Source organism: Protopterus annectens, chromosome 14.part0, assembly GCF_019279795.1.
Source record: "Protopterus annectens isolate FY-2018-M chromosome 14.part0, PAN1.0, whole genome shotgun sequence".
NCBI lineage: Eukaryota > Metazoa > Chordata > Ceratodontiformes > Protopteridae > Protopterus > Protopterus annectens.
Window position 1 is genome coordinate 608,014,039 of NC_056748.1, and position 144,179 is coordinate 608,158,217.

The 144,179-nt window shown below is 38.2% G+C and overlaps 1 protein-coding gene across 1 annotated transcript; it reads left to right on the forward strand.

Annotated features, from left to right (window-relative positions):
- Window positions 1-10,506: 10,506 nt before the first annotated feature.
- MSMB (microseminoprotein beta) lies at window positions 10,507-89,126 on the forward strand. Its single transcript, XM_044055680.1, has 4 exons — window positions 10,507-10,563; window positions 35,614-35,713; window positions 51,409-51,511; window positions 88,368-89,126. Exons 1-4 carry the CDS (start codon window positions 10,561-10,563, stop codon window positions 88,495-88,497), a joined length of 336 nt encoding a protein of 111 aa, XP_043911615.1. The 5' UTR covers window positions 10,507-10,560; the 3' UTR covers window positions 88,498-89,126.
- Window positions 89,127-144,179: the final 55,053 nt, after the last annotated feature.

Genomic DNA, 144,179 nt, shown 5'->3' on the forward strand with positions numbered 1-144,179 from the left:
CAGTGTCTATAACCCTAAACTTAAAAGTGTGAGATATACCATAACTTTTTACATGCTTAGATAAAGCATTTGTGTCACTCCCATTCCTTATGTTGGATTTATGTTCTATAATCCTGTCTTTACGTTTTCTAGTAGTTTTTCCAACATAAAAGGAGGGACAGATGCCACATGTTGCCAAATAAACAATATTACTTGTTACACAAGTGGCAAAACAGTTAAAGGTATACATTCTTTTTGAAACAAGGTGAACAAATGTATTTACAGGACTTAATGGATCACACTGTTGTAAAATGTCTACACAGCAACTACAATTATAACAGGAGAAAGTACCCTTCCTTGATACACCAATAGATGTAGAATTTACACTACCAAAGTCCTTATACGCTAACATGCTTTTTATTGTCTTCATGTTTCTATAAGAAAAACACGCTCTATCCCCCACAACCATCCTGATATCATCCTGTGTAAGAAGGACCTTCCAGTATTTTCTAACTATATCTCTCACCATGGCAGTCATAGTGCTGTAAGAAGTTATATATCTCAGACAAACCCTGTCCACCGGCTCACTTAATCTTTCACACAGTGTATTAGATATCTGTAGAAATGTAGGTTTGAAAAGGGTATGTCTATTAGATATAATATATTCACTAATCTCTTGTATCATATGCGATGAATACCCACTATTCTTAAATTCCACACATGCTTCATTAAGTTGCTTCTTAAAAGCATCATCATCAGTATTGAGTCTACTGATGCGAGCCAATTGCGCCTTAACAATGCCCTTAAACACATGTGGAGCATGCATACTTGATGCATATAGGTACCTTCCAGACAATACTTCTTTCTTAAATACTGTGGTGTTGATAACACTTTCCCTCTTAATTAATGTAATATCTAGAAAATTAATGGTGCTGACCGAACATTCATACTTAAACTTTAAAAAACTAGTTGAATTATTCAGAGAAAGAATATAATCCTCTAATTCACTATGGGTGCCTTTCCAAAGAAGGAAACAATCATCCACAAATCTTTGATAAAATAACAAATTTTCATTCAAAAACCTCTCACCATCATTTATATACATTCTCTCCCATTGGGAAAGAACCAGATTGGCATAAGTATTTGCTACTGGTGTGCCCATTGCCACACCAGTTTGCTGTAAATAAAATTCATTGTCAAACAAGAATATATTGTTTCTTAGAACCAGGTCTAACAACATGCAAATATTTTCTATATGTCCGGCTAAAAAAAACTGAATATCTCAACAAGAATTCTCTAATGGCATCCAGTCCATAATCATTGGGGATTACAGTAAATAACGATGTAATGTCCATTACCACCATATATATATGTTCACAGGTATCTATAGCTAGACTCATATTCATATGCCAATTCTTGAGCTTAACTAAAAAATCACTAGAATCTTTAAGCACTGTGTGACAAAACTTTAGTAATGGTTGTAGTTGCCTTTGCAGGTAGAGTGATATGGGTTCAGTAATCCACCCATTTCCAGAGACGATAGGTCTCATTGGGGGATTAACCTGTGACTTGTGCAGTTTTGGTATGCCATATAACTGCGGCACTACAGGGCACGGTACTGTAAAGAAGTGAAATAAATCCAACGAAATATCTCCTGTTAACTGTAGGTCATACACACACATATTAACGTAACTAATGCATTTTTTCACTTGTAAAAGTGTAACACGCTTAAACGCTGTATCATCATCCAACAGTGAAAGCACTGAACATATGTAATGTTCTCTATTCATAATAACAGTTGACCCCCCCTTGTCTGCTTGTTTTATCACAATATGTGAGTTTTCCTTTAATTCATTCAAAGCAATATATTCTGCATAAGTTAAATTATAATTTCTCTTATATTTATTAGTTGCATAAGCCTTCCTAATTGCATCCTCACAGAGATCATTAAAAGCTATAAGTACTGGGGCATAATTAGGTACAAAAACACTGCGTCGTTTACAAACACTAGTATCATATTTGTCATTTTTAAAAATCAACTTCAGTGCTATGGACCTTACAAACAACTTTAAATCAGTCAACACCCTCACAATGTCCTCTGTAGAGGTTGGGATATATCCTAGTCCCTTTGCCAGAAGCATATAATGCTCTTTTCTCAAAGAGAAATCAGAAAGATTCATAGTACCTGCCATCACCTTCGAGCTATCTTCAATTGTTTTAAAGGACTTTCATTTTTCCGTTTGCCATCCAACGGAGTGGTGGAGTCCCTCTGTTTAGCTCTACCTCTGGTAATAATAACATTTATTAGCAAGTATATACTTTGACTATGTTGAATAATATGATATTTTATTGAGTAAGCACATTTTTATGTAGTTTTATTAACAATATGTCTTTTTTATTTGTTTATTGTAAGTTTGTATTATTTCATGTCATATGACCTTGGCTGCGGGTCATGTGACGTCCTGGGCTTGTATTCAAACATGTGATTTTATTGTACCTTTTGTTAAGCATTGAAAAAGGGTTTTGGCCTGAAAGCTTTGTTTTTGATAAAGGTTTTTGCTCTCAACGTTTGGTTTCTTGGTCATTGTTCTATTTAACAGCAGTGTTGGTTATTACGAGAATTTGAAGGAGACAGTAGGTTTAGAACCAAGGTTTTCCTTCAAGAATATTAAGTCATAGAAACATCTATTGTGCTATAAGAAGACTAGTCAGGTTGCTACTGTACAGTCTGATCGATGAGGCACATGTGCTTGTAGATCATGCAGTTATTGTAGTTTCATCGATGCGAATGCTAAATTTTTTAGGCATCCTTCATCAGGGAGATTATGCAAACTTTCTTTATATGCAGATTGTTCTACAGTGAGCATAGTGCATTTGGTAAGGTGTTTATCTTGCCATTGTTTTTATGCGGGGAAGACCAATCGGTCATTCAGGGAACTGATACGTGAGCATCTGTATGACATCAGAACATCTAATAATAGGAATGCATTAACAAGACGTGTTAGTTTTACAAGTCTGTTAGAATGATCTTAGAATGGGTGATTTAGAGACTAGAACTGAATTTTGTGAGGTTAAGGTGGTTTGTTTTGTTGCAAGCTGACAAAGGATATGGTTTGAATGAAACAGTGCCCCTGAAACCACATATGAAGTCACACACCGTTTTTAGATAGTCTTTGTTCCCTGACAGGTGATTGTGTTTTACAGCAATTGTAGCCTTCCAGTTTTTTATTTTTTGTAGCCAGTCAGCATTAGTATTGAGTTTAATATCATATTTGCTTCATCTTCTTTCTACTACTCTTTGTCCATAGTTATTTTTGTATTATGTTTATATTTTTTATTTATATAGTTTGGTTATTCTAGCTAGGAAGTTTAGCTGAAATAAGATGGTTTCAGATTCTGATCACAACTGATTGGCTTTCTTGTTTGTATTGATTTATAGCCTGTTTTTTGTTCATGTTATACACCATCTTGATGGCGTGTATTATTCATTGAATACTGGGCAACATTGTAATATTTTGAATTGTAATATTTTACTTGGATGAACTGCTTAGGGGGTTTGTTTTGTTGTTTGGTGTTAGGCTACAGCCTATTTATGAACACATGTTTTGATTGGAGAGTTAGCGTAATGGCGGCTTATGCATTCATTTGGGAATTAATGCTGTATATGGATATATTTTGATGATAATGAAGTTTAGCTGTTTATATATTATATATATATATATATATATATATATATATATATATATATATTTATGCTTTTTACTCCGTTTTGTTTTGTACTTTCCAGCTGCTCTATTAGATAGGTTTTATATCTTGTATTCTTTCTGAGTTAGCCGAGCTAGGGATTTAGTAGATTTCCTCTTAGTTTCAAGAAACGTATTGATATTTATTTATATTTGTCTTGGTTAGGTATGGGTTGTGTAATTTGCATTGTATTTTGAAATAGGATTTATCTTATGTAGGTGTTAGGTTTTTGCTTGCCGAAGTATACATTTTTATTTTTATTTTTTCTGATAGGTCACACTCCCTTGTAGTATGATCCTATACAGCTATGCCTCAGATGCGTAATGAGACTCAATCTAACAGTGCATTGGTGTATGTTTGACCAATCTGGATGGAGTTTGGCAGATTAGGTGATAAGCTATATAGCCTTCTTATTTTAACATCATTGATTACTTTGTGAATTACTTAATCACTACCATTTTTTGGTGTATGTTAATTATTTATTTATTCTAATGGCTCATTGGTGTATACCTAACCAATCTAGATTTAGTATGATAACCAACTGATAGGCTGACAAGTGAAGACAAATTCTTAAAGAAAGTATCATCATCTTTCATTCAACTCTAATGTGGTATGCATTGAGAAAGCTGACTAAGATAGAAATACCACCTCCTACATTAATTATAAGACTTATAAATGTGAGTTCAGGAGTTATGAAAAAAAATATGAAAATCCAAAACAAAGAATGTTAATCATTTTTGTTCTTTTTCTAGGGGCAAATCCAATAAACACCCCCACACTCCTGTTATTTATATATACTAACTCTAAGTTTTCCATACCTCAAAGAAAATGGAATACTCCAAGACAGTGATTTCTGACCTAGTATATGTAAGCTGGCATCTTCCTGGACTCACAGTTACAAGTCTGGGAATTACAAATCGTTACCAGAAATGTCAGAGAAGGGGAAGCCGGGGTGGTGCAGCGGTATCATTGTCACCTCACAGTAAGAGGTTCTCCCGTTCGATTCTCGGCTGGAGTGCCTTCTGTGTGGAGTCTGCATGTCCTCCCCATGGTTGAGTGGCATTCGAAAGACATGCGTGAATGGGCATGCCTTCGTTGAAGGTTGGGTGTCGAGCTGGCACCTTGGCACCATAAAAATCTACTGCCAATCATTAGCGGACCGGAGTTCCGCTGTAGCGGCCCCTAACCGGGAAAAGCCGAAAGAAGAACAACAACCAGAAATGTCAGAGAAGGGGAAAACTGCAAAGTCATGCTTTTTTTAAATATGTGAACATAAGGGGCTCATTCCTTAGGGAGGAAATAATTCCGTGGAAGGAAAGTGTTCTGTTCAGGGTGCAGTTGTCTTTTTTTGTTAAACATGTCATGAACATCTTATGTAAAAATTATTTTATGCCCATTAAAACAACATTTTAATAAATTAAAATTTTCATTTTGCAATATGTCTAGCTCTTGAGCTGTCCATTTGTGTGTCTTGCATCCTCAGTGTTCTTATAGAGCTAAAGTATTTAATGTGACTGTTCTCATTCTGGACTTCTGGTCTTTTAAGGCAGTTCTTGCTGCAGTACAGCTTTTCTTTGAGGCTCAGCATGAGCAACTTCTCTCCATAACTCTTATGTAATCTTATTTATTACAGTCTAGTTTTTGCTCGTAGATCTATTCTCCAGGTTACATCTTGCTTGAACAGCATTCTTAGAGGCACAGTATTCTGAAACATTACAAACAAACTTTCAAACATACTGTATCATTCCCAGAAGCCTCTTTAATGTTTGTTTGTCTTCTGACTTTGGCATTTCACAATTGCTCTGAAACCCAAAATCCTCTATATCAGGCTACAGTCCCCCTGGTGTTAGAATAGAACCCTCGTATTTCAGCCTCGCCACCATTATTCCTACTCCCTAGGTTGATACTGAAATTGGTCAGAATTGATCGGTGCTCTACACTGGTAAACAAATTCAAATAAATAAATAAATTTTACATCTGCTGTTAAATTAACTTGAAATTATTCTGCATTGCTGTATCACCCTCTTATCACATTGTTTTTGTGTCATGCCCTAAACTAATAGATCAAGAATTTTTATGCCACCATCCAAGCCATCAATTACTTATGCAAGAGCTCTCTGGGACATCTCTAGTGCTGGAAAAATATCAAGCAGGTGCAGTAAATATACACAATTTCAAAATTTGTTAAGCTATCTTTCATTGACAGAATCCCCCAGTTTGCATCTAATATTGAAAATAAATTAGAATGTTGCATTGCTACAGGTAAACCAAGACACAAATGGCATACTCAATAAAAGCGTAAAAACAATAAAAATGCCAATCCATGAAAGTCAGCGACTTTACTAAACTAAGTACTTTCGTTCCTATGAGTAATTGTTGAGATCACTGCCTCAAGTATAAGCAAGGGACAGTGACGTCTTTTATTAACTTTATTCATAGTTTGTGAAAATGTTAATCTTGTTTTGATTCACAACAGTAAACAAATTATCTGTCTATTCTGTTGGCCCTAATTGCCTCCTAATAATATCTAATCCTTCCATTTACTTCAGCTTCTTCTATGTTCTATCTATCTATCTATCTATCTATCTATCTATCTATCTATCTATCTATCTATTTATTCATTCATTCTATTTATGAGCGCCACTGATACTTTTCTTGGAGCACGTCACTAGTATAGCACCATGATTTATTTAAGCAATAACTGATGATGTGGTGTGGTATATTGAAGATTTACCCATGGTTGGTGTTGTTTAATCACAAGGCCGAAGTCCGAGTGATTAAATAAAGCCAACCGTTGGGTAAATTTCAATATACCACAACCACGGAGTCCGTTATTGCTATTATATAATGACATTATTTAAGAAAAAAATACTTTCTTTTCTTAATGTCTTTGTATAACGGCGCATTACTGTTCTTCCGCTGGTTGTGGTACACTGCTTCCTTGTTTTGATGTACTGAGCATGCATATGGAACTTGCATTCCTACGTATACCCAGAAGAAAAGAAAGTCTCTGTTGCTCCATTTTTTCTTTTTTTCTTTTTTATTTGTTAAAAAAAATGTTTTTAGCACTTTATACCAACGGAAAAAAGTCCAGACGACCGGACCTTTTTCCGTTGGTATATTGTAGGATTTACAACAGGCACGCTGGCCAATCAGTGTGCACGTTTTGGAATATTAATGTATAATTACTTATAATATTCACCTGGTTACAAATCAGTGTAGTCATGTGGCATATGGCTCTGTGCAGTATCTGAGATGTTTCTATGACAATGTGCTTGCTGTACATGCGCACTTTGCATTTACAACATTAATTTGTCTTGCCGTTCCTAGCTTCTCACAAGCCAAATTACCTAAAACGTTAATGTAATACATTTATTAAAGTTATACAATTTGAAACAGGATAATGTATTTCTTAATTTTTATATTCCATATATCAGTAGGTTCTGGCCCAGTGGCTTCAGACTATAGCCCATATATGTTAATGTAATCACAGCTCATTGTTTAATGTTCTCTATTCCCAATTATTTAAAAGTATCTTCAGACCAAATATTAAACTACAGCGTACACCTGTAGTTTGTCTAAAGCCAGCACCCTCCTTGTTTATTATCAGCATTTCTAGTCATCACTTTAATTCGCACTCATGTCTCACTATCTCCAATGCATTTTCAGAGTTCTCTGTATCAGCATTTCACTTTAACAATACCAAGAAACATCTCATTTTTCATATTTCTGTTCAATAACATGTAAAGTATTTTAATACACTTGTTTCACCCTTTATACAACTTAGCAAATTGTCTTTTTCTCATACAGATTGTGCAAGGTTTATTAAAAACAGGATGTCTCTTCCTCTCTTGCTTATAATCACACATAGTATATGAAGTTTGAGTTTCAGCTCCATTACTATTACAGTCCACACATGGCTATGTTTTTCATTTCCATTTCTGAGGTAACAAATTTTCACTTTCTCATTTCTGCATTCTTATTTCATTCACGTTTTATTTTGTTCATATCTGTTTACACATTCAACTCTTTCATCTAGGTACTTGTAATTTTACTTGGTCTCTAAGCATTCACAGCTTTTGATAAGATTAGGTCTGTTGCTCTTAAATGACTTTCCCTTGTTTAATATTTTCTAATACAAGAAACTATTTTGCTTATTATTAATTTAATAAAATGTCCATTAGGAGTTGTTTCTCTTCTCTTTGGTTAGTGAAAACTACATGTTCTCCACCACACCCTGTAGCATGGAATTGAAAAAACTAGTGTAGCATTCACGAGGCAGGTACCAGGAATGCATCCATTGTGTCCCCACTTGGTCATTTGATGGTCTCTGTAGCCAGGATTTTCAATGCTATACATACATTGGTGTCTGCATGAATGGGTATTCTACACATTCTATGAGACCGCATGTGAGAACAACACATCTGTACCAGCTTCTACACTGTGTCTCTGTCCATATGGTGGCAGTCCATTATTTCTGTGTCCTAGTGGGGATGAAATATTAAGAACTGTTGAATCCTTATGCAGCACAAAGGGGGATGATGCCCACCTTTGTGGATACTGGTTGTTATGAAAGCCTTGAACATGTACATTTATATTAATCCTGCAGCTACCCTTAACATCTTAGCACAGTCTCTGCCTCTGTTCACTACAATTTTATGGCCTGCAACTGTAATGGCATTTGCAGCTGATGGCACAATTTTTATGTTTCTGAATCACTTTGCTACACTGCTTACCCTCGTTTGCATTCACCATCACAATCATTACTACAGTGATGTTCATTTTCATCTCATTATACCCACATGTGCAAGTTACGCCAGCTGCAGTATATCACAGCCAAGTGCAACCTTACTACATGTGTCTCTGAATCATATCCACCTTGCTCAGTGCCACTTCCACTTGTTCCTGAATCCTGTAGACTAGATTTTTTATTTTTATTTAGTTATTTTTCTTCCGCTGGTGCAACCTTGGAGTTGATTACATTAAGTCATGGAATGTGTGTGTGTGTGAGTGAGTGTGTGTGTGTGTGTGTGTGTGTGTGTGTGTGTGTGTGTGTGTGTGTGTGTGTGTGTGTGTGTGTGTGTGTGTGTGTGGCGGGTGGGGTTAGGAACCCTCTACAAACAATTCCAAATTTGTCAAAAAGTAAATTTTTTTAGTTCAACATAGTCACGTGCTCCTTTTATTTGATTTTTTTTGTATATTTTGTTCTTGTATTTCTTGCTAGCTGAATTTGTTTATACATTTGTGTTAAGGGGCAGAAAACAGTATCAGAGCTATAATTTGAGACAAATGCTGGTATTCATTGTTAAAAGGGACTTTGCAGGTATTTTCCTTAGACTGGAGAATGTAGCTACAATGAGGGAACTGCTGTAAAGCATGAAAGCAGGCAGCACAATGTAAACATTATAAACAACAAAGTGCAAGGAGACAAACTAGCTAAGCCTGAGAACCCATATCCCTTCATTTTTTTAATAGTGTAAGACAGTGTGAGGGTGACGTTTTTAGAAGTAAACTATATGTTAGTCAGCAGGATTCTTTATGGGAGCAGCAGTATGAAGAACAGCAAGGCTGGTTGCTAAATGAACAAAGGAGTTTGTGAGCAATTCTTGTTTCAGAATTGCAGCTGTGCCAGAATTAGTTTTGTTCTTGATTAGGGTGTTGAAATTTCTCCAGAGCATTTCTGGTTTCAGTGATGACATTTGAAAAATAAGGTGTTTGGAAGAATTTGCCTCTTGTAATATGGATGGCTGCTTTATATTTGTTTCTAAGCTCTGTGTTTGTCTGGAAGGAAGACATGGCATTACTACTGAATATGCAAGGTTTGTAAGTTTGACTTACCAGCTGAATTATTCCGTGTGTGTGTGTGTGTGTGTGTGTGTGTGTGTGTGTGTGTGAGTGTGTGCGCGTGTGTGTGTGGGTGTGTGTGTATATATCTATACACACACACACACACACACAAACATATATATATATATATATATATATATATATATATATATATAGATTCACTGTACATGCTTGACATTTTAAAAAGTCAAAATTCATATGGCCGAGACCATATAATCGACATTTTAAAACATCAAATGTGTTAAGCGGAGATCTTCATACAGTGCAGAACAGGATATTTTACCTTTTCCTCGCTGTAGTGTGATCTCGGAGTTGGTATATTTAAATAGCAGGGGGTGTGGGGGGTGTAGGGGGTTGATTATATGGTCTCGGCCATATGAATTTCGATGTTTTAAAATGTTGCACATGCAAAGTGAATCCATATATATATATATATATATATATATATATATATATATATATATATATATACATAATCTGCTTATTAAGAGTATTTATAAGCCTGTCATAGCAAGATACAGACTTTAACCTCACATGAAGTTTATAAGTCTGTTCTAACACAAACATTGAAACATTCATTAAGCTATGACAACATGCATAAATCAGGATTCTGGCAGCATTTTAAGCAATGTATTTTAAAACTATAGCTCTTTTCTTGAAATTTTGGAACTTAAAATTTCAGTAAGGAGAGCAAATACATATTTGTTTCTGATAACTGCTGATGTAGCCTTTGCTCTTCACACCTGATTGCACAATGGTAATGTTTGCTCAGCTTCTCTGTGACAGCCACATCAGAACATTGCAAATGGGCCACTATACACAAGCTGTCTTTACTTTGAATATGTATTTCAAAAAGAACAAATATTTTCCCAGGGAAGGGTGTCATTAAGGAAGGGTGGCACCTGTACAGATTGTAGTATATAAGTCACACACACAATCGCCATGCACAGCAACTGAATTTTTCTACTGGACATCACTATAAACTTAACAATGGTAAGCTGGAATTTTTAATCACTTGTAAGGATCTTTTTTATATTAGTATTCTAAGTATTTTATTTGTAACAAAAGTGATGCTTAAAGTAAAAAGTAATACTGTTTCATTATCACAAAATACTTCCAGTAAACCATACACTGTGTCGCAAATAGTTGTTAGGCGATGTAATTTAAGTTTATTTTCATTCCATAATTGCCTAGTAAACTCTGGATGGTGTAGGCTCTTCTTGGGGCTACTATAGGAGTCAGATGTGACTCAACAGCCTTGTCTGGATGATAGGAGTGCAATAACATTTAGGAATGGTAAGCAGCAGAAACTAAACATGCAGCAAACAGTAATTCCAGGGTTAACTGGGTGCAAAACTGTTGTGCTTTTATGGTATTCCTGTCTTGTACCACCTGTACTGGCTGTCCAGATAACATCACTAGAATGAACAACCTTAGAAAAACTATAACATTATGATCAGATTACCTAAAAATGTTATAGGACCTGTAGTAGAAAATGTCTGTAAACTGATCAGAACCCTCAATTTCTGGGTATATCATGGTAGTTAACATAGTCAAGGTTCATTTGTAACACAAACAGAGAGTTTCTTGTTTGCTTCAGAGAATTAATTAAGCTCATTTTTATATATAGCCCTGTGTACTATGCAGTTATAGTATCAAATAAAAAGTACATAGCAGTAAAAAATAACTTAACATATTAGAGTTTCCATATATTTATTATCTGCTCTGTAGAAAAACATACTATAATTCCTTGAGTAGTATAGCTATCTGAAAGATTATATATAGCCCCCAAGGATGAAAACATATGCCTGTTGTGCAGCAAAGCCCTTTGTCTATGTGTAGTTTTTCATTAGCAAGCAAAGTGAGTCACTGTGGACACTTTTCAGCATAACCCACAAAAGTAAGAGTAAGTGTAAAAGCGATATTCTTGGACAGTTAATATAGCCAGTCGTGCAATATATTTTGCAGATGTGGAGAGAAAACTGGACTCCACAAAGAACAGTGTTGCAGACTCAGCCGAATATACGTACAGATGCCATGCAGAGAATAATCAGAGGTCATGGCTGAACACTTTACCTGTAAGTTGTGAAACAGAAGCCTTACTCTATGAGTTACTGTGCCATATAGCAAGTTGATATTACATAACAGTCTTGACCAGATCCATGCTTGTTTTTAATATTAGAACATTACTAGGCCCTTTCAAAAACTTGGGTTCAAATTCCATTTCTGACACTAATGCAACACAATGGAGTATTGTTATCGTAATGGGTTATCCTGTAAATTAACTGTTAAACCATATGTTCTGCAAGTAGTTGTGTTCAATGCAAAAGGTCTCATGGCCTCTTTAAATGTCTCTATTACATGTGATACTAAAGAAAAACTCGGAAACATTTTTATGGGTCCACCTCTCACAGTGATACAATCTGCACTACATGTTTCAGGTATAATATTTTACCCTTTTTAGTTTCATGCTTTTGGTAGTCAACAAAATATTGGATGCAACATAAATGTAAATAATTGTAAAACCAGACATATTATTGGACAGTTTTGTCTTTAACTGTTACCCCCAAAAGTATTTCAACTTATTTTTGAAGCATATCTCAATAATTTACAGAATTACAGACAATGTTTGAATATAAAGATCTGACAACACCTGATGCTCTGCACTGTCTGCCTTTCAACTAATGCAGCATTACTGAAGTATTTGCGATATATTTTTACAAATCTTCTGTACTAAACCAGTTACACCATACATACTTATTCCTGCTATCAGTTCTCTTCAAAAATACTTATCCTTCTTGCTGCATTTTTTTTTCTATTAAGAAAATCACTTTTGGATATCCATTGGGTATTTTCAGTACAGCCTATGCCCCATCTAATCCCATCAAGTCTCATGTTTCAGACTTGGGTCCTGATTTGCACAAATTAAACTTTCTGCAGTCTGCTTCAGTTTACAAACCATGTCTGTAACTTCTACAAATCCCTAAACAGTTGTCTTTTTTGACCAGTGCCTTTCTTCTACAAAAAATACAAGTAATCTAGTAAAGATTTAAAGATGTACTGGAACTTTCTCCGTCACTGTTGAATACAGTGGAATAGACTAGACACAAGACTAAATTTCATGGTACTCTGCTTGTTAGCGAGTGAAGTTCTTATCATGTACAACTTAATTTATTTGTGTTTCTCTGATTTCTTCAGCAGAAGCTTTGAGGCTATTAAATAGTCTGCCTTGTTAAAATTGGAGTTAAGCAAATGTAAGTTCTGTCCCTCTCTTACTTGTGATTTAGTGTTCATAGGGGAAAGCAAGTTAAACTGCTTCTGCATTCCCAAGGTCTTTTTCCTTAACAGGCTAGCAAATAAGATAAAGTAAGTTTTTTGCATGACCCATACAATGAATACATTTTGCCATGGATTCTGTGGATCATCGACAGTGGATGTATTCTTATGGTTCTTACTTCCAGCAACAGTCAGTATAGTTTTCCCTTGTACTAAGGTTGTGCTGTTTCATCTGTTCATTCCACATTCCTTCTCTGCACAGGTTCACTCCAGCCTCAGTGTACCTTCCTCATTTCTAGTGGCAGGCTATACTGAACTGCTATGGTTCTCACAGCAGAACTGTCTAAATGATATCAGTAGATGTGTTAATCCAAGATTATGTTATGAAAATGGAGATCTCACCAACAGCCAAAATAGTTTCTTAACAGAGGATTCACATAATAGAAAGAGAGTATAAGAAATGCAGATGAATATTTTTGCATTGCATTGTATTCATTCGTTAACCATTATTTTCCTTGAGATCCTTCTGTTTGTAACTGTACAAAACTATTTTGAGTTGATGAATGATGACTTTAGTCACAAAACGTGACTTTCACTAACTGTGACCCCCTAACAATGCAAACACACTTGGGCTTGATTCACATATACTATTTGCAGCTTGTGTTCTGTAGGTACATTTCCAGTATATAACTTAACCCATACAGTGTCTAAAATAAGACAAACTGTTCAAAACTGGTAGATTTTCAGAGTCATATCTGATGTTTCCTCAAAGTTTTGTTCTTTCCCGTCATAATTTGTTTGATTTTGTGGCAAAACAATAATTATTTAAATCATCAACAGCAGTAGTGACTAAAGCTAGAGATCTTTCTTTCTAAAGAAAATGGTTCCTAATGCATTCATTTTATTGCAGTAACATTCAAGTGAGTAAAATGAATATATAAAATTAGTTTTTGGCCTTTGTCCACTATTTTTATTATAAGCTTTGAGTTTTGAGTCAAACTTTTATAGCTGTCATAAGGTGAAAGTATTCTCAGTGGTTTCAGAATATACAGTGAATACAATTAACACAGACACCCTCTAAATTTGTGAAGAAAGTTCCACTGCAAGTGTGTGTGTGTGTGTGTGTGTGTGTGTGTGTGTGTGTGTGTGTGTGTGTGTGTGTGTGTGTGTGTGTGTTTGAACCTTGGCTGCAGATGATTGTCACTGTTGAAGTAACACCCAGACCCTATGTGCAAAAATGGGAAAAAGGTGTTGTGGATGGATGGGGAATTCCAATTATGTAATATTTATGAGTATAATTTAGTAAAAAATTGTAACTATGAACTGCAACCGCATCAAAATATTAAGGACTATGAAAGATTAAACTCTTTCCTTTTCTCAACATATTGTTAGGTATAGGCATTTACAAGTTAATCAGTAAGATATTCATATGTCTTCAAGTTTCTTCAAGATGGTATCATTTGTTCTCATATGCTGAAAGAGAGAACCAGGATGACTTTTGTGGTTACTTTCTTTATAGCTTGCTTTATTTGTTTGTTGCATGCATGCTTGTTTGTCTGAAGTCCAATTAGTCATAGCACATTTTCAGTGAAGGCCAAGGTAAACAAAATCTTGAAATATATTTCCACAATAACATTTACCAACAATAAAATAATATATAGGGAGGAAAATACAGTAGTGGCTACAGGCTGAAATGCAATAAAGGAATAAGAAGCAAGTTGTAGGACAGATAAAAAATGCACACATTTTATAGGATAATGCATGTATTTGCAAAACATGTATGCACTATGTTGACTTAAGACAAGTATTAGCGTCTCAGAATTCATCAGAAGCCAGAGTGTGGGGTAAAATTATAGCAGGATAACAAAATGAAAAGCAGCAGATGCAGTGTTAAAGCAGACAAGGCAGAACATCAAGCTAAAGGCTAAATAAGCAGGTAGAATTTACAAGAGCAAGGAATTTGTCAACACTTGACATGAACAGCAGTACCATTTAAACCATAAAGAATGCTACCATAAACCACATGGCATAAAGGGATGCAGCCCTGACTATGACTCAGATGAAAGTGGATCATCTAGTGGCTCAAATGCTAGTAGGACTGGAGTAACCATTACCAGCTCACCCATCCCTGATAGAGGAAGTAAGAGTTACCCACTGTACAAGAGAGTTAAAGGATTGGGACCAGCTGTTAGGTAAATGTGGTACACAGTGCACTCAAACCAAAGAGGCCATCCAAGAAAATGTGGAGATGAGCACAGGGTGCTTTCTAGACAACATCAATGAAGCCACCAGCTGCTGTTAGAAGGGAAATAGATGAGGAGTGAGGAGACCTTTCATGTGAACGAAGACCTAAAAGTTTCATTTCTCTTCTCTGAAGGGGAACATATGGAATAATGCCCTCCATCAGGGATCAAATATATTTTAGGGGTCTTTTCCTGACTGGGACAGGAATGGTCTAACTTTTCTGCAAGGTGATACAAATGAATGGCTGGGTAACCATTTGAAATGTCAGGACCTGCAAGAGGAGACTAAATGGCCAAAAGAATAGACTTACATATACTAAGTCCAGGATGCTGTTTCTCAGAATATTCCTTTTTCTCCAAGGTATAGCGATCTCAGTGTTGCTATATATACATCTGAGGTGGGCAGCAGCTTGCCACCCCCCCCCCCCGCAAAAAGAAGTTTAAAGGAGAAGAGCGATTTTCTAAATACGTTCTCCTCCTGTGTTTCCAGTCTTTTTTTTTTTTTTTTTTTGGCTTGTTGGCACTCAGCATTTTAACAGGGAGCCTTATTGCTAAGAGGGTGGTTGGTAAGGTCAAAAGGAGAAAAATTCAGTTATTAAAAAAGTATGGCATGCCATAACAGTGTATTCATTGTCATAGGAGCAGGGTAGAAAATACAAAAGTGGGGGTCAGAAATGGGAAAGACCAGATGTTAATATAAGGAAGAAAATTATGCTAGAATTGCAAAAGACATACAAAAAAGTAGGATTAAGTGATTACAGAACTCCAGTTCCATTTTGATGACAGACATTCCTTAAGATTCACAATAAATAATAGAAAGGGGGGTCATCATGCCTAGAAAATAATATTTGACATTTATGACTCAATGATTTTCTGTTTTGTGTAAGCAGGATTAAACTCTATCTAAGCAACAATATGGAACCATTCTATATCATATATTATGAGTGTTGCTGGAAGCAGGTGATGTGGGGCATGTTGCTAGGAACACACTGTGATTAAGCTGTCCAGCCCCTGTTGTTCTTTTTGTTTTATTGTATCAGTTTTGTACAGTTAAAGGCATTCTTAAGATTGGTTGTAGGGGGATTCATCTTTTTCAGTGGTCATGGTGAATTTTGTAGGACTTCTTTGCTGAAGAGTACAGTTAATGCCTTAATCGTACCTGGAGCCATTGTTAATGCAAGCTGGATCATATAGCATCTTAGGTTTATGTTTTTTAAGAGGCACGTGTATTTGCTACTTGTTTTATGATACGAAGAGCTCCAACATTCAGAGGAGTGCTACTTCAGCAAAAGAAAAAGGGATGGCAAATGCACTTTCTGCATGATTTAACTGAGCTTTTCAAAACTAGAGTAAGAAAACATACTTGTATAAAATAAACAAAAGAAAAAGTGCCATATCACATACCTCTTACTGATTCAGGCTACAGAGCTGAAAACTTTTATTTTATTGTGCAGGCATTTAATAGAGTCTCCAGTTTATTGTTCTGAAATCAAACTCATCAAAACACAGCTCCTGGATCCCATTTTAAACAAGTGACAGACACCATCAAATCTCATTTCACAGAAACACAGGGTAGCTGAACTGAACATAATAAAATATAAATAAACTTTTATGCAAGGGGGAAACCTGCCTATGCCACCAGTATGAGTACAAACCACTCTAACCTTATTAAATTATCTCCACTCTAACATTTTGCCATTATTGTAGAATTCACTAGAATGGAGTAACATTGGATTAAACATAATTAGCCAGAGAGGACTGTATACCTCTCTCCTGTCCAGAGCTTTGCAGAATGTCCATATTTTTGTTTCATATTTTTGGTTTCTGGTCTGGTCTTCATAAAATGTGTTGTTTTCTGACAAATCAGGGAGGATTAAAATCACTAAATAATGTCAGATATTTGAGTTTTAGACTTCATATCCTTCAGAAAATGCATGTTAATGCAAAAACCTGTTATTTTAGCAGCATTTTAAGTTTATAAAAGCAATACATAAATTCTGTCCCTAATTTTGGGCCTTTGTTCCACCTTTATTTTTGGTTTTGTCCAGAACTCTTTTACTAAGAGGTTAAGAAGTATGGGTGAGTGTGTGGGTACAGCCACCACATTGTGATTGCAGGATGACTTACTCCCTATGCTAAAATATGTACAGTTTGTGAAAAAATAAGCAGTTTAGTTATTATTAAATATCTTTCAGCTTTGCCCAGTTAGGGGTCACCACAGCGGATCACCGGTCTGCTAATAATTGGCAGTGGATTTTTATGATGTTGACTTGCCAGCCCGGCACCAAACCTTCAAAGAAGGAACACCCACACACACACACACACACACACACACACACACACACACACACACACACACCTACCTGCATGTTTTTAACATTCACTCAAACGCATGGAGGACATGCAGACTCCACACAGCAGGCACTCCAGCTGAGAATCGAACTGGAGAACCTCTTGCTATGAGGTGACAACGCTAACCACTGCACCACTGCGGCCTCTTATTATTATTACTATGGGATATTGTAATATTACTAAATAGCTGTTAAGTAGATAAGCTCCAAGTTACAGAGTGGCAGCTAGTTTTTAAATAACAATACTTCATGAAAATGTGTGTGTTAGTTTTGATTAATGATAACAGGCACTGTTGTTACTAGGACTTTGAACTGCTGCAGTCCATTAAAGCTGCCTTCTTGGAGGTGTTGCAGGTTCATTTCTTCAGTTATGGCAACTGTATGGGGATATATGATTTGATAATATTTATTTCAGCAAATAACGTTAATAATTTCAGTTTTCAAGAAATACGAAAACTTATAGAAATCACTCTGAGATGCTATAACTTCACATAAAGCCATGTGGGCTATATTCTTGTATATAGGACATCAAGGGATACTTCATTATGCTTCTTTGATTGCAGAATTAGACAATTAGCCTATTTAATCTACCCTTTACATGCACTTAATATTCTACTTTTCCCTCCATTCCCTTTCCTCTTTCTGCACATTTCCAATACCATTTTGAATACCTGCATGGATTTCTGTCTACCAGTCATTCAAGTAGTGTATTCCAAAAATCTGTAACCCTGTCTGTGAGGAAGCATTTTAAAGAAGCAGGGAGTTGGTGGTCCTTACACTCTGTTGCTTGTGTCTGCCCTCTCTCAGTCCAGTATTTGGGAGAATTCTTTACATGTCATTGCCCTGATGCACCTATCTCATGACACCCTTGTCTTTTCTAGTCTCTGATGAAAAGAGTTTAACACCCTCTAATATTTCATTATATTCTTTCCCATCAATCACATCTACTCTTCTTATGACTTTTCTTTGAACTGTTTCCAGCAGCTTTGTGTCGCTGTCCTTGCATAATCTCTAAAACACTAGTAGTACTTATTATGTAATCTGACCAGGACACAGTAAAGCAGTATGCCTCTGAGAATAGAACCCAGAAGTCTGTTAGCTGCTGCAACTTTCCCTGTACTCCACTTCTGGTGGTCTTAACTCAGGTATCTTAAACAGTCCCAAATCCCTTCTAATGGTCCTTTGACATTATTTCTACTCCTACTAGCTAATACTTTACCCAAACGTTATAGACCAAGTGCAGTACTTTGCATGTCTCAGCAACGAGCCTCAGCTGCCACCTTTCTGCTCACTTAGTCAACCTTTACAAATTCTCTGCTGTATATGTGTCTTCAGCAGAGAGAGATTAATCCTGTTTTCACTTCCCTCTGAAATATCTGAAACAAATACAGGAACGAGTCCAGGCCTCCTGGTTGCTCCCTGCAATCCTCTGCTAGTCACTTCCTTATGCCTGACATCATTCCGCCACAGCAACCCTCTATTGCTTACCTTTTCACTATGCAGCAATCCACTTCTTCCGTTCTAGTCACACCCCAAGCCTCTGCAGTTTTCATAGCAACCACCTGAGAGGAATCAAGTCAATGGCCTTAATAAGCTCTGTATAGACTGCATTTGCTTGCATACCTCTCAGCTGTCCAGATTTTTACAAAATGTCCAGATTTTTTTCCTCTTATTTTTGGTTTGTTCCTCATAAAATCTGTGGTTTTCTGGCAGATCATTTAGGATTGAAGTCACTAAATAATACTAAATAATGACAGACATTTAAGTTTCAGATTTCATGTCATCCAGAAAATACATAATAATACAAAACCTATTATTCTAACAACTTTCAAAGTTTATAAGAGCAATATTTAAAATCTGTCCCCATCTTTGGGCCTTTCTCCCCTCATTGTTTCTGGCTTTGTCCAGATTTCTTGCAATGAGAAGTTGAGAGGTATGCTTCACTGTCAAGTTCTTCTGTAACCTTGTCATAAAATTGAATCAAGCGTGGCTAGCATCTCCTTCTGTACATGAACCTAAGCTGACCTTTGTCTTTGAGATTGTTATCCTCTAGGAAAATAAACAGCATTTCCCTTATGACTAACCCTGTGACCTTTCTCACCAGTGGTTATGGCTTACATTTCTTGTAGTTCCTCAGAACTTTCATTTTCCCTATCTTGTAGATGAATACCACATTTGCTGTCTTCCAGCACTTCGGCAGTTGCTCTCAGTTTAAGTAACTTCCTCTAGTGTAAGGCCTATTTATAAAGCAGGTTTACACTGAAGTAAGTCATACCAAGAACAAGTCTTTTGAAATCAGAACCTATGTACATTTACAAGTTCCCTAATCTAAGTATTTGTAAATTCCCCATTCTGAAGATTCATAGGTTCATAGGTTCATAGGTTGGTACTAGGCTATCGGCCCTAGGACCTATACAAGCTTAGCCATAACAATTCCCTGGCTATTTCTTCCCACACTGTTTACTTCCCTGGACCTCTGTCTAGCAGGGCGACTGACGTGATCCCCGAGGTGAATTTCCTTTCCTCACATCCAATCGTCAAGGTTCCTTTTGAAGAGGGCCAAAGAGGCGCTCTGCTTGACATGTATGGGCAGTCTATTCCAGAGTCTGGGGAGTCTCTGGGTCAGGAACCTATCCCTCCAGCATGTTTTGTTTATTGTGATGACAAGGTTTAGATCCCTGGAGTGTGTGGCTCTGAGGGATTTCTTTAAGTGGAGCATGTCCAACAGCTCTGGGTTTGACATGGCCTTGTATGTTAAGCAGAGATCACGTCTGAGTAGACGATATGCGACAGAGTATAGCTGGAGTTTTTTAAGGCGGTCAGCGTAGGGTATCTGCTTTAGGCCTGTGATTCTTTTAGTGAGATATTTCTGCCGCCTTTCCAGTTGTTGCAGATGTCTTGAGAGGTACATACCAAACTGGGTGTTGTATTCTATAATGGGTCTAATGAGGGATGAGTACAGTGGGACAATGACCTCCTTTTTTCTGGATGAAAAGCCCTTAGTGATGAGGTGTGCCACATAGAAGGATTTTCTGACTGTTGTGGCGATGTGGTTATTGAAGGTGAGACCACTGTCCACCTGTGTCCCTAAGTCCCTAAGTCTCTTATCACACTTTCGGTGTTTAGTGTACTGCTATCTATGTGGTAATTCACAGGTATATGTTTTTTCCCAAAGCGGATAACTATACATTTCTTGGCATTGAGCTTGAGTCCATGGCTCTGGCACCAAACATCTGTTTCTGTAAGGCCTTTTTGTAGAGTATCCACATCATTTGGGGATTCAATAATGGCTCCCAGTTTGCAGCCATCTGCGAACTTTATTAGCCAGAGTCCCTTAGTGTTGGCCTGTACTTCAGAGAAGTAGATGCCAAATAAGAGCAGTCCCAGGACTGAACCCTGAGGTACTCCATTTGTCACTTGCCTGGAGCTGGATTTGGAGTCGGCTACTTTTACAGTGTGGTTTCTGTCAGTAAGCCAGTTGGCAACCCATCGAGTGACATAGGGATTAATGCCCAGTTTAGTAAGTCTATCTATGATTCCAGAGTGGGGGATGGTGTCAAAGACCTTGGCAAGATCCATATAGGCTGTGTGGACCACCTTACCCTCATCCACAGCTCTGGAGACTGATTCGAAGAAGTCAATCAGGTTCAGGAGACAAGATCGGCCCTTCACGAACCCAAACTGGATGGGGGTCCAGTGTTTGAAGGTTGCCAATGTCTTTGTTTATAAGTTCCATGATAATACATTCCATGGCCTTGCAGATCAGGCTCATCAGACTGATGGGGCAGTAGTTCCCAGGATCCAAGGTGGACCCCCCCCTTGTGGAGTGGGATAACTGTAGCTGTGCACCACTCAGTGGGCATGAAGCCTGAGGTGAGGTTATGATTAAACATGACACTAAGGTGATGTGCCAGTTCATTTTGTAGTTCATGTAATACACAGCCGGGGATGCCATCTGGTCCCATGGATGCTGTATTCTTAGGTTTGGAGAGTGCATTTTTTACCTGTGTGGCCGTTATTACCAGAATTTGGCAATCTTCCGGTATTGAGATGGGCTGTTTAGGGGGTGAGAGGGGGGGGTGAAGTTGGCACGGAATTGATCTGCCAGGATATTGGCAATATCCTTGGGATCAGTATATTTCATGTCACTCTGTTGTAGCTCAGAGCAGGTCTGAGCATTGCCACTTAGATTCTTGACATAGTTATAGAATGCCTTGTGGTTGTCTTTGGAATCTTTGGCAATTTTATTTTCATAACTAGCTTTGGAGCATTTTGTGAGGGATCTCAGCTTCTTACTGAGGCTAGTAAGGGAGTTTTTTGCATCCCGGGATTTTCCTCTTTTCTGCAACAGTTTCTTCTTTTTGTTGTAAAGTTTGTTTATGGCAGGGGACCACCAGATTGGCTTCCTTTTTTTGGAGGAGAGCATCTTGGTTCTATTTGGGATGGCACGATTCATGCATGAGTGGATTTGCTCATACAGTTTTTTATGGAGGTTTCCTTACTGGGGTTTGGGAGTGGGATGTGGATGTTAAGCGTGATTAGCTTTTGGTCAGACCTGACCAACGAGGGGGTGACCATAGGTGTGGAGCATCAATTTACCATGTTGGTAATGACCAGGTCTAGGATATTGGAGCCCCTGGTGAGACTATGGATTAGCTGATCCAGGGCATTGGAATTTATGAATTCCAAGAACCGTTGGGCAAGGGTGTTGGTACAGTAGTTTTCCCAGTTAATGGCAGGGTAGTTGAAATCACCCAGTATTAGGGTGTTTGGTTGTATCTTAATATTTTCCAGTATGTTTAGAAAGGTGTAGTGAGAATCTTGGGGCATGGTGGGGGATCTGTAGAAAGCTACAATTTGGATTGCAGTCTTACCTAGTGTTAGTTGCACCTGGAAAATTTCAGATGCATTATGTTGGGCAACTAGCCTGGTGGTGTGAATATCCTTAGTGAATATGGATACTCCTCCACCTTTAGTGTTTTGGGCCTGATTTGGTGGCTGAAAAGTGTGGTGAAAGTTGTAGCCTGGTATTTCAGTGGTGCTCTCTGGAGCCTTGAACCAGGTCTCAGTTACTGCACAGATATCGATGTTCTCCATTTTTAGGATTGCCTCGAGAGAGTGCATTTTGAGGTTTAGACTTCTAGCATTGAGTAGCATTACCTTCAGAATTTGCATGCTTGTACCTGTTATGGTGGTGGTTTTTGTCCTTTGAACCTTGCCTAAAAAAGGCACTATATGAGTCGCAAGAGCCTTAGCCAGTAACCTGAATCCCAGGGGTGACAGGTGTAGACCATCTCTGGCAAAGCATTGTGGTCTGTCGATCATGTCATCCCAGGCAGACAGATACTGCATCCCCTTTGAATGACACCAGAAGCTTAGCCAATTGTTGAAGTCAATCATTTTGTCCTTATATTGTGGTATCATTCTGGGCGAAGGCAGGATGCTACTCAGGGCTAGTGTCATACCTGCCTGGGCCACATGATCCGAGAGCTCTTCCATGTCTCTTTTCATGTAGTTCAAGGAGGTATGTCTCAAGTCATTCACTGCAACATGGAAAATGACAGAATCATATTTGTATTTGTTGTGGAGTGACTTGAGTGCATGCATTATGTGGTAGATCCTGGCACCCGACAGGCAGCTGACTGTAATTTTCTCCTTGTTCAGCCTGGTGAGTGGGACATCAGTGTGCCTGACTATAGAGTCACCTATGACTAAAGTGTTAGGTACATTGTCTTGCCTTAGGGGCTGTTGCTGGGTGGCACACTGGTGTTGTGAGCTATGTGACACTTTGGTTGTGATTAGTGTTTGTTTGCATTTCAGCTTCAGAGGTCCTTGTTGCTTGGAAAGCAGTTAAGGGCCTCTGCATATGTGGATTTAATGTTGCTATGTGTGGGTGCTGGTGGTGTGGGTTTAGAAGGGCTATGTGTTCTTGCGGTGTAGTGCGGGTGTTAACCTTCTCCTCTTGACTGTCTAGCACAATCTTGGGTGGAGAGAGCTTTGCTTCTAGTTTGGCTATGTAAGTGCAGCTCTCACAGGTTGTAGTGTTGAGTGGTAGGAGGAGTGGGTTGCCTGTGTACATGAGGTAATTTCTGCATTGCCCCAGTATGCCCAGATTCACCAGGTGGACAGGAGAAATCACCGGAAGCTGACCCTTGGACATGCCTGGTTTGGTGCTTTTTTTGTAAAGTACAGGAGCTGTTTTCCCTAGCCTTAGCAAGGTACTTTGCAATTATAGGCTGTTTAGTGCCTATGATTAATTTCTCCTCATTAACAAGGTATTTATATTTCAACTAACTAATGTGAAACTCTGACCCCAAAATGTGAAGATATAGCCTTTACTTTCCCAGAAAAAGTTTGCAGTAGAATGTGTAGTGTAGAATCCAGAAAACTCAAAGAAAGAACAAATGCTTTTTCAATTAACCACTCCTACTCTAGTAAAAAATAAACAGGAAAAGAGTTTTAAAAAAATCCCAAAACCAGTATGAAGCATAAGGCCAAACTTTGCATTTGGTTATTATAGGTTCATAGAAGATTACTTATCTAACAGCTTAAGGGCCACACAAACCTAGCCAATCTAACCAGATTTTACGCAATATATGGCCCCTAGGGGAAAGAGAATAGCATGGATCTGTGCCTGTGCATTCAGTATCTTACAGATTGCTCCAGTATAAGGGACATAGGCACTACCACAAGTGTAAATTTGTGATTCCCCATCCATTGATTGAAATTACGTTTAAAGAGGGGCAGAGAAGGGCTCTGCTTAATCTGTAAAGCTCTTTCTAGTAGTGAGAATCAAACCTTGCACTTTATGGGTGAAAGGCATACACCTTAACCACTGTACCACTTGGCCATTCATAATGCGAATAGGAAGCCTTTTCCAAAGAAAGAGCAATCTCTGAGACACATATTTGCTCTCTTAAATGTTTTGTTTGAGTCGCTGACTAATTTAGATCCCTAGATTGGGTGGCCCTTGTGCTGTTTGACTTGTGGATGTGTAACAACTCCATCAAGGCTAGATTTGTGAGTGCCTTGTAGGTCAGGCATAGGTCACCCCTTAATAGTCGGTAGGAGACATAGTAAAGGGATACGGTTTTTAATCTATCTGCATAGTTCATGTTGTTTACACCCTGTATCTTCTTTGTGAGGAACCTCTGAGGCCACTCCAGTTGCTGTAAATGTCTAGTCAAGTACATACCAAATGGCACACTTACTCGATTATTGGTCTAACAAGGAATGAGTACAGCGGGACTATAATTTCCTTGAAAATGAATGTCATACCTTTACTTATAAGATGTGCCACATAAAAGGGTTTCCTCACCACTGTGGATACATGGTTGCCAGTTTCAGGCTACTGTCTATCTGTGTACCTAGTTCTCTCATCTCTGAGTCCACTCTAAGGGGCATGTTATTGATATTGTAATTTGCAGGGCTATTTGACTTCCCAAAGCAATATGATAATGCATTTGAAATGTATGTTTTTGCATTTAGTTTTAGGGCATGGTTCTGGCACCAATCATTTGTCTGATCTAGACCCTCCTGAAGGATATCTACATTGTTGAGGGATTCAATGATTGCCCCCAGCTTGCAGTTATTGGCAAACGTTTTCATCCAGAGATGGACTTCCACATTTGCCTTGACTTCAGAGAAGTATATTCCAAGCAGGAGTGGTCCCAGTACTGAGCCCTGTGGTACACCACTAGTAATTGACCTCGTTTTGGATCAGGATTCACCCACTTTAACCACGTGTCCTATCTGTGAGCCAATTGGCTATCAGTCTGGTGACATAGGGATTTATGCCCAGTTTTGTAAGTTTATTTATAATACTTGAGTGGGAAATTGTGTTAAATGCCTTGACCAGGTTGAAGTAGCTGGTGTGTACTGTTTTCATACCTCTCAATTGTACAGATTTTCACAGAATGTCCAGATTTATGCCTCATATTTTGGTCCATTTTTCATAAAATTGTGGTTTTCTGCCAAATCTTTGACAAATCATTGAAGGTTTAAGTCAGAAAATAATGACAGATATGTGAGTTTCAGACTTCATATCCTTCAGAAAACACATGCTAAAACAAAACCTCTTACTCTGTCCACTTTCTAAGTTTGTAAGAATAATATTTAAAAATTGTCCCTATTTTTGGAACTTTGTCCCCCCCCCCCCCTTTATTTATGGCTTTGTCCATATTTCTTGCTCTAAGAGGTTGAGAGGTATGACTGTCTTACCCTCAGCCATTGCCTTTGTGACTTTCTCAAAGAAATCCACCAGATTCAGTAGGCATGACCTGCCCTTGACAAAGCTGAATTAGGTCAGATCCAGTGTTTGGAGGTCTCTTGTGTCATTATTTATCAGGTCCATGATTATTCTTTCCATGGCTTTACATATAAGGCTAGTCAGACTTATGGGTCTGTGATTTCCCTGCTCAGTAGATGGTCCCCCTTTATGCAGAGGGATGACTGTTGCTGTCCTCCACTCTATCAGGACAAAGTCAGTCTGGAAGCTGTGGTTAAACACATATCCTAAGGAGCCCGATAAGCCCTGATTTAATCTGTTTAAGAGGCAACCTGGTATATTATCAAGCCCAACTGATGCCATGTTTTTAGCTTTAGCGACTGCAGTGGCAAACTGTTCTTTGATGATAAGTGGCAGTGAAGTGGTGGAAGGTATTTTTTTGGAGGACAACTGGGGTTGATGGGGAGGTGAAATCTGAGCTGAATTTGTTGGCCAGCAGATTTGCTATGTCTTCTGGCTGAGTATAGGTGATGTCATCTACAACTATTTCCACACACTGTTGAGTGTCAGTGTCAGTCTTAAAATTGCAGACATAACTGAAAAATGCCTTATGGTTATCCTTAGCTTTATAGGCTATTTTTACCTCAAAGTCTGCTTTCAGAAACTTGACTAGTACCCTGATTTGCTTGTTTAGACTAATGAGGGACTTATTTCTCTATTGTGCACATTCCCTCTTACTTCTCAAAAGGATATGAAGATCAAAAACTACTACTAAAATAAACAGCGGCAACCAAAACTGAGGAAGAAAGAAAAACTATTATAAAAATGGTAAATCCTTCAATTAGGTATCTGTTTTTTGTCAGTGTCAGTAGCGCAACAGGCAGCATGCACCCCTTTGGTGCTAGAAAATCAGAAGGTTGTAACTTCTGTTCCCACACATTGCTGACTCCGTATTGCAGCATTAGGGGGGCACTGCACTCCTCAGTGTGCTATCTTTCACATGATAAGTTAAATCAAGCTCCCATCTACCTGAGTTGGTGGATGTAAAATCCTTTATGGCACCTATCATAAAAAGCAGAAGTTCTCCCAAGTCCAGGTCAAATTTCCCTTGCCTGTATGAATACCACCTTGGGTTTCTCCTGAAAAACATACGCTGACTTAGTTGGGCTAACCTGGTCAACAAATAGCAAATTAAATAAAATGTTTGGTATTGGTCACCATTGCTTCTTTTAACAGTAATGACAGAAGTTAAACAAATAATGTGCTAAGGTGTATTGTAGAATAACAATTCCATATGAACTGATAAACAGTAATTCCTGCAACAGAATGGTATAGATTATATTGGGCTGTCAGTGGGTATCTGTTTGATGTCCTTAAATTCATTGCTGCAGTTTTCTTAGCATATGGGATTCCCTGCCATGGAAGCCTGACATCTGGCCAGTCTACCAAAGATTTCTGTTGTTTTAAAGGTACGCTGAATGTTACCCAAACTCTCCTTGTGTGGCATAGAGTATAAAGGTGATGTTCAGGTCTACCATAATCAGAACTTCTTTGCTGCCAGTCCAAATGTATATTTTTACTGTTGGTCTGTTTACCTGTATCCATTTTCTGCTAGTTGAATGCATTTTTGATCTCCAGTGACTACATATAGGTTCATAGGTTCATACTAGGCTATCTGTCCTAGGGCATTTATAAGCCTAGCCAGAGTGTGTACCCATTTTAAATTAATTTTGCTATGCCCTTTTTCGAGGTTAGTATACTATGCCACTGTCTAACAGTGACACAGAAGTGATACCCAGGTTAAACCTACGATCTCCCATCCACTCATCAAGATTCCTCTTGAAGAGAGTCAATGAGGGACTCTGCCTAACCTGGACTGGGATTTTATTCCAGAGTGAAGGGAGACTCTGGGTTATGAATCTGTCCCTCCAGCATGTCCTATTTATTTCAGTGCTGAGGTTCAAGTCTCGAGCGTGGCTCGATGGGATTTGGATTTTCTGAGGTGCAGCATGTCCATTAATTCTGGGTTGGACATGGCTTTATACGTCAGGCACAGATCTCCTCTGAACAGGCGGTATGCCACTGAGTAGAGCTGGAGTTTCTTTAACTGGGCAGCATATGGCATCTGTTTGAGCCCTTTGATCCTCTTGGTGAGGTACTTTTGGAGTCTTTCCAGTTGCTGCAGGTGTCTGGTAAGGTACATCCCAAAAGGGGCATTGCACTCAATTATGGGCCTGATGAGGGATGAGTAAAGAGGCACGATGACCTCCCGTGATCTAGATGTGAATCCCTTCATGATTAGGTGGGCTATATAGAATGTTTTTCTAACCACTTTGGCCACGTGGTTGTCAAATGAGATATTGCTATCAACTTGGGTCCCCAGGTCCCTAATTACTTCTTCTGTATTTAATGGATTACCACCTATGTGGTAATTTGTGGGCACTTTGTTTTTGCCAAAGGGGATGACTATACACTTTTTGCATTTAGCTTGAGGCCATGGCTCTGGCACCAGTTGTCTGTTTCTATGAGGCCCTTTTGGAGGATGCTTTTGTCGGCTGGAGAGTCGATTATGGCGCCCAGTTTGCAGTCATCTGTGAACTTGGTCAGCCACAGTCCTTCTGTGTTGGCCTGTACCTCCAAGAAATATATACCGAACAAGAGAGGTCCCAGGACTGAACCTTGTGGGATGCCACTTGTAACTGGTTTAGAGTCTGACATGGCTCCAGCAATTCTAACCATGTGGGTTCTGTCATTGAGCCAGTTTGCAACCCATCTAGTGACATAGGGGTTTATATTTAAACTGGTGAGCGTATCTATAATGCCCGAGTGTGGTAGTGTATCGAAGGCTTTTGCGAGGTCCAGGTAGGCTGTGTGGACCACCTTCCCCTCATCAATGACCTTGGTGACTGTTTCAAAGAAATCGACCAGGTTTAAGAGGCAGGATCTGCCCTTAACAAAGCCGAACTGGGTAGGATCCAGTGTTTGTAGGTCCCCAATATCTTTATTTATGAGGTCCATGATGATCATTTCCATAGCTTTGCAGACCAAGCTAGTCAGGCCTATGGGGCGATAGTTTCCAGGATCTGTTGAGGCACCACCTTTGTGGAGAGGGACCACTGTTGCTGTACGCCACTCTTTGGGTACATATCCTGTAGTAAGGCTGAGACTGAACAGTAGTTTTATGTTTGGGTTTTGCTCTTCTTGGAGTTCATGTAGGACGCAGCCCGGGACACCGTCTGGTCCCATTGATGCTGTGTTTTTTGCTTTGGAGAGGGCGGCTCTTACCTGAGCATCTGAGATGTCAGGGGGGCAGCACTCTGCTGGGATAGATATTTGCCCTTTTGGTGGGGAGTTTGCTGAACCTGTCAGCTAGGATGTTGGCAATGTCTGTGGGTTTGGTGTATTTTTTGTCATTTTGGACTAATTCTGAGCATATCTGGGAATTCCCACCCAGGTTCCTAACATAACTAAAGAAGGCCTTGTGATTATCCTTAGTGTCCTGTGCATTTTTTCTCTCGAAGCTGGCCTTAGACGATTTTATGAGTGCCCGTAGTTTTTTGCTAATACTGATCAGAGATGCCTTCCCTTTTTGGGATTTTGCTCTATCATGTAGTAGCTTCCTCCTTCTATTGTATAGTTTGTTTATGGCTGGGGTCCACCAGACAGGACATCTGCCTTTGGAGGATTGGGTCTTGGTTTTATTTGGGATTGCATGATCCATGCATTCCTGAAGGTGTTCATAGAACGGTACTAAGTGGAATTAAAGAGTGTTTACTTTTTATGGTTTACTCGTGGATTTTTTTATCACGTATACCCTGCTCTTCATCTACCTTCTTCAACGGTTGCCAGTTGGTGTTCTGTGTTCATAGAATGTGTTTATAAAGGATTCTGCGGTCTGGGCCGTATTTTCAACAGGCCCGGGGGCTTTGAAGGATTCCACCTCGGTTTTGAGGAGTGTGAAATTTGCTTTAGAGAAGTTTTTCACTGTGGTTTTCTGGGGAGGGGGTGGGGTTGGGATGTGAATATCCATTGAGATTAGTTTATGGTCTGATCTTACCAGTGAGGGATACACTTCTGGTCTGGAGCATAGAGTCCCCATGTTGGTGATGATCAGGTCCAGTATGTTTTCCCCTCTTGTGGGAGTGGTAACAAGTTGTTCCATAGCATTTGAGTTTATAAATTCTAGGAACCTTTGGGCTAGGGTGTTGGAGCTAGAGTAATGCTCCCAGTCTATGTTTGGGTAGTTGAAATTGCCCAATATAAATGCTTGTTTGCTGACTTCTTTGCTGTTACAGATAAGTGCCCCACTGGGGTTTTTGTTTTTTCTTGTCTTGTTTTGTGCTCCTTGGGGTTAATGTCATCCAGGAAGGGTAAATGCCAGTGTGGGAAACAGATTTCCCATAAGGACCACCAGAATAAGTGTCTTTTTTGTCTAGGAGCTTCTCATGACAATACGTCTTCTTCAATTTGTCAGGCGTTTGTCCCAAAAACCCTTTGCAATAGACTTTCTTCCCTTTCCTTGTATCTTGAGAACTGGCGTCTTAAGCTTCCTTGCTAAAGATACAATGTAAGGAATCTCCCACCCTGAGGGTCGGCAGTTAGGGAAGAAGAAGAAGAAGGTGAAAAAGGTATAATCGGAATATTCTGCTATCCAACCTCTGCCAGGTATTTCTCCCAAGGTCATTATAAACCTGGAGGCTCACCTGGCTGTGGTTTTGGATTTCTCTGCTGTGACCATGTTGGAGGCCAGTGAGGATCCAGTTGGCATCACATCCCAAAGAGGCTTTGCAGGCATCCATCTCAGACATTCAGGAGGAACCACGGTTGATTTTTTTCCAAGGGGAAGAAGTTCCTGCTACAGTTCTCGACTGTTGGCCTGGGTCTGAGCCTTCTCAGTTTTTTTGGAGGAGACGTTCCCTTAAAAAAGAAACAAAAACTTAAACATGTTTCTTCTGCTTCTAGTAATCCAGAAAGTGACTGGGAAGCCTTAACTCAGGAGCTATTTACTGCTTCAATGTCCTTAAAACCTCCTCAAGGGATTTTTGTCCCTGCTCCTTCTTGGTCCTCTGCTACCCTTAAAAGGTCTATAGAACAGGATTCTTCTGAGGATAAATCAGATTCCAATGACAAATCCCTGACTTATTCTGCTCAAATTACTTCTCCTTCCGACTGAGTCAGAGGAGGAGGAATCTATTAGTCCTGGTGTTCCTTTTGAGGAAATTTCCTTTAGGGACACATTCTCATGGATGATGGATTTTTTAAAGTGGGATTGTGCTTAGATCTCTGATATCTGTAGGAGGTACTATGAGTTTTTGCAGTTAGAATCTCCTAAACCTGCAGCTACTCCTCCTGTTTTGGCTACTTTGCTGGATGCCTTTTCCAATGCCTCTCATGTGCCCGATTCTCTGCAAACTGCTACCAATTAACCTGGCATGTTTTATAAGGTGCCAGATGATTGTTATTTTTTATGTAAATGTCCTGCTGCTGACCCTTCTGCAGTGTCTGTAGCCTCTGATAAGCCATCTCAATTGCTTCCTTTGCTCAAGTTATTCCCTTCTGACAAGGATAGCAGAGTTATGGAAAGGTTGGGTAAGAAAGTTTACACTACTGCTACCCTAGCTTTTAAGGCGATTAATTATCAGACCCATGTGTCTAGGTATGTGTTGGCTCTTCTTTCTCAGGCCTGTCAACTTATTTCTGATTTTCCAGACTCTGAGGGTAAAAATTATGTTCTTTCCTTGCTAGGGACTTTCTTTCAATTTGTTCATCAATCTATTAAATGTAGTTATGATGTAGCAGCTGCCTCTTCTAGGGCTACTGTTTTTGGTTCAGTTATGAGGAGGTATTCTTGGCTTAAGTTTCAACCTCTACCTGATGCTACTAAGGCTATGTTGATAGATGCTCCTCTGGATTCTAAATTTTGTTGGGGGAAGCAGCTGCTGGTTTATTTAAGTCCTTTCAGAATAAGGGTAAGGCCTTACAGGAGTTTAAACATGTTTTTGTTCTCCTGTGCTTACATTTCAGAGAAACTACCCCACTAAGCCTGCCTTTGTTCATAGGCAATCCCACCCTTCTTCTAAAGGTAAGAAGAGTGGCAAATGGGCTCCTCCTGCTAAGGCTCCTCAGTTTTCAGGAACTCCAAAGCCTTCCTTTCCAGACAAACCAGGTGCTGTATGACTGTCTCTCTCTTCCTAGCCACATTCCACTTTCTCTTCGTCTTTCTCTTTCTCTTCCTGTTTGGCTTCAGATCACTCAGGATTCTTGGGTTCTGTTGATCATTCATCAGGGGTACTTCATGGTGTGGAAATCACATCCTCCTCTTATGGGAACTCCTCAGCCTCCTTGGGAACAACTTCCCCTTTTCCCAGAGGTTCTTCAAAATCTCTTGACTCAGGGTATCGTTCAAGAGGTGCCTGTGTCCCAAAGGGGAAACGGGTTCTATGCCAGACTGTTTCTAGAGCCCAGAAGGCCCTTGGAGACCCATCTAACACTTTTCTGTTTCCTCATTTGCTCTCTCAGGCCTATATGGTGTCTCTGGATTTCACGGATGCTTATCTCCATATTCCGATCCATCTACTTTTCAGGATGTTTTTGCATTTCTCTGTTGCTTTCCGGCATTTTCAGTTTTCTATTTTGCCCTTTGGCCTTTCTACTGCCCCAAGGGCGTTCACCAAATGCCTTGCTCCTGTGATTACTTTTTGCTGACTTCAAGGAATCTAAATATTTCCTTACTTGAATGACCTGTTGATTCAGGAGTCCTCTCCAGAGTTCCTTTTGCAAAATCTTTATTTTGCTGTTTCCCTTCTTCAGCTTCTGGGGTTCACTATAAATTTTAAAAAGTCTTCTCTGACTTCTTCTCAGGATCATGTTTTTCTGGGTTGCACAATTCAGACGGTGCTTCCCTGCCCCCTCCAACAACCTTAACTCTCATTTCTTTCTTTCTCCATTTGAGTCTACTGCTTCAGCTTCCTTACAACATTGCTCCTGGAAGACTGTTCTTTTGTTGGCTCTTACTTCTGCCAGATGGGTGTCTGAGTTGCAGGCCCTTATGGCTTGTCCTCCTTTCTTGATATTTCATGTGAACAGACTGTCCTTCAGCACTAACCCTTCTTTCATGTCTAAGGTGGTTAATGAGCTATCACTTAATCAGTCTAATAATCTGCTTACTTTTTTCCCTCTCCACAAACTGACAGTGAGAGGGTGCTGCATACTTTGAACGTGCATATGCAACTCAAGGTTTATATGGGTAAGACTAAGGCTATTAGAAAATCTGATCAGTTATTTGTTTCTTTTCATCCTAAATCATTGGGACTTGCCTTATCCAAGCAAACTATTCTTGGATTTCTAAGGCTATTTCTTTTTGTTACACTTTTCATGGTGAAAGCCTCCCATCTTCTGTCAAGGCTCATTCTACTAGAGCTGTGGGTTCTTCTGGTGCTTTTTTCAAGGGCTTAGATACTAAGTCAATTCTTGAAGCAGCTACCTGAACTCCTGTGCATACCTTTACCAAGCACTACAAGTTGGATAGTGTCTGCACAGCTAAGACTGGTTTTGCTAGTGCCATTCTTAATGGCTTTTTAGGGGACTCTTCTGCTCCTTCCCCCTCCTTAGTTTCCTCTTGAGCTCTGGCACTCTCCCATATGTTCAGAATACTGCAGCAGTGAATGTAAGGACATAGTACATTTGTGCAAAATCTTACCATAATGGCAGATGTCCTTGCCTTCAGTGCTGCAGTATTCACTTCCTCCCTCCTTCCCGCTAGTCCTTTGCCTTCTTTGGTGTACAGATTACTTCTTGGGTTCCTTAGACTGATGTTCCTACTAGAGCAATTGGCTCTGACTATGGTAGGCCTGAATGTCACCTTTATGCCCTATGCTACACAAGGAGTGATGTTCGACATACCTTTAAAGCAACAGGAGTCCTTGGTAGACTGGTTGGACATCGGGCTTCCATGGCAGGGAATCCCATATGTTAAGAATACTACAGCATTGAAGGCAAGGACATCTACTGTTATGGTAAGATTTTACACAACTGTACTTTTTACTTTTATGATATTTGTACATAGTTCTGAAATAAATATAAATGCATTGATTTTTAAATTGAAGACACAAATGAATGTCTTAAAGAGAGATGATAACTTGGCATCCAGTATGTATTCTGATGTTTGCATGTGTGATGACCGTGCCCTGGCTCAGCAATCAAGGAGCCTCAATCCTCTCCACTAACACCAGGGAGGTTGTCTCATAGAAGAGAAAAGGATAACTAATACACACAGTAAAGTACAATTTCCCTTAAGTGCACGCAGAGAACACAGTCAGTGTGGGGCTGGTTGCTCCCTTGCTTACCAGGTCCCCAATAAGACTCCTCACTGGCACAGCTATAGTGTCTAGGTCTCAGCCTAACTAGGCAAGCTAAAACCTCCAGTACCCTCTCTGTCTAACCAGTGCTTCGTGTCCCTGCCAAGTAGCTGACACACCACACACACACTTTGAGATAAGTATTTATACAACTTCACAGACACTCCTGGAAAAAGGCTGACACAGATTCCTCAGCTGTGCCCCTTTACCCAGACTATACGGTAGTAATTACTGCCACCACCCAGTTAATAATATCAGCTACTAAAAGGCCCTTAAAAGGGTGTCCAATTTTTACTGTGCAATATTATTATCCAATGGTAGTATGACTAACAGTCAAAGCTTACTTTAGAGTGGCCTATTACAATAACCTCTATAAATATGCAATGTATTCTAGAGCTTATCTCTACACAAACCAGCCACAGGTAGAAGGTTTTAAAACTATTTAATAATAATAAATGAAAACAAAAGACAAAACTACTACACCACAGAGATATCTCAGAATTCAGAGATCACACAGAAACGTAAAATAATATTGTAGGAAAGATCTGATTACACAGAAAAATACTTAATCTAACTTTCTAATCTTTAGCTAATCTTAAGAGAAAACACAGTGCTACAATCCTACTTACATACATAAAGAGCATAAGCAATGCTGGGTTAGATGTCCAAAGTCAAAATGCTTTCTATCTTTTGTGAGACACAGTTTATAAAACATCACTAACAAACATGTCTCTGGGTCCTCCCTAGATTACATCATTTTTGACACAGGTTTTCCCAGTATTCATATTGCATCATCTTGACACCTGCTCTGAGTTCCCAGGCTAATAGAAACTCCATTTACAATATTTAGCAAGCTAACACCTGCACAGGTGAATACAACACTAAAACACATTTCACATATACACTCTAGCAATTAGTCCTTAGTTAACACAATAGACAGAATGTCTTCAGCCAGCATGACCGGAACCAACTTTAAAGATCAAAGAATGTCATAAAATCATTTCAATTTCAAAAGACACATTTGAAAGGCTTGTCTTAGTTTTTCTTTACAGCAAGGGGGCAATGTTGTAACAATCTTGAAGTTCACATTTTACAGTGTTTTTCTTTCATTTAAAAACACATGCCTGTATTTTACATTTATTTATACAAATGATAGAGTTATGTATTAAATTCTATTTGACTAGGCTGGCAGCCTTCGTCTGTCTCTCCCCAATCGTCACAGCATGGTATTCCACTTCAGACAGCACCAACACAACATAAAATGAAGCAATTTGAACAACGGCTACAGGAAACTAAGCAGGAAAAGAACAGAGAGTTCCATAGCTAGATGAATCTTGTTATAGGAAGTGTATGTGATGTTACAAGATATAAGGCTCATGTGAGCTAAATGCAGTGTCATAGGAAGTGTAAATGTATGCAATATAAGACTTGTGTGTGACTCTGCAGTAGATTAAGTATTCATTTTTACCAGTACATTATAAAGGAGTTTGTCTTATATTTTTGCCTGCTATTGTTAATGTAAAAACAATCTTCAGTGGGAACAGTTTAAGAAAAAAAATACTTATGTGCACCTTTGTTTTTTTTTTCAGAAATACATTTTGGTAATTGCTCTTGGACTGCTTGCCACAGCGACACTGTGTAGTTCACAATGTTCCCGTTTATCACAAGACAAGGAAAAGACTGGTGAAGGTCAGTATATTAGAACTAAGAAGCAGAGTACATGTCTTATGAGCTACTGGAAAAATATATTCCTTCGCTGCCCCCCAAATTCCATAACCTCCAGATGACCATCTGCTGCATTCCATTTCTGCTGCTTCTACATGTTGTGGCTCTGGTAATACCCCCCTGGGCTGGGACTACCTAAGCCATAGTCAGGTTGGGAAGGGGATTTAGAAACACATTGCAGAACCTTTTTTTCTGTTTTGTATGCATTTTTTAAGGTTCGCTAATTGGGCAGAACTGCTAACATCATGAGCATCATCACACATAATATCAGTCTGAGTCAGCCATACCTTCTAATGCCTAATTTTTAACAGCAGTCTGTCCTGTGATTGCAGCATGCCCCCATCACTGAGGGCATACCAAATGATAGAAAGAAGTTCCACCCCTTTCTTCCAATGGACAAGGCAGCAAAACGACACTACTTCTCACCCTACCCTGCCTGGCTCCTCCAGCAACCGAGCAGCTAATCAGTCTTGGGTTATTATGGTTCCATCCCACTAGGCCACAGAGCTGAGGGAACATGATGTCATTTTCTCATAATATTCAAATAATGTAAAAGCTTATAGCCAGCTCAGTTTCGGCCAATAATTAAGATATAGCACTACATTGAGACTGAGCAGGCCCACTGAGCAAATCAGATTTAATTATTGTTATACAGAACCAATCCCATAGGTTACAAATCTGAAGCATTTTTATGCTCAAAATTACCCCAGTTTTTATGCTGCATATGAAATAATGATTCAAAACAACAAGAATCAAATAATCATCAAACTGCACAAAATGCATATTATTATATTTTACTGTCATACTGTTAAAAAAGCTGCGGTGGTGGTGCTGCGGTAGCGTTGTCGCCTCATAGTAAGACATTGTCCCATTCGATTCTCAGCTAGAGCATCTTCTGTGTGGAGGCATACGTGAATGGGGCGTGCCTTCGTTGAAGGTTGTGCATCAGGGCTGGTAACCCGGTACGTAAAAATCCACTACCAATCATTAGTGGACCGGAGTCCCACTGTGGCGACCCCTAACCGGGAAAAACCAAAAAGACACAAACAAACTGTTAAAAATTGGATCCACTATGATTCCTCAGTATTCAACAGGTCTTAACATTAACTGCTCAGCTGAAACTGCATGAAACTATTAACTCAAGTGTGCTTCTAAATGTAATTTGTCACATTTAGGTGAGTTTTTTGTAGTTACAGCAATCTAAAAGTACTCAAAGGCCTGACATACCTTATTTTTATGTTCTTACTCCAAATTTGCTCCAAATTAAAGTAGAAACGATAGAAAGAAAAGAAACAAAGAAAGAAACAAATGGAGAAAAGCAATAATTTAAAAGGCTTCACTCTTTCTTAGAGATGCTACAATCTTGAGAGTCCACACAAATAAGCATGCTTTGATCTCACATTCATAAGTATGGTTTTATCTCACATACATCAGCACAAAATAAAGTAAACAAATAAATATGAGGAAACAATGTAGCAAGCACTGGTGATGATTAATTGAGAACTGAGCAGCTGAGGGGAGCCCCATAAATTCTATAAGCTCAAAAGACTCCTTAATAGTAGCCCATGAGCCAATTGAAATTAATCACTACTACCTGATATGTAAATAACATTGGAAAATTTTAAGGGTAACTTTATTTATACTAGTAAATATTAAGTTGGGATGATGACAGTAATGATTTTCTGTTTCTGCACTATATACGTACTTCCTAATTTGGAAGTATTCTATACGAGACAAACTTTAACTATATAGAAAACTTCAGAACTGTTTGAAATTGAGTACAATGGCCTCTTTAATTCAGTTTGATAGTCTTGTGGGATGGTACCACTAGGCTGCATACAACTTTCTTTCTTTCCACAATTAATTTTTTAGCTGAAATTATTTCAAATTCGAGAGTGCCTCTGTAACAATAGGAAGGTTATATTCGTGTAAACATGCCGTGGATACTTCTCTACCTCTTTTTCTTTTGATGATGGATACAAAATGTGGAAAAGAAAGAGGGCTGTAATTCTGGAGTCAGGCCACATCCTTCTATGGATATTTGACAACCTTTTTAAAAACAAAACAGGAGCTCCATAACTCCCATTTCTTTAGATGTCTGAAAAAACATTTTTTTTTCTTCCTTACAAACTTAATTGGAAATTTATCAGTGAAATAATCCTACATATTTTTGATAACAGGTCTGCTTGGTTTCCTAGTTGATGGCTGATTTCTTCAAATTTGGGGGTGTTAAAAAGAAATAGACCCTATTTCACAGCTACCAAGTGCCATGGGTGAACTGAGCAAAGGTCTCAGCAATACATCAGGTCATATCTCTTGCTTCCTGGTCAAGTATGCAGATAAAAAGAAAATCTGTCCTAATTTTAATCTCCCTTTGTTCTCACCAGGGACACAGGAAGGCTGGTGTAATTGGCTTGTAACTAACATGACAATTTGAAGGGCACCACACAGTTAGCACTGCAAAGCTGGGCAGTTTTTGTTTTCTTCATTTTTATTGCTATAACTTTCACACTCCTTGTGACAAAGTGTTTCAGTTAAAACACAATATAACCCTAAGCAAAAGCATCCCCTTCCCAATGTGAGCTGTATTTATACAGCACAGTGTTTAAAAATTATTGTAAAATTGCAAAAATACTTGCATGTCTGTCACCTAGGAAAGAGATTGATGGTCGTAACAGTCAAGAAGTGATTGGTTGAAAGTAGAATAATGGATTGTTTCTATTTTGAGCATGGAAGAGAGACTGAGGGATATGTTGTAAAATGGTAATTATTATAAATAATTAAGTCAACAGATAAACAAAAGTGTAACCATTGTTTGCTAATTTCATGATGACATGATGGAAAAATGAACACCGATGAGCAAGAACAAATAAAACAGGAACAAAATAATCTTTCTAAAGACATTACGAAGGACATTTATGTACATCTATAGTGCTGCAGTGTCATGCAAACTATTATAGATCTCACAGAGCAATGCAGCTCAATGCTGCTTGGGTATGTTGTAGGACCAGCATTGCACCACCTTTCTGAGGAAATTGCTACATAATAAATGAGAGCAGCCACATTAGTGGCATCAGCCACGCTAAAGAATATTAGTGATACTGCGACATTACAAGAAGTCACATGACCGGTGTGACAAGAACAGTAAGGTAGCATATCTGAGGGTATGCACGTTCATGCACATACAACAAAGCAGTTCATAATGACAACAACCACACTTTGCACAGGCCACAGAGGACCAGCACAACAAATTGCCAACTCACATCACTACTTAAGGTAGAAAAGTGAGGTGAGCAAGCAAAGGGACACATACGAGGGTGGCCTTAAAGAATTATATTTTTTGGGGTGAAGAAAGTTTTTTTTTTTTTTTTTTTGTGAGACAGGTATCCATTTTATAATTTTAAGAAGAAGGCCATTTGTGGAAGTTAACAAGAAGTCTATGTGGGGGGATAGATGAAGTAGAAAATGTAGACGAGGCAGACAAACAAACATAACGTACCCAAAGGCATACAGCATTAGCATCAACACAAAAGGTGGTGTCAGTATGGAGGTAAGCAGACATATAGAGGGATGACAGCTCATGGTGGGAAAGTCTGAACTACAAACAAGATATGGTGAAGAAAACTTGTGAGGGGAACACCATAATGACTGTTAGGCTAGGGTACAGGTGCCTAGCCTATCCACACAGCCTAACAGTAGGCATCAGTCACATCTGTAGTTGACATCATGGGTAGGATCTGCTTCTAGTGGTCTGATGGTCAAACCCAGCCAGTTGCATGACAATCAATTACAGCAGGAAGCATCATGGCCCTCTTGTGGGTATCCAATTGTCAGAGCATGATGGACATAATGATCCACAGTATATGATGTCAGTGACTTAGTGGGTGTTCCTCTGAGATACTCTCATAAGAGGACCCTCTACCTCTCATCCTAAAAGGTGTCCATGGAGGCTACCAGCAAGCCTTCCAGGTTGCCTTCAGCAAGATAACCTTCACCCCTCTCCTGGGGGGGCAGGTTTGGCAATTGCTGGTGATCCAACACCAGGCATATCAACTCATTTGGACCTAGATGTCCACTGCCACTTGACAGCTTGCACCACAGCTGGTTATTTAGAAGGCTGAGGAAAATATAGAAAGAGAATACATAAAACACATTAGTGCACATATATGCTATAAAATGGAATTTTATTGACATAGTACAGATATAGTCATAGTATATATACACTATCACCTGGAGAGTCTGTCAGCTCTTCTGAGGCAGGTGTCCTTGTTAAACTCCCTCTCCCAAGCCACTGTAAAAGAAAGTAAGGACATTTTAATATACTGTGGCCCATTTAAAGAAGACAAAGAAATAGATAATAGCAAAAAAAAAAAAAAAAAATACTCACCCTAATCTTAAGCTCCCATCTGCAGAGCTGATCAGGGTGGCATTGCCACAGTTCATGTACTGCTTACCAGAGTAAGTAGTTCCACTGGCATCACTCACTGTCCTGGCAAGCTGGTGCTAGCTACACATCCATTTTATATAATGGGCCATTGTAAAGGCCCAGCATGTGGTCTCTATATAACAGATAGAAAAATATTTTAGGTTCCTGGCTGCTGCACCAGGCAGGAGTTCTACTGAAACCACTACTTGAAGATGTCATGTCCACTGTACTGGTCTTTACAAATATTAAAATGGCAGCCTTTTGTACATAGTCACACATTTTTATATCATGTGTTGTCATCACTGGGCAGCCATGGTGTTAAATTATCACCATCTCAGATTCGTGGTGCTATAAGCTTTGTAGGTTTCATACATAAAGTATAGTGTGCACATGTTTTATTAGCCCAGGGACAGGCATGGGCAAGTAAGCTTATGCTGCCTCAGTGTGACAGTACAATTCATTATGACAGTAATTCAGAGATAATTGTTCTAAGTTACCTCATTATCATAATCACCATATTGTGAAGCCTATTTTAATGCAATAAAAATTGTGGCCACCATATTGCAGAAGACCCCAACCTACTCCACACCTAAGTGGCTACCACATCCGCATTCCTTGACCTTTCCCATATAGTAGCATTGCTCTCACCTTGACTGTGCACTAACCCACCAATATAAGTGATGATAAATGTGCCCACCCTCTGGCATGAGTAGTCAGGTAATGACTGATGCAGGGTGCGGCCATTTATGCAGTCTAATGCACAGACTGGTGTTATAATGCATGCATCAGTTTTATTGTATGCTGTCTTTATTGTGGCCCATGGATTTAAAGGAGACACAATCTCTTTGCTAGTACCACAGTGTATTGTACCCACCTCTGCCTTGCATGGAGTACCACTGCAACCAGTTTCTGTGATTACTCTGTACCTGACTTCTCATCTGGTGCTACAATAAGTCTCTCTGGCAGTATTACAGTGTTCCTAATTGTATCTTCTTGTGTACTGTTAAATTGTGTAATGTGGCATACATAAATAACTGCAGGTCTCAAGAGCCTAGTGCTTTGCGCCACCAGATGTATCCATACAGCAGAAGTGTCCCTTCATAGGTTGAAAGGTTCCTAGGTAAGTACTAGGCAATCAGTCTGCAAACCATTGCAAGCCTGATCAAAAACAAATTAAAAAGTTCACAAACAGACATTTCACAGTGTTCCTTGTCTGTGTTGTACACCATCTCAGCCACAGATTTGGGGTTTTGGATGGGGGTCATCTTCCATGGTTCCAGTTCACAGCCAGCATCATGTACAAAACACAACAGTGGACACCATTATAAATTGTCTGCTGCATATTTAAATGTGGACCTCATATCCTGGCCTATGTACCAGGCAATGTGTGCATTTACCAACTAGATGACCATGCAGAAAGTAATCCTACATGAAACACAGCTAGAAGTTGAACGTGTGCTAGATGTTGGAATCATGGGAACTGCCTGGGTAGCATAGGAACACATTGTATATAATATCATCTGTATTGCACACCATCTGGCAGTTCATGGCATGAAAGCCCTTTACAGTTGATATAATGGATGCCATGTACAACCGGAGAGCTTTGATGGCAATTTGAGTACAATCCATAGCTCCCAAGATCTCAAGAAAATTGATTGTTGTAAAATGCCTGAATAGTGTTGGATCTATACATGCTCCTTCACATCCTGCAGCATAACATCAAGGAGCTGGTAAAGGATCTGCAAGGCTGATGCTTACAAAATGCTTAATATGTCACCTATCAGGTGCTGAAAGATGCCAGAAGCAAGAATGATTAATGCTAAGCAAGCTTTCCTGCTCACAGGGATAGGCTGTCTGTACATCTCTCGAACAAAAAACTCCTTTGCAGGAACAACACCAACTGGTAAATTCAGAAAAGCAGGATACCAAGGTGCCAAACCACAGTGCAGGAACAAAACTTTTATTAACAGCTTCACCAGTAAAAGCGTAAAAACACATAGAATGAATCCAAAATATCTCGTCAAGCGCTTTCACCCGGGCTCTCCCAGGCTTTTTCAAGACATTTACTGCCTTATTGGGCAGGTTCTTTTATATTGTTCATGCCATACTTAATTGTTTAATTAATCCCCAATTAATCATTTATTACACTGCATTTAAAAGGATAGAAACCTTTTTTTTTTTTTTTTTTTTTTTTTTTTTACACTAACACAGGCTGATGGTGTTAATTCTTATATACTTTTTATAATACACCATCTTTAATTCATTTTAATGCTAAATGCATACCTATAATTAAACATTTGATGTTTGAACCATAATTGCCATTAAAAAATATATATACATATTAAAAACTGTGTATTTTAAAAACATACATAAACAATGTATATACAGGGCCTTGTGATGAAAACATATTTGATTGCCTTGAGCTTCTTAGTCATTCCGTTAACCATTGGTCAACATATGAAAAAAATATATATACACAAATATTTCATATTTCAGTAACTACAGTACCCCGTTCTTGCTATTCCAACCTATTACATGAAACTAGTGTACCCTATTCAAACTCTAAAAATTACTTGTACTAAAAATCTGCTGTTGTTGGAAATATATGTATAAAAAATATATGTATAAAAATATATATAATCTCTATTCTATCCACCATATCTACGAAAAACTAGACTATAATATTTGTCACACTTTATCTTTGCACTAGGTCAATCTATATTCATTTATTTCTTAGTCAGCACTCTGCTGAATAATTCTTTTATGGCCAGGGAACTAGGTTGTATCTATTCTTAGTTAATTCCCCTTTTTTTGTTGTTATTGTTATTGTTCTATAGCTTCGCTCTTCTGATTTTTAGCAAGCTACCAATACTGATGGCTCCATTAAGACCTGGTGATTTAGCTGCATCTATTTTTATCTGCCAAAGTAGTTCTTTAAACTCTAATGATGTCTCCCAGTCACCCCCTCTGGGGTTGATATTTACCTGCTCTAACACCATGAATTCTGTCTTCATTCCTTCACATACTAAGGAGTGTTTATAGAAGGCATTTGTTTCTTTGCCTTTGCTAATATCGTAAAGATGTTCGTATATTCTTTTTGCCAGTGCCCTCTCTGTTTTACCTATGTAAAAACTTTGGCAGCACTGGCATACCCCAAGATATACTACCCTTTTAGCTTTGCAGTTAAAGTACCCAGGAGATTTTATATATGTTTTTCTTGACTTCAAGTAGAACCCTTTTTTGTTCATAATATTTGGGCACTGCCTACAACTGTTACATTTAAATGTCCCAATCTTTTGGGTCATCCCACCTTGCCTTACATCAAGATTTGTTTCAAGCAGTTCTTTCAAATTTTTGTTTCGTCTTCTAATAAATTGCGGTTTACCCCCAAACATTTTCTTAAATTCTTCGTTCATAGTTATTATAGGCCAGTATTTGTTAATGACCTTCTCTACTGCAACACTTTCATTGCAGTTTGTATGAACAAAGAGACATTCATTCTCTTTTGTTTCATTGTCTGTTTTAATATATTCATGTCTACGCTCTTCACCTAATAAAGGGAAGTACTTTTCTTTTCTTTGGCTTCTTACTTCTGATGTTACTACATCTATTAACTGTGCTGGGTAGCCTCTTTCTTGGAATAACTTCTTCAAGAATAAACATTCGTCGTCAAACAATTTTTCTTCACTACATATTCTTGCTGCTCTAATTACTTGTCCTTTAATAATTCCTTTCCTTTGAAATAAAGGATGGTTACTATTGTAATGCAAGAACATGTTAGAATAACTGTCTTTTCGATGTATCTTAGACATGAAACAATTAATCTCAGTATTTTTCCACAAATCTACATCAAGGTATTGCAAGTTGTCAATTTTTATGCTACATGTAAATTTTAAAAAATTAGTGCTATTGTTGATGTATTCAATAAATTGTTCACATTCTTCCTTACTGCCCTTCCAAAAAATGCATATATCATCCAAGTAAAAGAATTATTCAGCAGAGTGCTGACTAAGAAATAAATGAATATAGATTGACCTAGTGCAAAGATAAAGTGTGACAAATATTATAGTCTAGTTTTTCGTAGATATGGTGGATAGAATAGAGATTATATATATTTTTATACATATATTTTTTATACATATATTTCCAACAACAGCAGATTTTTAGTACAAGTAATTTTTAGAGTTTGAATAGGGTACACTAGTTTCATGTAATAGGTTGGAATAACAAGAACGGGGTACTGTAGTTACTGAAATATGAAATATTTGTGTATATATATTTTTTTTCATATGTTGACCAATGGTTAACGGAATGACTAAGAAGCTCAAGGCAATCAAATATGTTTTCATCACAAGGCCCTGTATATACATTGTTTATGTATGTTTTTAAAATACACAGTTTTTAATATGTATATATATTTTTTAATGGCAATTATGGTTCAAACATCAAATGTTTAATTATAGGTATGCATTTAGCATTAAAATGAATTAAAGATGGTGTATTATAAAAAGTATATAAGAATTAACACCATCAGCCTGTGTTAGTGTAAAAAAAAAAAAAGGTTTCTATCCTTTTAAATGCAGTGTAATAAATGATTAATTGGGGATTAATTAAACAATTAAGTATGGCATGAACAATATAAAAGAACCTGCCCAATAAGGCAGTAAATGTCTTGAAAAAGCCTGGGAGAGCCCGGGTGAAAGCGCTTGACGAGATATTTTGGATTCATTCTATGTGTTTTTACGCTTTTACTGGTGAAGCTGTTAATAAAAGTTTTGTTCCTGCACTGTGGTTTGGCACCTTGGTATCCTGCTTTTCTGAATTTACCAGTTGGTGTTGTTCCTGCAAAGGAGTGTTTTGTTCGATAGTCTATTTCGTGTGATACAGGATCCATGGCTGAACGGGCGGCTAGTGCGGAATATTGTGATACACCAGCGTTGTTGCAAACCGACGAGGAAGGAACGGATGACGTCCCGGTAACGCGACGCGAATTCAAACAGGTGATGTGCCTTCTTTCCCAACTGACGGGTCTGCTAACTAGCAATGGCTCACAAAGCAGCAGAGAAATACCAGCTAATCAAGAGCAGCTACTTGCTTTAAGTGGCTCAGTTTTCGGAAAGTCAACAACCGGGACTATAGGAAACGCCGAGATGGGCACAAGTACCAACACGGATGGTATAACTATACAACAAGTGAGAAGCAAGCGAGGAAACACCTATCCTACTTCCGCTGGACCCGACGGAGGTTTTAATTTCAGCAAATGGACCAACCAAGGTTTTTCCTTTGGGCAAGGTACTGTTCACACTAGTGAAATTACAAATAATAATTTGGAAACAAAATTAAAAGATTTTAACAACAAATTATATTCGTATAAATCAACGAAACATGAAATAGACTATTTGACTGAATGTTTGAATGTTAAACGAGTCCCTAAGGGACTGCGGATTGTAAAATTTCCCAATAATGCTACTCCTGGCAGTGAACTGCACAGAGAACTGACAGCCCTGTTCAATAGAACAGGACTTGAAATGTTGGGGTTAATGATCAAAGATTATGAGGTTAAAGCCTCAGTATTGCTTGATGAGGTTAATGTATTGAACAACAGTATTGTCAAAGACACGATGTTTAGTAGTGTAAGAAAAGATTATGAAAATGCATTTAATGAAATAGATAACCACTGTGTTAGGATTGTAAATAGAAAAATAAAGAAATTAGAACGTGACCTGCATGAGTATAACACAGGACAGGCATACAAGTTCTATGGTAGGAATAGATGGGAGAGAGATCAGAACCATAATAATAATGTTGACAATGAACAGGACAATGTTTTTAATGAAGGTGTTGATGACCAAGGACCAAGAAGAAGTGAGAGACTAGCACAAAAACACAACCCACAACCTAATCAGCTTAGGGTAGGTCAACAGGATTTTCAATTTGGTCAGGGGAGACAGAGGAACAGATTAGGGAGCACATATACCAGGAGATGGAATCCCCCAAGGATACAATAATAGACAAAACAGACTATGTAACATCTGAAAATGGTGTGACACGTAACTTATGTTGTAATGTTGTCAAAGAAGGTAATTTTTCTATTTTCAATTATACGGAAATTGAAGTCAGTAGTTTATTCTTTGAAGTATTTACTAAAGGACTTCATTTTGTGCCAAATAACACTATTAATGTACCCAGAACAATATTAGATTTAAAACTTTACACAAGGCGATTGAATTTAGCAGTGAACTTAAAAGGGAAATCATTAGATAGTAGTAAATTGCATAGAAAAAGCACATGGAACCCCCCATTACACCCGGTTATTAAAACATTTGAAGATATGGTAGAAATAGAGATTCGGAATGTAAACACTAAAGATGGTTTAAAAAGTAACAATTTTTCTGACGAATCTTACCAACTGATTAAGAAATTAAACAGCGAAGGTATCAGGGTAATGAAAACAGATAAAGGGGGGGGTGTAGTATTGATGTATCAGCATGACTATATAGCAGCCTTACATTCACATTTACACAATAATGAGCAATATAACCAGGTATCTATTAACGAAAGAAATGTTGCATATGCTAAAATTAAATACAGGTTAGAAGATAACTTATATCAAGGGGCAATAAACGAACAATTATTTAATTATTTGTTGGTCCCCAAACCAGTTACCCCCATTATTTTCGGCATTCCCAAGGTGCATAAAGGGCTACAGCCATTAGTATTTAGACCTATTGTAGCCGGAGCAAAGGGAATCACCGAACCACTAGGAAATTTGTGGATGCAATATTAAAAAAGTACACAACAACTTTAAAATTCCTATGTAAAGATTCCTGGGAATTTCTACGTAGTGTTAAAAAAGAATTTTACAATGAAACAAACTATATGGTCACAGTGGATGTGGTTGAATTATTTCCAAGCATCCCACATGAGATTGGCCTGGCATGGTTCAATGAAATGTTGGCTGAACACTCTAAGCTAGGAGGTAAAATAATAGCACTACTGGTTGAATTCATGGAAGTCATTCTAAATAACAATTTTGTGTATTTTTGTGGTGAGCTATTCAGACAAAAAAGGGGAGTAGCCATGGGGACCCCGTGTGCCTCTGCTTATGCCAACATTGTGTTAGGGTATTGGGAGTCAAAATATATATTTAACACAAGATGGGCAGAACACCTAACACACTACCAACGTTACTTGGATGATATATGCATTTTTTGGAAGGGCAGTAAGGAAGAATGTGAACAATTTACACTTTTACTGGTGAAGCTGTTAATAAAAGTTTTGTTCCTGCACTGTGGTTTGGCACCTTGGTATCCTGCTTTTCTGAATTTGTCTGTACATCTCTCTTGAATCCATTTGTGAGCAACATGTCTACTAACTCCCACTTGGTGTCTCTATCCACGCAATAGCTGTATACAACATCCTGGTCATGGAGGTGATGGTATGTCAGCTGCTGACAAATGTGTCTGTAATGTGAAAGGTGATGATAAGTGACACCTGGAGTGCGATCTAAGCGTGTGCATTGATACTTGCTATTCAGCTAAGGCTGCTGCTGCTGCTCTTCCTAACATACTTTTCTGAGTGAAGCTCCTGTACACAAATAAATATTGGAATACAAAACAGATGAGCACTGTAGCACTGAGCATGGCATTTATTCATTTCTGAACCACTCTGCCAATTTGGATTTCATAATTTGCATATGCAATGGGTCTCAATAGCATGACAACTCTCATTTACATATCATTATGCTGTCATTTGCATACCATGAATATAGGACTGTTTCCCCAAAGTGCAGTCATGCTACTTGTGTCTCTGAATAACTCCTTCCTGTATGTCATTGTTCACTGTGCTATTTAATGCAAAGCTATGCACTAAAAGTTTCTGAATAACCCTCCTGAATTGTTATACCAACCAAAAGGCCTTTGTCTGAGATAGGTCCAAAGACTCTACACACTGATATGTTATTTGAAATCTTTCTGGAAAATCATAGTCCTTTCTAGAAAATGAATGTACTTGATATGAGATACAAATGATGATGCCATCAGAGTTAAGCAAGAGAATATACTAAAAATCTGACCTACTTTCAGAATATATCATTCTGCCTTGTAGACTGCTACCTACCTTTCATTTCATCATCTCCTAATGTTCTTTTATTTATGTAGTTCTACATATTTCAATATATTTTAATATAATCAATTGGCAATCAATAAATAAATAAATATATTTTTACAAGCACATATATCTGTTCACTTGTATATGTATTTATGGGTGTTTATTGTTTTCCTCTTTTTCAGTCATCCAACATGTGCTTTGTATTGTATAGTTATTGCAAAAGACATACTATTTTTATGCCTTCTGGCCTGGGTTGTTCCTGAAAAAGAAGCTTTTTCCCCGTGTTTACTTTAAATCTTAGTCTTAGGAGGGATGTAGAATCATTCTGGTTGCCCCTGAGGCTGTATGATTCTTCTCTAATGGGGAGCAAACATTTTAATGATGGGTGATGATCAGTCTTATTGTTTTACACAGGGTAATAGTAAAGTTGACCTCTTTTGTAGTAGTAACCAGTTAATACCTTTTTATTGGCACAATGCTGGGTAAAAGGGCTTCCTAGCAGAACAAACCTACATGTTTTATTTTCTGCCATTTGTAGTTTATGTCTGTTTATCACAGACTGCAGCATTAACCCCGGGAGCCCATATTGAGGTTTGAGTATGGGTACATTTCTTGCGATTGCTCTACAAGCTGTGGGTGTCAGCAGTTATGACATTTTATAGCATAGTTTAAAAGTGATAGTGTCTTGTTTATTTATTTATTTTATTTATTGACATTTGATTACTGGAAATGACTGGGTAGAAGCCCATTTTTAGCACAGGCACAGCGTTCCTTCGTTGAAGGTTGTGCGTTAGGCCTGGCAAGCCAGCATGTAAAAATCTACTGCCAATCATTAGTGGACCGGAGTTCCACTGTGGCGACCCCTAACCGGGAAAAGCCAAAAGACACAACACAACAACAGGGAGCAAAGCTCCAAATTATTACAAAACATTTTATGAACAATAATTTCATAATCTTCAAAAATAAAAACAATATATCCGCAGTTTAAATAATTATAACAAATTAGACATAATATAAAAACATCGGTTAAGAGAGTGGCCACGGTGGTGCAGTGGTTAGCGTTGCCACCTCACAGCAAGAGGTTCTCTGGTTTGATCCTCAGCTGGGGTGCCTTCTGTGTGGAGTCTGCATGTCTCCTCTGTGGTTGCATGGGTTTCCTCCGGGTGCTCTGGTTTCCTCCCCATCCCAAAGACATGCTGTAGGTGGATTGGACACACTAAATTGGCCCTAGGCGTGAGTGGGTGCATGTGCCTTCTGTGGAAGGTTGGGTGCCGGGCTGGCCGATGTTTTTATCTTCTTCTTCTACTTTCAGCTTTTCCCGGTTAGGGGTTGCCACAGCGGATCACCGTCCGCTCATGATTGGCAGTTGATTTTTACGGTGCCGAGGTGCCAGTGTGACACCCAACCTTCAACAAAGTCATGCCCATTTACGCATTTCTTTCGAACGCCACTCAACCATGGGGAGGACATGCAGACTCCACACAGAAGGCTCTCCAGCCAAGAATCGAATGGGAGAACCTCTTGCTGTGAGGCAACAATGCTACCGCTGCACCACCGCGGCTACATTTTTAAGGTAAAAACACCAAAACTTCTGGTACAGTTTAACAATCAAAAATTATTATCGAATCATACAATAGCCTACCATGAAATAAAATCCACCCAGTTGTTCTACACAAAAGCTGCTCATATCCATCTATCCATCCACCCACAACTCATTTTTCCCATTTTGCATTTAGAGTCGAGGTGTCTCATCAACAGTGACAATCATCTAGAGCCAACAGAACAATCAATTAAAACCCACTGATAAAACAACAGTCTAAAACATATTTAAAAATTACTTTATGAACATGGTTAACATAAACATGTATTCTGAAAAAGTATATATATAAGTATAAAAATATAATATATATATATATATATATATATATATATATATATATATATATATATATATATATGGATCTACTTTGCTTGACCTAAAACTCATTTGACTGACTTTCATTGTATATATATATATATATATATATATATATATATATATATATCAAAATTAGATTACTGTTTTGGTGTTTTTACCTTAAAATCAATATAGTGGATTTGTTTTAATATTCTAATGAAGTTCATGAAGCACAATACGAATGAAAGTGCTAAATTAAATTGATGACTGCTGGGAACAAACTACTTGTGTTTTCTTGCTTTGATAAAAATGTGGTACTTGACGTATTAGTTGGGTGAGGATTTGGAGTGAATTTAGTTCCACAAGACAGCATTCATTTTCAGAAGTCATGGCTTACTGGTAAACTATCATGTAAATAAAACTATCAAATTAAAATATTTTCAAATTCAGAGGCTTAGATACAACAAAGACTGTTACAAATTCTCTGTTTCTGAGCAAAAGATTCCTAATTAGCACACCAAAGGCAAGCTGTCTCCATACAGTTAGTTATTCTTATCCTTCACAGGATGCATTCGATTTAGATTTAATAAATTAATTACATCTCAATTAGGAGATCAGTAATCATAACTAAAAAATGTAATCATTCATGGAAACATATGTTCAGCCAATCAAAAAAAAAAAGAAAATTGCCAAACACTTGTACATAATTGTTTTTGCTGGGGGATAAGCCACCTGCACTCTTCCAGTGTATGGAGGGATCTGCCCCCACACCAAAATCTTTAAATATATTAACTCTAAGAACAGACAGAGAAGAGCGTAGAGAGAAAAGCTGAAAAACGCCATCTTTTCCCACTCCTGAATCCTGTGACCAAAAGCTCAGCACAGGTGACATACCAAGTTCCAACTGACTATCACATCAGTAGCATAATCACATAATTTTTCTGCCATGATATTTTATGTAGTACCTATGTAGTTGTCCCACTTTATTCAAAAAGGGGATGACTATCTCTAAGACTACAGTTGCTAAAAAGTAGTTAATTGTATTTACAATGATTCTTAGATAATTAAAATACTGCAGTGATGGCTGAATGTTCATGTTAGTTATTTCAGAGTTTTTTGTGATAAACTTGCACTCAGTTAATAATTTTTCAGTACTGTTAGTGAAACAGATTAATATATAATCTATGTAAATAAACTTTACTCATTACAAGTGTTGATCTTTTTTAGGCTGTATTGATGAGAAGGATGTACACCATCAATTGGGATCTTCATGGATGAGCAAATGCTTTAAATGTACTTGTTATGAAGAATATATCAACTGCTGTAATACGTATGTATTGAATCACGTTGCTTTTATTAAGAGCTAAATTGTTACTAGATTACTATTGCATTATAATAAAAAAAGATACTCTTCTTACTTGTTCGGGTGACACTGAAGTAATTACTGTATGAAATATGCAAATGTCTAACTTTCAAGTAAAACTGGAAGGGTGTCAGACATAATACGTTTGCAGTGTTTCAGCTTCCAGGATGACAGGAAGTTAGGTGCTGTATGTCAAAAAGGCATCTAATATGTGCATTCATTGTGCTGACACTGAGGCATAGACCTCCAGTCGGGACTGTTAGTAGCCTAGATTTGATACAAGAAGGTGCAAAAGATTCCAGGAATGTGCCACATCACAGTGCAAAAGTGCATTACAGGTTTCAAAGCTGCTAAAAAATCAGACATCCACTCCTGGCCTCTGTTTGTGAGAGAAAGTGCTAAATGTGTTCACAGGTTCATGGATTCTTAATAGGCTCTTCCATATCACCTAGCACTTGGGAGAAGATTAATGGTGTTCCCATTAAGTAGATTTTTTCCCCCATTTCCAAGTTAGAAGTTGCAGTCACCATTAAGTAATTCAGACTGGTTTTAAGAGGTGCTTTGCTTGCTACTCTGCTTGTTATATAAGAGGAGTCTGTTACAGCTGCAGTGTATATATACTTTGTGCTAGGTACCTGTCACACCAGCTGTTATTGTTAATGAGATGGTATAGGCTTAGGTCTCTAGATTAGGTGTTTGCTTTATAGGTTCATAGGTTCATAGGTTCATACTAGGCTATCTGCCCTAGGGCATTTATAAGCCTAGCCAGAGTGTGTGTGGCTTTCACCACCCCTTAGGATGAGAATACTATATCCATTAGTTTGCTGTGCCTCTGTCCAGCAGTGACACAGAGATGATTCCCAGGGTAAACCTACGATCTCCCATCCACTCGTCAAGATTTCTCTTGAACAGAGTCAGTGAGGGGCTCTGCCTCACATGGACTGGGATTCTGTTCCATAGTGTAGGGAGTCTCTGGGTGATGAAGCTGTCCCTCCAGCATGTCCTATTTATATCCGTGTTGAGGTTTAAGTCTCTTGCTCTTGTGGCTCTGGTGGATTTGGATTTTTTGAGGTGGAGCATGTCCATTAATTCCGGGTTGGACATGGCCTTGTATGTCAGGCACAGATCACCTCTGAGCAGACGGTATGCGACTGAATAGAGCTGGAGTTTCTTCAGTCGGGCATCGTATGACATATGTTTGAGCCCCTTTATCCTTTTGGTGAGGAACTTTTGGGGTCTTTCCAAATGCTGCAGGTATCGGGTAAGGTACATTCCGAATGGGGCGTTGTACTCAATCATTGGTCTGATAAGTGAAGAGTACAGGGGTACAATGACCTCTCCTGATCTGGATGTGAATCCCTTCATGATCAGGTGGGCAATGTAGAAGGTCTTCCTAACCACTTTGGCAATGTGAGTGTCAAAACAGAGGTTACTGTCAACTTGGGTCCCCAGGTCCCTGATAACTTCTTCCATGTTTAATGGATTACCACCTATGTGGTAATTAGGGGTTACCTTGTTTTTCCCAAAGGGTATGACTATACATTTTTTGGCATTTAGCTTAAGGCCATGGCTCTGGCACCAGTTATCCATTTCTATGAGACCTCTCTGGAGGATGTCTGTGTCTGATGGAGTGTCAATTATGATGCCCAGTTTGCAGTCATCTGCAAATTTTGTCAGCCACAATCCCCCTATGTTTGCCTGCACTTCAGAAAAATAAATGCCAAACAAGAGGAGGCCCAAGACTGAGCCCTGTGGGACACCGCTCGTGACTGGCTTAGAGTCTGACATGGCACCAGCAACTCTAACCCTGTGTGTTCTGTCCTTGAGCCAGTTTGCAACCCATCTTGTGACATATGGGTTTACATCTAAGCTGGTGAGCTTTTCTATGATGCCCGAGTGGGGTATTGTGTCGTACGCTTTTGCTAGGTCAAGGTAGGCTGTGTGAACTGCCTTACCCTCATCAATGGCCTTAGTGACTATTTCGAAAAAGTCGACCAAGTTCAAGAGGCAGGATCTACCCTTGACAAAGCCAAATTGGGTAGGATCCAGTGTCTGTAGGTCCCCAATGTCTTTATTTATGAGTTCCATTATGATCCTCTCCATAGCTTTGCAGACAAGGCTCGTCAAGCTTATGGGGCGGTAATTTCCAGGGTCCATAGAAGCACCACCTTTGTGGAGTGGGACCACAGTTGCCGTACGCCATTCTTTGGGTACGTATCCTGTAGTAAGGCTAAGATTAAACAGCAACCTTATGTGTGGGTTTAGTTCCTCATTGAGTTTGTGTAGCACACAGCCGGGGACACCGTCCGGTCCCATTGATGCTGTGTTTTTTGCTTTAGTGAGAGCAGCTCTCACCTGGGCATCTGAGATGTTTGGGAGGCTAGACTCTGGTGGGATAGATATTTCTCCTTTTGTGGGGGAGGGAGAAATTTGCACTGAACCTGTCTGCCAGTATGTTGGCAATGTCTGTGGGTTCAGTGATTTTTATCATTTTGAACTAATTCTGAGCATATCTGGGAGTTTCCACCCAGGTTTCTAACATAGCTAAAGAAGGCCTTATGATTGTCTTTTGTGTCATTAGCGATTTTTCTCTCAAAGTTGGCCTTGGATGATTTTATGAGTGATCGTAGTTTTTGCTAGTATTGATCAGAGATGCCTTCCCTTTTAGGGATTTTGCTCTGTCATGTAGTAGCTTTCTCCTCTTGTTGTAGAGTTTGTTTATGGCTGGGGTCCACCAGACCGGGTGCCTGCCTTTGGTGGAAAGGGTCTTGATTTTATTAGGGATTGCTTGATCCATACATTCCTGGAGGTGCTCGTAGAAGGCATTTGTAAGGGTTTCAGCAGCATGGGTTGTGGTTTCCACTGGCTCGGGGGCCTTGAAGGATACCACTCCAGTCTTAAGAAGTGTGAAGTTTGCTTTTGAGAAGTTCTTCACTGTGGTCTTTTTTGCTGGGGGTGGGGGCAGGATGTGGATCTCCAATGAGATTAATTTATGGTCTGATCTCACCAATGAGGGATATACTTCCGGTGTGGAGCATTTTGTCCCCATGTTTGTGATGTTCAGGTCTACTATATTTTCTCCTCTTGTGGGAATGGTGACTAGTTGTTCCATAGCATTTGAGTTTATGAACTCCAGGAACGTTTGGGCTAGGGTGTTGGGGCTTGAGTAATGTTCCCAGTCTATGTTTGGGTAGTTGAAGTCACCCAATATGATGGTGTTTGGAGAGACATTCATACTCTCCAGTGTCTTCAGGAAGGCTGTGTGGGTTTCCTGAGTTTGAGAAGGTGGTCTGTAGCATGCTACAAACTGTAGGGCAGTTTTACCTATGGTTAATTGCACCTGGATGGTCTCCGATGCTTCGTGCGTTGCCACTAACCTGGAGGTGTGGGTATCCTTTATGAATATGGATACTCCCCCTCCTTTTGTGGTTCGGTCCGGAAGCACTGGTTATAGATGGGGAAAGGACTTCAAACAGCACGTTTCATCCATGGTATGAAAGTCTAAGCAGAGATCACCTCTACTGAGCCTATATGAGATTAGTAGAGAGACAGGGCATTTAATCTATCAGAGTAGGTAAGAATACATGAAGTCTTTATGATAAGAAATTGATGTACATCATGAAGTGGACATTATATTTAGTGAAAGGCCCATAAAGGAGTAATAGAGTGGGACTATGGCTTCTTTGAACCATTAGGAGATACCATAAAACATAAGATGGGCAATATATAGCAGAATTACTTATCAACACAGGTACATAAGAGTGTGACAACTGTGCCATATTTAAGTGGAATTTTATCTGTATGTCTTGAGTTGAAGAGTCTAGATTTTAAAGTAAACTATTTTGCAGTTCTTGGCATTGCAGGTATGTCTGCAATGCACACATGAAACATTTATTTGGTTTAGCTCTTGCTGGAGAGATCAAGTACCAGAATGTCTTGTGATGCTCTTCTCCTCCGCTCACAAACTACCAAAACTGCCACACTTCACAATTACTGACAACTGTAACAATATTTTTCTCAGTGGGTTGGAATGCAAATACTTAGTCTTGATTCCTCGCTTACCTGCAATATACACAATAATAACACAGGCATAGCTGATAGCTGACTCATCCAGCACCTGGAGTCATTCCACAATTGGGTACCCCTTAACATCTTTAAGGAGCAAAGAAATAAATAAATCTGCAATCTGGGAGCTGGCTGGTACTCCTCCTGAAATGCAGGAGCCAACCAGCCAACTATGCACTGCTTCTGCATCCACTCCCACCCCACCTCTCCCCAGGAAAGGAGCAATTTAAAAAGAAAAGAGCAAAGGTCTGCAGTCTGGTTCAGGTCCGATTTCTGCACCCAGTCCCCACCACTCCTTCCTCAGCTGAGACCAAAAAAAAGAAACAAGTGAAAAGCTCCTCTCCTTCCTTAAACTGTTGTAAATTGCTTGCTACATTTGTAACAAGGAGTCGCTGCAGTTTATGCATAAGGAACAGGGAGCACTAAAGTGCTTAAGTTATTTAAAAACTGCTATAATTTATACCATGCACAGAGAGGTACAGCACTCAGATTTGTCTTAAAAAAAGAAAAAAAAACAAAAAAAGTTTTTTTTTTTTTTTTATTACATTATAGCAAACTGCATGCTATATTTGTAGCAAGCTGTTGCTACAGGTTATACCATGCATGGAGTACTATAGCGCTCAGATTTGTCTTAAAAAAGAAACAAAAAATATTTTTTCTCTTTTAAACTGTAGAAAACTGCTTGTTACATTTTCTGTAAGCAGCTGCTGCCGTTAGACCACACACAAAGTGTTACAGCACTCAACTTTGTCTGCAAATTCAGTACTGACATTTACAATCTGGTATGCATTATTACTAAAGAGCCATCGGGAGTGGCTGATCACACCTCCTAACACTTTCTACTGGGGCTGCTGCCCCTTTGCCCCACCCCAGCTATGCTACTGATTAATAATATAGTCAATAATGTCCTGTCTCAACTAAAATTATGCTATAAAATTACACACTTGCTCTCCTTTGCCACTCACATTTCCCTTTGGAAAAATGTACTTCTCCCAAAACTGGAATTTGGGTCACCATTGATAATTTTTTCACTCCTCTTACAATACCCACAGACTTCATAATGTAGAAAAAAAATATGCAGTTTTGCACTGCTTGCAGGCCTTCATATAAACCATTGCATCCTACTTAAAAAACTCAACTGGTTACCTTTCACTGAAAGGTCAACCTTCCTCCTAGGTTAAATGATATATAAAGTATTAAATGAAAGTTACCACCCCCCCTTGAGGAAAAAACTCCCAGTCAGAGAGCAGTCATACTCACTAAGAAACAGCCAAGAAAATGTTGTTTCCCTGAACAAACCACCTTTAGGGTTACCACCTTTTCAAATGCTCAAAGTGGGACATTTACTGTAGAAATGTCAGATTAGCAAGACAAAATATACCCATGACCAGTACAAATGATAGAACTTCACCTTTCTGCCAGAATAAAAGCTTATTTGTGTAGCATTTGAGTTGCTTATGCTATTTCATATAACATTTAGGTGTTTCAGAGAAAAAATAACTGTCTTATGAAACTATGAAAGAAAATTTAGGAAATATTTCTGTACAATAATCTCAGGACATCTGCCATTTTTTCAGTTTTTTCACAGGACATAGCTGCCCAAAGAGGGACTGTCCCTCACAAAGTGGGACAGGTGGTAACCTTAACCACCTTTCAAAACCATTATAGGAGAATGTGCCATCGTCATACCGGTCCTGCCCCATGTAACAAACTCCCATTAGAAATAAAGGGTCAAGACTCCATTCAAAGGTTTTAAGACATCCTTTGCTAAACATCTCCAGATTAAAATAGCATGTAAATGCTTCAGGGTTACTAGTTTGTAAAATCAGTCTGCCATGATCCTATTCTGTGCATTCTGTGCCCAATAAGGTAATCTGCTTTGCACTCTGATATGAAACCTGCTCTTTAATCTAATGTAAATAGTGTATATGCTGTATACTGTATATAGTCTGGCAACCACTGATCTCAGTCCAGGCATTCAAGCATCACATCTGTTTGTTTATAGACAGTGATACTAACTTAGCCTTTACAATCATATGTACATGTGATTCTTATTTGCTTTTTATCCTTAGGTTAATTCAGGTTTCTTAACTATATTATTGCGATGTATCAGAAAAAGATGTTCTTGTAATTTCACCCCTCTAAATAGTTGTTTTCATAAGTACTACATCATTAAAATTACTATCTTGAAATTGTATAACTGTATTAAAAGTATAAAGTTATACAATTGTATAATTCTGTTCCATCAAATTAAAAGATGTATAAGCATATAACAATTTTGTGAATTGAAATTTCTGTATGCTGCCTTATGGGCTCAGATTGTGGTTGAAAAGAGTCTTTTGACCAGTTTAGTCACCTGCTTAATAAACAGTAAAAAAATAAGTTAAAAAAAATGCATCCAGTTTGCAATCACCAGCAAACTTCATCAGCCATAGTGTCTTGATATCACCTTTTATGTCAGAGAAGTGTATGGTATAGAAGAAGGGGCTGAGTAGATATCCTTATGTGACACTACCAGTGACATTTTCCTGTCTAGAGCAAATACCCCAAACTTAATAGTGAGGGTTCCACAAAAGCTATTTCAGGAGCTACAAATAAATTTATCCTGAGTTGAAACAGTTTGTCAATAATCTCAGCAAGGAAGGCTACTGACAAAGATCTTGACAATGTCCTAATGGGCAATGCAGACTATGTGTCCTTTATCTTTTTTTATTTATTTATTTATTTATTTATTTAATTGTTTACTGGGAAAGTCCAACTTGGAACAAAACCATTTTTCAGCGGAATCCCATGGAGAAATGCTCCAGATGCATGTCTTTGAACTGTGGGAGGAAACCCGCACGAATGCAGGGAGGACATGCACAGAAGGCACTCCAGCCAAGAATCAAACCGAAGAACGTCTTGCTGCGAAGCAACAACGCTACTGCTGCACCACTGCACCGTCCAACTTTGACCATGTTAATCCTTTTGAAGATTCAGCTTGGCTAAGCAAGAATGACCTGCCTTTTAAAAAGCTTAACTGGAGTTTATCCAGAAATATAAGGTCACCTGCTTCAGTGATTATTAGGTCATCTCTAATGCATTCCATAACCTTGTAAATAATACTCGTGATCATTAAAGGGGCTACCTTTATGCATGGGCATCAGAACAACTATTCTTCATGCTTCAGGGTTATGACTTTTGGAGAGATTCAAACTGAAGATTTGACAAAGGAGTTTTGCTAGATGTGACTTCTCAACAGACATCCAGAGATATTGTCAGGTCGGAGCAGAGAGGTAAAGCTAGATGAGAATTTTTCTGCAAGAATATTATCATGATCATTGGAATCGGAGAGGGAGGTTCAATTAGAGATCATTTCAGTACAGAACTGTGGGCTACTTTAAGTTTAATATAGTGGAAGAAGACCATATGATTTTCTTTTGAATTGGTTGCAATCCTAAGTTCATAGTCGACCATGCATTTTCTAAAAGTAAGCTTGAGGGACTTGCCATTTTTAAATCTCTTTTACACTGATCTTTTAAAAATGGGCAGGAGATTTTTCTTTTTTGTTATATAGAGTTTGTAGATGTGAGTTCCACCATATAGACTTACTTATAAATGTGCAGTTATGCTTGTGCAGGTTGGTTAAAGGTGATTCACTTCATTTATATAAGACAGAAGAAAATGTTGAGGACTAGGTAACAGGCTCAAGTATAAGGTTTGCTGGAGAGCTGTACCACTTGTGGCTATCAGTAAGATCAGTAACTAATAAGTAGTTTATTTTGAAGTAATCCCTGAATGTTGATTTGTTGTTACAGGCAATAAAGTAGGTTTCAGAGAGAGGGTCACAGCAAGATGGTCAGACTTGACTAGGCAAAGGATAACGAGTTGGGTGGTGCAGGAGCGGCCTTAGGTCAACTGGTGCCCTAGGCAAAAGATCTCCACGGCACCCCCAACCACACCATCTGGTGCCCCCATCCTAGTTAACCTACACCAAATAAATACTGGAAAAACGCCCCTACTAGAGCGGCGCCCTAGGCGGCTGCCTAGTTGGCCTATGCCTAAGGCCGGCCATGGGTGGTGTAAATGGAAGAAACAATTGTGAAGGCATGATCTAGAAAAATCAGACCTGTGGTGGTCAGTGGGACAGTTTGGTTAAAGTGTATTGACATTTAGAAAGTCTTAACATTTTTGGCATATTTATTGTTGGTAGCATACATATGCAGTTTATTTATTTGTGGATAGTTGAAGTTGTCCTTGGGAAATATTTGGTTTGATCTTTAACTTTTCTAACTGGTTTAGCCATTTATTTCTCTGAGGGGGCCATAGATGTGGTTCTGTAATAATTTGTATGTTAGCAGGTCTTAGACAATTTCCAGATAGGTGTTATGTCTAATCTGGTAAGAAATAATGGAGCTGTGAATAAACAGAGACACTCCCCCCGCTTTGTACTGTGGAATAGAGGGAGTGCAAACACTGCATTTTAACCAGGTTTCTATAGTCACACAAAGGCTGATGCCTTCAAGGGAAAGGAAAACCATGAGATGACATTGTTTAGGTTTCTGTCCATCAACAGTGCTACCCTGATATTTTCTGGATCAAGCTTTGCTGTGTTGTAATTTCCATTTGGTGAACTGTGGCTAAAAAGCACTGAGGAGGAAGCAGAAGTTGTAGCAAGACTGCAAAAAAAATAGGGGTGATACCTGCAGGCCATCCCTGGCAAAGCAGGGGGTGGCCTATTGTACATTTCATCTCACACAGGAACATGCTGGATACCTCTAGAATGGTGCCAGTTTACTAGCCAATCACTGAAACCAATTATTTTACCTTTAAATTTAGGCTTCATGTAAATGTAGAATTTTGGTCAATACCAGGACCTTGTCTTCTTCAAAGACATGAGTGCAGAGCTCAGCAATGTAGCTCTGCATCCCCCCAGGTGGAATGCATAAGACTGAGTATGGGTGACACGGAAAGATTAGTCTTCAGTTTAGATAAATAAGTGGCCCATACAGGTGGAAGCAGTATCTGTTAGAAGTAATGAAGTATCAGTAAGACTGGAGCAGTTGCTACTCATAAAACTGTGTGGTAGTAAACTGTAGCTAAAGTAGTCGCTCTCCACGTGCACAGATAGGGTTTCTTGAGGTCAACTAATAGCACAGATAACAGATAATCCAATGTGCAAATTGTATAGATTTAAAATCAGTGCAAAAACAGCAATGGTTGAGAATATGCATTTTGCTATCAGCGTAATCATAATAACAAGGGGTTCCAATTCTGAGTGAGATTTTGATCAAGGATAATTGGCAAGATTACCAGTTATATGCGGGTTATCGGGTTCTGGGTGTACCAGAATTGGACTCTGCTGCACGTTTGTTACATTTCATTTGAAATATATGGAGTATTTCCTCTGGATCTGGCTGTCTGCTGCAATCTTCATTTTGCCATTCTGTCATCTCTGGAAAGAGCTGATAGTATTGTGGTTTGAACAGATGAACCACTGATAATACTGAGGTCCTGAAACACGTATAACTCTGTGGAGCTATGTAGAGCATACAGCACTGAATTGGTTTGTTTAAAGTGATGTTGCTGTTCATAGCTTATTCAGCAGCAGTACCAAAGTGAACTTGGATCTGAACTATATATGAAAATGGAAGTTAACTGGAACAGGACTTGGGGGTGTTGCTGATATTTTCTTACTGTTCCTATGGATGATGTCATTTGTACATCCTTAGTATACGTGTCATTGTGAATATTTGTTGGTGTAACTGCTTATTTTTACTATCTTTTAACATCTTGTTATGACTAAGGTGATATGTTTGTTTGGATACTAAGTTGTTATAATGCTGAAAAGAGTTCTTCAACTTCAACAAACATTCCCCTAGGAATCAGGTAGGTCGATTTACATGACAGTGAGAAAATGCAATTCGGGAGCACATGTTGGCAAAGGCACCACCCTAAACTCAGAGATATCCACACACGTATACACACACACACACACACACACACACACACACACACACACACACACACACACACACACACACACACACACACACACATATATACACACGTGCACACACATGCACTTACAAGCTACTCCATAGTCCTTCACATTCATGGATGCAGTCATCCATTCCCCACATGCATATACACACACATAAACACACTCACATACAAGCTAGTCCACAGTCAATCACACTCATGGATGCACTCATACATTCACCCACACACACACATATACACACACAAACACATGCACACACACTACTCTGCAGTCAATCATACTCTTGGATGCACTCACCCATTCAGTCACACACATGCTGCAGCACACAGAAATGTACACACACACACACACACACACACACACACACACACACACACACACACACACACATACACACACCAACACATTCAAACAGCTTCATTCTTGCCCCTAGTGGCATACACTCACATCCACACACATAAGATGCATTGACAAACACCCAAACCCCATGTCCTTGCTGAAATCACTGGTACCTTAACTGCTTCCATAAGAGTGACTTGGCGGCCCCCATCTTTTGACAGCATTCACTTTTTCCTCCAGCCCTGGAAGTTTATGCAGCACAGCAATTCTATGAAACACTCAGCAGTGTAAATCATGAACCGCTGGCATTCTCAGGGAAGACCACATGACTAATTAACATTAGGTGTCCCCTTGGATTGGCACATTAGCGTGCAATTCTACCATTAAGGCTGCCTGCCATGATAGGTTCTCAGTAATAGCAAACCTCAGCGGAAAGCCAGTCTAAGAATCTAAAAGGCTGTTCACAAGTGGAAAAACAGCCTCATTAAAGCTACTACTCACAATAAGCCTTCCTTAATCTCAGTAATTGTCAAACTATAGTACAAGGTTTACTAAACTTATTTGCAGGAGACCATATTTCCCCTTTTCTACAGCTCTTTTATACATATTAGCTGTTGTCACCCACTGTTTTTATTTGTCTCTTTAATCATCTTCAGTTTTTAGTATTGTTAATTTAAATAGCTGTCATGATGCCTGTTTTGTTTGTAATAATTTTCTGTCATTTTCATTTCTTGCAGATTTCTTATCTGTCTTAATTGTCTTATGTTGATGTTCCCAAGCATTTCTGGTGCAGATTTATTTCATTTATTTGTTGTAAAATTGATGGGTTTAAAGATTGCTTATTTTGTTCAGTTCCTTGTTTTGAGAAGTAGATTACATCAAAGCACTATAATAAACCTGAAGTTGAAGTTTCCGAAACACATTATGAGAAACATTTCATTTAATTTAATTAGTTTAAAGGGAGTGCCTTCACAAAAATTACATGTTTATGCTACAAGAACCAGTGAAACAGAAGTGGGAGGGAATTTGGGGGTTAAATTAACATAATATGCAGACAACTCCAGAGCCACTGGGTTTAGGAACACAACAGGAACTTAGTGGAAGGGTGGAAAAAATCTTCCCACACAGCAATCTGGTCTATGACAGGGGCTGCTCAATGTGGCTTTCTTAGAAAAACCTTGATTTTTTTTATTTTCCCCTAAATAAAAATACTAGTGTTGAGCTCCTCCCACAGCTCACAGGTAATTATCTTGTTCTAGATATTACTCAGCAAGAAACACAAGCTTTGTTTTCTCTTCTGCCAGAAATCTCAGCACATTTGTTGGATCTTTTCCTCCAGGATGAAAAGAACTAAGGTACTGAATATCAAGAAAGCATTAAATATGTGTAGTTAATGTACTAACACTAGGATATAGCTCTATAGTCCATACTCTAACAGCTTAGATTCACAGTTAAAAGATACAAAAAAAGACGTTCCTTCCAGAAATATAGAAGAGAACTGTAGTACATGGACTGCCATTTTTATGCCTAAAATCAGGAAGAAGAAAGCAAATTTATTAAGGACCTTTCTGACAGCTGTTATGCTCTAGTCTCATGCTAGATTTTTTACAAGCAGCCACCAAAGGACAACGTTGAGAAACTATATTACACTTCATGGTGTCACACGTCAAAAATACTCCACTCTCTTTCAGGCTTTTTTCCGCTGTATCTTGTAGTACTTTGGAGCAACTGGAGCTGCATATACAACAATCAGTTGTGTGACAACACAAAAAGTTATAGTTTTCAACGCTGTAATTTTCACTTCTATACTCCCCACCACCACCAGCCCTCTATAATAGGTAGTACATGGAGTAGGTAGTATTATGTACAACATAGAATTATGGTTGGGCGTTTTTGATCACAACTAAAACACTATATGTTTCTAAAATAAATGTCAAGATTCATCTCATATGCTTTACTTCACTCTGCTCTTCATTTCTTCACATCCATCTCTCAAACCTATAACAACTTGGTTACCCTAGAGAATGTTGGCATCTGTGTGGTCACTGAGACATGGTTTAAAGCCGCAGAGAGCATACCAATAGTGCAAGGTTATAATGCCTTCCACACATTTAGACCAGCTATTTCACAGGCAGGGACTAAAGGTGGAGGTGTCTATTTACTTAAAAAATTATATACTTCAAGGCTGGTCAAACAGGACAATGCACTTGAGCTGTTCCATGTGCAAATCGCCATAGGTAAAATCCAATACCACTTTCTTGCAAAGTATAAGTCCCCCTCTATGAACCAAGAAACCCATAGCATGTATTTAAATGTATTAGAAACACTAACCATCCAACCAAATACCATATTTATGAGTGACTTTAATTACCCCACTATTAACTGGGAATCCTATACGACACCAAACGTACATGCAGAGAGATTCTTGGATTTTGTAAACACAAACTCCCTAGACCAGATAGTCAATACACCAACCAAGGGTGCAACCATAATGGATCTGGTCCTCACTAGTATGGGATACTGCTGCACAGCCCCTACTGTAATGCCTTCCCTGGTAAGGTTAGACCACAAAATGGTCTCCTTTGAAGTAAAAATAAAACTTGGACCCTCAGCTAAACCTGGAATATTCAGGAACTATTCTAAGGCTAACCTCCTGCTATTAAGTGAGAGCCTGGCAAAATGTCAAATCCCCATAAACCCTGAGAACACTGCTGCCTATGCAGAACTGTTCACAGAAACCCTATACAAGCATGTTAATAGCTGCATAGAGGCAGCTGTACCCACCAAGAAGAAGTACAGAACTAACTCAAAAAACAAGCCACCCTGGTGGAATCACAAAATCAATAGGCTGTATAACAGGAGGAAGAAAATCATGGTAAAATTAGGAGGTGCGGCACCCAGCAGGATAAAAGCACTCTCATCAAACTAAACAAACAGCTCAGAAGACAAATAAAGTCTACCAAAGCCAAATTTGAGGCAAGTTTGGCCTCCAGTCCAAGGGCAACCACAAAGCATTCTTCAGCTATGCCCATAACCTCAAAGGCAATACACAGTTGTGTGCAGAGCTCATTGTGAATGGAGCCACCTGTACTGAGCCAGAAGATATAGCAAACCTCCTGGCTGATAAAGTCAGCTCCAACTATACCCTCTCTCCCCCTCAACCTTTCCTCAGGAAATATCATCAAATATCTCCCCCTACTATCACTAGGGAACAAGTCCTTAATGCTCTCTCTCTAAGACCAAGAAAACTGCATCAATGGGCCCAGAAAATATCCCAGGATGCCTTTTAAATAGCATGAAACATGACCTATCAGGGCCTCTGGAATTACTATTTAACTGTAGCCTGCAAACCGGCTTCATGCCACATGAATGGAGAAAGGAAACAGTCATCCCTCTGCACAAAGGTGGGCCATCTACAGTCCCTGGAAACTACAGACCATAAGTCTCATTAGTCTTATATGTAAAGCCATGGAGATGATCACTAGAGATATAGTAAACCTCCAGACTCTGGACCCAACCCAGTTTGGTTTAGTCAAGGGCAGATCATGCCTACTCAACCTGGTGGACTTCTTTGAAAAGGTCACCAAAGAGATGGATGAGTGCAAAATAGTTCACACTGCCTACCTTGACCACGCCAAGGTATTTGACGCAATACCCCACTCGGGCATCATTGACAAACTCAAGAGGTTAGGTACAAACCCGTATGTCACCCAGTGGATAGCCAACTGGCTCTCAGACAAGATTCAGGAAGTTAGAATTGGGGAGTCCACTTCTACAAAGAGGCCAGTCACAAGTGGAGTCCCTCATGGACCAGTCCTTGGACTGCTCCTTTTTGGCATTTACTTCTCAGAAGTCAAGGCCAATGTCAGTGATTGTTTGCTGGCTAAATTTGCAGATGATTGTAAATTAGGAGCTGTCATTGAATCTCACACTGACACAAATGTTTTACAGGAGGGGCTGACGCAAACAACTGATGTCAAAGGCGTGGAATAAAACTAAATGCCAAGAAATGCATAATAGTATCCTTTGGGAAGTCATCCATTCCTGGTAACTATCATATTGACAACACACCCCTTAGAGTTGATCCAGTAGTCAGGGACTTAGGGACACACATAGATAGTAATCTATTAGCCTTTGACCATCATGTGTCTACAGTGGTGAGGAAATCATTCTATGTTGTGCAACTTATAAACAAAGGTATGGCATGTAAGTCCAAGGAAGTCATTGTTCCACTGTATTCGGCATTCATCAGACCTATCATTGAGTACAAAGCCCTCTTTGGTATGTACCTAACCAGGCATATCCACCAATCAGAATGTCCACAGAGGTTCCTCACTGAAAGAATACAGGGCATAAGTAAAATGTCCTATGCAGACAGCCTCAAGGTCCTATCCCTGTATTCTGTCTCCTACAGGCTTTTGAAAGGAGATCTATGCATGACATGCATGGCATTGTCAGACCCCACTCTAATGGACCTCCTACATATCCACAAAACAAACATCACCAGAATTACCCATTCTAAAGACATAAACTTTGCCTGTGATATAAATAGGACCTGCTCGAGAGATAAGTATGTATCCCAGAGACTTCCCTGTCTATGAAACAGGCTCCCCATCCATGTGAAGCAGAGTTCCTCCCTAACCCATTTTAAGTTCAACTTTGACAATTAGATGGTAAACCGGACATTCATCCCTAGTTTGGCACTTATGTCTCTAATGGACACAGGTAACCTGTAAATGGTCTATCTCCCAGGCCCATGCTTGCAAGGCCCATGCCTACACTTATCTAGGGTATCAGATCTTGTCAGAGATTTGGGATGCATGGCTAGGCTTAAAAAGGGGGTCTATATTATATAATCGTATGTGAACAATGTCGAATGTTCTAATCAGTGAAAATACAGAAACTCGAATTCCTTATTTTGAGGGGCTGCACCCCCCACACCCCACCTCGCTAAATATATATACTCCATCTCAGAGATCGCACTACAGTGAAGAACGGGCAAATATCCCACTCTTCAAAGTACTGCAATCTCAATAATGGAACTTCGAGTTCCGGCATCTTCGTTCATTAGAGCGTTCGACATTGTTCGGATACGATTATATAATATAGGCACTTAAAAAGGCCCTTGTGGTCATTAGTCTAGCAAACACCTATGAGACCTAATCACAATCCTCTGTATATAGCAAGAAACATGCAATAGAAGTGAGAAATTATAGCAGGCAATTAAAACATAGATAGCAGCTCTGCCAGAGCTATCACAGAAACTTACAAGACGCTATTGAATATAAGGAAAGTCGTGACCCTGAGCAATTTAATTGTAAAATCACCTAGAGGTCATTTTGTGTATTTGTGTTGATGTCATTTCAATAAAAATGGGCAAGACAATAGCAGATCAATGGCAGTTAACAAAAAAAGATTGCAAGAGAGAGGTAAAAGTTATACAAGGAGAGACTGAGAGACTGCAGTACCTATTACAAGGCATGAAAGAAATGCTGAATTGCAAAAACAACAGTAAGACACAAAACTGTAGAAGTGTAAGAAAATTATGTTGATAGAAGATTTGAATCACATCCTAAATTAAGGGTAGTGCATGAGTAGGTTGCTTGTGGAGGTCAAATGTTCCTCATGGCTACTCCTTATGTGGCCCACAAGACTTTCCAGTAGCTGTTAATTATGTGACATTCAAAACTGTGAAACAGAGATATCAGAAATTTCAACGCATTTTATTCAGTGCAGTCTTCTCTTCAGCCTCAAACACAGTAACTATTTGTCTCATTAGTGGCGAAGACTACATTTCCCTGCATGCCCAGAGCAATGTGTTCTTTAAATACTACATTTGTATGCCAGCTGCTAGGAATCATAGTGCTTTGAGATGAATAGCTGCTGCTCTAGTGGTAAACTGACTCTAGGACATCAGTTTTCAAGCTAGAAATGTGGATTAATCATATAACATGTACTGTTGCAGAAGACTGAGTTTAATTTTAGCTCTGAGAGAGGTGCTGTGCTTTCTGTTGTCATGTGGGTTTTTAATTCATTTTTAAAACTTGCTATTACAGTCAATTTTTAAATTTCACATCTGGAGACTATACATTGAAGCTGTTGAATAGTTAATGTCTGATGCCTTCGTGCATGTTTATTCTGTGCCCTACACACCCTATATACACACATACAGCAGTTGGATGTCTGAGCAGTTTTTGTTTTTACTGCCATTGACAGAGATGTGCCTTATTTTCTAGCTGTGAATGCATAACATATTGGAGGTGGACAAATTATAACTCTCCAGCAGATATAACTTTGATCATTAGTATTTTAGAAAAGCTATTTTTGCAGCTATTGTGGGCAAGTCAAAGAAGGCATTTTGATGACAAATGGTAGGTTTGCACTGGCCTTAAACAGATTTTTTTATACAGCTAATATTTCCTTTCATCCAAATAAAAACTGTCTTTTGGCTTTTCCTGGTTAGGGTTCGCCACAGCGGAACTCCAGTCCGCTAATGATTGGCAGTGAATCTTTACAGTGTTGAGTTACCAGCCCAGCACCCAACCTTCAACGAAGCCACACCCACACATGCTCGCAACTATCTGCATATCTTTAAATTCACTCGACTGTGGGGAGGACGTGCAGACTCTGCACAGAAGGCACTCCAGCCAAGAATCAAACCGGAAAGTCTCTTGCTGTGAGGCAACAATGCTAACCGCTGCACCACCGTGGCCTATTTCCTTCCATCCAAATATGCCATTTTAATGCAGTTGCTGTAACAGGCATAACTAAATGGACTGCATATTGGGCCTTTGTACTGCAGTTGTTATCTTTAAACCAAAGAGCAGAAGACAAAGCCCTACTTCAGTAATTCATGGATCCCCTGGAACTTAAATATGATTTTCACTGTTTTAGTATTTCTTTTAAAAATTTTTGCCACGGCATTAGGAATTTATTCATGTTGTGCATACCTTATCAGACTTTACTTCTCTACTTCTGAAGTAAAATGATACAGTGTTGTAAGTTCCTCCATGAAACTTTGAGTTATAAGGTAATGAAGAACCAAACACAAATGCCCCAAAATGTCAAAAGGGTGAAATCACCAAATGTAAGCATTTCTTGCACCCCATGAACTTACATATAATAACTTGCTGGTTGCACAAACTCAAAAAATGGAGAACACTCCCAAAACAGGAATTACTGCCAGCACACACTTAAAACTCAATCAGCAGTGATTCCTTATTGAAAAAGAGCTCTCACTGGGCTAGCTCTTTCTGCGTGGAACCACCTGCCACCAGAACCCTGAACTGGACTGGAACTTTCTACCTTTAGAAACAAACTGCGGGAACACCTACTTAAGTAGACTGAATATTGCTGATAGTAACCTAAGCAACCTCTTATCTTTACCATACAAATATTTTTAATCTCAGTCCAGTATTATCACACCAATGTCCACTAATTTACTGTGCATATTATATAGACTGTATAGAACGTAAATAATTATGTAAAGACCCTTATTCTTATCATAAAGAGTTTTGATCTTCAGAATGAATATCATGGATGTCTAAACTATTGTTCCATAATTTACATGTTTTGACTTTGTTGTACCATTCTGTCAACTTGATATGTTATGAATTCTACTATTTTGCTACTGGAATTTCTGTACCACTCTTATATGCCCAGGCCATTGCTGAAAAGGGTCAGTGGACCAGTCCAAAACAATTTTAAAAAATAAATAAATAAAATAAAGCAGTAATGGGAGTTCTGCACTTCAGCTGCTTGTGATTCAAGCACTTGTTACTTGAGTAACATGATCTAGGCCACTATATATATATAGGTATATTAGAACTGTAGTTTTCATGTATTTATATGATTTTAAAATGCAGTACAGGAGAGAATCCCTATCTTGGAGAATGCCAGTATAGAATATATTGAATTCCAGCACAGTTTAGCTACAATGTCCACTCTACAGACATTTGATTATTTTGAGGGAAGGCTAAGGGGGACTAATTACTGTTCATTTTACTTTGTTCTATTTTTTTTTTCTGTAACAAACCCCCCCCCCCCCCGAGCTATAGCCCTCTGCAGTGGCCAAATGCCATAGTCCAGGTTAGTAACTCACTCTACCAGCTTTTTCCATTTCTGATTTGGAATGGAAGGGTTATTGTCAGCTGGTAGTATTGCATTTCGTCTGTTATCATCCTTTGGAACTGGCACTGAAGTGATGTCATGTTAAAGTCACAGGTATCTAGTGCAGTTTCAAGAAATCTGTGATACAAGGCAATCCCAAATACTGAACACCTTCACATTCAAAGTTAATTATACAGGTTATGGCAGTGTAGTTTAACAATATTTTGAATTATTGTATATGTTAGCTGGTGCAGATTGGGTAGTTATTTACCTTTCATTTAATTGTGAAAGTGTGCTGAAATAGTCAGTATTTGAAATCTGGTTCTGACAGTTTTAAAAGAACTTTTTAGCAAATAAAGTCGCGTGTCAATGCTTCTATTGGACTCAGTTTGTGGATGACTTTTATGCCAGATAGTGTTTGTGTTTTTTGAATCTCTTGCACATCGCAAAGTTAAAATAGTAGATACAGCCTTATGCCTGTCTGTCTTTATCTTCTGTTTTGATGTTTTTATTGTGCATGTGAGTGCAATGATTTTGTGTTTTGTGTCTTTGATTTCACTTGATTTTTTTTTGGTTCACTGTGTTCTGGTTCTGTTTTTTTTTGTTAGGAATCACTGCCAACCTTTATAATGAGCATTCTTTCTTGGAAAAAAAAAATATTGGCACATTGTTGAAATTAATTCCATCCAGTACTTTATAAGTGCAGATGGGTGATTTTCCTGTTTTGAGACTTAGTGAGAGACTCAATCACAGCCATGTATAACTGTATACATGTTTAGTATCTTACATTTCAGGAGCCTGAATTTTTCACAGGCCCATTGTGTGATATTACCCTCCCAGACAATGTATTAATAATATAAATAACACTAGAAACATTAATTATTAATATAACTAGGCCCCAAAGAATTCATTATTAATACAAATGGCCCCTACAGTGGCTTGCCCTTCCCCTGGGGTGGTGGAGTCATAAAATAAATTTGACAGAGGCAGTTTAGGTAACAATGAAGTGAGATCAAAAATCAATGGAGTAACATGGGAATTCTAAAAATTAGAGCATATGATGCATGAGATTACAAACTAAAACTGAGTTAGCAATAAAATACAAAGTCTGGTCGATTCCGGTTGTTCTTATCTCTTAACACTGGTTACTTATCTGTGCTTCTCTAACTGAATGACAACTATAGTCAGCTTCAAAAAAGGCAATAATTCAAAGAAGAATTGAGAAGCCCAGTGGTACAGTGTTCAACACTGCTGTTTCACAATGTTTGATTTTTCAAGTTAAGATCTCAGCTGGGATGTCTTCCCTGCAGATTTTGCATGTCCACCCTGTGCTAGGTGGATTTATGCCGTGTGCTGTGGTTTATTTCCATATTCCAAAGCTGTGTGTGCTGTGTGAGAGAGTGTGTGTTTCCTGTGATGAGTTGGCAGCCCAATCAGGATTAGTACCTCCGCCTTGCACCTGCTGAATTCCAGGACAGACTTCAGCTCCATGGCAATGTTCTGGAAGAAGGTAATCAAACAATGAATGAATAAATCAATTAAAAAAGAAAATCTGGTAAAAGAAAATAGTCCTTGCAAGATCAGGTTTGATATTTTCTAATAATCCCTTACATCTAGATGACTGTGGGCATTCACATGATGCAAGCATGCACGTAGACACACACACACACATACACACACACACACACACACACACACACACACACACACACACACACACACACACACAGAGGAGGTATACCTGGTATCAAATGGAGGCCACTCACAAGGATACAGGATGAGTCAAACTTGAAGACTCATCATCTCCTGGAAGGTGTTTACATACAAATTAGCTGTACTGTGAGATTTCACATATACAAGCTATGTTTCACACTTACAGCATATTTTGTCTTTTCCCCAATATTATACAACCATGGAACTAGCATATATTAGTAAAAAGGTGTGGACAGCAAAGTACCCTACATGGGATGTACAGAGGGAGCCTGCAGCATGCTAAAATAATGTTTGTATTGGTTTCACCCACTCTTTCAATGGATTTATCTTTCATTGAGTTTGACTTGTCCAGCATCTTAGCAGGTAGTTTGAATTTGTGCTTTTATTTTGGCGCGCGCGCACACACACACACACACACACACACACACACACACACACACACACACACACACACACACACACAGAGTACTGTCACATGCAGTCATATATTCACAAACATCCATTATTTCATGCTGTGGGCATATTTATCTATGCTCCTTAACATTAGAACTTCAAGATCACCATTCCTATGGAAGAATGTACAAAGTGACTGAGTTTCCCAGAATCTCAACACACACCACATCAATCATGACTTTTAATCTACAGTCACAAAATTTCTATACATACCTTTACCTCCAAAGCATACGCGTATCATATTGTACAAAGGATTGCTCAAAACATACTCATACTTAAACATTCTTCACACAAACAAAACATGGACACAATACCCTTCGCATCATTGAGGGCTGGCCTTACGCCAAATGGTCCATTTTAACCTACTAGGATCTCATTCCGTCAGGGGTTCTTGCACTAGGGTTAGACAGGCTCATTATGCCTTACATGACCCAGAAATATGCCTAAATGATAATGCAGGCATTTTCTTCCCATCATCTTGCTCCCATAGTACGAACCAAGAAAAAGTATAAGCACTCCAAAGAAAACTATAAATCCAGTGAAAAAAGTGCTAGGGCACGCTGGTTAGCAATCAGAAAGTTTATTCCACGATAAGGTAAAATCCACTCTAGGTGCTTCACTCGAGAAACAAAAATATCAGCAACAAGAGTTACATATCATCTTGTTGCTGATATTTTTGTTTCTCGAATGAAGCACCTAGAGTGGATTTTACCTTATCGTGGAATAAACTTTCTGATTGCTAACCAGCGTGCCCTAGCACTTTTGCTCCCATAGTACTTACATGTCCAGTATTATTAGGTACCATATTATTAGCAACTACAACTTCATCCCTCTAGTATGGCTCACAGTGTTAGCTGTTTGCACTCTTGTAGTAGTCAGTTGCTGTTGCTGACTGTTTAAAGGGGTTTCCAACCCAAAGCTGGTCAGATTAACCATTGGTTTTGCTTATTGCTCCAGTTACTATATCAGAAGATAAGACCAGGCTCATTTTGAAGACTGATAGACAGCTTCTCTAGCTGATAGGTGGTTTATGAATGGCTGTTAATTATTAAAGTTACAAGAAATGACTGTGGGAATAGTCTGCCTCAGACAGCATGAAAACAATCACTAGTAAGCACAAAACTGCAGATACTGTAATGTGAGGTAACTTTTTATCACCAAGGCTTGTGACAGAATGTTACCAATTCAGCACCATGGCAGAGAAGTGCTTGTTGCAGTCACAGATAGGATCAGAATAATCCCAGAGAAGTGAAACATGTAATGTATGTGCTGAGTGGAGGGAGAGATGGACAAATAAAAATATTAATTTTCCTTTAAGCAGTAGAACAATAACACAGTGGAAAGCAACCAAAGCAATAATAAAATGTAATCGATTTCATTGTAACAGTGGCAACATAAAAACAAGCATGCAGAGAAGTATAAATCAGGAAAGTATGTACTTGATAAAAGATCACAATTATAATTAAACATGATGCAAGAATTCAGTCAGTAAACTAAACAGTACAATAGATAAGAAGAGTACTATAATATAATATCATATAGCATAATGATTCTGTAGAGAAAATAAGTTATAAAGATCAAAGTAGCTACAGTTTGTACAATCATTGAACATGGGAAGTGATGGAGAGTAAGGCATGAGTCAAATGAGGGCAAGACAGGAAAGAAGAGAGAAGAAAAACACAGAAAAATAAAATGAAATGCAATATATTAAAATAAAAAGGTGGGGGGAAACAAGAAGGATGTGTGCAGCTATCTACTACCCAGATTCAGGAGATGCAGGCAACACTACAGAATTTGGGAACATATTTACTGGTAAGCCAGGCTGCAGCCATCTGATGACACAGTATATAGTCACAAGACCTCTGTAGTCCATCAAACAGGCCCTTTACAGTGTGCCTGAATTAATTATACAGACCCTGGTGGCAAAGTACAGTAGATGTTGAACTGGTGGGGTAATCCGGGAGTCCAGTAGTTTACCTCTGTTTTAACATGTCTTGCATGAAAATATAAGCTAATAGATAAAAATATTGTTTTATTTTAATACACAGTAGTAGCATACATTCTTGACATCTAATCTGAAATACTCTTACCTTCACGAAGCCAGGGAAAGGGAGAGGTGGGGTGGTAGATGGGGGGGCAGATGTGGGGCCCCACCAAAATAATCCAAATTGGGGCGCACATTTGCTAAGGCCATCCATGGCATCAATTATTTGCGGAATTGTAATCCATGATCTTGACATGCAACCAAGAAAAGGTTCTGTCTCAGTGTAATGTCTACATCTGAAGGATGGCACCTCAGGACTACAGTCACTTCTAATGAAATATGCACTCAAGCATCTGATACGGACGTAGAACCCACATAGGTCATAAGCAGATTTTTTGTGTGAAAAGAAGTAAAATTCCTACTAAATCATGTTGTTCCACATCCATATTCACTTATAAGTTGTGTGAGGTCTTATCTTCCCAGCACTGTATTGTACCTTCTGTCTGCGAGGGGGGTCTTATAAGAAATATCACTAAGAGACCAGTGATCCCAAAAGCATGCCAGAACAATAACCATTACCTTTAAGAGTATAGTTAAAAGTGTACTATGGAAAAAAAATAACAGTGACTATTGAGGAAAATTCTATGCATATTTGCATTATTTGCACTTATTCTTTTTACCATACTTTTCTATCTAAAAGTTAAGCACTTCCCACTTTCTCTTTCTGCATTGCCTTTATCTTCAGTTATTTTCTAGGTCTCTGTCATGCAACTTTACTTCCATTCATTTCTTCATGAAATATCATAACAACACAGAGTAATAGACTATTCAGTAAGAATACACTAATAGGTCACTACAGCATTTTCAGCTCAAAGTTATACAATACTCAAGTCCAGATTAAACACAGCAAATCAAGAGAGTATTTTCACACTCACCTGAAAGTAATACAATACCCGAGAATATTAGGAGTTATCATTTTGGTAAAAAGCATTGCACTACTTACATGCATATTCAGTGCTTGGCCTACAAAAATTTTACATACACATCATCTGAGCAAAGGCTCTGTTTATCTTGCTGCATGTGAAAAGTAAAAGAACTATATTTTGGTGCACATGTGTATGCAAACTGTGTGTGTGTGTGTGTGTGTGTGTGTGTGTGTGTGTGTGTGTGTGTGTGTGTGTGTGTGTGTGTGTGTGTGTGTGTGTGTGTGTGTGTCTGCCTGTGTGTCTCTGTATATATATATATATATATATATATAAAGAGTGTGTGTGTGTGTGTGTGTGTATGTATGTATGTATGTGTGTGTGTGTGTGTGTGTGTGTGTGTGTGTGTGTGTGTGTGTTTGTGTGTGTATTAAATATATTTATATATATCTATATCTATATATATATATATATATATATATATATATATATATATATATATATATCCCATTCAGATTACTGAAGTTTCAAAACTTAGAAATTCATATGGCTGAGACCATATGATCGAAGTTTTGAAACTTTGAACATTTTGAATGGAGATCTCCTTACAGCACAGAATGAGAAATTTACCATTTTCCTTACTGTAGTATGATCTCAGAGTTGATATATTTAATTAGCTGGGGGTGTGGGGGTGCAGGGGGGATTGCCCCCCATGCAAAAACAAAATAAAACGACCACTTAGCAATCGGAAACAGAAGTTTAATAAAGATCCACGTTAAAAAAACACACATGGTTAAGTGCTTTCATCAGTAAGACATCTGCAGAACCATGAGTAAAACTGAAAAGACAAGCTTTAAAAATGGTGGATAAACACACCCCCATAACAGAACCAATCGGTTTGATGAAATAAACACGAATCAGAAAAAAATGCAAATGAAATATGAAAAAAGAACAAATTGTAAGTCTTTCCCAGTCTGAATACCAAAATACTACTTTCACCCAATAGTTAAACACTCACTGGAAGAGCCAACCAATGGAGTCATGTTAAACTGGCACCAATCAGATGAAAACATGCTAATCAGGTGTAATAAAGAGCAAACCACAAGTCCCTACCAATCAGAATGTAGAATTGCTGCTTATATCCAATGGTTACCATCTCTCAAACAAAACTAGCCAGAATCCAAACAACATAATGTCAACAGCAAAAAAAAAAAAAAAAACACTAAGTTGTTTAATGATTTGATGCTCTTAATTTTAACCCACTAGTAATACAAATAGCATCATTTAATCATGGGAAGTTCATAGCATCCAGTCTCAGTTGCCAAAGCATTTCATGATGTAATAATTGATTTTTCCAGTCCCCAGAAAAAGCTGCTACATCATTTTTTTCTAGGATACACAACTTGAACATAGAGAAATTGTGGTAGCGAGCAGCATGTCTGACCAACACACTCCTGTCATCCTTTTCCAAAATGCTGTGTATATGCTGGTAAATTCTTTTATTAAAATTATCAGTTTTTCCAATATAAAATGCTTGATATGTACAGCACCTAGCCATGTACACAACCCGGTTTGTCACACAGTTATACCATCCCTTGACCATCCACTTAGAAAATTTTCTGAAAATAGCAGTATTGAAATCAGTATTGAAATGAGCCATTACACAAGTCCCTAATAGATCTTTCAAGAATATTCTTCAAATTTGGCTGATTCTTAAAAGTAAATGTTGGTGCATCTCTAAAAAGAGGTTTCAAGTTCTCGTCACAGTGTAATATAAACCAGTTTTTACAAATTATGTTGTGAATATCTAAAGCATCAACTGAGTAATGTAAAAGCAAATTGTTAGATGCTGAGAAAGAATTTGAAAGAAAACCCAGTGCTTGGGGTTGAAGTTGAAGTTCCCCATAGCTGTATTAGTAAGATCTCTACAGCTGATCACCATAACCTTCTTAATAATAGGGCCATATTTACCGTTTCTTTCCTGTAAAATCATTTGATAGAGAGGGTCAATTACTGTATTAGGATATTCTCTCTCCAAAAACATCATCTTAAGTGTGTCAAAATTATTAATACAAGTATTGTCATCAGAGGTCAAACATGATAGCTGAATGAATTTACTCTTAACACCCTTTTTCTGATGTAAAGGGCGATTACTTTGAAAGTACAGGAAGGTGTTACAAAATGTCAGTTTATAGTAGACTTCCGTAACAAAAGTACCATCTGCACCCTTATAAATTGTAACATCCAAATAATATATTTGAGTTGCTTCCATTGAGAATGTAAAAATGCATAGATCAAAAATGTTTATTAGATGAAAAAGAATGAGCATGGATCTAGAAATTGGGAGTGTTATATAAGCCTGGGTTAAATGTGTTTGTGTAAATATATTTGTTTCTATTTTTGTTAAAATGTAATCACATGTTGGTTGTTTAATAATTAAGGGTTATTTAAAGTTTTTGTCTACACAGTGCTTCTACTTATACACTGAAGAAGCTCTAGCATAAGCAAAACCTTGTTTGTGTGTTCTAGTTCCATTTAGAGTGGCATTGAAGTGGATTTATATACTATTTGTGGATTTCTTGTTGTGTGTGACGGTCCCTACCCCAGGCCAGTAATCAAGGAGCCTCAATCATCAACACTGACACTGGTGAGGGACAGTCACTAGGAGGAAAAATGGATACACACAGTATTTTCAGATTCAGCTCTCTACACCAAGCACAGCTTTCCTTAACAGCACACAGAGAGCACACTCCAAACCTGAGGCTGGACTCTCTCTCTCTCTCTCTCTCTCTCTCTCTCTATCCAGGCACCAAAAAAGACCACACTGACTACTTTGGAGCTCTGCGTCCATGTTCCAGGTATGCACGCACATGCACACGCACACACGCACGCACACACACACACACACACACACACACACACACACACACACACACACACACACACACACACTCACAGATATACAAACATGCACAACTAGGAAAGGCTAGCACAGATTTTCCAGCTGTGCCCCCTCCGCCCAGACTATAAAATAATTAAACTGCCAGCAGTCAGTAAGTCTAAGGCGCTTACAAGGGTACCCAATTATACTGAGTAAGATGAACACTAATACAAATGCTAGAGTCTGACCAATGCAGTAAGGCTTTCAGGAGTGGCCACAGTGTCAATAAAATATGCATAAGTACTCTTAAGATGTTAAAAGTATTTTCTAAAAGTCCAGCCACAATAAAAGGTATTGAAATATTTAATAATAAATAATAAAATAGAAAACATGTGAATACTGAACATCTAGTTACAATAAACACAAGAGTTTCAATCACAGAAGATATAAAAAAAACAATACAGTCAGAGAAACACACAAACATAAAAACAGTGCTTAACTAATCTCACTATATTTTCCTGGTTAATTTAAAGAATTACTATTTCCTGGCTACTTACTAAAGCAAGGCAAGTTGAAACGTGTTGAGGATGTGTGAGATATCTGTGAGTGATCTTTCCTGTCAGGTTCTGAAAAGCAAAGTACTGCTGAGAGAGTTCCGTCATGTCTCTCACTAATATCTAAAGAATCATTTCAGTGCTGGTTATACAATTATATCACATCTGGTCACCTGGCTCTGGTACAATACACACCCAGAGCTTTGTTAAGATATGTTGCAGCATCTGAAAGATATAAAACAATTTCAAAACCTTCCACCCTTATGGGGTAGCAATTAGTTTATGCCTAAGGACAATAAAATAGGATTCCTAGTCTTGGTTTTCCAGACATTTTTGCCTCTTACTGCAATCAGACCTGTAGGATAAAATGTTTATGGCCTAAACCAACCCATTTAGTTTTCAATCTATTTTTCAAAATTAGCTGAGCTGAGATTAACCTCTTCCCTTCCAGAATTCTCTATTAAAATATACACATTTAATCAGTTATAATAATACTGTCTGACATACATGTATATCTCTATACTGTCCAGCAGAACTCACTATTGATGCATTTTTAACACAAGCAACTTTACAAATGCATTTTAACACAAGCATCTGTACAAATCAGTGTGATAGTCAAATGACATAAAATTCTGTACAAAACTCCAGCTAGCTATATTGGCATATGTTACACATGCACTGCCCTGCTCTCCCTGGCACATATGGCACTAACTAATATCATCATATTGTGTTTTGGTTTTCTTTATTTCCTCTATTGTGTTCTCCCATGCACTGACCTTTGTTTGTGTGTGTGTGTGTGTGTGTGTGTGTGTGTGTGTGTGTGTGTGTGTGTGTATGTATATATATATATATATATATATATATATATATATATATATATGTATATATGTATATATATATATATATATATATATATATATATATATATATATATATACATATATATGGGAAACAGGATAGACTATAGTGTTATAGTGTTTTGGATAACCCAGTATGAACATTTAATTTTTTTTGTCGAATATTTAGGTAGGAATAAACTTTCTATTATATGTGGGAATTCACTTGAGTAATTCTGATAAAGTTTCTATTATACAATGATTGCACTCAATACAATAGTCTTCCATTGCATTATGCCTATAAGAGAGTGGCTTTTGTTTTGTTTCATTTGCTAGATGTTATTGAAAATCCATCCCTCATTTTTACCCCATTGTATACCCCCTTTAAAAATCTAACCAAGCGGAAGCTACCTGTGAGAGTCAGGTGGAAATCAGGAGCCAAATAAGCTTTTTAAAGACTTTGTGCAGGACCATGCCACAGAAGTTGTTTTGGGAGTGGGTCTATATTAGATCACCGAATGCTTAAAAAGTGAATGGTGATTAATCGACTCTATGTAAGCGAAAGCTTACAATTTTGAGCTGTCAGAACAGCGATTTTTTTCCTAGGGAAAAAAAAAATCACTGTTCCAACAAAAAAAATACTTGAAACATTACTTTAACTGGGGGCTTCACCCCCTACACCCCCCTACTTAAATATACCAACTCCGAGACCACACTACAGTGCCAAAAATGGCAAAGTAACGAAGCGGCCAAGCAAATTCTTTCCCAGGGAAAGAATTAGCTTACAAGCCGCTGTGATATTTTGCCGTTTCAGGCTTTTGAGTTCGACCAAGATGCATTTGAAAGAATCCATCTTCGGTCTTCTAATAAGGAACTTTTGGGAGTAGTGCTGACTCAAAGGGTGGACAGTGGTGAGCTTTCAGTTCATTATGTCAGAAAGCCATTGAGTAAGACAGAGGCATGGCCATTAGATGGGCTTTGGGCTACTATGCTGCTATATGTTGGGCAGGAAGTTTACCCTTGTTATGTATCATACCCCTTTTCAATGTCTTCACCAGTAAAAGGAGGTTATAATGTGAAGCTCTGTAGCTAGGCCCCAACACTGAAGTGATTCTGCTTCTGGATTCAACATTGTCTCTGTGTTCACCACCACAACATATATGGTCTTTCTATGGCTCATACACTTCCAAGCAGGTTTGAAGCCAGTGGGTTTAAACTAGAGGTTCATCTGTAAGATTTTATGCTGATTTCACTGAATGACTGCCCAGTGGATAAGGGAAAAATGGACCAGGACAAGGACTTTTGGAAACGTCAGTAGTAAACTAAGGTTTGTTGGAGTACTTAGCTAGAAAAGTATAGTCTTTTTACAGTGGAGAACATATTTAAAGAGAATTATGGGAAGGGATCCATTTAATCTAAGATATCTGGACTTCTGATATTTGAAATCAGCAGGTAACCCATGCCTCTTAAGGAAAATGTTGTTCTAACTGACATAAGATATTTAGGAGAATCTGGAACAGTCTGGAACAATTTTGTGGAGTATTGCTGATGAAAGAGAGATTGACTGGGGCTAGATCAATTCTTCTGTTAGGGGAGTCCAGCAAGTTACCCGTAATTGCCATTGGAAGTCCTGGTAATTGAAATCTCAAACTTTCTTCACTAGAGGGATTCTGATAAAAGATTTATGATGGTGGTAAAAGACATTGGAAGGATTCATAAAGTTTACCACAAGCTGTACATTATATGCACACTTTGAGTAACCTTTCTAACTAAATAGAGAGCAAAAGCATTGTGATAGGGCTGTTCTTGAATTAGAAAGGTTACTTCAAGGTGTACACATAGTGTACACCTCTTGTTAACTTCTATAAATCCCCCAACTCAGTTTTAATGAAACACCCTTTGGTCTTTGCATTATTTTTGGTCATACATTCCAGAGAAATTCTTCAGGATGAATACTATCATGTCAAGATGATCAGTCACTCCCAAAGATATCTGCAGTTTTGGCTGGGGGGGTCAAGTCACTATCAGTTCATTTCGCTGCCTTTTGGTCTCACCACAGCTCCCAGAGTGTTTACCAAGTGTATGGTAGTGGTAGCAGCTCACCTGTTCACCAAGGGTGCAATTTCAAAGATTTTCTACACTAAGAAAGATATTTTACATCTGTGCTAAGTGCTGGCAATAATGTGGCTAAAAGACTCTAACTTAATGTTATAGCATGACACCGATATTCTGAGTACTTAACATTTGTTCACCATTTTCAGTTAAAACTCTGATCTGGTATGGTTCAAGGCATTAACAGTTATGTTAGCCAAGGTCTTAACAGAAAGAAATATAGAGATTTACTACAGTATATTTCATTCAGCTTCCATGAATAGCCATTTTAAACTAATTTACAGGCTTTACAAAACCATCCCTATTGTTATTTAGAGCAAAGTACCCATTCATGGTATAGAACAACTTTAGCTGCTGCAGTATTGCTTCAAGTAGTGTTATCCATACAGCAACACCCTCATTTAATTCTAGACATTAAGCAGTAAGTACTTGTTGCATTTACAGGTATTACAAAACTCTCCCTATTGTTATTTAGAGCAAAGTACCCATTCATGGTATACAATGACTTTAGCTGCAGCAGTATTGCTTTGGCTACAGTTATCCACACCGCAGCACCCTTGTTTTCTTCTAGAGATTAAGCAGTAAGGACTTGTTGCTAAACATGTTCATCTGCTAAAGTTATTTTAGCAATTCAAATTTGACTGAGTTAATATTTTATTGCTTCTTCAATTAGCAAGTAACTGCTCAAACCTTATGACGACTCGGGCTGTTCCAAGTATCTACAATCCTCTGAATTGCGAGACTGTTGTAAGCAAATGAGGGAGGGTAAATACTAAATCTATACTAAGGGAAATGTTTTTTGAATGTTCTACCAACGCCAAGGTACAGTGACCGTATATAGTTAACAGAGGTGTGGTGGCATAGCCCCTTATGACACGGAGTTCAGGCTGCAAACCACATTATTAAAAATGCTTTGTTATTAAAACAGCAAGATCTGTAATTCATTAAATGTTGCAACAGAAGTTTACTTCATGCACTTGAAATGTGGGGTCTCAGCACGAGGAACTGAAGCTATATATTTATAGTTATCCTGATAACATGACCATGTAGCGCAACATAATAAATCTTTTTCTCTACATATTGCAATGTAATAAATATGTTTATCTGCCACAGGGTATGCCTATTTTACAAATGTGTATCCTACGATTGTCATCAACACATTTATCCACATCATGTGTATGTCCGCAATAACTTAACCAATTAGAATTGCTAGTCTAAATGTCACCTCAGTCCCAATTAAGATTAAAAAGTACTATATACACTTAAAATAGGAGCTAATCCCCCAAATATCCACCTACCCCCACTTAAATCAAATATCTGAGATATTAATCAAACCTAAAGATTAAAATGTTAACTACAACTACAAAAATAAAATAAAAAATAAAACTTCAACCAGCCAATTACAAAACAACAGTACTGGCAAAACAGACCTTACCTTATTTAATTAAGTTACATAAGATTAAAGTACCCTAAACATAATTACACTATAAAAGTAAGATATACTAACAGAACTCACTACGTTAATAAATAATATCTGAAACTTACATGACACCTTAAAAATACATTAAAATGACCTTATAAGTTGAGCAAAGAAACAACCATGATCAGCCTTTGCATGCAACTGTATGGAAGTTACTTAAAGCCTGAAAGGAAAACAGTAATTAAAACAAAAACATTTAAAAAAAGACAAGATGGGCATGTGGCAGGGTCTTGTTATGTAATGCATAAAATGCCTTGCACTGTAAGATTACAAAAGCTGAGTTCGTGTTTTCTGACTTCATCAGTCACCACGAAATTTGTTCTCTAAGTTTGGAGTATGAAATACTTCATGTATCAAACTTCAGACCCATATATATTACACACACACTCACAGACACACACACACACACACACACACACACACACACACACACACACACACACACACAAGCAGAGAGTCCTGCAGTTTGTCAGAATACAATCCAGTTATGTGTTTTACATAGAAAAGCTTCCATAAGACATATTCCTTTGTAGGATACCAGCAAACGTGACAGAGAATGATGGGTTCATACCTTTTACTTACATTTGTTTCTGAATTGCATTAAGAGAGTTTATGGAGATGAAGTGACGGTGAGGTAGAAGAATTCTTCTTTTTCCATTTGTTACAGAATTTTGGATATTTATAGCTACTAGGTTATGGGGAACTCAGTCTCCATGTAGGTAGTGCAGTGCTTATTCTGTGTCCTCCCCCAACTTGTTTATTTTTTGTGTGTGTGTGTGTTTTTGTTTTGTTTTATTTTGTTTTGTTTTTTAATATTTAATATTTTGTGTCCAGTATATTTATTTATTTTATTTTACATTTGTTGACCGGGATACTCCAACTGGATATATGTCCATTTTCAGCAGAGGCCCGGGGAGAAAAGCTCATCATACCAAAAAAAGAGACAGCACATACATCACTAAGTGATAAACTCAGGCAGACATGTTTAGAAAATATAGACAAAGAATACAGGCAGATATCAATATATACAATGTGCAGACTTACAACTGATTGGCAAAGACGTATCAGAAAATGTGGACATAGAATACAATCGGATCTCATAATTCACAATGCTTAGACATTCAAATGCTATGAGGCATAGATACTTGGCTAAACAGCAGGTTGGGTAGCAAGACATGTATTAGTGAAGTTGTTAGTCAGGTTTAGAACAAGAGCACAGCCAATGAGATGTGAGGTATTTTTTGAGTTCTCTTTTAAATAGGGGTAGTGAGGTTTCCTTGGTAACGGTAGTAGGAAGTAGATTCCAGATTTTACTGGCTGAGTTGGCAAATATAGCATTGCCTGCAGAGTTTTTGGATTTTTGGGTCAGTATCATTAGTTTACCAGCTATGTGTAATGGCCTGGGGGCACTATGAGGGAAGAGAATATTTTTGAGGGCAGGGGTGTTATCAGGTTGATGGAGTATTTTATGTGCTACTATAAGCTGGTTGAACTGTAGAAGGGTAGGATACTCTAGCCATCCCAGTGCTTTGAGGTTCTGGCAATGGTGGGTTCTAAAATCCATGCCTGTAGCGAATCTGGCTATATGATTGTAACATCCTGATAATTTGTTGAGATCGGTTTTGAATAGGTTGGTGAGGGGTTCTTATCGCATGATCGAAAATTGTAAATGGCAAACTCATATTGAGCGAACCTGATTGGTTGAAACGTCGCGCGCGTAACACAGAAATCACCGTAGGGAATATTTTCCCTTTACTTCAATGCAGTGCAATCTCAGAGTAGGAATATTTAAGTAGCAGGGGTGTGGGGGGCACAGCATTTAGGTAAGTTTAGTTTTTTATTTTTATTTTTTTATTATATTTTCAAAATTTCAAACATTGCTCATATGGTGTCGACCATATGGTGTTCGATGTTTGAAACTTTTGAAAATATAATATAGATCCATTGATGAGTACAGGGAAGGCATACATAAGGGTAGAGAGGAGGTGTGATCTTGCAATAGCTACCCTAGCTAAGGGGGGCGGGTGAGGAAAGGATGGATCTGTACAGGGAGCCAAGTTTTTTGTTGATGGACTTAATAGTGTGATTGACATGTTTATCAAATTTAAGGTTGTTGTCTATTATTACACCTAGAAGCTTTGTATGGTCATCAGGGGAGATAATGGTGTCATAGCTAGATTTGATGTTGAAGGAAGGAGGAGGAATTCTACGGTTAGGGGGGGAAGTAGTAGCTTGGTTTTGTTAGTATTTAGAAGCAGGTGCCAATTAGCTAGCCATGTTTCTACTGTGCTGAAAGTGGTCTGGGTGAGGGTTAGAAGTTGTGTAGGAGAGAAGGCGGAGCATATTAGCATTGAGTCATCTGCATATTGGATGCAGGTGGCTCCTGGGATGGTGGTGTGCAGATCATTGATAAAGATAGAGAAAAGAAGAGGACCTAGTATGGACCCTTGTGGGGCACCTAGGATTAGATGAAGTTGGGATGACAGCATGCTCCCCCATAAAACAGCCTGCTGTCTACCGTTTAGGTAGGAGTGAAACCATTGTATTGCATGTTGGTCTAAACTGATGGTTTGCAGGGTATTGAGCAATAGCTGATGGCTGACCATATTGAAAGCTTTTGAGAGATCTGGGAAGAGTGCTGAAGATAGTTTGTTGTTTTTATGATGAAGATTCATGACATTAGAGAAAGATAGAAGAGCCGTGGGTACTGTGGAATGGCCTAAAGCCATTCTGAGAGTCGGTGAGCTTTTTGTTTTGAATAAGAAAGTGCATGATTTACTTGTGTATGCATCCTTCCATGATTTATCTAGAGGTGAAAGAACGGCTATAGGTCTAAAGTTAGATAATTATGTGGAACTTCCTCCTTTATGGAGAGGTATAACATGTGATATTTTCCATATTGCTGGGATGGATCCTTCTGAGATGGATCTGTTGATCAGAAGAGAAATGGGAAGTGCTATGGCATCAGCTGCTTTTTGAAGATATTCAGCTGGGAGGTGGTCAGCAGCTACTGTAGTAGGTTTTAGCTTTTCGAGTAAGGTCTGGATCAGGTTGGCAGGTGCAGTTTAAAAGGTAAAGGTGGGTTGGGTGCTGAGTGGATCAGGACTAGATGTGTCAGAGCTGGTGTTTGTGTCCAATGGAGTAAGATGGGTAGCTAGGGACTGGATAGTTTCAGTAAAGAAGGAGCTGAAGCTGTTTGCAATTTCAACAGGGGATTTATCAAGGGCAGCTGATGGGGTAGGAGTGGCAGAACAGCCTGGGTGGAGAAGATTGTTAATACCAGCCCAGAACTTTTGAGGTTTTAGCTGATATTTTTGTTGTAGGAGGGAGTAGTGATTTTTTTTGTCTAGAATGACAGATTTTTTGGTCTGGTTCCTTAGCTGCCGGTATCTTACTTGGTCCATAGGGGCTTTGATAACATGCCACCTGACCCAGGCATTGTTTCTTAGTTTAATTTAGTTTTTTTGTTTCTTTAGATAGCCACGGTGTAACAGTGGCTTTTACACGGATGGTACAGAGAGGAACATGGTGGTTAAGGATAGCCAGAAATTGGGTATTGAAGTACTCAACATCTTCTTGTAATGGGAGTCATTTCAAGACATTCCAATTACATGCTTTGAGTTCTTTTTGGAAGTTGTCAAGGTTAAAGTTACTGACGTTTCTTATAGTTTTGTAGGTGGGCTGATTGGGAATGTCAGCTTTGAGCCTAATAATATAGGTAAGGCAGTGATCACTTAGATCATCGGGTAATGTACCTGCCTTGTACTTTTGGGGGTGGCTGTTAATAAGTATCCAATCGAGAATACTATCTTTGACTCTATTTTTGCTAAATCTGGTGGGGTGGCAATGATCTGAGTAAGCTCATGGAGGTTTAAATGGGTGGAGGGAGTTTTAGAGGAACAGGTGTTCCAATCAATGTTAAAGTCCCCCAAGACAATGGTTTCCTGGGGATAGTTAGAAGCTAGCCAATGTAAGATATTTTCTAGAGTATTATCATTCTTTGGAATATAAATGCAAACAAAGTATCTGCATTTATTTTTGTTTATTATTAGTTTGGTGATGAGAATTTCTGCATTGCCAAACTGGGGTGGCTGTTGGGTGTCAATTGTTAGGGTAGACTTGTAAATTACAGCTCCCCTGCCACCATTCCTGGAGATCTGGTCCAGTCTAAGGATGTTGTACTGTGGGAGGGGTTATTTTATTATCTTTGGTTATTGGTTTTAGCCAGGTTTCTGTGAGGCAGAGGATATCAGGGGAGTGAACAGCTAAGAGTCAATGTAGGCTATGGATCTTGTTGTTTAAGCTTCCGATGTTGAGATGACAGACGAGAAATGAGTTTGGATGTCTATCAATCTGGGTAGTACACATTGGGTTGTTAGATGGTGTGCTTGGGTCTACTGTTGTAGATGGGCCATGGTTGGGGTGGATGTTTCCATCCTTCATAAGATTATTTTTTAAGTTGCTCATGAGTCTTAAAAATTTGTTTATGATTTTTTTGTAGTTTTTGTTTTTCAAGCTAATGTAGCGGCATTTAGTTGGGTGATGAATTTTTATGATATATAAGGTATATTGGTATGTATGGTATATTGAATCTCAATGATAACTTACATTAGTAATTTTATATATACATCCTATAAGCAGTCATATTATACACAAGGGGTCTCAATGTTAAATTTTCTTTTAATACCATGTGAGATATTTACTATCAATGTCCAGTTCACTTGTTTGATTGCAGGAAGAGCAATACTTGTAACTTTTCATAACTCCATCAGGAAGGAAAAAAAGACTCTGAAAATGTAAGCTCTTGTCCCACCACATAAAACAATGCAGCTCCCAAAACTTTAATATGGATCTTTATCATTATTGTTGCACTATAAATAGCACCAATGCTTTTGTACTGATGTTGTACTATTTCTATCCCTTCCTAATTAATATGTTTTCATATACAGGCAAACTAGTCTTTATTGCTAAAGTAAAGAAGTAAAATCAATTTGTAATTTCAGTGCAAGACCATGTTCATTTCTGCATCATATACAGATTTTGCATTCTCTATTATTATGCATGTTTTAGTCTATCTGTTTAGGTTTGCTCATGCCAGCCACAATTTCTTGTATCTAGAAAACTGTTTATCTGTTAGTGTTTACATATCTAAAATTTGTTGCTGAATAAAAACAACAAATACAGACCTGAGAAACTACAGTTGACTGTTACAGTGTGATGTGATGAATACTAATTTAAATTTCTAAAATGTTGTGTAAATATAGAAATAATTATACATTCAGTGCCTGAGAAATATGGCATTAGTCTTCTAATGAAAACAGTTAGCAACCTTTCATCTATATAATACACAACAAACAATTTTTTTAAATATGTACTTTTTCTTTATTACAGGGCTGTAATTCCAACAGGATATGATGATGACTGTGAAACCATTTTGAATGAAAAAACATGCACTTACAGTGTTGTTAAAAAGAATGATCACAGCAAAACCTGCCCATATTCAGGAGCTATACTTAAATAAAGATAGTACTATATCAATTAAATGTCTGCTTACATAGACAGATGATCTTTTGAAATGGAAACCTAATGACTTATTAAGCTACAATTAATTCAACAAAGCAGTGAGTGTAAAGGTATAATTGTCTCTTCTTTCTGCAAGGTTGTGTGACTCAGAGTTAGTGTGTTTTAAGTTAGAGGGGTGGTGGGCACATTGCACGCATGGCATAATTTGTTGACAGAATTTTGCATTCATTGTTTTGTTGCTGTAAAGTTGTGAAGATCTGCAGCTTAGTAACATGATAGAAAGTCCCTCACTTAATATTATACACTGATTTGCTTATACTCAGGATGTTCCAACACTGTAAATGCTTTCTATTTTCAAACTATTTAGGGATGCGCAAACATACTCTATTTCCTTATGGTTGGCAGTAAATAGTGAAAATAATTTTTTTGATTTACAAATGTAATACCTGAGTGTCAAAACAAAAGAAAAACTATAATGTGTGAATAATTTTACTTGGCAAAATATACTTATAAAACAGAGGCTGCCTAATGACTGAAACTGAATGCTGTTATAAAACATACTTTTTCATGGAAAAGAAATGTATATAAAACATTAGCCAAACATAATTGTATGCATTTTATGTTTTATAAAATAATACAGTGCTTTCCTTCTTTTAGCCATGTTTGCATTTACAAAAATAAAAAAAAAATTATGCTGAAATTTTGTATACATTTGAGTAATTTGTAATTCTTTCCTAGGAAAATCTACCTAGTATATGATTGTGAGAATATCACCATTAACATCTATGGTGCCTTGTATTTGAAATTTTGAGCATTTGTCTCCTTATCTTCCTTGGCTTTACAGGGAATTCTACTCAGAATCTACTCAGCAGTTGCTCCTGGCAGCATGTTATGCAATTTGCTTAAAATTTCTTACAGATCAACATAATGGTTCATAATAATTTAGTTTAAGGAAGTAATGTACGAAACACTGGTCATTATAATATTCTGGAAGTAGACCTATTTCCCATGGAGAAGTATGGCTCAGTGAAATACTGTGATGTGAAAGGGTAATTTGTGTCATTTTTTACAAATACACATAACAGAAAATATGTTTAAAATGAAACATGAAATGCTTCTTCTAGAGTCTTTGTAGTCATTTACAGTATAAGTACATCTAGTAGGCAATGCGAGAACTTACAAACTTCAAACCTCCGTGTTTATTTACACAAAACCATAAAAATCTTTGGTAAAATTGCACAAGCGCTTTCATCTTGTAAACCATGCAAAGACTTTTTCAAATGCAACATAGTAACCTATTAACAACTTTAAAAAGATGAATGATCTGTCACGTGATCAACATTACATCATCTCTTAAAGGGGAAAAAAGATGAATGAACTAGTCACAGTTTGTCTTAGTACCATTCCTTAAAGAAGTATAACTAAAAACATTTTATCACATTTAAAACCATGTTATCTAAAATTATATACAATACAATCAGTTAAGTATGTATTAAAGAACTCAATATAAACCAGCAATAGAAGAGATCTCATTGAATCCTGGTACATGTGTTGCATCAAGTCGCAGCTGCCAATAGAGTTCCTTTTCTTCTAAAACCAGTTCCCATGGCCCACCCCCAGGATTAATTAATAGTTTTTCTAAAACAACAAATTTAAAATGCAGCTCTGAAAAATGAATTGTGTTTTGATAAAGCATTTGTATTACTTTTCCTATGAATTTCATATATATACATATATATACATATATATATATATATATATATATATATATATATATATATATATATATATATATATATATATATATATATATATATATATATATATATATATATATATATCAGCTCCCACATTCCTTGCTTAAGCATCCACTCCATTTTGCCCACATAAAAACAGGAACATACTGAACATAAAGCCAAGTATACCACAGTTCTACTGGAGGAATTAAATCTACCTTTTAAGGTGAAATTCACATTTCTTACTTTAAAATTGTCACAAACAAGCGAAAGCGCTCATCTTTTTTCTCGTTATTAAAGTATCGAATATTGGATTTATTTGGCTTTTCTTTTCTTCATTTTTCAACTTGGTGAGACTATCAGTATATTTCTTGCTGAAGTATGTTATTATAATAGCTGCAAGCCTCATATCTATGGATACTGGACCTCATGTGTTGGCCCAAAGAGGATTTTGTGGGCTTTGTACACTCAAGATAACTTTAAGGCAAGTCCCTTTCTTATAAATAATAATTTTTTTTTTTTTTTGCAAAATTTTTCCTTCTATTCTTGATTGTCCTTCACAATAGTCTAGTTCCTGTTTAAAATGTGCTTAATATTCTCACAATCGAAGATAAAGTTGTAACAAAACTGCATTTAAAGTTGCTTTCCTGGATATTTCCAAGTTAATTAAGGGGTCGGGCATACGGGATAGCTTTCTGTCCTTACAATATAGGAACAAAATAATTATTTTCCCTCATTAGAACTACCTCTTCCAATATAGTATCTATAAAGAACTCTGGATAACCCCTTTTTAAAATAATGGCTTTCAAATTATTACATTCCTTCCAAAGATCAAAACGTCTGACATAAGAATAATGAAGCCAGACAAAGGAGGAGGGGTTGTGGTTATGATTAAGATCGACTGTACAGATGGAATGTATAACATTCTGTTTGATGATACTTATAGGCAGGTCTCAAAAAATAAAATGTACACTGCTTATCAAAGGATTTCCTTACCATTGTATGATATGGTCGCACAGGGACAGATTAGTCAGGATCAATACACTGATTTGAATCTTAAAAATTTTGTGGTACCCACTATTGTCAGGGTACCCAAAATACACAACAGCAATAATAATCCACCAATGGGTCCCATAGTTGACACGAGGAATTCTGTCCCTTCTTCAGCAATGAAACTCTTAGACTAACACCTAAAAGGATTAGTACAAAAAAATGCCATACATATATAAGGACTCATGGGATTTTTTAAAGACGTGTAACAGACTGACCTTTGAGGAACATTATACCTTTTTAACTATAGCTGTTAAGGATTTATAATACCACAATTCCACATGAAATAGGGTTAAAGTGATTCATTAATTTCCTTGAAATTCATAGTGAATTGTCTCACAATAGGATAAAAGCACTTTCAGAATTAGTATGGTTAGTTGTATACAACAATTACATTTTTTTTGAAAAACAATATTTTCTGCAAGAAAAGGGGATAGCCATGGTATGCACATGTGAATCTCTTTTTTGTGAACATAGTCACGATAGAATGGGAGAAGGAATATATCCTTAACGGTGAGCTGCCTAATTTTGGTACCTCTATATGAAGTACCTAAATGACATATTTATCGTGTGGAAGGAAGAACCCCAAAAAAATCCTGACTTTCTGGAATATATTAATGGTACAACAACCTTTTTAAAGTTTACATACGATATAGGGCATGACTAAATTTTGCATTTGCATATTCCCCTCATTAAGGACTATGTCAATCAAAGACTAATTTCTAGAATTCACAGGAAGCCAACTTATTCTAATTCCTTCTTATATTATACAAGTTTTCATCCTACTGCTCAGAAAAAAGGTCATTGCAAATGGGCAACTTGTACGAGCAGCTACAATGGTGTCTAATTATGTTGATTTTTTGAGGAATGTAACTATTTGAAAGCCATGTTTTTAAGAAGGGGGTTATCTGGAGTTGTTTATAGATACTATATTCAAAAAGGTTGTTCTAAAGAGGAAAAATAATTATTTTGTTGCTATATTGTAAGGACAGAAAACTATCCTGTATGCCCGGCCCCTTAATGAACCTAGAAATATCCAGGAAAGTAACTTTAGGTGCATTTTGTCACCACTTATTCCCTCGATTGTGAGAATATTAAGTGGATTTTAAACAAGAACTAGACTATCATGAAGGACAATCAAAAATGATAGGAAAAATTGGGCAGTAGGGACTTGCCTTAAAGTTATCTTGAATCTGCAAAACCCACAAAATCCTCTTTGGGTCAACACATGAGGTCCAGTATGCATAGATGTGCATCTTACAACTATTGTAATAAGGTACTTGTTTGTGACAATTTTAAAGTAAGAAATAAGAATTTCACCTTAAAAGGTAGATTTAATTGCTCCAGTAGAGAGGTGGTATATTTGGTTTTATGCTAAGTTGCTGTTGTTGTGTCTTTCGGCTTTTCCCGGTTAGGGGTCGCCACAGTGGAACTCCGTTCTGCTAATGATTGGTAGTTGATTTTTACATGCTGAGTTACCAGCCCTGACACAACCTTCAACGAAGGTATGCCCATTCATGCATGTCTCCACGTAGAAGACGCTCTAGCTGAGAATCAAACCGGACAGCGTCTTACTGTGAGGCGACAATGCTACTGCAGCACCACCATATGTATGTTCCTGTTTTAACATGGCAAAATGGAGTAGATGATTAAGCAAAGAGTGCGGAAGTATATATATGAAATTCGTAAGAAAAGTAATACAAATGCTTTATCAAAACATATTATTAATTTTCCAGACCACCATTTTAAATTTGTTGTTTTAGAGCGTATATTAATTAATCCTAGAGGTAGGCCATGGGGACTGGTTTTAGAACAAAAGGAACTCTATTGGTAGCTGTGACTTGATGCAACACATGTACCAGGACTCCGTGAGGTCTCTTCTAGTAGTTTGTTAAAATTAAAACTTTTTAGAAGATAGTATGAGGCTTTGTCCAGTTTTTACTGCTGGTTTATATCAAGTTCTTTAATGTATACTTAATTGATTGTATTGTGCATAATTTTAGATAACACAGTTTTAAATGTGATAAAAATGTTTTTAGTTGTATTTCTTTAAGGAATGATATTAAGGTGAACATGTGACTAGTTCATTCACCTCTTTCCCCTTTAAGAAATGATGTAATGTTGACCATGTGTTAGTAGGTTACTATGTTGCATTTGAAAAAGTCTTTGTATTGTTTATAAGGTGAAAGCATTTGTACAATTTTACTGATGCTTTTTATGGTTTGGAGTAAATAAATATAGTGGTTGGAAGTTTGTAAGTTCTTGCAGTCCTCCAAATTTTTGTTTTACTGAGCTTGTTTGTATTTTTAGTTTTGTTCACATAAGATTAAAGGTATAACTAAATTATGCTTTATAGTAACATAGCCTAACATAGATGTAAAATATATCTATCTATCTATACACACACACACACACACACACACACACACACACACACACACACACACACACAAACACACACACATTTTTGCAAGAAGATTTAAAAAGATCTATGATCAGGAGGATACAATGCATAATACGGGTGTTATAGTTGAGGTAAGTGTGGTCCAGCCAAAAATGAACAGATATAGTATATAAAAGTATGAAGGGAAGTTTTAGCAGTGAAAAAAAAATAGAAATTGTAGAATACTAAAGGCTACAATAGAAGAGGTAGTAACGGGAGATGTGAATATTAGATTTATAGTAGGAATCGTTAGGCCAGATGGGGAAGCTGTGGGTATGGGTTTATATGTTGGAAAGGATGGGAAATTAAGCAGCCAAGGTTTTCTGTGATGAATGTAATAGTACAACTATGGGAGTTACATGGTCTGTATTCTGATATGTGCACTTATATTGTGTAGTAAGATATTGCTTGAACTGCAGTTTGCTCTTTTTGCAGTCTCTGATTTCAGTAAGATCTGAGGTAGTGACTGCCACAATTTAGGGGCAAAAACAGAGAAGTTGTGTTTTGTGGAATGAAGTTTAATCAATGGAGTCATGAAAGTATGGTGTGGGTTGGATGTAGATAGTCTTCTTGTTAGTGGGGATGGTGTGTCCTGGCATAGGAGTTTGAAAAGAAGAGAGCCAAGGAGGAGACTGCCTTTGCCTTGAATGGATAGCCAGTTTGCCTTTTCCAAGGTGTAGCAGTGATGTTCATGCCTAGGGGAGATGGGAATGAAACAGCAGATTTTTTTTAAGAAAGAGATTTTTTTTGTGAGGCAGAGGGAGTAGGGGTAGGCCATATTCTAGTTATGCAAGCAGGGACACCTTTACTTAAGGCTGCTCTAACAAATTTTGAGAGGAAATTAGATACCTTTTGGGTCTTGAAAAGATGGTAGTTGACTTTGCATCTAACTTTCTGAATGTACTCTTTGAAGTTTAGGGATTGTTCAAGCCAACTAAAGGCATCTATATGATGTGATGGATTCATTTAAATTGTTGTCTTGGTTTTTGATATGGAGAGAGTTAATAGCTATAGTGAGGCTTTCCTTTGTGCCAAACAGCATGGACTTGTTATTTTATTTTTTTTTAAGGTTGCTGGGTAATTTTTTTTTTTTGAGAAACGTCAGTTGTTTAGCTGTAGAAGGTCTGCTTGAATTTCATTTTGAATGATGTATGAAGCATTAATTATCTATGTCATCAGCTTAAAAAATGAGTTGTAGATGTGGTAGGTCAAAAAGCAATTTATTTGTAAAACTGGATAATAGTATTGTTGCAAAAATCGATCCTGAGTAACCACTGAAAGGGCAAAGGTTTTAACTGATAAGGCAGGCCTAATTTTAACTGTGAAAGTTTGATTGATCAGGAAATCTTTGAATTATTGCATACAGTCAGAGATTATACCAATATCTTTAAAGTGAGATAATAGGATGGAGTGGTCAGCCAGGTCAAAGGCCTAGGTAAGGTCAGTGAATACTCCACCAGTGAGGTTACCTTTATCCATGTTACTGAGGATGTCATTGGTTAGTTTCCAGAGAGCAGCCATGGCCATGGTACTTTTACCTGCCCAAAACCCATGCTGCTTCTGATAACGTAAATTGTTTTTGTCAAGGCAAGTAGCAAGCTGGTTGTAAATAATTTTTTGAGGATGTTACCAAAGGTAGGAAGTACTGAGATGGGGCAGAAAAAAGAAGCTAAAGAGGGTTTGTGATCCTTTGGTACAGGTCTAACAAAAGCCTGATTTCCAAATAGAGAGTATGCTGTTGGTTGTGAGGGAATAAAATATATTTTGGGTGTAGAAAAGAAGTCAGTTGACTTTGCATCTGACTTTCTGGATGTGGTCTTAGACGTTGAGGGAATTGTTTTAGTGGGATGACTATGAAATTTCTTTAGTTGCAGAGAACCCAAGGACAGAGGTTATCAGGACCAGCGGGACAGTCTAGAAGAATCTCTTCTAGTAGAGGTACAATGTGTTTGCGTGTGCTTTTGGAGAAGTAGAAGGGTGGGAGATATTCTTGGGGATTTGGGTGAATTTGTCTGGAAGAGGATGTAACGTGCTGCATGAGAAGTCTGGAGAATTCTTTGAGAAAATAAGCTGGTGACAGGTTTCTAGTAGTTCAAGGAATGTTGCCAGGAGAGGAAAGCTCTTTAGGTAGACTTCTACCAGAAATATAATTTACCTCACAGCACAACTGTTTGGGGGAGTGAAGGCATTTGGTATGTTTTGATTTGAGGTGCTTAGCTTTATGCGTGCATCTGGCTTGTTTAGTATTGCTCCATAACTTAATGCATTGCTCCCCTTGAGTTAGGATTACAGTATTTTTCCAGCATTTCCAAGCATCACTTAAATGCATTAGAATTTTCAACTTTTTGTGAGACAGTCAGTCTTGCTATGTTTAAATAGCCAGTGATTATGGGAAAGTGGGTATTTTGAGTGTCTTGTAAAAGTTATATGAATAAGTTTGCAGCAGAGTTTTGATGTATGAAGTTAATAGTTAGGGATTGGTCTATTGTTGTAAGATAGGCTTTCAGTCTAGTTATTTTTGGGGAAGTTTTTTTGATAGTTTTAGGGGAATATTTTATTTTTAGATTTTGTATGTGAAATATTAAAAGGCAGTGGTCCCTGAAAGTAGATGAGTGATTTATGATACTGAATATATTGTTAAGGAGGAAGTAATTAAGAACTCAAAACGCAAGTGGTTGTAAGTTTTAAAAATTAAGTATAGTAGGCATAGTCGACAAGGAGTTCTGAGTTGTCAAGGTGTAGTGGACCTAAGAAAGTTAAGTTAAAGTCCCCAACAAAACGGAGATGTTGGTTAGGATGTTATTCAGCGGAGCTGAATTTAGCCACAGAGGCAGGGGGGAGATAGACAGGCAAATGTGACTTCCTTCTACTAAGCCTAAATATTAGAAGTATATCCAACAAAGTCCATGAACTCCATGCCACCATAGACTTGTACTCCCCAGATATAGTCATCCTGACAGAAACCTGGCTAAAACCTCACATTACCAGTGAGCAAATACTCCCTACAGGTTACGGCATACTAAGAGTAGACCGGCTAAACAAAAAAGGAGGTGGTGTAGCTATAATATTTAAACAGCATCTAAACATCCAGATCTTAAAATCATCAGCTCCACAAATAGGCAATGAAGAAATAATATATACCAACCCTAAAATTAACCAAAACAAAACCATCAACATAATTGGATGCTACTTCCCACCTGGCCAAAACATCCCTCCACTAGAAAACCTCCTCAGCTGGTCTACCCACCATCTCCCCCAAGAAACTATCATCTTAGGTGATTTAAATGTTGACTGGCAATCCTGTTCTGGCAACAATCCAACCCATCATGTACACCTTCATGGCTTCATTCAACTAGTCCAGTCACCAACAAGGATAAATAAAAACTCCAGCAAGCACACTACCCTGGATTGGATACTAGTCAGTAAGAACCCCCAGTCATATGTAACAGGCTGCTTATCAGATAGCCTCAGTGATCACTCCTCAACATTCCTACTCAAAAAATACCTATACCAAGCTAAACCTGTTATCTACCGTCAAATACGTAAAAAAACTAAACTTTAACCCACTCACATTCATCTCATCCCTCAAAGAATGTAACTGGCATGCTCTAAAGTAACTCAGTCTAGATGACGCAGTTGAATTTTTTAATACTACCTTCCTGAACATCCTTAATTACCATGCCCCCATAAGATTTTCCAGAACCAAAGTACAACCCTCCCCATGGCTACAGAAAACCACTAAGTCAGAAATGAAAAACAGGGATAAAGCCTTGGGAGTACTGGCGCAAAACCAAAACCCCCGCAGCTAGACAGAAATTCCTAGAACTACGCAATAGAGTCAAAAAGCTAATAAAACAGGACAAATTCCAATACTACCAGTCTGCCCTAGACTCCTCACAACACAGCCCCAAATAATTCTGGTCCTCCATAAACTCCATCCTCCACCTAGGTAAAGTCAGTACCCCTCCTCCTAACATCCCTCACTCCTCAGAAAATATCGCTACCTCATTCAACACACACTTCACCCAAACCATACTATCACTAGCTAAACAACATAACCCCCCTCCTCTCCAACCCACACCTTCAACTAGTAATCTCCCCACTGCCTTCTCTTTTTCTCCTGTACCTACCTCCAACATAAAAAACTCTTAACTAAACTTAAACCCACCAAATTAGCAGCAGACAACCTCCCAAGTGAATACCTACAAATCGCAGCTGATGCTCTGGCCTACCCAGTATTCATCTTGATTAACCGATCTCTGTCAGAAAGTTACGTTCCCACATTGTGGAAAGTCTCACATATAATTCCCCTCCACAAAGGTGGACCCTCTGCAGAACTAACCAATTACCGCCCCATAGCTATTCTCTCTCCACTCTCCAAAATACTAGAGAGATGCATACACTCTCAGGTCTCAGACTACCTCCTTACTAACAACCTCCTTTCCAGTACTCAGCATGGTTTCCGACCAAACCATAGCACCACCACTGCCTTACTCTCCTTTACTAACACTATCCTTCAGCATAAAAACAATGGCTATCTCTCCTCTGCTACTTTCCTAGACCTATCTAAAGCATTTGACATGGTCCCACACAAACAACTTATCTCTGTCCTCAATAACCTATCCTTCTCACAATCAGTCACCAACTGGTTTCAGAGTTACCTGTCTGACCGCCAACAATCCGTTGTATGGCAGAATGACATATCTCCCCAACTACCTGTCTCCATAGGGGTTCCCCAAGGATCCATCCTTGGACCCCTACTTTTCTCTGTTTACACCAATAATCTAGCCTCTGCCACCAAACATGGCACACTCATCCAATACGCAGATGATTCGACCATCATCTGCTCAGCCCAGTCCCTACCCAAACTGCAAAAAGTCACACAGGAAGCCTTTTCCTCTGTTGAAACATGGTTATCCGATGCCCAAGTAATACTCAACCCAAACAAAACTAAACTACTCATCTTCCAACCCACCAAACATACTCAAAACAACTCTCTCTTTAACATCACAGCAAAAGACAACACCACTATATACCCAACTGAACACACCAAATTGCTAGGAGTGGAAATAGATAATAAACTAAAATTTGACATTCACATATCCATGACCATAAAAAAAGTCCACAAAAAACTAGGAGCATTATACAGAAATCAACAATTTCTCACCAAAGCAGCAAAGATTTCAATAGCAAATTCCCACCTTAGCTCCACCCTACTTTATGCCTCTCCAGTATATACCAACCTAAGGCAATGTGATCTAAACAAGCTAGAGACCTGCTACAACAAAATCGCCAAATTCGCCACAGGGGCATCCTACCATAGTCACCACTGTCTCTCACTTGCTGAACTGGGCTGGCTTGAACTCCCTCACCTCCTTCAGTGGTATCAACTCTCACTCACCCACAAACTAGTAAACCATCCACTAAATGTCCCATCCCTTCAGAATCTACTCCAACCCTATCGTGCCACCAGACCACTAAGATCCAGCAACAAAAATCACTTGCAGATCACTAAAGCCAATAACTCTGCTGGTGAAGCACTATTCTCTTGCGCCATAGCCAAATTATGGAACTCACTCCCACCCACAATTACCTCCGTACCATCATGCACCAACTTCAAAACTTTATTAAAAGCGCACCTAAAAACATGCTGGCTATGCCCTTGCAACTCCCACTCTAATATCATCCACCCCATCCAACTACTACCTTTCTTTCCACTCCACTAACTACCTTGATTATAGCAAGCTCAGATGCTCATAAGCCTAGTACTTATTATACAGCAGGAACTTCTCATTGTTACATTTGTTAATGCCTGTTATGTACTTCACAGATAAAGATTCTGGTTGTCTACTGATGTACTATGTTCTTCATCTGTAAATATGTTGTAAGTAATTTCTATGTTAAATTGTTAATCGCTATGTAATCCAATGTAACTACTGTCTGTTTATTTTACTGTGGAGCTTTTCTCCCCGGGCCTCCGCTGAAAATGGACCCACGTCCAGTCGGACACTCCCGGTCAACAAATTTAAATAAATAAATAATAAATAAATAAATAAATAAATGCAACAAAAAGATGATGGTAGCCCTTGGTTGGAAGTTTAGTAAGAATCCAGTTAGGTTCATGGTCATTGTCGTTCTGCAGACAGGCTGAAAGTTGATCTCTGAAGTAACATAACCCTACTGCCAGTAAAAAGATCAGGGTAGTTATTCCAGTTCATTCACTTTAGGAAGGTATAAAGGCACTTTTAAAACTTAAAGTATGCAAGATAATGGGGCCTGATAGCATTTTCTCAGAATTAAATAAGTAAATAAATAAATAAAAAGTGTACCTAATGAAACTGCTTCCTGATATATTTATAAAAAATTGAGAAGATGAGACTAATGACCCTAGACAGAGACTAGAGTAGACCACGTGTATTTTCATTTCATAAGCCTGGAAATGGGAAAAAATATGGGACACTACAGACCACTTAGTGTTGACATTCACAGCAGTAAAATATGAAATTCCTTTGGATGGGAAGATGTGAATAGTTAAAGGACACTGAAATCAAGGACACTGGATTCACTGCAAAAGGGTGAATAAAGTTCATGTAGCTTTGACAGGGTGACCAAGGTAGAAAACTGGGGTCAGCTTATTAGTGTAGCCTATCTAGATTTCAGTAAAAGATTTACTATTAATATGGTATGATTGTTTTTATTTATTTATTTATTTATCAAGTCAGTAAGCTGGTCCAAAATATTCTTTTTCAGCCATGACCCAGGCCATAAAGACATATACCGTTACACAAACAACACCATAAGAAACAGATTATACAGTAACATGAGAAATTAAGTATAGGTGCATAAATGAAAACAAAAAATTAAACAGTGACTCTAACAGCAAACACTGTCATTAATTTAAAGATGTTAAAGGTACAGAATCATAAATGTTTAAACAGTGACATTGTTAACAATATTGAGCTTAAAATGAACAGTGTATAACACATTGAGTCATAAGAAATCAATCATATAAACATGATAATTCAGCAAAGTGCATTAGCAGCATTATTTCAGTTGTAAAGTAGCCTTATCCAGTATCTCTGAAGCATTTGTATTTGTTTTCATTTAACTAATGGGTATGCAGGTTTTTCTTGAAATGTATGATGTCAACCATCTGTGTAACAGTTTTAAGGATGATATTCAAGGAATTAGGGGATATTTGGGGAAAAAAGCCCTCTCACAAATAGCTAAAGTGAATGGGGCCATGTGCAACTGAATAGAATCAAGAGTCACAAATAGAGTTGGCAAAAGGCCCTGATGGACAATTTGTTAAGAAGGGGAGGAGAGTATCTGTGTTGCAATATCTTGCGAATAAGAGTATTGAGGAAGAAAGAGGTCTTGATATTAACAGAAAGTTAATTTGATTTTTTAAGGTGGTGCAGTGGTTTTCTTTATAACAAGAGAGATGAATAAACCTAAGGATTTGGTTTTCAGTTGTTTGAAGAAGGGTAGTATTTTGACCAGAACAGGAAGTAATGATAGGGAGAGTTTATTCTTATCTTGGTCTGAGAACATTAAAAATGATGGCTTGCCTCACTTCCTGGGTAAGAAGATTAGATAACTTGTAAGAATTTTTTTCTTGACTTAATACCTTTCTCACTTGTGTGTTGACATGATTGTGGAAGTTTAGTTGAGAGTCAAAAATAAGTACTAGGTCTTTTTGTTGAGAAATGAAGGGGAGCAGTGCCATTTGGGTGAATAATAGTGACACTGGAGATTTTGGTCTTTGAATAGTAACTAAGAGCATTGCAGAAGTTTCTAGTGTGTTGGAAGACTGTTTATTATGATGAAGCCAGTTCTGTATGGTAGCAAAGTCTCTTTGCAGCACTTTGGAAAGAGTGGATGATATTTTGCTATCTCTAGTAATAACAATATCATCAGTATATAAAATGCAACTCAGACAAGGAAGATCTCAAGGTAAGTTATTTATATATAGGGAAAATAGAAGAGGAACCAAGACAGAACCTTGTTAGATGCCTATCCTAGTAGTATCTGACATATGCATATTGTAAGCCCCCTTTCCTTTTTTTAATTTCACCAAGACTTTGGGGTTTCTAATACCATGACTGGAATGGACCCCATTCCTAAGTCAAAGTATGATTCAAGTTCAAGAAATTAGTACTGTTTTAGTCTTTGATGTTAGCCAAAATTGCTCTTCGCAGCACCTGCAATATGCCCATTAATGACTCCTGCAGTTCATACAGAGTTACATGTATCAGTAACATATCTTAGTATGATTGTAAATTTTTTATAAGACCCATTGTTCCTTCTACTATTGGAACTGTCTGTGTATCCTTTTTCTACATTGCCCTCATTTGTTCCTGCAAATTCTGGTATTTTATGACATTGTGCCTCTCTGTACGTAAGACAGGATAGTCACTGGGTGTAGCAATTTCAATGATCAGTGCTACTTTTGTCTTCTTTAAATGGACTACTATATCTGATTTTCTCTCATCTATTTTTTGAACTATTGGCAATAGGTTATCCCATGTGATATAAACCTCATAATTTTCTATGATGCTTTGTGGCTCATGTTTCTAGTGTTTTTCAGCTACTTCACTATTATAATGTTCGCACACTCCCCAATCCAACAGTCTTGTCACATTATTATGCCTTGCAGTATACAGTCCTTCTGCCATTAGTATATAACAGCCAACAACAAGATGTGTGACTGTTTCCAATTCTGTTTTACAAAACCTACATTTGTCTGTTTCTCCCACATGTTCAATGGACTTTGTAAACCTATGTGTATGTAGTCCACTATCTTGGGCCATCAATATTAACCTTTTGTCTTTTGATTTAAATTCACCTCTCATTAACCATTCCTGCTTTCATTCCTGATCAACATGAAGTTGTTCCAAGAGTTTTCTGTACTTGCAACTATATTTATGCATTTTACGCATTTCTTGCCTTCTCATCTGATTCTTCATCTTATATTCTTTCTTTTGTTTTTGACACATTTAGTTGCTGCCTTATTTTTATCTATTTCTGCTTTGATTTCCATTTCCCACTTGATGCCGATATGCTTCTGCTAAACTGAGCAGAGAAGTCATCTTAGACTTATTCTCCTCGAGTTTTGAAACATGAGGAGAATAAGTCATCTTAGACTTATTCTCCTCATGTTTCAAAACTTTCATTATGTTTGGGTCTTGTGAGGTCAGCAGATATGCATGCAGTCCCACGATTACAGATATCTATACATGTAATCAATTTCAAGGAGGCCCATACCTCCTTTGGAACGGGGAACATATAATCTTGGTATGCACTGATTTTTATACATCATCTGATGAGCATGAAGCATCCTTCTTGTTTTCTTGTCTAACCTATCCAACACCTTTTGAGGCCAGTCATTTACTCCAAAACTGTAAGTTAGGACAAGAAGAGCAAATTGGTTTATAGCTTGGACTTTATTCCTAGATGTCAACACTGTTTTCAGTATTAATTTAAGTCTTCTGAAATATTCCTTACTAAGTTTTATTCATATTTCTTCAATATTTTATTGTTGATCCTTCGTCAGTTCCCAAATATTTATACACTCCCTCTTGCTCAAGGTCTTTTATATCACGTTCTTGTCCCAAACTGATGTTTTCTTGGTACTGCAGTATTCCTGCTTTAGATGTGCTTTTGCACATTTATCAAGACCAAGTGACATTCTTATATCATCTGAAAAAAGTTTTGACCATTTGCAGTTGTGCTTTCAGTTCCTCATTTGATGAACTATACAGTTTTGAATTATCTGCGAAGAGAAGATGAGAAGTCTTTATACTTTGTTGTTTTCTGGGAGCCAGACTGTAGCCATGATCTAATCTAAGTAAAATTTACTGCCTAGGTTTCTTTCTGTACCAAACAGTAGTACTGGTTGCACCACTGTTTTGTACACCTTACATTTCAGATTCTTTGCCATTCTTCTGTAATACTCTATCCCTGACACTGTGGCAATTGGCTGCAGCCCCTCGGCTTCTAGCTTTTTTCTGTTTGTTTTAAACATATTTATTGAATTATCACTTGTGACATAAGCAAGCTTACATCTATATAAAAGTAATCAAACCATATTAACAAGTTAACATTTACAGACATTATACATCACATATATTCTTTTATATATCCTATAATCTAAGCAATATTTCACAAAGTATTCAGCTCCTGCCTTCTCTTAAACCTTATTTCTCCTGCAAAGCATTTTCTTCATGTATTTTCCCACAGTTTCCATTTTTTCTATGTAATTTACTCCTACCCCCTTTTCTAAAGATCCGACTTCCTGTTCCTTTAACCTCTGTTATAATATCTTTGTTTCAACTATAGTTGGTTTAGATTGTGATTTCCATTTAGTGGTAACTGCTTTTTTGGCAGCCATCAGACTTAAACTTAACAAGGCCTTACTATGTGCAGGCAATTCAGAACCTGTATCCCAGCTCAACAAATTATTTCCTTAGTTCGACTCATTTGCTCACCCTGATTGATTCCTATAGTTATCCTGCAATATTTTATATGCTCTACCAATTATTCCTTTTTTAACAGCAGCTTCTGTTTTAAATTCAATTAAAACTCAGCCAGTGCAGGTCTTTCATTTAAAATGCACCTGTCTTTTTCTCTTTGTCTATACTGTGTTATCAGTCCATGATAGGGAAGGCAATCACTGACCTGCAATCCAAATGTCTTATTGATCTCTTCCCATTCTATTACCTTTCATTCTTTAATTATTTGTTCCCAGTACCTTGGTTCCTTTGCCAGCTTCAACCAATAAATTCCAGACACCTCTTGTCTATTCTCTGTTCTCTTAATTGCAGTCATCTCAATTGGCAGAATCTCCTTCCTCCATTCCCATGTTAGCTTAGTTCTTAGTGCTATACTTTCTGCCACTTTATGAATATAATATTCTGTATGACTGTTGTTATTCTCCTTAATGATCTGTGTCTTTATAATTGCCTTATTTCTTGAATTGCCCCCTGCTTCATCATCACCTCTTTCCACTTTGAATTGTAGCTTTCTCTTATGTTCATAGTATTGATATACCTATAATGTTCATAGGTTAGTACTAAGCTAACTGCCCTTGTGAGCCATTTTAAGCCTAGCCAATTATCCCTTGTGAGACTCAAACCCTGCACCTTGTGTTTGTAAGGCAAACACCTTAACCATTAGGCCACCCTCCCAACCCATGTTATATGTTATATATAAGATCCTTAACTGTGTAGCTTTAAAATATCCCTTCAAATCAGGTAATCTTGAACCTCCTTGTTCTGTTGGGAGGATCGCCTTATCCCACTTGACTCTTGCCCTCTTCCATTCCCAAATAAAATTCTTCAACTCTTTATTAATTATTGTTCAGAATTTATCCTCTGGATGATAAATATTTGCATAACCTGTATATAAAACTAAAGGAACTAAAAACATGTTTACTGTTTGTATCTTGCTCTCCATATCCATATGCAAGAACTTCCAGTTTCTCAGTTTTTGTATTATCTTAAACATATCCTTAGCTGCTATAACTGCAGCCTTTTTAATCCATACTCCTAAATACTTCATTTTAAACCTAAGCAAGAGGTTCACCTTATGTTAAGCATCTCTGTACAACAGTCACTAATGAGCTTCCAGTACCTTGGGGGTATCCATGAGGCTCGAGCAACAAATTACAGGATGAAAGCCTTTGGTCTGGGGTCAGAGGCAAATAACTCACTTTTCGGGCCATTAATCCACAATTAAAATGAGGTTAAAAAACTTTTGTGTGTTTTGAAGTTCCATTAAAATGCACAAGAAAACATAGTTTAAATGCATATGACCAGTTATTATTAAGATTGATTTGAAATAATTATTTACCAGGTAAGATCTTGTAGTATGGATGTTGCTGCTTCCCAGAGTATCAAGCCTGTAGAATTGTCCTTCAGAGTTTTTGTACATGATCCTTATAGGGGTTAAAAGGCTTTTCATGTGTAGCTTTTTGAGTTAGTGTGAAGGATCACTGCAGTTTGAATCAAGTTGGTAGTTCAAAAAAATCACCAAAAGACATGAAGTAATTTAAAGGTTCTTTATTCTTCTTCTTCTGATGATGATGATGATGATGATGAGCTCTCATCAGCCTAACTGAAGAAGAAGAATAAAGAACCTTTAACCTACTTCAGGTCTTAAATGTTCTCTGATTTTAAAAATACTAGTTGAATGGGCCTCAGCAGTATGGTGGTCTGCTTCCTTGCCAGTTTGAAGTACTGTCACACTGACCCACTCCACAATCTGTTCAATCTCAGCTTCTCATATGGCTTTGTGCCAGGGGAATTGAGACAGATATTGGTCATTCCACTACAGAAGGGAGGCCACACTACTATCCTGGTGATTGTAGATCCATAAGTCTCACAAATCTTACATGTCTTATCTGTAAAACAATCAGAGATGCAACAATTCCATCGTGAGAGTTGCAAGTTGTCTTCATTTCTTTGTTTCTTACAAAAACAAGCCAATTAACTAAAATCCAGCATTTATAAACAGTTAAAAGGAGTCCAAACCTTCTAATTGTGTTTATGTATTTGCTTGTCCCATGGCTCGAATTTTGGATGTGCACATGGGTCTTGGATGTGAGACAGATTTACCAGAACCACTGGTGATCTTTTTCCTTTGACAAACCTTAGCTGTAAGACAATGGAACACACAATTATGGATCTCATAAACATGGACACTGGCAACCTAAATTCCCTTGATGTAAATAAGTTTTGGTTTTTGATAGGTAGACCCTATCTGCTTAACCCATTCATTGTCTTTGAATGCCACTGAGGCCTTGAATGAGGATCAGACAGTACACAACCTCAGCCTAGCCAAACCTTTTAACACAATTTCTCACTCAGGCATCACAGATAACTTTATCCAACTAAATGTAAACCCTTATATTACCCAATTGATGGCAAACTGCCTCATAAGCAGAACTCCGTAAATTAAGATTGTCAGCACACTTTCTTTGAAAAGGCTAATTACAAGGGGTATGCCCCAGGTCTTTGTATGCAGGCTACTCTTGTTTGGTATTTACTTTGATGTCAACACTGATATTTGCAACCATCATCAACTTCAATGGGTACTCATAGATTCTTCAAGATGGACTAATGCACACATATAAATGATGCCACATGCATGCTCTCAAGCTAAATGATATAAAATAAAGTACTGTATCCTTTTGCAAACAGAAATAACCCTGCTCCTACCACAGGCACCCTTCTCACAACTGACACATTTATCAGAGACCTGGCCAAATTAGTTGACAATGAGCTCTCCACTGACCACCATGTAGCCATGACTGTTAGGAATTAGGAAATTCTTGTATTTAGTACAGCTGGTTACTAAGGATACTTTCTCCAGGTCCAAGGGTGTATCCCTTTCTACTCCTACTTTATTTGTCTCATAATTGAATATAGTGCTCCCTTGATTTGTGTTTGTCCATACATATGATTCATCTTGAAAGATCCCAATGTTTCCTATCAAAGAGAATCAAGGGCCTGAGTTACATTACTTACGCAAAATGCCTTAAAGCTCACTTTGCCTTCCCTTTGTCATACATAGCCGTTAAAGGGGACCTCTGCCTGGCCTACAAGGCTTCAAATGACCCAGTCCTCTGCAATTTCATTCATATTTGCAAAATCATCAACACCACAGACACCCATACTAAAGAATTAACCTTCACCCTAACAGAAATCAAACCACCTGGCATGATAGACACCTCATTTAAAGAATTCCTCTTCTCTGGAACATACTCCCTCTTCCTATTAAACAAAGTAACACCCTCACTGTCTTCAAATGCACCTTGGATATATAGATAGGTAACCACAAATACACCCTCAATCTTATGACACAAACACTAATGGAAAGGGATAGCAGCATATGGTATTACAACAGCATTGTCCCAAGATGGTCTGCGATGACTACTATAGCAATAACCCATGCCTGGGTGTGGGTAATGCTGGATTTACCCATGGTTGGTGTGGTTTGGTCATGAGGGCAAAACCCGAGTGGCCAAACAAAGCCAATCGTGGGTAAATCCAGCATTACCTACACCCAGAAGTGGGTTATTGCTATTATACAATGACATTATTTAAGAAAAAAAATAATTACTTTTCTTAAATAATGGCATTGTATAATGCCTCCTTGATGCCCTTCCACAGCTGTCTGGGTATTCTGCGGCAGTTCTGATGTACTGCGCATGCATATGCCTACGCAGTACATCAGAGCTGTGGGCAAAAGCAATGGAGAACGCAAGATCTCTGTTGCTGTTTACAGCCTGTCTCGCTATGTTAAATGGGTTTTTTAAAGCTGTCTCACTAGGTTAAACCCATTTAACATAGCAAGACAGTTTTGAAAAAAGCAACGGAGAAATCAAGATCGCCATTGCTTTTTAAAGTGTCTCGCTATGTTAAATGGGTTTAACATAGCGAGACAACTTTAAAAAAAGCAGTCTCGCTATGTTAAACTCATTTAACATGGCGAGACAGGTTGTAACAAGCAACGGAGATTTTGCATTCTCCGTTGCTGTAAAAAAAAGAGTTATACTAATGGAAAAAGTCCGGGCGACCGGACCTTTTTCCATTACTATAACTCTGATTTACAATGTGCACGCTGACCAATCAGCGTGCACATTTTATAATATTAATGGGGTGTGGGGTTGTATAATCTGCATTATAGACCACTGTATAGAGACCCATAATACCCCCTCAAAGACATTAGCATTGGCCTTAGCATGAAAAATGTAGGCACCCACTACCTATGATTCAGTCCTTGTATTACACCCCCTATTTGAAATGAGCTTGAGATTGTTGGCTACAAGTGTACAGGTTTTCCATTACTACTACAAATGAACTGTTACTGCCTTGGATTAAGTAATCCACATTATTTTTCATCAGGGTCTCATATCTGGTAGATACGTAGTACCTGTCCTGTCATCATTCTAAATGAAAGCTCTCTTGACAACATAATGGTACATTAGCTTGTAGCATTCACACTGTATCCTCCCTTTAATGGACATCCAGTCTCGGTCTGGCATGGATATCAAGAGCTTAAAAAGTCATACCTGCTCTACTTTTTCCACTACAGGAACCAGTGCTGTTAGAATCTGAAATAAAGTTATAAAAATCCTTCCCCTTAATCTTCTTGTCTAGATGTAGATGGTGTAATGCCTCAAACGGCATATGAAAATGGTCCACTATGCACCTGAGGTCTATAAGCATAGCACCTTATGCGCTGCATTTTGCAAAATTAAAAAAAAGTTCAACTTATATTGGGACTACAGACATAACTTGGTAGCAAAATCTGTCCTGAGAAGACTTGTGCCACTCTCTGTCAAACCTTCTCTATCAGCATGCAGCAAAACTCCATCAAACTATCTTATTGGGCACCACCAGATATAACCCTAGCTGGCTGCCTTTTCTATGATGGAACCAACATCATAGCCTACTCACAGTCCAGAACAGTGACCCTCAACAATCCAGGATCCACTGTTCTCTATGACAGACCTAATGAAGGATTTATTTCATCCATTAGAGCAATAGCTACTTTCAAGTAAAAACTGTGATGTCATTTACTTCCCCTTATCTAGTCTTCTATGCTTAACCAGTATATGCCTTATGCTATTTCTAGTCACAGTCTCTCCTTATCACTATGACAATACCAGTGCTCTGTTTGGGAATGCGGAATAAGATACTAGATACAAACAGTACATTTTTGCTGTAGCTTGTTTCACCAAACAAGCACTGACTAAATGCTGTTTGATTAAAGCTTAATAATAAAACCAGTAGCAGTAAAAAGACAAAAAATCCCATGGCCTATGGCATAGACGGATGAATCCCTGACTCCATTCCAGATAACCCAGGCTCAGGTAGTGACATAGGGACTAAAGAGACAGAGCATGGGGGAATGGGAGTTAACAGCATGTGTCAGATAGCCCATCATGTGGGAAAGATGGCAGCCTAGCTCTCTGCAATGATGCCATCTGCAGGAGTGTAGGTGCATCACCACATACCATGACTCTAGCAAACTACCAAGTCTATGTTACAGCAGTGTGCCACTTACCAGGTAGTTAGAATGTATGTGCCCTCAGGCAGCAGCAGAAATAGTACAGGCTGCAAACCACCACAGGGACGCAAACCTTGATATACTGATGACAGCTTCTCTTCATGCTCCATTGCCTCTCACCAAATGGGAATTGAATGGACTACAGAGCACTCCCCTGTAAGGTGGTGTAAGGCTAAATGACTAACATTGCGGATCAGGATAAAAATCTAGAAATAAATATATATTATGGGTAAGAACCCAGGAACCCTCATGTGGGAGATACTACCATATCCCCAATTATACAAACTAGGTCAGAGGTTACTGCACCTGTGAATTAATAAAGCTTCCCTACTAAATAGTAAATCCCAGCTGTTTCTATTAAGAAAAAAACTTCTGACAAGTCATATCGCAGAAATGGTATTTCACAAAATTCATATCAGTGATTTGAGCTACCACCTGAACTTCATACAGTCTGACTTCTTTTTGAATATGTGCACTTCTTGGATGCTACAAATCTTTGCATGTAAAGATTGAGGTACATCCCATGCCTGGACACTTCTTTGTTTCATAGAGCATTTATTCTAGAAGCAAATTAAGCAAAGACATTCAACTATTACTTAAATGTTATTTTCTTTGTCGTAGATAATACAGTATTACTCATTTTGTTGGAATGACCCACCATCCTACTTTAGAATCACTAAAACTTAAGTGCAAATCATGAAACCAATGCAAGATGACAGTACTGGAGGAAGCGTAAACAGTCTAAGTATACCCATCGAATAATGGCATCAGTGGCCCTGTAGTTCATGAAACCAATGCAAGATGACAGTACTGGAGGAAGCGTAGCCAGTCTAAGTATACCCATCGAATAATGGCATCAGTGGCCCTGTAGTTCATGAAACCAATGCAAGATGACAGTACTGGAGGAAGCGTACCCAGTCTAAGTATACCCATCGAATAATGGCATCAGTGGCCCTGTAGTTCATGAAACCAATGCAAGATGACAGTACTGGAGGAAGCGTGCCAGTCTAAGTATACCCATCGAATAATGGCATCAGTGGCCCTGTAGTTCATGAAACCAATGCAAGATGACAGTACTGGAGGAAGCGTATCCAGTCTAAGTATACCCATCGAATAATGGCATCAGTGGCCCTGTAGTGCAATGCTCTTCTCCAAACCTGTCACACATTCAACAGACAGGTAATGAGTGTTTTCCTTTTACATCTCTAAACTAATTACCGGGGTATTTCTTCCAAACCTAAGGACGTTATCATCCCTGTCTGCTCCTCCCTCATCAGGTCCATAACTGGATATAACAGCCCACTTCATATGTATATGTCTAAGCAAATGACCCAACTTGAGAGACTTCGGCATGTTCTCACTAAGATACTTAATGTCATGCCTTCCTTGGGATACCCATACTGTCTTAAAGCACTCTCTCCTTTTTTTTTTTGTTTCCTGCTGACTGTTGAGAGGTACCGCTGCCTAGCTCTCAGAGCCTTAAAAGATTCAGTCCTGTGTGACCTCCTGTACATCCACAAACTAATAACACCCTCAGTACCCACTTAGATCTTAACTTCCACTGGAATATAAATAGGAATCCTTCATTTATGGAATAGACTTAATCTGGATGTAAAGCAAAGTAGCTCCCTGACCCTCTTTGCCTCTCTGAGCACAACCTGGATAAATGTATAGATGATTGTAAATGCACCCTGGTATTGACCCCTTATGCCCTCAATGAAAAGGGTTAAGAGTAGGTATAAACTGGTCATGTCAATGGATGCCTGTCATTTGGAGTATTATGGCTAAGCTAATAATGTTCCTCTGGATCAACAGCCAAGTATTGATATATGAACCTATTTACCTGTAAATCTCAGTGAAGTCAAAACAGGATACTACTGTGTGCTGCCTCTGTCACCACTGTAACTTTGTGCGGATCAACAAAGTCTCTGCTGGAGATAAAACAAATGACAGTTTATTCCTCAGAAGTCTCTTTTCATGTTCCTGTCATATTTGCTCTGTAAGGGCTTGCAAGTTTAGCCTCACATATTATATCACCATTGCAGCATGTGTGTGTGTGTGTGTGTGTGTGTGTGTGTGTGTGTGTGTGTGTGTGTATTCTCTCTCTCTTTCTCTCAGAGTCTGTGTATAGTTAACACCGCTACCTTGTTTGTGTGGATAAACTCCTCTAATTATATTAGCTGATAAAATCATAATAATAAGGATAATTTACTTTAATTATAACTTGACTTGCTTAAGCAGCTCGAATGCTAAATGGTTACATCATTACGATTTATTTTCACATGGTGGATGTGCAACATCAAGATGTATGTCACTGTAAATGTATCTAAATTGGCCAAATAATCATCCTAAATATGTTGTTTACTATATAAATCAGTATAATGCAGATAACTGAACACTCACAAACTCAAACAGCAAAATATTGATCTAAAAAGGTTAAAACTCAGAATACTTAAAAATAACAAAAAAATAAATAAAACTTATTTATTGCAGGGGCAAGTCTCCCCTACACCCCCATAACCACAGCTATTAATATATATCAAATCCGAGATCACACAACAGTGGAAAAGTGGGAAATTCCCAATTCTTGTTGTATTCATAATCACAAATATGTTAAGACTGTTATCAAATGTATCATCAGAAACCATCTTACTCCCAGATAAGCAAAAATTGTATTGTTATTCCTTGTTGCTTTAGTTTTGCTTTAAGCTACACTGCTGTTGGACAGTTTGTATTTAATGGATATATTACATGTACATAAAAATAGAAACCATTCTGCACTTTTTTGTCCTCTTTGTGTAGCCCATACTGGAGGTTTATTCTTTAGATCTCTCCTAAGAATGGATCTGGCTCAGCAAGACAAACAAAGTTAAGAAAATATAAATCATTAAACATAACTAAACAAATAGTTAAAGCTGTCCTTGACCCTGAGATAGACTAAATGGATATCCAGAAAAAGAGAGAGAGTGGATGAATGAATGAATGAATGAATGAATGAAAGAATGAATGAATGAATGAATGAATGAATGAATGAATGAATGAATGAATGAATGCATAAACAATAATGTATATCATACCTCTAATATGACCATCCATCCTTTGTCTCAGGAGGATCTCCAATATGAAGCAAAACTGAAAAGACCCTTTATTAAAAGAAAGGAGGCCTTTCATCAGCTTTTGGTTCCCCTCAGGCAAGCCTGTCCTTCAAAGTTTATCTGCTTTTAGCCCTAGCCTTTGGCTACCAAGTGGCCTGTGGTCCTGAGTTAATAAAGCTGAATGTTAAAGTTAATGCATAATGCATAAGTAAGATAGCCTGAATTCTTGCACACTTAGCATATAACACAAGTCCTGAATCTATAGCTCAAGTTAACAGTTGTGTACTGGCCAGATTGGTAAGGTTTAATACTAGAGCACTTCAAAATCTTCTTTAACCAGTTTTGAAGGAAGTCCAAGTCCACTTCACTGTATGATATAATACTCTGGCCATGATCAGCACCTACTAAAAAGCCTGCAGATTCAAGTAACCCCTCAGCACCTTTGTACAATGTTTCATTGCCTCCTCATTCAAGTGCAGTATATACAGAACAACATTATGCACATACAATTCAGATGCTAATGTGGTTAAATAGTCAACAGCAAGAATAAAGCTTATCTGCTATTGACTTAGTTTCTGGAAATGAATGACAAATATCATTTAATAACACCCAATGTCTATTTTCTTCATCTGTGTACTTTGGTAGTACTGCTATATACCCAGAGAACTGCAGGCTATTAAATAAACATTAATGGAGACTGAGTCAGCTTTCCAAAGAAATGTTATATATATTTTCTTCATCTGTGTGCTTTGGTAATACTACTACAATTTCAATAGGTCTGATTTACAGAATAATTTTTGCAGACTTCTAGACACTTGACAAATATCCTGCCTATCAACAGATTTCAAAAGTGTCATTATTAAACGCCTCATAGATTAACCCATAGCAAGCCTTGTGCTTGGTAACTTGTGTACTCACTCCATGGTAGTGGGGGTTTATTTAGTGGGTCTACCAACTTTGTTAAGGAATTCTGGAATAAAAGTTATGGGTGCTGGCCCTCATTCATCTTCTAGCACTAGGATGACAAGTATGTTGTTTCACTAAGACCTTTCAAGCTCCTCTAACTTTTCCTAGCTTTGGCATGCTCAGTTTTGGAATCAGTTAATTCTGAATCAATTTTTCTAATACATTTCCCCCTGGACAAGAAGTTTGTCTGAGTGTCTCTCATCAGCTTCTATTAATCCTATGTTGTGTCAGCTGTGATATGCACATCTACAGTGATTATAAAAACTAAGTCTTTGAAATTACCTATTTCTTGCCAGAATGTCAGAAAACAGTGTTGTTTAATCCTTCAAAATGTTTGATGTCTCATCTAGCGTAAGACCTGTCCTGCTTGCAGTTGTGGAATTATATAATTGGTAAAGGCTCTGTTTTTCTGGTATTAGGTGGTATATACTATAGACAGGAACTGCACATCTCAACTTCATCTACAGCTTTCATATTTTTAAATACCTTTATTACATTATTTATCAGTTAAGACATAGGCACGCATACAATAATAGAAAACAAGCCATATTAACATTTTCATTTACATGCATTATATAATACATATATGCTTTTTTTTCTTTATAATGACTGTCATTCACTCCAGCATTACATAAATCACACAGTTCCTGCCTTCCCTTAAACCTCACTCCTCCACTTCCTGAGTATTATTTTGCAGGTATTGTGCCTACAAATTACATTTATTTCTATGTAATTTGATCATTCCCTTTTCTAAAGATCCCACTTTCAGTTCTTTTATCTCTTTTACAATATTCAGTATTGAATTTAGATTTTGATTTCAGTTTTGTAGCAATTGCTTTTTTGGTAGCCAGCAGTATTAAATGTAGCAAAGCCTTACTATATCTAGGCAATCATGTATCCCAGCCCAGAAGAATCATTTCCTTATTTATAGCCATTTCCTCCCTCAACATTTCTGACAGAGTACTCTATACAGAAATTTTAAAATCTGCCCACTCATTACACTCCCATAAAACATGTTTCCATTTACTTCTCACTTTCCTATTACACCTCCAGCATTTGCTATGTACCCAAGGAAAAATTGTTTGAAGTATGCTTGGGGTACAAAAATAGCCATGCAAACACTTACAAGCAAATATCCCAAACCTTCTGAAATTTGTTGCATACTTGGGAGCCCTATAGATGTCTTCCTGTTGTTCTTTTGTTACTTTTACAGCTTTCGTATTAATTTCTAGTATTTCCCTTCAATTGTCAAGAGACTGCTAAATAAGCAACCACACTGCCTGATTAATTTCCACCAGAATTCATCAGTCAAAGCTACAATGTTCCAACATTTCAAATCTTAGCACATGCAAGTTGCCTGAGCAAAGCATAGTTAGAAGTGTGGAAGCAACCTGTATTATCTCTGTATTTAGTGATAGTTGTTACAGGACATAAAGTAAATAGTAGTTATACATAGTTTTAAAACAGAGTTAACATTAAATATAGTATGTCAAGTGATTAGCCAGTGATCATGATTCTGGGTAAAGCTTCAGAAGACTGAGCATTCTGTGTCTTAGCCTCTTTATCTGGCCATTACTGACAATTTGTAAGCAGAAACTATATGTGTATTATAATACTGCTAGATAGAGAAAGTAATTTTGTCACCAGAATGTATTTTCTTGCTGAATTATGATAATGAAACCCTTGAAGCTACAAGAATATAGAAAATAATTTATTATTTGTGTAACATATTACTATAGTTCCATAGCTATGTGCAATAACAAGCAGTTTTGTTGTCCAAATTATGAAAGAGAACTTGACAGAAAAAATATAGGGATGGATTCATTAACAGCTACACTAAGTGCAGTTATCAGCTACTTGGCATGGCAAAACAAAGGTAAATGGTAGATAATGCTCATGACAGCATAAGTAGTTGAATTACATACTAATTAACCAATTCAACATAGCAGAGCTATTCAGGAAACTTCAAAGCAATCATCCTCCAAGCACCTCTAACAGCCCACATGTGTAGCACATCACTCTCATCATGGCTACAGGGAGAATCAACTAATTCTGAAACTGGAGTAACCACACTACCCTAATCAACTATGCCCCCTCAGCCTGTCCAATGCCTGTAATCTCTGTGTCATGGGTATGCATATGCATGCTGTGTCCGAAATAGGGGCAGAAGATATTGATGGTACAACCTCAGTTTCAGACTACCCTCTGCACTCCCAGACTGTGCCTCTTCATTGCCGCTGTCATCATCAAAAGCTACCAATACTATGACATCAGGCAGCAGGAGTTCAACAGTGCTACTGGCAGGATCACCTATGATAAAAAAATCAACAAAAAAAGAAAAATAGAATATATAACAATCAAACCTATGTTATGTCAAACCTATATTACAAATTATAACATGCAAATGCAATGAAATGATGTATCTTTTAGTTACACGTGCATCTACATTTTGTATATTAATGAAAACACAGAAGGTGCCCTTATCATGTGCAAAGAGACATGCAATGACAGACTCAGTGTCCCTACATATGAAAAAGAGAGATGAGACAGAGATAATAAGCATCACCAAGCAAATGACAGAAGAAACAGAAGACAATTGTCTTTATAGCTGCAGAATAAGACCCATATAATAGAAATCATTGCTATTTACCAGACACACCCTCACTATTGCCCTCCTTCTCCATCTATGCCTCTTCTAACCCCCCATGTGTGTCTCTTTCTCTCACCCCCTATTATATATATATATATATATATATATATATATATATATATATATATATAGTCATATACATATACATATGATATGTATGTATGTGCATATACAATGACAATTATTTATTTAAATAGCATACCTGGAGGTTCTGCAGTAGACACACAGGTTGTCTTACATGTCTGCCCCAGCATCAAGGATTCTGTGTGAAACGTGCTGAGCTGTCTGGATCTCTAATAGTGGACAGGAACCCCTCTGTTTCAGACAGTGGTGACTTGGTAGGAGGACCACCCTCACAGCAATAAGTTCACAGGCAATTGCTGCTGTCTGAAGTCTTGCTGCCATAATCATATCACAGGCCTTATGTCTTATTTTAGAATATGTATGCCCATTATATGCCATGGTGCCACTGCATTAATGTAATTCACCACCTGCTTCCAGACACAGTCATGAGAAGACTTGTCACCCCTGCCTTTCTCTGATAGGAATGACCCATAATTATGTAAGGCCAGAATGATCAAATCATTCACAGCAGTCATGTATGATGGTTTATGGGGTGTAGATGTCATGGGTGCCATAATCTTGTATGAGATGAAACATAATTAGAAAAAATAAAAACTTGAGTTAAAGAAAGATGGTTAAACCCAGAATATATATATATATATATATATATATATATATATATATATATATATATATATATATCACATGAACATACCCTTTCATCATACACAAGATACGTGAAAAAGTAAGGCTTCATATGAGTGCACACAACCCAATACAGATCACCCCGTGCAAAACAAAGGAAGAACTTGGTAATAAATTCATAGCAGGGCAAACATTTGTGTCATTCTAAATTATGTTGCAACATTTTAAAAAAGTAATGTAAACCTGTCAAGAAAAATGGTTAACAGTTTTTGGTCTAATTTGCACTTCCGTGGAGGACAGCCAGGCAGATATCAGAGTTTTAACAACATTGTCCCTAATACTAATGCAAGAATCCATGACCTTGATAATTAGTTAATAACAACAGTCTTCTGAAGAAAATGATCAGCTTTTATGATTGAAATTTCCATTAAAACGTCAACATTATGTAGAAAAGTGCTGCATGGTCAATAAATAACTGTGGTATACATGTCCATGCCAACAGCAGAAAGTAAAGCAATACTTGTATTGTAAAATGCAGTCTATAAGTAAGGATAAAATATATCAGTTTGTTCATAACAACATCCTTTCTTTGTAGCAAGTCAGTTGTGAAAGTAACAACATGTCTTCAAAGCAAGTAGCAGTAAGTAGCTGTATTGAGCTCTCTGGATCAATACAGTCTCCCCTACTATGATATAAGTTCTTTACACAACTACCTTTATACAGTGCGGATTTAGCCCTTTCAGCACTAAGTATGCAAATAAGGTGTGCACACATTTGCACTCATCAATTCTACAACCTGCACTAAGTGCAGGGAATGTAAATATGGCGTAAGGAACCACACAATTGCATGCACATGCCCTACCTCTGCCAGAACGAGCACTGAAAAGGATTAGCAGTTAATTGCTTGCAAGTGTGAATGATTAGTCTGCCTGCAGTATCAATCAGTTTTTCAATCAGTTCTTTTTAATGTACACTTACCAAGGGTGTGTCAGAGAGGAGACTTTCAAGAAATGTCATGACTACCATTGACTAACTTAGGAGAGCAACATTCCTAACATTTATATGAATTGTTTATGACAAAAGTTTCTGCCTCTGAGTACAATTGTGTCTGCAATTCTAAGGAAATAGATTAATCAATGAAACATATATCAACTGCAAGGGAAAGCACTTAGCAAGTCTTGTTAAAGAAGTATAAGCATGGAAATGATTTTCATAAAATAAAGAGAAGAAAAGCGGTGCAGTGTTCCAATTTTTCATTTCATATACTGTGCGGGGAAATATTTAGCTTCCCTGCTGCAGTACCACAGTCATCCACACATCTAACTGCAAATTGCAAAAGACAAAATGCAGAAATTGTTTCAGTTGCACCTGGTAATTTCAATTAATGCTATGTCACATATTGAGTATATGTAACCTCCTTTCTATATTCATAGGCTGTGTGTGGGGGGCACACATACTAATAAGAATCTCAAGTGTGTACTGTGAATGTCTTGTTGTTCTGAGGTTCCATTCCACAGAAGGTTGTGTTTGTGTGAACATAATGACATTTAAGGAGCATACCTTCTTGTTGAAACACAAGAAAGTTGAGGAAATATCACAACTGTACATTTTAACTACTTGTTTCATAGGATCATAGGAGGTTACCAGGCTACTGACCCTGAGGCCCTTATAAGCCTAGCCAAGAGTTTAGCCCATGTTTAGACAAAGCAGCACCCAATGCCCCTGTCTAGCAGGGACACAGGTAGAATCCCAGGAGTATATTTTCTGTTTCTCATCCAGTTATCCAGGTTGCACTTAAATGGGTTAAAGAGGTACTCTACTTGATGTGGAGAGGGAGTCTATTCCATAGATGGGGGAGTCTCTGGGACACAAATCTGTCTTGCCAACAAGTCTTGTTGATGTCACAGACCAGGTTGAGGCCGTGCATGCGGTTTACTTGAGTGGAGCTTGATTTGCGGATATGCAGCAGTCCCATCAAGGTGGAGTCTGTCCGAGATCGTCTTGTATGCCAGACAGAGGTCACCTCTGAGGGGTCTGTATGAAACTGAGTAGAGGGATAGGGCTTTTAGCCTGTCTGTGTATGGTAGATGTTTGAAGCCCTGGATTCTCCTGGTAAGGAACCTCTGTGTTGTCTCCAGCTGCTGTTTGTGCTTTGCGAGGTACATGCCTAAAGGGGCATTGTACAAAATAATGGGCCTTATAAGGGAAGAATACAGGGATGTTATGACCTCCTTGTCCCTGGATGAGATACCCTTACTTATGAGGTGGGCCATGTAGAAGGCTTTCCGTACAATGGAAACAACATGATGGTAGAAAGTCAGGTTGCTATCAACCTGGTTGCCTAAATCCCTCACAACTGATTGCATGCTTAGAACGTTGTTATTACTGTGATAATTTGTAGGGACGTCACTCTCCCCAAAAGGGAAGATGATGCATTTTTTAGTATTCAGCTTGAGGCTATGTTTCTGGCACCAATCATTTGTCTGAGTGAGACCCTCATGGAGGATGTCCACATCACTAGGGAAATTGATGACAACACCTAGCTTGCAGTCATCTGCAAAGTTCAGGAGTCTAAACATGAAACTGTTTCATAATGTTTCCTCTCTTTCAGTAGTGTGTTTTTTTATTTTCTGTTCATCATTTACATGCCATTTGGTATTGCACACTCTGGGCTGGCAGCAATCCCTAGCACTGAACTATAGGTCACTGCCTAAGGAAAAAGAAGTGAAAAATTAATTTAGGCTGCCTTCTGTAGAGCAAACAAGCCTGGTGGTGCTGCAGTTGTCAGCACTCTGGATAGTATTCAGTGAAGAAATTGTATCTGTTAGGTAACTTTTTGTGTGGCACAAGGTGTAAATGCAGTGAAATGACAGAAAAAGGACTGATGATGCAGGATTCCAATTCAGTTAAATGATAATTTTGAAGAGGGGGTTCTAAATACACATTTACACACATTTTGTTAAATCACTGTGCTGTACAAATTGCAACTATTCTCAGCATTGCTAACAACATGTGAGCTGTTGTCTGTCTACTTTCACATTATTTGGCATGAACTACAGTTCTGATCATTTGTGCAAGAAATTAAATTTGTGATGTGTCAAGATGATGTGAGAAGGATGGATGTGTTACTGTAATGCAGTTCTTGCTCTGATAATTGCTAGGTATATCCTATGATTGAATTAAGTTTTCCTTTCAGCTTTTTTTCTGTCATTTCTTTCCTAATGCCTTTTTCTTTTGCTCTCTGCTCAGCAGAGCACCAACACAGTTAGTATCTAAGGAAAAAAGTGAAAATTTTAATTTGGGCTGCCTTCTGTAACACAAACGAGGCTGGAACCGGTGAGTGGCCATCAGCAGTCTGGATAGTACTTAGTGAATAAATTCAGCCTCTCATCTAACTGTCCCTGTGGCACAAGGTATAACTGAAATGACATCAGAGAAATAAGACAGGTGATGCAGGGTTTTAATCCAGTTAATTGATAATTTTAGAGATGGCTGTCAGAATACATAATTACATACATTTTGTTAAATCACTGTGTTGTTTAATAAAACTCAACTATTCTCAGTATTGTTAACAGCATGTGAAGTGTTGTCTGTACACTCTCACATTAATTGTTATTAACTACACTCTGATAATGTTTGCTGGAAATTTCATTGCTGATGCTGCAAGGAAATGTGAGAAGGATGAATGTTTCACTGTAATACACTTTTTGCTGTGGTCATTGCTATGTATACTCATAAACTGACTTCATTGCCTGTCAGTTTTTTTTCCTCTGTCATATTTTTCCTAAATCCTTTTGCATTTGTACTGCACTCAGCGATGTGCAAACATGGATTATTGCCTAAGGGGAAAAAAGAGAAAATTTGAATTTAGGCTGCCTTCTGTATTGCAAACAAGACTGATAGCAGTACACAGCAATCAGCACTCTAGATAGTACTCAGTGAATAAATTCCACCTGTCAGGTAAGTTTCCCTGTAGCACAAGGTATAAGTACAGTGATCTTAAATAGCAAGGACAGTTGGTGCACAGTTTGAATTCAGTTGACAGGTACTTTTACAGATGGGGTCAGAATGCCATTTGTCACAACATTGTGATTAGAAATGTCACAGTAACTGCACAGGAGTATGATAACCGTGTTTAGTGCAAGAAATGTATAATTCCTGCTGGCTGTACAAGCCCAAAGTAATTTGTGTGAATTATGTTAAACTTGACAATGATTATATTTAATTTAGAATTCACATACATAAATATGATGTACATAATATGTTTTCTAATTATTGAGTTGTCACATATCATAATTGCGTTTATGACAGTATGTGTTATGAAGCATGTACATCACCCAACTCACCATGTCTCAATCAAAGCATGCTACTGTATGCATCTGATATGTATTTATAAACACAGACACTACCTTTTATATAGAAATGCAGTCGCATGACTAAGTAAAATCATAGACATCTCATAAATATTTCTACATTCAGTCTTAAATTATTATACCTCTAATTACCATGTTTACTAGTAAATAGTGGCCACGGTGGTGCAGCAGTTAGCGTTGTCACCTTACAGCAAGAGGTTCTCTAATTCAATTCATGGCTGGACCACCTTCTGTGCGGAGTCTGCATGTCCTCCCTGTGGTCAAGTGAAATTTAAAGACATGCAGGTAGATGCGTGATTGTGTGTGCGCCTTCTGTGAAGGTTGGGCACCAGGCTGGCAACTCAACACCGTAAAAATCACTGCCAATCAGTAGTGGACCGCTGATCTGCTGTGGCAAACCCTAACCGGGAAAAGCTGAAAGAGAAAGACTAGTAGATTCTCCATTGGCAGTGACAGTCATTGAACAAAGATTAATATTTTATCCTTTTTTTTCTCTAGGGTTCAATTCCCAGGTTGTACTACTCAGTCTTACCAGTGTCTAATTCCCAATATGCCAATATGGCACAACTCATACCATTCTCCTTCAACCAACCATGATTATAACCAGCACCATAAACCATATCAGTGTTTAACACTGAGCATGTCTCAATAGTTTGAGCATTACTTATCTGTGCAGCCACTTTTCTATCAGCTCTTCATTTTCAAACACAGGAATCTTTCATTTCTGTTGAAATATGGTTAGCTAATGGCCATTTAATCCTGAACCCAAACAAAACTAAATTATTACTCTTCCAGCCTAACAAGACATCTATCTCATGCCCACCATTTAACATAATAGCCAAAGACAATACTGTCATCTCCCGGACAACTCATGCATAGCTTCTTGGAGTGGAAAGACAATAACCTAAATTTTAACTTACATGTCTCCCTAACAATAAAAAGTCCATAAAAAACTTGGAAGTCTATATAGGCACAAAAGGTTCCAGACCAAAACGGCCAAAATTACAATAGCACAAACCCATCTGCTCTCCACTCTGCTATATGCCTCTCCAGTTTTAACTAATCTTAGGAAAACTGACTTATCTAAGCTATAAGCATGTTATAATAAAATTGCTAAGTTTGCATCTGACTGCCCATATAGGACACGTCATTGTACAGCTTTAAGGATACTAGACTGGCTTAAATTTCCCAACACTATTCTTTACAACTAACTCTCTCTAACTCACAAAACTGTAACACAACCAACCAGATTCCCTACACTACAAAATCTCATCCTTCCTTACAGTTCCATCAGACCACTTCGCTGTAACAATAAGAACTTAATCAGTAGCTCCAAGGACAACAACACTGCAGGAGAATCATTATTTTTCAGCTATATATCTTGCATATGGAACTCCCTTCCTAATTCTATTCTCTCAGTCTTGTTCACTAAACACTTTAAGCCTTCACTTAAAGCTTATTTAAAAAATAAGTGACTATGTTCCTGTACTAACCCCTCGTGAATGCTCTGATACATAACAGTATACCCCAACTATATCAAACTTCTTCCCCGGTGTTTAATCTTTTATTCCTACTGGCCTGTCTTAACCTTAGATCTTGGCATAAGTCATACTTTACAAATAGTACTAGCTATGTTCAAAGCCTAGGTTTTGTTGCCATGATGTAACAAATTTGTATTTTCTTATGCATACTACATTTTGTTACTTTATACTTTATTATTGTAATTCAATCATTAAAATTTACTGTTACTCATGGAGTTTTTTTTCCTGGGCCTCCTCTGAAAAGGACCTGTGTCCACTCGGACTTTCACAGTAAACAAATGTTAAATAAATAAATGAATAAATTACAGATGGCCAAATCTCACTGCCATTTTTAACACCTTCTGTGCTCCCTGATGCACTTAGTGCTAATATGTCTGGCAAGCCATTGCTGTGCTTCCAATAGCACAAACACAGTTGGCAAGGTTGTATGTCTTTGCAAGAAGCTGTTACAAGTAAGACCTCAACTGGGGGCCAGTTAAGTCCCATATTTCTAACTTGACTGCTGCAGACATGGCTGGAATAAGAAGGGATGGTCTTAAATTTACAGCACAAAGTTGGGGTGTTGAGGAGTCCATGATTTTTTGTAACAGTCCTTGTGAATCTTTATAGCCAGAGGCTACTGCAGGGGTAATATATCAGGTTTCATTATAAAGGTCAGGTTTGTGATAGCTTAGCAAAGGCTGACTCTAGTGCAATTGGTATCATATGCACTGGGGGAAAATGCCATCATCACTACAGTGGCATGGAGAGGTGCAAGCGGGACCTCCTTAGCCAATTGGTGGATGAATCTAAGACTGAAAACATCCCTCAATTGTGTAAGTATACTGACCCACAACCTGCCTATGATATGACATTATTTAGCCAGCCAATGCAGTTACTCATTATTCTTTCAGCTATATATTTCTTTCTTGTAATATTGTGCAGCTGCAGCAGAGATAGCAAAAAACCATGAGGCACATTAGGATAGACCAACTCACTTCAGAGAGGCACAGAGTTCCTATACATCTACGCTGATTGCAAGGAACAGAAGTATTCTTAGTCCATCACTGCATATCATCTTGAGCAGGCATACCTTAAGTTTTATATCAAGCCTACATGCTTGCTTCCCATAGCTTTTGGTTATTGCATTAGGCAATGAGTGCATCAGATTGTATATGGGTTCAATACCCAGAAACAGATATTTGATTTTTACACGTTATTACTTATAAGATATTTTAAGGTAAATACTGCATGACATTAACAATTTAGTATTTGCAGTTATCTTAGAAAGTATATATCTGATATGTCACAAAAAATATGTGATTCTATTAGTCAAATCAGACTATTGTGCTTGATTGATTGATTTTATGAAGCAATGCCTTCCCATCATATCTGGTTGTGGCCAAGATGTACTTATGTATTTGTCATATTGTTTTGTGTATTGAAATAATTAAGTAACGTGACATGCTGTTGATCTGATTCTATCTTGTTTTATTTATATATTTTAAATATATTGCTGCTGAAAACAAAATGACCATCAGTAGAGGGAGGTAGACCGACAGACACCCAGCACATCTTGGTCACAACCTGTCAGCATTGCCTCCAGAATCCATGCTCTACCTGTGTCAGGTAGCTCTGCCCTGACTACTGGTGCAGTAGGAGACTCCAGGTGCAGCAGAAGTAGAGGTGGCAATTTTGTCACCTGACAGTAGCTGACAGGGCTGGTGGAGGGCATTATGGAAAGAGGCCTTGATGCCCGAATGAGGAGGGTCGAATCTGGTACTGACCCAGGCAGATAACACAGAAGACAGTGATGACAGTTCTGCAGGTGATGACTGGATTTTCACTGTTCTCAAGCTGGATATGGATGGACCTCTGAGATCCCCTACTTATCCCCAATCATAGTGTCCCTAACCTTTTGTGCCCATCAATATTCTTGTCTGTCTTGTATGACCTGTACGTCTGTGCTTGCTACCAAATCTACCTTATCTACATGACCCACTCATTCCTAAGCACCTTCCCCAACTTCCCCCTTCTCTCAAAAAAAAAACAAAAACGGGCACCTGTCCCACAAAAAAATGCACTCCATACATAGATCTCCACTTTGACTATGTGTCATCTTGACACATTTTATTTGGTCCATTTGGCTAGAAAACATTATTCTGTTGTCACCTATCCGTGGTGTGGTGACTCTCCAAAGTCATGAAAGTCTTTGTATAATTCTATATTTATGTTGTGAAGAAGTGGATATCTATGGTGCTCTCTGATCACCCTTCTGCAAATTCCTGTATTCTTTCCTTTGTGTCATACCCACTGATTGCCACCCCTCATTTTCAGCACTGTCTTATCATCCCCTTTTTCACAAAGTTGATCTGGTCAAAAATAGTATCACACACAACACACATGGCCAGAAATAGACCAATAAAAAGCCTCCATTTGTTATGTTCATCACTTGTGAAGAAGAAGGCTGAGCACCAGTATTGAGTGACAGTGAATGCCATTCAACTTTCTATGGCAAAAACTGAAGATTTTAATTTTATCTGCAGTAGTCTGGGTACTTTTATGCAAATGTGCACTGTGCTATGGGAATACAGAGTAAAGGCAGAGTAAAGACACTACTGTGAAACAGTTACTTTAGCAGTTATTATGCTTCTGGATGCAATGAACTACAAATGGCATATCAAGATAATTGCCCTGTTTGTAGACTGATATATTTATGTAGTGTCATGGGTTCAATTACAGCTCTAGGTCAATAATTTATTTCACAACATTTTATATTCCTACCATATGGTTAACTGCAAGTGTCTGTATTTATCTCACTTTCCAACATTTCAGGAACATACCATTTGAATAGTGCAGCAAAATAGCATTTGCAAAATCATTCCAGCCCCAACAGAGAGACTTAACAAGGCACCATTATCTTGTGTATATCTTAATGTTGGTTGTACTTTCCTACCTCTTCTTGATCCCTCTAGTAAGCACTTTATTGTACAGAGCATGACAAATTAATAATGAGGAAATAAGTAAAAGTAACACACCAAGCAGATGGTCATATGTGTCCCAAAAATATGGTTGATATTCCTCTCTACATCTCTCTCTCTCTCTCTCTGCCTCTGTATCTCTCTGTTCACACATTCTGCTTCAGTAAGTTGTCAAAGTGCTTCAGTTGTATGATTTAAAGTATGTGAAGTAGGATTTACTTTGTGGTGTGATGAGTGTTTCCCTTCAGCTGCATTACTCCCTGCCCTTTTTGCTACTGTGCTTAGCTATCTTAAGTCAGGGTAATCTATTGAGTAAGCTAAAGAGTTGAATGTACAGCATTCAGTTGTCATGAGTAATACATACATTCTCCTTTTCTGCCATCTGCTATGCTATTTGAACTTTGTAAAGTAGGACTTCATATGTGGTGTGGTCAGATAATACTCAGGTCTGTAGATTTGTTTTAGAATATTGTTAAGGTTCAAATCCAGATGTATGTCAAAGTGTTTTTGAATGTTTTGTATGACTCATATGGGTGTAACTGTTTGCTACACATTTTCGTAACATTATCCTGCTGCTTTATTAATGTGTTTGCTCCCTAGTGTAAGCCTGTCTTATACAAATTTTGTATGAATAATTATCATGATAAAACCATCAGTAACACAGCACAAATATGTGCAGAAATTAACCATAGAATAATCACTTATCTCAATATCTGTATTCCTATCACCAGTGGTCCACCTCTTTACACCCCTTCTGTGTCAAAAATAAACCTCATTGATTCAAAAGTGCATTGTCTCCCCTTAAGTGTTAGAATTCTTCTTTGGCACTTGATTCTAATACTGTGTCCTTTAAATTGTTTAACTAGATAGGAGGTTCATTTCTCACTGTGGGGAATTTGTGTGTGTGGCTGCAATATTAGGTACATATAGCTTCCTGAGCCGACATAATGTATCAGCTTCCAGTCAGGGGAAAAATCCTGTCAAAAGTGCATTCTCTCCCAATAAGATTCAGACTTCTGCTGTCGGGCTTGAAGATAATATTGCATTCTCTAGAATGTGCAACTGATTACATAGGTGGTTCAAATCTAACAGTGGTGTGCTTGTGTGTCTGTGGACCATGTGGTTCTTGTATAGTGGAAGTAAAGTTTCAGCAATGGATGTGCAGTTTTCACTTACACTCAATAGTAAACTTTAACTTTGGACACAACTCCCTGCAGTCTATCCCACTTTTAACACAAATGTCTTCTTTGCAGCACACTGATAAGGTCATCATGTCAAATATGCACACTATGCCCTTACAATGTAGACTTCTCCTGTGGTGCTTGCAGATAATTCTTTGTTGTAAAAATTGTGTAAATAGATAGGTAAAGGGTTCCAATCCAATAATTTAGTAATATCTGCTGGAGTAATATTCATGATTGAATGTGAGGCATTAGGGTAGGTGAGCAAAAAATAATTTATTTCGTGTTGTTGAAGCAAATTATTCAATTAGCCTATTTCTGATGGTGAGTTGCACAAGTAAAATGTTTAGTTAAGTTTTGTTTCATAAATATTTTGAACACTTCTGTTATAAACCATGGACCATCATCACTATGGAATTATTTAAGTAACCTGTATTTTGTAAGCAATATCCTTAATACTAAGGATATTGCTTCTCTGACATTGCTGATTTCATACAGACAGCTTCAGGCCACTTTGAGCTGGATTCTGTGACATTAGGAACAGTGAGTCCATGATGGAACCCAGAATGTTAATATAAATACCTTGCCATGATGCAAGTTTCTATTCCCAATGGCACAGGGATGCAGGTGGCAGTACATCTTGGACCATTTGACATCCAGTGCAGCTTCAGATTAGGTCTTTGGTCTAGTTGTCAATATCAGGCCATCACAGAAAACTTTGCCTAAGGAATTTAAATTGTACTCATTTCAAGTGCAGTTCATATCATGTATCCCGCACTCTGGAACATAACTTTGCTGGAGCCAATACTTAAGATCCATGTAATCTGACATTTCATACCTGATCTTTTTTACCAGCAAAAGCAGAGTATAACCAGTAATCTCCCCCAGACCACTCCCAACAACTATCCAAACTACTTATGACAGTGCTAGATCATTTCTGTTTCTGTTTTCCTTCTGTATAGCAAAATTCATCAAGGAGTCAAAAAGGTATGAAAGGTAGTCTAACTGTGTATTCCAAAATGCTTTCATTTCTGTTTTGTTTTTATATAAACTAAATAATCCTGCAACTACTGTGGGCTAGGATTTGTGTGATTTTGCAGAAGTTATGGATCTGGTCTATTTCATTGGTTGACAAATTGCCGAAGACTCTTCATCTAATGTAGCTGATCAAAACTCATTGTTGTTAATTGATCAACAGGTAGAAGAGCACAATGTTTATAGGTTTATAGGTTAATACTAGGCTAACTGCCTTTGTGGGCCATTTTAAGCCTAACCAATTAACCATGTGAGAATTTATCCCTGCACTGTGTGTTTATAAGGTAAACACCTTAACCATTATGCCAACCTTCCTGGATGCACCACTTCTAAGAACACAATAACTATCATACATATACAAAGAAGTCTATCGTGTCTCTCTAATATAGCAAATAAACACTTGCTGCATTGTCTTCATATATGTGAAACATAGCAACTGTGTAGTCTATATATTAGAAAACATATACGTATTGCATTTGGATTTTTTTTATTGTCTTTTATTTTTATTGCTGAATGGTATGTGAAATACAATGCTTTGGGGTATGTAGAAGGTTTCTTGTATGTAGACTTCATTTTGCAAGTGTTTATGTACTGTGAATTTTGTGCTTATGTGTTTTCATGCAAGCAACTCTGGATGGCATTTCTATAAGGAAAAATATGAGCTCTGAGGAAGTTAAAGGTAAAGCAGAAATATTTATTTCCAAGACTGGTCTAGAATTTAGTCACTTTCCCTGGATCCACACCTTTCATGATGGAGACTTTGGTAGCCACTCAGTACTCTCATTAAAATATTAACATGATCTTGTTTGAGTTTTCAAAGTGGAAAAGCTTTCTCAAAAAGATTTATCACCTGCTCATGAGACTTCAAAGCCAAATATTGCAGGCTTTTATGCTGTGTTTGTCATTATTACTCAATGTTGTGGGTGAGAGAAGGGACACTTTTTTGTTTTTTTTTGTTTTTGATGCATTATTCTTATAATTATATTCTTCATAAGTTTGCTAACAGCAAAGTTTTTCTCAGACCAGTCAATGCCGTGTAGTATATATGTAGCCATAATGGATTTAATGTCTTAGAATACTTTTAGTATTTCAAGTGTAGTAACAGAAGCCAGTACAACAACTTGATTGACTTTTATTGTTTAACCAACTAGCATAATTGCTGCAATCTCCAAAAGGACTGAGCAAGATGGAACCAGAAGCCTTTAGGATCTGTACTATTGAGGAGTGCGTATGGGACTTCACTGGGTGGTATGGTTGCAGTTTTAGTGATAACCTCTAAAGGGCCTTTGTGCAGCTTGGCTTTCTATTGCATCTAGTTGTGCCTGGTTGCTCTAGGCTCCATCCAAGGTATCTACCAAGAGAAGACTATAGTAAGGGCACTTAACACAATAACATGTGTGTAAATCTGACTTCTTAGGAAGCAATTTGGGATTAGTGTTATTCTTTGTTTCGTGCTTCTGGTGGAAGAAGTTGCAAAGGATCACTGACTCCTAGCTGTGTACAGTGCAGCTCTATTGAGAACAGCACCTCCTTTAATCAACTCCAAATCTCATAGGCATTAATCCCTTTCAAACTACATTAGTAAGCACTTAGAACCATGTAGTTGCACTTTTCAGTTGTCTCTCTAGCTAGCTTGGTTGAAATAGGCAATTATCTCATGTTTACTGACAATCACCGATTACTTAAACAACCTGGCACAGTGTTTGAAAGATGTAGTTATATAATGTTATTGGAGGCAATGCTCTGATATAAAACCACTAAAAATAGCACACAGGCTACTAGTAATATGCAATACCACAATAGACCTATCACACACAATGCAGACCAAACATATAGACTTATAAATGCTGAGACCCTTAAAAGTAACCAACCTAAACCACAAAAACCTCCTAAATGTAACACAACACTCAACTCAGGAAGCAAACACCATGAAACATGCATCTAAGGGTCTCAGTATGTTAATATAAAAGCAAATAACCCAAACCTCTGTACATTCCAACATTGCAGTCATAGATGACTCCATAGTGAGACACACTGATGCACCCCTCATCAGGCTGAATAAGGAGATGGTCACAGTTAGGTGCCTATTATGTGTTAGGATTCAACTCATAATTCATACACTCATGTCCTTGGACCACAATACACATATGATACAGTCATAGTACACATGTGAATAAATAGCTTGAGACATACCTCCCTGGAATCTATGAAGAGAAGTATGATGTCCACACCCACAGTATCTCCTACCTGACTAGTATGGGATCCCTATGCATTAGACCAAATACCATTCTCCAAAGGGACTTCAACTACCCCTCCATCATCTGGAAGACTTATACATCCTATAACATGTGTACCCAGAGATTTCTGGACTTCATAAATATAAACTCTATGGACCAGTAAGTCTGCACCCAAACTAGGAGAGACAAAACCCTGGATGTGGTCCTCACCAATAAGGGACAGTTCTGCTCCCAATAGTTGTAACTTCCTACCTTATCATTTCGGTCCATAAATCTGACACAGTCACCATAAGACTGAGGCTGGAAACATCCTCAAATACATCAGTATTCAGAGATTATGTGAAGGGTATTCTACAAAACTGAATGATGACCTGGCTAAATTCAACACCGCCCTCCAACCTGATGATCCTATTGCATATACAGAATCCTTTACAGCCGAATTTTATACACATGTGAATAGCTGCATAGATGCATCAGACCCCACCCACAGCAAATATAATGCCAAATTTAAAAAGAAACCGTTATAGTGGAACTCAAATATAAAAAGGCTTTACAATAAAAGAAAATAATTATTTACAAGCAATAATAACTGTGGTTAAGATGCCAAAAACACTCAATTAATTTTACAAAGAACTCTAGTCCTTGATCAAATCAACCATAGCTAGATAGGAAATAAAAGAGCCACATATGCAGCAGACAACCATGAAGCCTTCTTTAACTATGTTAGAAACCAGAACACACCAAATCCACTGGATACACCACACAGAGGAATCCACAATGTAGAAAACTTCTTTAATGAAGAACTGGAACACACAAGCACTTTCGCATAGTAACACTATGCTTCTTCAGGTGTAATAAAACATGAAATTGAGCAGCCTTTTATACAAAAGCTCTTGGTGCTCAAAACTGGCTAATCAGAACACTAATTGAATAATTATAGCATTCAAGCTAAGCTAGTTTAAAGGGGTATCATTAACAAATTCAAAGATGTTAAACATAGACAAAAAGAGAATAAAAAACATATGAAAGAGCATGAATAAAAACAGTTAACATAAAATGCGCCAAAGCGCTTTAAAACAATTATGCTGTCACACCAAAAAACAGCAACTTCTGGCCTAAGCTGACAGTGCAAGCCTGCTGAAAACTCAGAGTTGCTTATAAAACAAAGCAGCAAGTGTCAGTGATCAAATACATAATATGGTCCATATTTCAAAAAGTTCACAAAATATGAGCAAAAGAACCAGTGGATTTGGTGTGTTCCTGTTTCTTGTGTTTTCCACTTGGAACCTCTGTTCTCTTGCTACAGTTGTTGGACCTTTTTTTATGTTAGAAACCACAGAAACAATGTCTAGCACTGTGGAGAGCTAATAGCAAATGATAAGACATACTCAGACCCAGAGGACACAGTTAGTCTGTTAACAGATAAAATTAGCTCTTACTTCAACCCTTTCTCAATCTACATTCCCAGATCCCATACCTGCATCTGCACTCCCCTTAGATCTCCCAAGAACAGCTTCTCAAAGCACTTTACAAAGCCAAAGACACTGTTTTTAATGCTGAATGATATACCAGGCAGCCTACTGCGCAGCCTGAAACAGGATTTGTCAACCCACCCTAGAAGTCTATTCAACATCAGTCTCCAAACAGGCTTTGTACCGGACGAATGGATGACAGAAGTAGTCATCCCCTGCACAAAGGTGGGACTTCAGTGGATCTGGGTAGTTACAGACCAATAAATCTGACCAGCCTCATCAGTAAGGCTATTGAGAGGATCATTATAGAATTAATAAGGACTTACGTAACCTACAAACTCTTGACCTAAGTCATTTTGGTTTTGTCAAGTGCTCATCTTGCCTGCTTAAACTGGTTGGCTTTTATGAGAAGATTACTGAAGGAATGGATGAGGGGAAAATCAGTACACACTGCATATCTAGAGCTCACAAAGGTATTCAACACACTATCTCACATTCTGATATTGTTGATAAACTCTCCCAGCTAAATGCCAATTCATATGCAACTCATTGGCTAACAAATAGAATCCAAGAAATTAGGTTAGGTATTTCTACCTTCTCCAAAAGACCCATCACTAGCAGTGTACCCCAAGGGTTCAATACTTAAGTAATTCCTCTTTGACATTTACTTCTCAGTAAACAAAGCTAATGTAAAAGGTTTGTGGCTGACCAAGTTTGCAGATGACTGTAAACTTGGTGCCATCATAAATTCTCCAGAGCATACCAAAATCCTCCAAAAGTTTTTTTTCCCAAACAAATAGCTGGTATCATAACCATGGACTAAAATTAAATGCCAACAAATATACAATAGTCTCCTTTGGCAAGCGTTGTTATCACATCGACAATACGCCCCTAAAAATTGATTTGGTAGTTAGGGAGCTGGGAACCTATATGGACAGCGGACTGTTCTTTGATCACCATGTATCCACTATTCTAAGAAAGTCTTTTTTCATTGTACAACTTATTATTAAGAGTATGGTGTATAGATCAAGAAATGTTTTCATTCCACTTTATTTTGCACTTTCTAAGATGATCATTGAGTATAATGTCCCTTTAGTATGCACCCATCCAAACATTTAACACAACATGAAAGATCACGCTTTCTCACTGAAAAAAATCAAGGGGCTAAATCATAAAAACTAAACAAACCATCTCAAAGCTTTGTTCCTCTTCTCAGTATCTTACAGACTACTGAGGGTTGATCTCTGGCTAACATACAGATCCTCAGCAGATCCTGTCCTCTCTGATCTACTGTACATTCACAAGTCCAATGGTGGAATAAACACCTACCAAAGAGATCTTAATCTCTTCTGCAACATAAACAAAATATGTTGGACGAATATATATTATATCACAGAATACTTCTTTAGAATCATCTTTCTCTCTACATTAGGCAAAGTACTTCCCTTACTCTATTCAAACATAATTTGGACAAATGAATGAGAAACTGCAGATTCTTCACTGATCTAGCACCTTTGTCCCTTATGGATAGGGAATACATGGACATGTACTGCCCATCTTTGTACTTTAATTACACTGGCTAAAAACATTTTGAGAATGCGGGGCTAGGTTTCTAAAGATTCTCATGGATCAATAGCTTGTTAAGCACCTATGAACCTATGAACTAAGAAAAGTAGATTTAACTGACTTGATAGCTCCCTTTTCAAAATGATGAGCATAAGACTAAGTCTCATACCATGTTCCTTTGCAGCTTTGATCAATGTACTAAGAAATGCTTCATAAGCTGCAGTAGTTTTTTTTAAGCCATTAGTGCATAAAACTAGTGCATACTGAGCACAAGTTCTATCCTTTGTAAAACACCTTCATTCACATCTTAATTTGTTTGTCCTATAAAAATAAGAAAAATGCTGTTTTAAGTCAAATTATTTGTAATAAATAGATGCCGAAATATGATCACCCTGGTGGGGAATCCATCCATCGATCCTCAACCCCTTTTCACATTTTTGCACATGGGGTCAGGATGTCACTTCAACAGTAACAATCATTTCGAGCCAAGATTTACACCACAAGGTGGCTAGCTCTTCCACGTTGGTTCATCTCTACCACTCATTCACACCTAGGGCCAATTTAGAATGTCCAATCCACCTACTGCATGTCTTTGGAATGTGGGTGGAAACCAGAGCACCCGGAGGAAACCCACGCAACCGCAGGGAGGACATGCAGACTCTGCACAGAAGGCACTCTAGCTGAGAATTGAACCGGAGAACCTCTTGCTGTGAAGTGACAATGCTACCTTCTGCACCACTGCAGCCGCCCCTTTCTGGTGAGGAATGTCACATCTATAATCTACATTTGACGTCCCTTTAGCTATCTGATATTTTCCTCAGATGTTAACAATCAAACTGCATTTCTATTTTGTCAACTTTTTTTTTTTTTTTTTAACAAGGAAACAACCATGTCCTAATGGCAGTTGCTCAGTGGTCACTTGTCACACAGTGTTGTTTGTTTAATAGCAGAAGGACCTTCTTTCTTACTGTCCTCACCTGCCTCCTCAGGTCCTGAGCTTGTGGGAAAGCATGCATATCTTCTTTAAATGATTCAGCTATGTTAATTTGTACAGGTTGGGATGGAAGCTTTGCTGCATTTCTGTCTTAATGCCTGACTCTCTTATTTCCTATTCATCCCTTAGATATGTCAGTTGATTCTTGGTACAACACTAATAATTTTTGACATTACGTACCTGTTTCTAAAGATACAGCTAATATCAATCATATTTTTTGCCACTTTGTGAAAATATACTCTAATGCAGTTGGTCCATAATTCAAGAAGTAATCTGGCAGTCATTTTTACCACCTATATTACAATTCTCTTCTATTATTTAGTCAGTAATTGTTTGCTCTGTAGTTGTACCTCACAGTGGGTTTGCAAGATATGTTCAGTTTGTCAGCACTATCTGCTGCCTTACATGGTCTCCACTGTTTGCTCCTTAACATGCACAAATCTGTATCAGTATATCAGAGTATTTATAAATCTATTAGTTTCTTAGTGTTTTTAAATGTTCCCCTACTATTCCCAAGCCCTCTAAATGCCCTTTATTTGGCTGACATTAGCAGGATCCACACACATGTAATGTGCACCCACTCAATAAGCCAAAACAAGTTGATAAGTAGACCCCATCAATAAGCAATACATCTCAACTAGCTACATTAGGCAAACAGCACCCTGACATATTGCTCCTTTAGGAAATGCACTAGAGCAGAGATTAAAATAAAGATTTCTGAAATGGTTTAATTGGTGCTACTAAGCTTCATAGTACCTCAGAACTCATTGCATTGATTAGAAGTAACAAAACTGTTACTTTTCTACTATATGTAGTAAACTGACTATACAATATAGTGTTGTCTTTCAGTATTGGTGGCCCATTTCTTAATCAGTGTCAGACACATTCAGATTTGTCACATAATCATCCATCTTTTTGCTGCAATATATATATTTGAAGTTTGTTCCCAGTTTGGCTTCAACTGCCACACCTAGATTATAATGCAGGCAGTTTTTATGCATAAAATTCAAAGGCTCTGGTGTTCTGGCATCAAAGTACACTGAACAGAAGTTTTAGCTCTTTTAAAAACACCCTCACTCACATCTTTTATTTATGTATTGAGTGAGTGATTGATTGATTTATATCTTTTTACTAGGGCCGTGCACTCCTCAATATTGAACAATTTCAGGCTCAGCTCAGGTAAAATGCAAAATATTTCACAAACAAAAATATGGAACATCTTAATCTGTTTACTCTATAAAAATAAGAAAAATACTTTTTTAAGTCAATTCATGGTTAAATGTTAATACATTTAAATTAATTAAATTAAATTATTTAATGTCCTCATGTCTTAAATTGGCTTGTACTTTATACACTTTGCACTTTTAATAATGGTTAATGTGTTTACCTTACAGACACAAGATGTAGAGTTTGATTCTCACATGAGATAGTTATCTAGGCTCCAAATGACCCACAAGGGCAGTTAGCCTAGTATTACTCTATAAACCTATGAACATATAAATATATCCTTTCCTTATATGAAATATATTTAAATAATACCTTTCATAAATAAATTCACTGATTAATTTACAATTGTTTATATTCATTTTTGTAGCATTCATATGTAAAATTGTGTTGTTTAATTCATTATATTACAATTCATAATGTAATATAAGCACACTTCATGGGTAACACAGTGGATAGCATTTTTGCCTCCTCACAACATGAGGTTTCCTGGTTCAATTCTCAGTTGGGGTGCATTTTGTGTGGAGTCTGCGTGTCCTCCCTGTGTTTGCATGGGTTTCCACTGGGTGTTCCTTTTTTCCTCACACTTCAAAGACATGCAGTAAGTGGACTGGACACTCTAAAAATTGGCCATAGGTGTGAGTGTTTGTACAAGTGTGTGGTGTGGAAGAACTACCATGGTAGGGCTAGCCAGTGGTGTAGGCCTTGGCTCTAGATGATTGTCACTGTTGAAGTGATACCCCAACTCCATCTACAAAAATGGGAAAAAGGGGTTGTAGATGGATGGATGGATTGCACTTCATATTTTCATAGGTACTTACTAGGCTAGCTGCCGTTTCAGGACATTTTCAGCCTACTACATTTCCCTTTTTTTTCTCAAAATAACCTAACCCATTTTATTATAGATTACCCTTACCTATCCTATGGTTAATAATTATGCATTACCCTTAATGAGAATAACTGTGATTGTAACATAGACAATTTGAGGGGATCCATGCATGAGATAAAGCATTTAGGAGCTGCCTCTATCCATTAGTAGTACAAGGGGCAGTCCTTTGGTAAACTTTCTACTTCTCATCCATAGATCTAAGTTGCTCTTGAATATGGACAGGGATTAACTTTGTTTTATGTTGATGGGGAGTCTGTTCCTCTGTGAGACATGCCTGTCCCTCCAAACTATTCTGTTCATTTTGCAGAAGAGGTTTAGATCCCTAGACTGAGTATTTCAGATTCCATTTGTCTTACTGATGTGCAATAAATTCATCATTAATGGGTTGGAGGATGCCTTGAATGCCAGACACAGGTCACCTCTTAGCAGTCTGTAGGATACTGACAAATCACATATTTTTCCCTTGACATTTATTCTGCCCTAAAAGGTTGACAATGTGGCTTTTGTTTTAGTATGCCTGTACCCTGGAATGCATAGCAGACTTACTGTAAGACAGTAAATTGATTGTTACACTTAATTCATGGCAGAAGTTTAACAAGAAACTGAGCCTTATATTAGTGTGAGGAGTCCATGCTCTGCCCTCCATTCAATAAAAAGCTTACTCAAACAACAGCTAAACAGCAGTAATGCTACTGGATTTAGCTGGACAAACAACTGTTCTCCCTCCTACAGTTTGGCACAGTCGGATGAAACTTAATTGGAAGGGATTAACTTTGTTGTAAGAATTAGCTGCTCAGTCAGCGGCTTCTATTTTTCTACTTGAAAGACAGTTAAAATCAACTCAGCTCATCTTGTATTACACTGCTTGTGACCAGACATTTCTACTAAATCACCCACTGCTTAAAATGTTGAAAAAATGGTAAAAGTTCAGGTCATTCATGAAATTTTCAAAAGTAAAATGTAATCTTCAGTTTGGCCAACTGTCCTGATTTTCTCACAGTAGTCCTGAATTGGGCAGCTGTGGCCTGCATTGTATGAACCTTTGGAAGTCTTGGAGAGTATTACAAGATAGTTAGAAATGTTCCATTTTGGACAGCAGAAGAGCTGGCATCCCCGGATAATTTGTACCACAATTATCTCCAAATAATGATACACAAAGAATTGAAGTGTATCTCTGAGCAAGTGGATCACTTCAGTCTTCCTTTTTTCCCTCACTGCTCTTAATATAAACCAGCATTACTAAGTTAAGACTCTGTGCACAAAATACTATGGTTAAGAGTTATCAAGAAATGTATTCTGCAAAAGCAAGAAGTAAATATACGTCACTGTTAGCCACCATTCTCATTTGCATTTTCATTAGGAAACATGCTTTTTTTTGGTTGCTTTCACTGTAATTTGGTTTTATCAGTTGAAGACAGTATCCTATCAGTATCTGACACAACTGTTGTAGACAGAAGGTTAATCACACAGCTGCTTATTTGTGTTAGTTTTAGTTTAATTCATTCTTAACTGTTTAATAGCATAAAATAACTGCTATATAACAGTACTGTTAACTTCTCGGTTAACTATTTAGTGGGGCAATTAGTTGTGTTGCCTCGTATTTTTGTTTAATTAATTGCTTGCTATCTAGCAGGTGGTGCTGAATATTATGTACTTTAACATTATTAATTGATTATCAGTTTTAAAGATCCATTTGCTGGAACTGAAGATGGAACATAAGCACTGGTAATGTATGTAATACAAATGTAGTTAAACTTATACCTTAATTAATTTGATTATTTATAGTAAGTGTGATGGCCTTCTACACTTCTTCGGTAAGATGGACTGATGGGAGGGTGAATCAAAAAATATTTCACCCTAACAGTATTAAATGGATGTTAGAGTAATAAATTATGAGTTGCATACTTCAGAACTGTGTTTAATTCCTACAGGTTCTCTCCAGTGGCACACCATGTGACTAAACAAACTATCTAATAATTTAATGCGCCTCTGTCATAGGTTCATAGGTAGGTACTAGGCTATCTGCCCGAGGGCATCTATAAGCCTAGCCAGATCGTGTTGGCTTTCACCACCCCCTTAGATTAGTTCCCTGTGCCTCTGTCCAGCAGAGTCACTGCAGTGATCCCCAGGGTAAATTTTCTGTTTCACATCCACTTGTCAAGGTTTCTCTTGAAGAGTGTTAGTGAGAGGCTCTGCCTAATGTAGATTGGAATCCTATTCCAAAGCATGGGGAGTCTCTGGGACAGGAATCCATCCCTCCAGTACATCCTATTTATCGTTGTGGTGAGCTTTAGAGCGTGTGGCTCTTGGGGATTTATTTTTTTTTAGGTGGAGCATGTCCATCAATTCTGGGTTGGACATGGCCTTGTATGTCAGGCAGAGATCACCTCTGAGTAAGCGGTATACAACCGAGTACAGCTGAAGTTTCTTCAGTCGGGCTGCATAGGGCATATGTTTGAGGCCAGTAATCCTCTTGGTGAGGTACTTCTGTGGTCTTTCTAGCTGTTGCAGGTGTCTTGTAAGGTACATCCCAAATGGGGCATTGCGCTCTATGATGGGTCTGATGAGTGATGAGTAGATTTGATGGGCCACATAGAAGGATTTTCTAACCACCTTGGCAATATGATTATCAAAGGAGAGATTACTATCTACTTGGGTCCCCAGATCCCTTACTACATTTTCTGTATTTAGGGGACTACCACTTATGTGGTAGTTCATGGGTACTTTGTTTTTTCCAAAGGGGATGACTATGCACTTTTTGGCATTTAGCTTGAGGCCATGATTTTGACAACAGATATCTGTCTCAGTGACACCCTTCTGGAGGATGTCTGTATCAGCTGGAGAGTCAGTTATGGCCCCCAGTTTGCAGTCGTCTGCAAACTTGGTCCGCCATAGTCCTCCTGTGCTTGCCTGTACCTCTGAGAAGTATATACTGAACAGGAGGGGTCCCAGCACTGAGCCCTGGGGGGCACCACTTGTAACTGGTTTAGAGTTGGACCTAGAGCCTGCAACTCTCATAGTGAGGGTTCTATCCATGAGCCAATTGGCAACCCATCTCGTGACGTAGGGGTTTATTTTCAAGCTGGTGAGCTTGTCTATAATACCAGAATGGGGAATGGTGTCGAAAGCCTTTGCTAGGTCTAGGTTGGCTGTGTGGACCTCCTTTCCCTCGTCTAAAGCCTTGGTAACTATCTCAAAGAAGTCCACCAGGTTTAGGAGGCATGATCTGCCCTTAACAAAGCCAAACTGGGTAGGGTCCAATGTTTGAAGGTTCCCAATGTCTCTGTTAATGAATTCCATGATGATGTGCTCCATAGCCTTGCAGACCAGGCTAGTCAGGCTTATAAGATGATAGTTCCCAGGGTCCGTTGTGGCTCCACCTTTGTGGAGTGGGATAACTGTTGCTGTGTGCCACTCTATGGGTACATAGCCTCTTGAGAGGCTGAGTTTGAGCAGTGTGTTTAGGTGAGGGGTTAGTTCATTTTGGAGCTCATGTAAGACACAGCCTGGGACACTGTCTGGTCCCATTGAAGCTGTATTTTTGGCTTTGGATAGGACTGTTTTAACCTGTGTGTCAGTGATTGCTGGGGCACTACATTCTTCTGGTATGGTTATGGGTCCTTTAGGGGGTGAGAGGGGGGTGAAGCTTGCACTAAACCTGTCTGCCAGAATGTTGGCAATATCAGTCGGTTCAGTGTATTTTGTGCCATTCTGCACTAACTCAGAGCAGATCTGAGAATTTCCACTTAGGTTCTTGACATAGCTAAAGAACGCTTTGTGGTTATCTTTAGAGTCCTTGGCAATTTTTCTTTCTAAGCTAGCCTTGGATGATTTTATGAGAGATCATAGTTTCTTGCTGATACTGATCAGGGATGTCTTTCCTTCTTGGGATTTTACTCTTTTCTGCACTAGTTTCCTCCTTCTATTGTATAGCTTGTTTATGGCAGGGGTCCACCAGACTGGTTTCCTTTTCTTGGAGGAGTGAGTCTTGGCTTTGCTTGGGATAGCATGATCCATGCATTATTGCAGGTACTCATAGAGTGCCTTTGTAAGGGATTCAGCAGCTTGGACAGCATTGTCCTTTAGCATGGGGGCTGTGAACCTTTCCACCTCGGTCTTAAGTAATGTGAAGTTTGCTTTTGAAAAGTTTTTCATGGTGGTTTCCTTCATTGGGGGTGGGGGCAGAATGTGGATATCCAGAGTAATTAGTCTATGGTCTGATCTAACCAGCGAGAGTTTGACCTCCTGTGTAGAACACCAGTCACCCATGTTGGTGATGACCAGGTCCAATATGTTGTCACCTCTGGTGGGGGTGTTGACCAGTTGATCCAGGGTGTTCGAGTTTATAATTTCTAGGAAGCTTTGTGCAAGGGAGTTAGTACTTGAGTAGTTCTCCCAGCTAATGTTAGGGTAATTGAAATCGCCCAATATTAGGGCATTTGGTAGGACCTCCATATTTTCCAGTGTCCCCAGAAAAGTGGAATGGGGGTCCTGGGTTATGGTGGATGATCTGTAGCAAGCTACAATTTGAATTGCAGTTTTGCCCATTGTTAATTGCACATGGATGATCTCTGAGGCATTGTGCTGTGCCACTAACCTGGAGGTGTGGGTATCCTTGATGAATATGGATACACCCCCACCTTTTGTGTTTCAGTCTGGGTTCTGTGGCCAAAAAGTATGGTATGAGTTATAGCCTGGTAGTGCTGGGGTGCTCTCTGGAGCCTTAAACAAGGTTTATGTTACTGCACAGATATTGATGTTCTCCATACTGAGGAGTGCCACGAGTGCATGCATTTTGAGGTTTAGACTTCTGGCGTTGAGTAGCATTACCCTCAGTTTTTGGTTACTTGTGCTATTTACAGTGGTGGGTTTGTCTTTTGAGCCTTGTCTAAAAAAGGCACTATGGGGCAGCAAAAGCTTTGGCCAGTATTCAAAAGCCCAAGGGTGACAGGTGCAAGCCAGCTCTTGTGAAGCAATGTGCCTTATCAAGCATGTCATCCTAGGTGGACAGATACTGGATCCCCTTTGAATGACACCAGAAACTTAGCCAATTGTTGAAATTGAACATTTTTGTCTTCATACTGTGGCATCATTCCTCTGCGGTAGTGGTGCTGCGGTAGCGTTGTCTCCTCACAGCAAGAAATTGTTGCGTTCGATTCTCAGCTAGAGCATCTTCTGTGTGGAAGCATGCATGAATGGGCATGTCTTCGTTGAAGGTTGTGCATCAGGGCTGGTAACTCGGCATGTAAAAATCCACTACCAAACATTAGTGGACCAGAGTTCCGCTGTGGCGACCCCTAACCGAGATAAGCCGAAAGACACAACAACAACAACAACAACTGTGGCATCATTCTTGGTGAGGGCAGGATGCTACTCATGGTCAGGGTCATACCGGCCTGGGCTATGTGATCAGAGAGCTCTTCCATGTCTCTTTTCATGTAGTCAAGGGAGGTATGTATCAGATCATTCACACCAACATGGACAATGACAGAGTCATATTTGTACTTGTTCTGGAGTGACCTGAGTGCTTATGTTATGTGGCAGATCCTGGCGCCCGACAGGCAGATAACTGTAAACTTCTCCTTGTCCAGCCTAGTTAGTGGGACATCAGTGTGCCTGACTGTAGAGTCACCTATTACTAGTGTGTTGGGTATGTTATTTTGCGCTAAGGGCTGTGATTGCATGGCACACTGATTATGTGAAGTATGTGTTTCATGGTTTGTGATGGGGTGTGGAGGTTGCTTGGGTGTCTGCTTTGGAGGTCTCTGTTGCTTTTGCAGATTTTTATTTAGAGCCTCAGAGTATGTTTTTGTGTATTTATGTGTGTTATTTGCTGGTGTTGGTTTAGTAGGTCTACGTGAGACTCTAGGTGTGTTGCAAGTATCTTCCTTCTCCTCTTGACTGTCAGTTCCAGTCTTGGGTTGAGAGAGCTTTGCCTCCAGTTTGGCTGTATAATTGCATCTCTTGCATATGTTAGTGTTTGGTGGTAGGAGGACAGGGTTGTCTGTGTACATGAGGCAGTTGTAACATTGCCTCAAAATGCCCAGATTCACCAGTTGGACTGGAGAGTACACCTAAAACTGCCCTTTGGACATGCCTGAATAGGTAAAGTGAGCTGTTTTGCTGATTAGCTGGTAGGGATGAATAGAGAGCCTTGTCCTTCTGGACAGTATAGGGGGTATAGTGCTAGGGTTAATTAGTGCTTGCTATCAGTTTTCAGCAAGTGCTGGGCTGTGAAATGAATGGTTTGAGTGCTTAAGTAAAGTTTGTCTAGTTCCAAGGGAAAAATTGAAGAGCAGACTTCGTGGAGCCAGGAATAGTTTAACCCTAGCTAACCGGCACTGCCCGGTGCGCAAAACCGCACAAATGCAGTTTTTATAGCAGGGATATTTAAGAGAGAGAAATTAGCCCAAAATGGCCAATAAGCTACTAAGTTCTGGGCTACAGCAAACAAGGAGCACAAATTTCAGAAAGAAACAGATCAAATAAGCAGGCTCAATAAGTATTTAACCAGAAATTCCCAGCTCAGAAGGGCAGAATCTAGACTCTCCTCCCACAAGAGTGCAGACTACAAACCTTCTTAATGTAAAACAACTGGTCTGAAGCCAAAGTGCTTAAACCAGAGCTAATGTGCTTGTAGAATAACAGATACTGAGCCTTCAATAAGCAATTCCCAACTTAGAAGGATGTAAGCTACCTGTCCTGCCACAACAATGTAGTCCACAAACCTTCTTTATGTAAAACAACTGGTTAGAAGCCCAAGTGCTTAAACCAAAAGACTTAGAATAACAGTTACAATTTAATCAGGCTACTACCAAGCAGTAATACCTGCAGCAGAATAATACAATTGAGTACTTTTAAGAAGAAGCACAAGCAAAATAAGGTAATAAAGTGGGAAGAAACACAATTACAGTAAAAGCAGATGAATAAAGTGCAATTTTTTTTATATAACAATAAAAAAATGAGCAAACTGATTTAAACAAATTACCCAATTAACCAGTAAAAAAACTCAAAACTGAGCCCTGTTCCAGCAGTCTTCAATCTGACAAGCTCTAACCGCACACTCCTGCTACAAGTGTGTAGGGGAACCTTCTCCAAAAAAGATGGCCTGGATTAGTGCTCAAGTTATACAAACAAAGCTAGATTCAGCAGGCCTGAATCTAGTCTATGCTACAACAGACAAGGTGCACCAATATCAGAAAAAAACAGTTAAAATGAGCAGGCACAGTAAGCATTTAACCAGAAATTCCCAGTTCAGAAGGGTAGAATCTAGACTCTCCTCCCACAAACCTTCTTAATATAAAATAACTGGCCTGGAGCCCAAGTGCTTAAACCAGAACGAATACACTTTTAGAATAACAGACACTGAGCCTTCGATTAGCAATTCCCAACTTAGAAGGATGTAAGCTACCTGTCCTGCCACAACAGTGCAGACCACAAACCTTCTTAATGTAAAACATCTGGTCTGAAGCCCAAGTGCAAT

Coding starts and splice junctions, on each gene's coding strand:
- MSMB (XM_044055680.1), top strand. Junction 35,714..51,408: donor CAAGGAAAAGACTGGTGAAG/GTCAGTATATTA, acceptor GATCTTTTTTAG/GCTGTATTGATGAGAAGGAT. Junction 51,512..88,367: donor TATATCAACTGCTGTAATAC/GTATGTATTGAA, acceptor TCTTTATTACAG/GGCTGTAATTCCAACAGGAT.